This window comes from Giraffa tippelskirchi, chromosome 5 (genome assembly GCF_054371585.1).
Source record: "Giraffa tippelskirchi isolate mGirTip1 chromosome 5, T2T-mGirTip1v1.2.pri, whole genome shotgun sequence".
Classification (NCBI taxonomy): domain Eukaryota; kingdom Metazoa; phylum Chordata; class Mammalia; order Artiodactyla; family Giraffidae; genus Giraffa; species Giraffa tippelskirchi.
The window spans coordinates 62,396,105-62,540,283 of NC_137279.1; the positions used below are offsets into that span (position 1 = coordinate 62,396,105).

The following is a 144,179-nucleotide window of genomic DNA, read 5'->3' on the forward strand; positions in this document are numbered from 1 at the left end:
AAGTCTGAATTTGGCAATAAAGAGTTCAGGATTTGAGCCATAGTCAGCTCCCAGTCTTGCTTTTGCTGACTGTATAGAGCTTCTTCATCTTTGGCTGCAAAGAATATCATCAATCTGATTTTGGTGTTGACCATCTGGTGATGTCCATGTGTAGTGTCTTGTCTTGTTGGAAGAGGGTGTTTGCTACGACCAGTGCATTCTTTTGGCAAAACTCTGTTAGCATTTGACCTGGCATGTTTTGTACTCCAAGGCCAAATTTGCCTCTTACTCCAGGTAGCTCTTGACTTCCTACTTTTGCATTCCAGTCCCTTATAATGAAAAAGACATCTTTTTGTGCATTAGTTCTAGAAGGTCTTGTAGGTCTTCATAGAACTATTCAATTTCAGCTTCTTCAGCATTACTCATTGGGACATAGACTTGGATTACTGTAATACTGAATGATTTGCCTTTGAAAGGAACAGAAATCATTCTGTCATTTTTGAGATTGCATCCAAGTACTACATTTCAGACTCTTTTGTTGACTATGATGGCTACTACATTTCTTTTAAGGAATTCTTGCCCACAGTAGTAGATATAATGGTCATCTGAATTAAATTCACCCATCCCAGATCATTTTATTTTGCTGATCCTTAAAATGTCGATGTTCAGTCTTGCCATCTCCTGTTTGACCACTTCTAATTTGCCTTGATTCATGGACCTAACATTCCAGGTTCCTATGCAATACTGCTCTTTACAGCATTGGACTTTACTTCCATCACCAGTCACATCCACAACTGGGTGTTGTTTTTGCTTTGAATCCATCTCTTCTTTCTTTCTGGAGTTATTTTTTCACTGATCTCCAGTAGCATATTGGGCACCTACCGACCTGGGGAGTTCATCTTTCAGTGTCCTATCTTTTTGTCTTTTCATTCTGTTCATGGAGTTCTCAAAGCAAGAATACTGAAGTGGTTTGACATTCCCTTCTCCAGTAGACCATGTTTTGTCAGAACTCTCCACCATGACCCATCTTTCTTGGGTGGCTCTACATGGCATAGCTCATAGTTTCATTGAATTAAACAAAGCTGTAGTCCATGTGATCAGATTGGTTAGTTTTCTGTGACTGCGATTTTCAGTCTGTCTGCCCTCTGATGGTGAAGGATAAGAGGCTTATGGAAGCTTCCTGATGGGAGAGACTGACTGAGGAAAGATAATGATTATATCCACATTAACCAATTGATAATGCCAATCACAATTGTCATTCTCAATGTAATATCTTTACTGGAGCAAATACTTAGTCTCTGTAACTGACATCAGAAATTTATCAAGCATATAATTTTAATAAAATTTTATCACAAAGTAAATTAGTAGCAATTTGCCTTCATGTGAAGGGATGGTCACTTTCATTGCCTTTCATCTTGGTCTATCACATGCCTTGTATTTGCTATAGTCAACAGTGACATTGATTATCTTGATATCAGAATATCAACATGAGCCTACTGAGCAAGACATGAAAAGCAACCTAAATATCTTCTTAATTTATATGCATTGTGTAGAAGGAGAAATAAAACCCATGCATGTATAAAAACCCCATACACCAGGGAGCTTTCTAAGTTTCCATGGTCTGAAGGCATGAAGTGATATTCCCTTTAAGAAAAAGTAAAATCGCTATAGCTACCACAAAGCAGAGAAAATAATGATGAAATGCTTTGTATATATATAAAATGACATATAGCTTTTATATAAATAAATGCATAGTTATTTATTTTATTTTTGTCTGGGTTGCATCTTCATTGCTTTGCACTCGCTTTCTCTAATTGTGGAAAGCAAGGCTACTCTTCATTGCAGTGTATGGGCCTCTCCTTGTAGTGGCCTCCCTTGTTGCAGAACATAGACTCTAGGGATCTAGGCTTCAGTAGTTGCAGCTTCCAGACCATAGAGCATGGGCTCAGTAGTTATGGCATACAGACTTAGTTGCCCCATGGCATGTGGAATCTTCCTGGATCAAGGATCAAATCCATGCCCACTGCATTGATAGGTGGATTTTTATCCACTGCACCACCAGGGAAGTCCAAAGTGCTTTTAATTTAGGAGGCAAAACAGAATATATATGAGTATGCTTCTCTAACTTATCTTCTAGGTAAACACAAGAGACTTTTTAGTGACAAGGCCAGACCACCATACTTTTTATTTAACCAATCAATGACATTGAAAATGTCTATGGTTCTATGTTAAGCCTTGGACAATATGAAACTCATAGCTTAGACCCTTAAAGATTTTATGTAATACAACTGTTTTCCATTTGAAAAACAGTTTCTGGTTTTCAGCCGTGCTTCAATAGAAACTATATACGTGTCCAAGGGAAACCAATCATAAAACAAACTAAATTTCCCCTGATGAAATAAATTTTATCCAATCTACAGGATCATGAAATTGGTCATGCACAGCAGTAATTTCTTGCAAAATTGAAATCGTGTATGCACCACCAGATCTAGAAGGGAAAAACTTCACAACTGCTGGCCCAGATTTCCATGTTATCTATCTCTGCTGTTTTGTCAACCTTCCCTCCAACCCACATACCTAGGGAAATTCACTATGACTAGGTAATTGAGAAGAAAAGAAAGAAAAGATAAGCCTGGTTTATAGACGAATCTTCACTGTGTGCTGGTGCTAGTGGGAATTGTCTGACTGGTGCAATATATACACATTGAGAAGTAAGGAGTGCCCCTAAAAAATAATGGAGAAAGAAGCGCCTTTCAGGGGACAGAATTTCCAGCGAAACTTTTAGTTGCTAACAACATTTGGGGTTGATAAATGGCTTTAAGTAGGTGCTAGAACTTTAAGTAGGAATCTACATTAATTCGTTAGCAATGGCTAAGAGTTTTTCAGATGAATAGGAACTTGGAAGATGGGGGGCAGGATGTCTTCATGAGAAGTACATGATTGAACCCTTCAGGATGAGTATTCAATGGGAAGATATGCTAATCTGTGCTGCTGGTTGCCAAGTGTTCATCACTACCAGTCACATCTATGGGCTTCGCTGATTGCAAAGGAGAAGCCAGAAACTACATCTCAAAAGACCCTTTTTCCTTTCAAGAGTCTATATTAGGAATACATATCAGGCTTGTGGGGTGAAAGTGAAGAGAGAGCATTATTAGGATTTCACAGTGATCAGGCATATGAATAACCACAAGCTATATAACAGATTCTCCAGCCAACAGTTTCCAGAGACTTGAGAATTGCAGTTTTCCAATGAAATTTTGCAAGCTAACTTCTTCAGCTGATGTCATTTATTTCATTATGCTGAAATTTATTTCATTATGCTGATGTTATCAGTTACTCTTCTAAACTACCAAGTTCCAAGCTGCTCTCATATTCATGCTCAGTTGCTCAGTCGTGTCCAGCTCTTTGTCATCTCATGGACTGTAGCCCACCAGGCTCCTATGTCCATAGAATTTCTCTTCAGGCAAGAATACTGGTGTGGGTTGTCATTTCCTCCTCTAGGGAATCTTCCTGACCCAGGGATCAAACCCACATCTCCTGCATTGGCAAGAAGATTCTTTTACCACCAAACCACCTGGGAAGCCTGAATATCATGTGGTCTCAAAGGAGTTACCATACATACCAAAATAATTTTTTTCACAAGATGGCAAACATGTTCCAAAGTAGAAAGTGAGAAATCCCTAATTTGTTAACATTCAACTGGTTTAACAGAATCATAGACATGCCCAGATTTATGGAAAGGAAAAATAGACTCCATTTGTGAGATCCTTCTCTCTAAGTCAAGGGAACATTCATAAGTAGATGAATGTTCCTGGCCATTTTTTCTATCAATTAGTCACAAGGCTCAAACTTTAATTTATCTCAGGGCCCCACCTGCCAACATAATCTTCCAAAGTAGAAATACTTGAGGAAAAATTGAGCCACCAGGTGGCAGGTTGACTACATTGGATCTGTTCTACTAAGGAATGAGGCAGCAAATTTTCCTTCCTGGGAAGATACCTTGCTCTGTATTTATGTATGGACTTATCTTCTTACCCACATGCTTTTGTTCAAACCACATTGTTAAGCTTACAGAATGACTTATTTTTGTGACCAAGAAACTGTATTTTACAGAAAAGAAGGGGAAGCCGTGGGTTCATGTCTATGGAATTCTTTGACCTTACTGTGTGTCCCATTACCTTTAAAGAATCTGAAACCCCGATTGTGTTGCAACTTCAATGGCTTCTTGTCAACAGCTGCCTGCTATTGTATTCCAAGGCAGTTGGTGGATCTTTCCTAAGCCTCTTGCAAATTGCAGGGTTTTTGTTAGTCTTTGAGAATTATCCACTATTGTGCTATAGGTTTTTAGTCAGACTAGATCTAAAATGACATAGTGTCCCAGTTAAATGAAAATGGATGGCTGTAAAGTAGACAAGGCTCTCAGTAAGCAGAAGGAAAATGTGACTGCTCACTATTTCCCCAGTCATATTGGTGCTTGCTCAATGGACATAGACACAGTGGCCATGAAAACAAAGATGGAAGCCATGCATGGGCTCAACTTTATAATGTTTTTGTAACAAGACTGATCTGGCTACTGTCACTGCTGAGTGCACAATCTGCAAATGACAGAGGCCAACAGTGTAATCTACTTGGCACATTTTGCAGAGTTCCAGCCAAGTATCTCCCAACAGATTGATTGTTTGGGACTCCTCTCGTCACAGAGAGAGCAATAGTTTGGAATACGTGTCCACAGAGATGTAATATTTCCTTACTGCCCATGGTGTTTCTGCCAGCACCACCATTCATAAACGTACAGAAAGCTGTATCCATTGCCAAAATATCGCATACAGCATCTCCAAAGAACATACTTTATAGTGAAGGAATTAGAGCAGTCTGTTCATAGCCACAAATTCATTGGAGCAACATGTTTCATCAACCAGAAGCAGTTGTTTGAGAAAATTGTGAGATAGGCTGCTGTAGTCCTAGTTAGGACGTCCCTGGTTGCTCAGACAGTAAAGAATCTGCCTGCAATGCGGGAGACCTGGGTTTGATCCCTGGGTTAGGAAGATCCCCTGGAGGAGAGCATGGCAAACCACTCCAGTTTACTTGCCTGAAAAATTCCCATGGACAGAGGATACTGGTTGGCTACAGTCTATGGGGTTGCAAAGAGTCAGACATGACTGAGTGACTAAGCACAGCACAGCACAGATCAGTCTTAGTTATGGGACCATCTTGGAGAAATAAAATCTTGATTCTGATTGTGTCATATATGTCTTCAGCTAGTACTTGGTATGTGATGGTCTTTCTCCCATAATTAGAATGCATGGATCCCACAATTCAGGAGATGGGATATGACTCTTTTACTCTAAAACCAAACAACCTGCTGTCATAGTCCCCCTTCCCACCCATTCCTGTAATATTGAGCTCAGTGAGTTCTATTCCCAAGGGAGAAAGGTTGCCACCAGGAAACAAGTCATGGTTCCATTAAATCGGATGCCAAGACTGCCACTGGCCTTTTTTGTCCCCTTATGCTGCTAAATCAGCAGGAAATAAAGGGGGTTATTGTAAAAGCTAGGATGACTGATCAATCACTTTCAGAGAGTTCATCGATTCAATCTAGTAGCTAGCCAAATTGCCCTTCAGCTGTGTTTATTCTACTATTCAACTCACTTATTGAGTTTTCTTTTCCAACAGACAGACTGCCATCTTGGGCCAATGCTGGTCATAAAGTATTTTACTGCTTTGGGCAGATGTTGGTAAGCTTATTCTTGCTTGGTAGATAGCAGTTCAGACAAATTGAGAAGCACAAATCTTCCATTTGTAGTTGGAATGGCAGGCACAATAACACAGAATTCTAATTTTAAAAAAATGACACTATAGTTTATGACCTAGTACATCTAGGTAAAATAGAAGAGGCAGTTTTAGAATATGAGCAGAATCAGCTTCCCCCTAAAGAAGAAAGCATTCCTCATGATCTTTTTGTATTTAGAAGCACTTTGGAAAGATAATTTCAAGTGTTTGTTTAATTACAGAGACTTTCTTCATGGAAACACTGTCTAAACTACTTGAGAAGAGAATTCCTTGATGGTCCAATAGTTAAGACTCACCATTTCCAATGCAGGGGTTGTGGGTTTGCTCCCTGGTTCGGAAACTAAGATCCCACATGCCTTTCAGTGTGGTCAAAAGAAAGAGGCTTTTTTTATTATTTGAAGAGAGATAAATATTTTTCTTTTCCAACCACAAAAGAGTGACAAAAATGAATCTGGAACCTCAAGAGTTTCCACTGTCGATTTGAACTTGAACGTTAGTAATATTACTTCTTTCTAAAAATATGAATTTATTTATTTATCTTTTGTTATGCTGGATCTTGTTGCTATGTGTGTGTTTTCTCTGGTTGCAGTATATGGGAATTACTTCTAAGACTTTATAGCTAACAGACCTTCTGCCTCCTTTTGTAGTTATAAAGTGGAAATTTCTCAGAATGAAAAATTAAATACTGTTATCATTGAACCTATCAAAGTATATATACTGTCATTTATTATTCAATATTTTTAGTGCTTACTATGTAACAGGTGCTATTCTAGTAAATACAACTATAGCATACACGGAGCTTGTAGTCTGCTGGGGAAGGAACAGACAATAAACATAAATATAAAAGAAAATGATAAATAATTGAAATATATAGTGTATTATACAGTATTGCATACAATGGGTGAAAAGAAATAATAGAATAATTTAAGGGAGAATCAGAAATTTTCTCCTTTCTCAATAAGAGCAGGAAAACTGCACTAACAGCAGTCTCCTGAATTTTTTATTTACTTAAGAATAAAGTGCCAATCAAAAATACTTTATCCATCATGCGGTCCTTCAGGTCTTGAGGTCGTAGAGAAATGTGCCAGAAATCAGGGAAAGCTGTGCAATTGTGTCTTTCCCAAGGAATCAGAGAGAAGATGACAATTATCTCAACAAAAAGTGGGAAAATTCATGTTGAACATTTCATATGTTTAATTGTAGAGCTAAGACGAACACAGAGTGAGGCTTTCAGATGAGAATGTGTTGAGCATTGTATGTCTGACTGAGTAAGACATGCAAATAAAAGTGGCTAAAGGGGGAGGTTTACAGGGGAAGGTAAATATTATTAACTATTTTTTAGATTATGTAGGAGTCAAAGGATGGCTTTTAAAACTAACAGTAAAAGATTAAGTTAGAAAAATATGATATTAGGATAATTATGGAACTATGGATGGAGGTTCATAACATTGTACAGGAGGCAGTGATCAAGACCATCCCAAAGAAAAAGAAATGCAAAAAGGAAAAATATTTCTCTGAGGAGCATTAAAAATGGCTGAGAAAAGAAGAGAAGCAAAAGGCAAAGGAGAAAAGAAAAGATGTACCCATCTGAATGCAGAGTTCCAAAGAATAGCAAGGAGAGATAAAAAAGCCTTCCAAACTGAACAATGCAAAGAAATAGAGGAGAACAGAAAAATGGGAAAGTCTAGAGATTTCTTCAAGAAAGTTAAGATACCAAGGGAACATTTCATGCAAAGATGGGCACAGTAAAAGACAGAAATGGTACAGACCTAACAGAAGCAGAAAGATATTAAGAAGAGGTGACATGAATACACAGAAGAACTATACAAAAAATATCTTCAGGAGCCAGATAATCACAATGGTGTGATCACTCACCTAGAGTGAGGTATCTTGAAATGTGAAGTCAAGTGGGCCTTGGGACACATCACTACAAACAAAGCTAGTGGATGTGATGGAATTCCAGTTGAGCTATTTCAAATCCTAAAAGATGCTGCTGCTAAAGTACTGCAATCAATATGCCAGCAAATTTGGAAAACTCAGTAATGGCCACAGGACTGGAAAAGTCAGTTTTCATTCCAATCCCATAGAAGGGAAATGCCAAAGAATGTTCAAACTGCTGCACAATTGCACTCATTACACATGCTGGCAAAGTAATGCTCCAACATAGGCTTCAACAGTACTTGAACTGAGAACTTCCAGATGTTCAAGCTGGATTTAGAAAAGGCAGAGCAAATTGCCAACATCCATTGGATTACAGAAAAAGCAAGAGAATTCCAGAAATAACATCTACTTCTGCTTCATTGACTAGCTAAAGCCTTTGACTCTGTGGATCACAACAAACTGCAGAAAATTCTTCAAGAGATGGGAATACCAGACCACCTTACCTACCTGCTGAGAAACCTGTATGCAGGTCAGGAAGCAACAGTTAGAGCCAGACATGGAACAACAGCTGCCGCTGCTGCTAAGTCACGTAAGTCATGTCCGACTCCTTGCAACCCCATAGATGGCAGCCTACCAGGGTCCGCCGTCCCTGGGATTCTCCAGGCAAGAACACTGGAGTGGGTTGCCATTTCCTTCTCCTGGAACAACAGCCTGGTTCAAAATTGGGAAAGGAATATGTCAAGGCTGTATATTGTCACCCTATCTATTTAACTTATATACAGAATACATCTTGTGAAATGCTGGGCTGGATGAAGCACAATCTGGAATCAAGATTGCTGGGAGAAATATCAATAACTTCAGTTATGCAGATGACACCACCTTTATGGCAGAAAGTGAGGAAGAATTAAAAAGCCTCTGAATGAAGGTGAAAAAGGAGAATGAAAAAACTGGCTTAAAACTCAACATTCAAAAAGCAAAGATCATGGCCTCTGGTCCCTCATGTCATGGCAAATAGAAGAGGAAACAATGGAAACAGTGACAGACTTTATTTTCTTGGGCTCCAAAATCACTGCAGATGGTGACTGCAGCCATGAAATTAAAAGATGCTTGCTCCTTGGAAGCAAAGCTATGACAAACTTAGCATATTAAAAAGCCAGAGACATTACTTTGCCTAAAAATATCTGTATAGCCAAAGCTCTAGTTTTTCCAGTATGGTTGTGAGAGTTGGACCATAAAGAAGGCTGAATGCCAAAGAATTGATGCTTTTGACCTGTGGTGTTGGAGCAGACTTGAGAGTCCCTTGGCCAGCAGGGAGATCCAACCAGTCAATCCTAAAGGAAATCAGTCCTGAATATCCATTGGAAGGACTGATCATGAAGCTGAAGCTCCAATATTTTGGCCGCCTGATGTGAAGAGCCAGTATATTAGAAAAGACTCTGATGCTGGGAAAGATTGAAGGCAGAAGGAGAAGGGAAGGGCAGAGGGTGATATTGTTGGATGGCATCACCAACTCAATGGACATGAGTTTAAATAAGTTTGGGAGATGGTGAAGGCCAGCGAAGCCTGGCATGATGCCTTCCATGGGATCACAAAGAGTTGGACACAGCTGAGTGACTGAACAACAACAACAGAATAATAAAAAGTATTTCAAAAATTCAGAAAACTAGTAGAATAAAAATACAAAGCTTCCAAATTAACAAATAAAATTCTTTGCAGATTAGAAAACAATTTTAAAGTTCTATTACCTCGTACTTCACACATTGTTTCATACTTAATATTATCAAGAAATATTTGTTGAAATGTGGAATGAAGGCAGAAGTTAGAAGGTGTTAAAAAAGAAATGACATTTTAAAACTACACAATAGATAAATTTTTGTAGATGCTTAAGAGAGACTGTTGAACAGAACATTAAAAAAAAAAAACTCTCCATGTAGCTCAGAATGACTATTCTAACACAGATACAAAAGAGAAACAAGTAAAACACTTACAATTTTTCTTGAGATTTCTTTCCATTTCATACTAATGTTTTCCATTTGTGGTTCTATTAATACTGTTGATGAGGCGGTTCTTTATTGTTGAGTCATAAGTTGCTCAGTTAAGGTAATCATACATGTTTTTGGTAGATATTTTGGGGTGCAAGAAACAAGTATACACTCATTATTTGAAAACTTTTCTTGTTTTTAATCTAATGCCACCTATCAGCAGTTGTGGTGTTAATGCTTAGATATTTTAATCTTCACCTCTCTTTCTTTCTCTCAACTTTATTTGGCCTGCTCATCATTTTCTGCCAGGCCACATCACAGGTCACAGGAAGCTCTGATTCAGTTACGTGTCCACTAGTGGTACTATCAGGCCAGGGATTATGTGGACTTGGTATTACTGTGGCATCACTCATGTCTAAATCTTCAAGGCATTTTTTTATGCAACAAAAAATTGGGACTAAGACCTAAACATTTATTAGACAGCAGTTCTTTCAAGCTTGAAAACCATAGAGAAAAAATTCAATTAATAATACAATATTATAAAAAATTTAAACAGTTCTTAGTAACTAAAATGCAAATTTAGCAAGAATCCTAAGGATATTTTTCATGTTTGAACCTACATAATAGAAAGGCCAACAAACTATTAGCATAATTCTTAGAGAAAACAAGTTGCTTTAGATAGCTTAGTATAGCTGAGAAAGGTTGGAGGGATCGTTCCAAATGCACTGATTAGTAAAATTAAAATTGAAATGTTCTGTACCAAATAGATAATAAGCTTAAGGGTAAGCTGTTCCTAATTGAAAAACTTACCCTTAAGAGAAATGTAATACCAAGTTAAGGAGGACAAAAACAGCACAAAATTCTTTAGATTATCAGATACCGATGAAGAAACTTTAATACACTTAAAAATGAAACTAAAGCAAAATATCTTAACCATTGGAATATGAGCCACTGAGTTCATATTCCTCTATTTTAAAAATGTGATCAAAACACCATATAGATTTAGAATGAGTGACTTAAAAAAGCTTATGTATTTCAAAACATTTTTTTTGGTGGGCTTGCTTGTGTTTTTTGTTGTTCCTAAATGATCTTTAAGCATATAGTTCATCTGATTTCATTGTGTCATTTATTTTGAATCATTATGTTGTGTAATTGATACCCAGTAAGATAAATTTATAACTCTCTCTATATATTGTATTTTATTTTACAAGTTCTTTCATATATATCTCCCAAAGTATTCAAATGAAGTAATGTTGGTAGAAGGGTGATCATGGATCTTTATTAGATCAAACAAACAAACAAAAAAAAAGAAACATGGAAGAAATGACAAAACAAAGAGATCATAAATAAATGCAGCCAACATAGTCCATTTGTAAAAGATTATATATATGTTTGTATTCTTTATAAATAAAAGCCTTTAAATTTGAAGCCTATGAATGTCAGTAGCTAGAAATCACTTTTCAATATTGCATAAGCTTGTAACAAAGAAAAAATCAAGGAAAGGAAAAAAAAATTAGCATGCATAAGACACCATAGCACATAGTAAGCACAAATAACACTATTAGTCAACATTCTTAATTCTTTTTAATTTGGAAGTTTCTTAGTGTTTAAATAAATAAACGTGCGACCATGTTGCTACAAATTAATGCTAATACTACCTTTGAAGAAAATTCTTCATAATTTATAAAAGCTGTTTTTTCAAAACATTGCATTTTATAGCCTTTGATAATTTTTCTCAGCCACTAGCATGCAAAAAAAGATACCATCAATGTTATGAACAGAGACATTTAGCACATTAAAAGTCTGAGAGAATACACTTTAATGTTCTACTTTTAATTTCTTTGTACTTGTCTGGTGTTTAATTGTGTTCATATCCCTTTTAAAGTTTATAATATGCATCTGGTTCTTCTGGATTCTTTAAAGCTTCCAGGAGGTGCCACAGTCTTAGAATAAAAGACAAAAAATTACTTTTAAAAAGTCTCCATCATGAAAATTTAAACAGTATATTCTTCAGATCCAGGGAACACAAGTGATAAAACCAAACAACTTATATTTTAGTGACAAAATTCCTTATTTGCTTAAAATTTAATATATGTTATTTTACCCACATCTTTCAAAAATAAGTCAGAGACTGTGTTCTCAAAGGAGAACTTGACACTTTTGAACTGCTAACAAAACTGTGATCATAAAATTCAAGTTTCTTTGTGTTTCTTTGCTTAAAGAATCTATAAATATTTATGAGTTGTTGGACATGTATCTATTCAACAAGAATGTTCACCATTGAATAGACTAAGTAAATGCTTGTTTCTTTGTACTCAAAACATGAAAATCTTTACAAAGAATTAATTTTACATAAATAATGTAAGATAAAAATGCTAGTATCTTCAGGATAAATTCTATTCTTTATTACAATTAAATTTTCTATTGAAGTATAATTTACAATGCTGTTTTACTTTCAAGTGTACAGCAAAGTGATTCATATATATATTCATATATATATGTGTATATATGTATATATATATATATATGGCTTCCCTGGTGACTCAATGGTAAGCAATCCACCTACCAAGGCAGGAGACATGGGGTTGATCTCTGGGTGGGGAAGAGCCCCTGGAGAAGGCAAGGCAACCTACTCCAGTATTCTTGTCTGAAAAATCCCAGGAACAGAAGAGCCTGGCAGGCTAGTACATGGGGTCACGAAGAGTTGGATATGACTTAGTGATTAAACAACAAAATTATATATATATACATATATATATATATATATATGTATGTGTTCTTTTTCAGATTCTTTTTCATTATGTTATTAAAGGACGTTGAGTAGAACTCCCTGTGCTATACAATAGGTCCTTATAGCTACCTATTTTATGTATAGTAGTATATTTATGTTAAACATGAACTCCTAATTTATCTCCCCCACTCTGCCATATACTTGGAAACAATGTTTGTTTTCTATATAGACTCACACACAATTGAATTTTAAATTTGAACAAAATAAATCAGAAAAGGAAAGCCTGTTAAATTCTGAGAAAATATTTCATACATTCGTGTATTTAACAAATTATTTTTATTTGGACCATACTACAGAGTTTGTTTTCTCTTTTGTGAAAAAAATGAATAAGCATTAAGAAGAAATAACTGTCATAAATAACTGTCATATAAATATCAATTTTCACCAGTCCTATCTGTTAAAATATCATTTTCGGTGTAACATGCAGTATTTAAAATATGAACTGAAAACAAATTGTAAAATTGTAGGATTTATTTTCATTCACAGAGTAAAATATCTTTTGAAATATTCTAATGTTAAATAAATCCATGTTGCCATAGCCAGAATACATTAGAGTGAAAGTTTCAGCACATAAAAGACTACACATATAGCAATAAAGTGTGGTATAATATAATCCAGTATAATATATTTAAATATAAAAATGAATATTTTAAGTTGTATTTATCAAATGAGAGTAATATTTCTTCTCCTGTTTTGCAATTTACTTGGCTGTCCTTGGTCTTAGTTGCAGCACATGGGATCCAGTTCCCTGATCAAGGATTGAACCTGGGCCCTCTGCATTGAAGCTTGGAGTCTTAACCACTGGACCCTAGGGAAGTCCCATATAATTCAATAGAATATACATATAACCTGCTCACAAAGAGTTAGGGTTCAATGAAATTTTGGTACACATTCTGGAATTCAGACAATTGCAGAGAAGCTGTTTCCCATTTTTAAAAACAGTCTATGACTTAATTGCATATTTATAATTTCATGAAGGGTATGATATCATCTTTCCTTTCCATCAGTACAATTATATATGTACCACTCTTCTCAAGATACAAGTCAGTACAAATCCCAGTAAGCAGACTGTCAGCTGGCTGGATAGACCTAGTCTGATTTAGTAGAATTGATTTGGGTATAGCAAGCTAAAGTATCATCTGTATAGTCAAGGCTATGGTCTTTCCAGTAGTCACCTATAGTTTTGAGAGCTGGACCATAAAGAAGGCAGAGCACTGAAGAATTTATATTTTCAAACTGTCATGCTGTAAAAGACTCTTGAGAGTCCCTTAGACAGCACGGAGATCAAACCAACCAATCTTAAAGGAAATCAATCCTGAATACACATTGGAAGACTGAAGCTGAAGCTGAAGTTCCAATACTTTGGCCATCTGATGCGTAAGCCAATTCATTGGAAAAGACCTGGAAATATTGAGGACATAAGGAGAAGAGGGTGACAGAGAATGAGACAGTTGGATGGCATCATTGATACAATGGACATGCACTTGGGCAGTCTCCAGGACATGATTAGTGACAGGGAAACCTGGCATGGTGCAGTCCACAGGGTCATGAAGAGTCGGGCATGACTTGGAGACTGAACAATAACAAGCTAAAACTAACAATGTTTAAGTTAAACAAAGAGTGTTATTAGAGAACAAATGGTTATAGTCCCCTTTTATCATTAAAACATTGTATTTTTTTAACTTACTATTCTGTAGAGCAGAGTAGCTCAGCATAAGCATGCTGGGCCCATAATCCAGGTCAGTGGATCGAAACCATCCTCTGCTATCCGTGTATTTTGGGCTTCCCTTGTGGCTCAGCTGGTAGAGAATCCGCCTGCAATGTGGGTAGACCTGGATTCGATCCCTGGATTGGGAAGATTCCCTGGAAGAGGGCATGGCAACCTCACTTCAGTATTCTTGCCTGGAGAATCCCCACAGACAGGGGATCCTGGTGGGTTACAGTCCATGGGATCACAAATAATTGGACATGACTGAGTGACTAAACACAAGATTTTGATAGAGGATCCTGGAAAGGCTCATGAGAATAAAACATACATATAAATTAAAAAGTTAAAATATAAGTATTTCTAGAGAATTAGTGTGAGTGAAAGTTGCTCAGTTGTGTCCAACTCTTTGCAATCCCATGGACTGCAACCTGCCAGGCTCCTTTGTCCATGGGGATTCTCCAGGCAAGAATACTGAAGTGAGGTTGCCATGCCCTCCTGCAGAGGATCCCCCCTCCCCCAATCCAGGGATCCAACCCAAGTCTACCAACATTGCAGGTGGATTCTTTACCGTCTGAGCCACCAGAGAAACCCTCAAAATCCTAGCTTTAAGAATTGCCTTGTTGGGCAAAAACGTGAAATTACAGACTTGTTAAAACAAAGTTTTTCATAATAGGTTTATCAGACATTGAATATACGGAATATAATTACTACCTTTCACAATATAGGTGCTGGAATTTGGGGAGTTGCTGAAGATAATTTTGAAAATATTCCAACTTCATGGACATAATTGCATAGACATCAGATGGTCAGTCTTTATCTGGAACTTTCACCTCTGGCAGAGTCACTGATGCCTCTATCATGGACAGAAGAAACCTTCGAAATTCTAGCAAAATATTAAGTCAGAGAACACTTCTTCAAAGCTAAGTCTATGACGTGTTCAAGTAACTAACAGAAATAGATGTGGGAGCTTTTATAAAAGTCTTTCTTCAACTGGGCAACTAGACTTTCTGCACTTGAATGGTAGCTTCAGTATTTTATAGTTGATATTTAGATATAATTTAATTCAAAGATGAGTCATTACATAGGTCATGTGGCCATTCTGTTATAGGTGCTATGTTATTCTTGAGTTTGTTTATTTTCTATTTCTCTAACTAAAATATACATATTCTAGATGCAATGATTTTTACATCCTGTTCAATGTTGTATCTTCAATTAATAAAATACTGCCTGACACATATTAGGTTTTTGTAGGTCAGTCAAATAAATGAATACATGCATGAATGATGTAATTCATAACACAAGAATTGTTTGCTTAGTTGTGTTTTGCATTCTCCATCAGGTTGCAAGAGTTATTAATATATTGACAAGACAAGTGTCACAATGTGGTGATCTGGTGTAGGCTTATGTCCCTTAGAGAAAGTGGTGACCTCCTCCAAGCTGAGCACTCTGGCAAGTCTGTGACCACACAAATGAGATTTCCTTTTTTTAACTCACAAAATAGTGCTGTGTAGGCTGAGACTTCTTTGGGTACAGTAGTCTAAGTAAAATGAAGATAACTTTAGATTATGGGGGGGGTTAAGGCACAGAATAGATATGAGACATATCATGGAGTTTACTAAACATTACTAAGCAAAATATGTGAAGTAAGAGGCTAAGCAAAATATGTGAAGTAAGAAGATGCTGGTGAGAGAGTTAATTATAGACAGATTCTAAAAGAAAATTGACATATCTCTAATGTAGGTACAAAGGTGGGGGTATTAGAAACTGGCCACCTGATGCAAAGAGCCAACTCATTGGAAAAAACCCTGATGCTGGGAAAGATTGGGGGCAAGAGGAGAAGAGAGAGGCAGAGAATAAGATGGTTGGATAGCATCATCAACCCAATGAACATGAATCTGAGCAAACTGCAGAAAATAGTGAAGGATAGGGAATCCTATTGTGCTGCAGTCCATGGGGTGGCAAAGAGTCACATACGTCTTAGTGACTGAACAACAACAAATAAAAAACTAGCAGGGAATGAGGCAGTAAGTTGTCTAAAGATCTTGTGTTCCATCTGACTATCAAATGTTTATTTTGAAGAGAGAGTGAAAAAAATAAAGATTTATGAAGGAAATTAATGTTCATTAGAAACAGTAAGATAATTTTATATAATTATTATAACATAATGGATCATCCAACATGTTTTAATCTAATAAGATAAAATCTTAAGAAGTAATGTGTATCATGTAATGTATCGTGCAGAAATAAAGAAAATGTTGTCTTTTCTACAGAAAAAATATAAATTGCTAAATCTTATTTACATTTCTTTACACTAAAAAGTACCCATATTTTTTTCCCTATCAATCTTTAGAATTCTTGGCATTATGATATCATTAATGTTCTACAGTTTGTCAAGATAAAGCTGATATTCCCATCACAAAATAGAGTATTTTACTAAAAAAAATTTTCATCATTCCTCTTAAGTTCTGTACTTCAACAACATTCTCTGTAAAGATATTTAAATTCTTTGAACCTATTGCATATTTACTCTCTTCAAATATAAGTGGTTCATTAGATTGTCATTATGTAATTATATAATTTTTTATATTTAAATCCCTTAGTAAACTAGGAGTTTGAGATTACCAAATACAAATTGCTAAATATAAAATAGATAACAAAGTTCTACTATTTTCAATATCCCATAATAAACCACAATGAAAAAGAATAGGAAAGAGAACATATACATGTATATACATATATATATATATTACACACACACATGTATAACTGAATCACTTTGTAGAAAATAACACATTATTACAAATCAACTAAACTTCAGTAAACTATTCTAAAAATTAAATTCCTTAGAACTTCTAAACCTTTGTTCTTCACTCTTGCTCCTCTAAAACATGAGCAAGAAAAATATGTGAGTTTCAACTTGATTTTCAAGATTACTTAGACACTGTTGTCTCAACTTTTATTCAGAATTACACAGAAATGAGTCTGGCTCCAATTATAGAATGTGTAATGACTGATTTTGCTAAAAATCTCAGTTATAATTGTTCACTAATTCAGCAGTATCCCTTTTGTTGTTGTTCAGTCGCTATGTTGTGTCTTACTCTTTGCAACTCAATGAACTGCAGCACGCCAGGCTTCCCTATCCTTCTCTATCTAATGGAGTTTGCTCAAACTCATGTCCATTGAGACAGTGATGCCATCTGACTGTCTCATTTTCTGCTGCCCCCTTCTCTTCCTGCCCTCAATCTTTCCCAGCATCAGAGTGCTTTCCAATGAGTCATCTCTTTGCATCAGGTGGCCAAAGTATTTGAGCTTCAGCTTTAGCATCAATCCTTCCAGTAAATTGTTGTTGTTGTTGATCTCCTTTAGGATGGACTGATTTGATATCCTTGCTGTCCAAGGGACTCTCAAGAGTCTTCTCTAGCACCACAGTTCAAAAACATCAATTCTTAGGCCCTCAGTCTTCTTTATGGTCCAAGTCTCTCATCTGTAGATGACTACTGGAAAAACTATAACTTTGACTATACAAACCTTTGTCATCAAAGTGATGTCTTTGATTTTTAATATACTGTCTAGGTTTGTCATAGCTTTTTTTCCAAGGAGCAAGTTAATTCAACAATATCCATGCATATGAAAAAAGACAAACTTTGTCAGAAGACAAACACATAGTTATTTTTAAAAGAACAAATCATCAATTAATAGGCCAAATTGTGTCTAGTATACATTATTTTATTAAAAATATAATTCATCATATTTATTATAATCAGGAACTTTTAAAATTTATAAGCGGTGTAGCTCAGAAATGACAAGGTGAACTCAGTTAAGCACTCAAATCTGGTAAATGGATTTTGCAGAAAAACTTCTGCACCCTCCAATTTATGTATGCATTTTTATTTTCCTGTGGAAAGTTATAAAAAATAATCATATCCAAAGGCAAAAAATATCCTCAGTAAAAGAGAAAATCAGAAGACCTTAATAAACATATTGAAATGAAGCAGGATATGGAGAACAAAATGATAATAATAACCACACAGACAACAAAAATTTATTCATGTGAAAATTTTAATAAATATTTTTCTAAAGAATTCAGGCCAAAGACTAATCACATCTAAAATGACAAATTCATATTTGTAGAATATTTGTAATGGTATTATTCATATTATCCCTAGGAATAATTTGTATTATTGCTAACTCTGAATCTAAAGATGTTGAGTGACTTCTGAATTTGGGTTATGAAAGGGGAGTCAACCTTTTCATAATTCAGAAATACCTGAACTGAAAACCACCATGTATGAAGTTCAGTCACCCTGAGTCTGCCATGCTGTGAGGAAGTCAAGTAGCATAGAAAACAGTCATTCTTGCTATATCCTGTCTAAATTCCTGATCCACAAAAACTGCAAGCATAGTAAAAGGTTGTTTCAAGCCTGAGTTTTCATGTGGTTTGTATTCAGCACAGTAACTGGGTTCTAATATAATCGCCATTTAAATGCCAATATTTTTAATGGATTTTATTTTCAAGATATACAGTCTTAAAAAAATAGTTAAGATTTAGATTTCAATATAGGCAGAAACCTTTGAATTCCCACATGTTTGCAACTCTCTAAGCATGTGGATAAGCCTAAATTAGAAATCCTAGGAATTATTTTTGTGAAATCTGGCAGCAGTTCTGCTACGTGAGAGCAGCTGCTGGCTTTAAAAGTAAGGGGTGTACATATTTAATAGCAAAACTAATATCAGCTTATTAAAAATGCCTTATCACATTGTTTATTCTGTCCAACGACAGATGCAAAACACGTATATCTTTATTTAAAATTCAGAGTCTTGGGCTGATCCTTCATTCACAACAGATAACAAAATAGAGATTTCAAGAGTGCATGTATAGCGAAATTCAATTTCCAAGAAATATTTTTATTTTTACCTTCCCATAGTCAAGAATGTCCTTGGTGACATTTATTTCCAGAAAAAAACTGAAACAAAGAACATCCATGACAAGATATGCTGCTGATTCTACATCATTCCATCAGTTAACAGTGACATGCTGGTGGCTTAGTTATAGACTGATTATATTACAAAATTGAATACATTTAATATAATTTGATCCACTAAGTAGCATCTGCCATGCACTTTTATTAATAATCTTACCGGACATGGGTAAATCAGACAATTCTTGAAACTAACAAAAACATAGCTTGTAACTAATTTCTTTAATTCTGCTAAAGACCAAAATATGGAATTGTATTCGGCTTCTGTTCACACAGCCACCAGAGAGCATCTTCCCCTTTCTCTATCATGTTGCATTTCTACTGAGGCTTGATTATTTTATTCAAGAGAATTGGCCCCAAATATTTTTGCCCCTTTATCAGAATTCAAATTTAATTGCAACAGATAAGGTTATGGAAACATGGGAACAACTGAAAACAATTTGAAAACCATTGTTTAAATTTCAAATTTATCTTAAACATTAATACTAACAATAGATGGATCTTCTCAAAGAAACAACTTTGAAGAGGAAGAATTAGTGTACTTTTAAACAAAAGTATCTTACTGTATATGAAAATCTTACTGTACTCAGAAACTTAACTCATGGTAGCTCTGTCCCAGTTTACATTTCTATGTAAACTATGTGGTGAATCTTGAAAACATTAATATAATGATCAAATGACTGGGATCTTTGTAATTTTCTTTACTTTGATCTCAACAAAGATAGCTAACAAGGATCAACAGGCTAAATCACATCAAATATGGCACGTGGTTCAGCCTTTTAGGAAAAGAATTAAGATTAGTACAGTAGTAATTAATGTAAACAGTGGAGATGGCCTCACATCAGTGCTGAATCTGTAATAATCTCATCAATATAATTGCATCAACATGGCAGTTATCTTACCCAGAGCTTTTTGCTATGCTAGGTGATATATAACCTACCAGATGGTTAAATTTCTAGGGAAGCCCACAAAATCATTTTTACCATTTATAAGATAATGACATAAGGCTTTTTAACTGGGGGGGAAGGGTAATCTTTTGAATCATATAAAAAAGAACATGGAAAAATAAGAGTTTGACATTATTATGACTATATTGATGATATAGCTTTTTATTTTTTCTTTTCAGTCAAAGTCACAGAAAGAATTTCTAAAATGATTTTTTTTCTTGCTGCTACTTTGCAGAAAGCAATACAGACAGAGAAGTCAAATAATACCCTTCAAACTGAGGTTTATTTGATGTTTGAAACCGTGGAACACCTTTAGAATTATACCTATAACAGTGGCATGGCATTTAATGTTATGTTTCCTTTCTTTCTCATCTGTTTTTAAGTAGGTTTACAGACTAGCATTCAAAGCCAGTTAAACAGGGAGATGAAAGTTTACAGAGATATAGAAAGAAGGAAAGGAAGGCTTTGTTGATAGCAGTAATAGAGGGAAGAGATTGAAACTAGTCAAACAGGACTGAAGGGAGAGAAAGAAAACGAATAGGTGAAGTAAAAGACAGAAATCTTGGGAAAATAATAGTACTACTATAACAGTTCAGTTTTTTTACTGAGAGTGTTTAAAATGAACTTAACGTTGGCATGTTAAGAAGTTTTAAGTCAGGAGAAAGAGGTTTTTAAAAAATTGTTTTTGATATTATATTCTCAAATATTCAGTGGGACAGGGCTCTCCTTTTCTCTCCTGCTGTTTGCCTTCAGGCTATTTCACTGTTCATTAGCACCTTCACCAGAGAGTGGGCTGGAGGAAAAAATGAGCTGAAGCAGGAGTCAGTCAATTACAGTTCTCATTAGGGGCGCTGGCAACAAAAAATATATGGGTGGGCGGAGTCTGAAACTAACAGCTAAAGAGAGGTGTGGGGATTATCCAGGGTATTTTCTTGTCCAAATCATTCTGCTCCTGAATATCAGAGATAATTGCATGTTGACTGTATTATAATACATTTCCATAGCAATTACTGACATGTTTGCAGAAGGGAAACAAAGCAAAAGCCTGAAGTAATTATCTAGGTCAGTGGTTCTCAAATTTGAGCTCATATTGGAATCATCTGCAGAGCTTTATGTAAAAAGGCAGATTGCCAGGGTCCATCTATAGAGCTTCTGATGGAAGAGGCGTGGGTCGGTGCCCGAGAACATGACTTTCAAGCAAGTTCTCAAGTACTACTGCTACTGCTGCTAGTCCACAGAGATCATATTCCAAAGATGGCTGATCTAGATAATTCAGAAAGCATTACACAGTTGCTAACATGGAATACAGATGATTGATTTTAATTTTTCCTTCTTGTAAGGCTTATGAATCCTTCTAGTATTCATTACCAGAATTCTGGAACCCTTTGAACTTATCCTAGCTTGATATGCAAAAAGAGAACATTGAGTTGCTATTCAATGTCTACGATAACATCCTAAAATATAAGGGTAAAAATGGGGTAACATTTAAATATTTGCTTTCAAGTTCATTTTTATTGCATTAAGATGTATTGTTTGTCAATTCAAACTGTTAATTTACTAATGAAGTCTCCTGAGTCTATAGTTTTTATTTTCTTTTCATTTGTTTTAGGTTATCAAAATAGCATCTAGTCTTTGAAAAAGATACATAAAGAAATCTGAAGGAAAAAAATGCAAAAATCTTTACTTTCTGCTTCTGCTTAACCCATAATCTAACACTGGAGACATATTGATATCTATAGCTACCTGAAAAGAAACATAGACTTGCAAATATAACAACATATATTGATAGTATTAATATATTTTATGTGACTATTATATATTTTGGATATGACCATTATATATTCTTCTGTAGGCAGTTTTGTTTTTTGATTGACAGTCTGACATGGATATAGCAGAAACTGTTTGTTGCTTCCTTTATTCATTCATTTTTAATACAACTGTAAGATTTTAGATTTTCTTATGACCACCTAGATTAGATTTTATTTTTCCCATTGTGATTTCCAGTTTTGTGTGGCCATGTGACAAACTTAATAACTGTAATGTGTCATAATAAAACTGGACAGGACTCTGTGGGACTCTGCGGGACTCTGCTGCATATAAATTCTTTACATGTTCCTAGGAAAGAGACTTCATTTGGCCTCCTAGGCCTTCCCTGAGTTCCAGCAAGCAGATTCAAATAGTTGTGGGCTTTCCAAGTGGCACAGTGCTAAAGAATCTGCCTGCCAATGCAGAAGATGCAAGAGACATGGGTTTGATCTCTGGGTCAGGAAGATCTCCTGGAGAAGGAAACAGCAACTCACTCCAGTATTCTTGCCTGGATAATTCCATGGACAGAGGAGACTGCCAGGCTATAGTCCATGGGATTGGAAAGAGTCAGACATGACTGAGTGACTGAGCACAGAGGGAAGGGGGAGAATGCAGAAACAAAGAAGGGGTACTCAAGAAATAATAGCGCAATGATAAACTAGGGTCCCGGTTTCTTCTCAAGGGATATACATAACAATATCTTTGAGTTCTTGGGCAGGAACTAAGTCCCCTACACAGGTAGAGGATGATAACTTCAGCCTGAGCACAAGAATCCTGGAACACTAACCAGTCAGAATAAAACCACATTCTCTGAAGCTTCACTCCATATTTTGCCTGTAGAATCTTCTCCCACAAACTATCACGGAGTCTGAGGATTTTGAGCACAAACCACTCATTCTTCTTGCTTGGCTCTGCAATAAACCTTTTTTTTTTTTTTTTTCTGTTTCATTTTGTTTGACCTCACTGTGTTCAGGTGCACAAACTTGCGTTGTTAACAATTTTGATGAGCCATCTGGAAGTCCATGTCCATGGCAGGTCAACTCTGGCAGAGAGCAGCCCCTTCTCTGGGTTGCCAGCAGCTGCTTGAGCTCATTTCTCTCCAGAGAATTTGGAGGGGTTCTCCTTGACAGTTGCCAGCCACCCTGGCATGAAGCTCTTTGGAACTGAGAAATGTCCTGATCTCTGGTCCATAATCAGCATTGCTTGGAGGTGAAGGACAGGGAAGGCCTGGCATGCTGCAGTCCATGGGGTCACAAAGAGTAGGATATGACTGAGCGACTGAACTGAACTGGAGTCATTCCAGTGTGCGCAGGATGGGAAAATTCTACCCATTCCATCAGGGCTCACTTCCCTTTCAGAAAGTGAGCCACTTCAGGGCACATTAGATTAAGAATTGGTCTAATCTGTTAGGAGAACATTGTTGGGGAGTGGAAGTGTAATTTTTGGCCTACACCTCACCCAGTTTTTGTTTGTGGGCCCATGTTTGTTGTTTGTATGTGTGTGTGTTTGAGTACTTGCATTGACTGGTTGAGATATCTCTGGTATCTGAGTTATGATGACACTAAGTTATTCTTCCAAGTGCATTGGCTTCACCTATGATGGACAATTGGAGAAGACAATGGCAACCCACTCCAGTACTCTTGCCTGGAAAATCCCATGGATGGAGGAGCCTGGTAGGCTGCAGTCCATGGGGTTGCTAAGAGTTGGACCCGACTGAGCGACTTCACTTTCACTTTTCACTTTCAAGCATTGGAGAAGGAAATGGCAACCCACTCCAGTGTTCTTGCCTGGAGAAACCCAGGGACAGGGGAGCCTGGTGGGCTGCCATCTATGGGGTCGCCCGGAGTCGGACACGACTGAAGTGACTTAGGAGCAGCAGCAGCAGCAGCAGCGTGGACAATTGGTGAGAATATCCCTTTCTGGGTCTAGGGAGCTGAAACCCTGAGATACCATCCTGCATTGCATTAGTTTGCTTTTGGATGTGCATAATTAAAAACAGGTGATCAGAGATCAATTCCAACTTATAGCCCGCAAGGGGGTATATTATGCAAAACTGGTAAATATTCAACTCAGTTCAGTTCCATTCAGTTCAGTCGCTCAGTCGTGTCAGACTCTTTTGAGACCCCATCGACTGCAGCACGCCAGGCTTCCCTGTCCATCACCAACTCCCAGAGCTTACTCAAACTCATGCCCATTGAGTCGGTGATGCCATCCTACCATCTCATCCTCTGTAGTCCTCCTCTCCTCCTGCTTTCAATCTTTCCCAGCTTCACGATCTTTTCGAATGAGTCAGTTCTTCCCATCAGGTAGCTAAAGTATAGGAGTTTCAGCTTCAGCATCAGTGCTTCCAATGAATATTCAGGATGGATTTCCATTAGGATGAACTGGTTTGATTTCCTTGCAGTCCAAGGGATTCTCAAGAGTCTTCTTCAACACCACAGTTCAAAAGCATGAATTCTTCAGTGCTCAGCTTTCTTTATAGTTCAACTCTCACATCCATACATGACTATCAGAAAAGCCATAGCTTTGACTAGACAGACCTTAATTGACAAAATAATGTCTCTGCTTTTTAATATGCTGTCTAGGTTGGTCATAGCTTTTCTTCCAAGGAGCAAGCATCTTTTAATCTCATGGTTGCAGTCACCATCTGCAGTGATTTTGGAGCCCCCCAAAAGAAAGTCTGTCGCTATTTCCATTATTTCCAAATCTATTTGCCATGAAGTGATGGGATCAGATGCGACAATTGGACTTTTTTGAATGTTGAGTTTTAAGCCAGCTTTTTTGCTCTTCTCTTTCACTTTCATCAAGGGGCTCTTTAGTTCTTCTTTGATTTCTGCCATAAGGGTGGTGTCATCTGCATATCTGAGGTTATTGATATTTCTCCCAGCGATCTTGATTCCAACTTGCGCTTCATCCAGCCCAGCATTTCACATGATGTACTCTGTATATGTGTTAAATAAGCAGGGTGACAAAATACAGCCTCATGTACTCCTTTCCTGATTTGGAGCCAGTCTGTTGTTTCTTGTCGGCTTCTAACTGCTGCTTCTTGACCTGCATACAGATTTCTCAGGAGGCAGGTAAGGTTGTCTGGAATTACCATCTCTTGAAGAATTTTCCACAGTTTGTTGTGATCTACACAGTCAAAGGCTTTCGTGTAATCAATGAAGCAGAAGTAGATGTTTTTCTGGAATTCTCTTGTTTTTTTGATGATCCAGCAGATGTTGGAAATTTGATCTCAGGTTCCTCTGGCTTTTCTAAATCTAGCTTGAACTTCTGGAAGTTCTCAATTCAAGTACTATTGAAACCTGGCTTGGAGAATTTTGAGCATTACTTTGCTAGCGTGTGAGATGAGTGCAATTGTGCTGTAGTTTGAGCATTCTTTGGTACTTCCTTTCTTTGGTATTGGAATGAAAATTGACATTTCCCAGTCCTGTGGACACTGCTGAGTTTTCCAAATTTGCTTGCATATTGAGTGCAGCAGTTTCACAGCATCGTCTTTTAGGATTTGAAACAGCTCACGTGGAATTCCATCACTTCTACTATCTTTGTTCGTAGTGATGCTTCCTCAGGCCCACTTGACTTCGAATTCCAGGATGTCTGGCTCTAGGTGAATGATCACACCATCATGATTATTTGGGTCATGAAAATCTTTTTTGTATAGTTCTTCTGTGTATTCTTGCCATCTCTTCTTAATATCTTCTGCTTTTGTTAGGTACATAGGATTTCTGTCCTTTATTGTGCTCATCTTTGCGTGAAATATTCCCTTGGTTTCGCCAATTTTATTGAAGAGATCTCTAGTCTTTCCCATTCTATTGTTTTTCCCTATTTCTTTGCATTGATCACTGAGGAAGGCTTTCTTATCTCTCCTTGCTATGCTTTGGAGCTGTGCATTCAAATGGGTATATCTTTCCTTTTCTCCTTTACCTTTAGCTTCTCTTCTTTTCTCAGCTATTTGTAAGGCCTCCTGAGACAAACATTTTGACTTTTTGCATTTCTTTTTCTTGGGGATGCTCTGGATCACTGCCTCCTGTACAATGTCATGGACCTCCGTCCATAGTTTTCAGGCACTCTGTCTATCAGATCTAATCCCTTGAATCTATTTCTCCCTTCAATTGTATAATCGTAAGGGATTTGATCGGAGAAGGCAATGGCACCCCTCTCCAGTACTCTTGCCTGGGAAATCCCACGGATGGAGGAGCCTGGTAGGCTGCAGTCCATGGGGTCGCTAAGAGTTGGTCACGACTGAGTGACTTCACTTACACTTGTCCCTTTCATGTACTGGAGAAGGAAATGGCAACCCACTCCAGTATTCTTGCCTGGAGAATCCCGGGGACGGCGGAGCCTGGTGGGCTGCCATCTATGGGGTCGCACAGAGTCGGACACGACTGAAGCGACTTAGCAGCAGCAGCAGCAGCAGCAGCAGCAGCAGCAGCAAGGGATTTGATTTAGGTCATACATGAAATAGAAAAAGGAGTACATCAAGGCTGTATATTGTCATCCTGCTTATTTAACTTATATGCAGAGTACATCATGAGAAATGCTGGGCTGGAAGAAGCAGAAGCTGGAATCAAGATTGCTGGGAGAAATATCAATAACCTCATATATGCAGATGACACCACCCTTATGGCAGAAAGTGAAGAGAAACTAAAGAGCCTCTTGTTGAAAGTGAAAGAGGAGAGTGAAAAATTTGGCTTAAAGCTCAACATTCAGAAAACTAAGATCATGGCATCTGGTCCCATCACTTCATGGGAAATATATGGGGAAACATTGGAAACAGTGTCAGATTTTATTTTGGGGGGCTCCAAAATCACTGCTGATGGTGATTGCCGCCATGAAATTAAAAGACGCTTATTCCTTGGAAGGAAAGTTATGACCAACCTAGACAGCATATTAAAAAGCAGAGGCATTACTTTGCCAACAAAGGTCCATCTAGTCAAGGCTATGGTTTTTCCAGTGGTCATGTATGGATGTGAGAGTTGAACTGTGAATAAAGCTGAGCACCGAAAAATTGATGCTTTTGAACTGTGGTGTTGGAGAAGACTCTTGAGAGTCCATTGGACTGCCAGAAGGTCCAACCAGTCCATCCTAAAGGAGATCAGTCCTGGGTGTTCATTGGAAGGACTGATGTTGAAGCTGAAACTTCAATAGTTTGGCCACCTCATGCGTAGAGTTCACTCATTTGAAAAGACACTAATGCTGGGAAGGATTGAGAGCTGGAGGAGAAGGGGATGACAGAGGATGAGATGGAACACATCACCGATTCGATGGACATGAGTTTGAGTAAACTCATGGAGTTGGTGATGGACAGGGAGGCCTGGCATACTGTGATTCATGGGATCGCAAAGAGTCGGACATGACTGAGCAACTGAACTGAACTGAATGGTCTAGTGGTTTTCCATAATTTCTTCAATTCAAGTCTGAATTTGGCAATAAGGAGTTCATGATCTGAGCCACAGTCGGCTCCCAGTCTTGTTTTTGCTGACTGGATACAGCTTCTCTATCTTTGGCTATAAAGAATATAATCATTCTGATTTCAGTACTGACCATCTGGTGATGTCCATTTGTAGAGTCTTTTCTTGTGCTGTTGCAAGAGGGTATTTGCTGTAATCTTCAACTATGCTCCCACAAATGAAACAAAATTATGTTTGTTTTTTTTTTGTAACACTCTTTAACCTCAAGGCTCCTTGAGATCTGGGGAACAAAACCCCCTGATATTTCTGCTACTGTATCAGAGTAAGCCTCTTGGAATTGTTTTGGCTTTTATCAATATCTTGGGTGTATATATGTTATCTCAGTACATGAGCTCTAGCTTTGTTTTCTTTTTCTGGTTTTGATCTTTCTTTATGGGGTCAAGGTAGCTTCAATGCAGATTTCAGTTTATCTGGAAGTGACGCATGTAAACACAAATGAGCATTGTGTATTTTTTCTATTACTGTTATTGATTATAACTGAACTGGCAATGTAGCAACTGAAGAAGCAATCCCTGAAAATGACCAAGATGGGACTCTTTCAATATTCTAAATCTGGGTTTTGCTTTTCAGTTAGAGGAAGCTAGTTCTCTTCAAAGATTTGTTATTTCTCTGTCTGTGGCATTGAGAGGTAAGTGATATATCTTAATATTAAGTCTAGTTATCTGTGATCCCTGAGACTGAAGGAAAAAAGGGGGCTTTGTTATTATTTGGAGGGCTTCCCAGGTGTCCTTAGTGGTAAAGAACTGCCTGTCAATGCAGGTAGATGTAAGAGATATGGGTTTGGTCCCTGGGTTGGGAAGCCCCCTCCCCCCCAGAGGTGGGCACAATAACCCACTCCAGTATTCTTGCCTGGAGAATCCCATGGACAGAGGAACCGGGCAGGCTACGGTCCATGGAGTCTCAAGATTCAGACAAGACTGAAGCAACTTAGCACACACACACACCTTATTTGGTATGTGAAGTTGTTGCATGGGAAGCATTGTTAAATGACTGATAAGCTTTTTCAGGTTATATTGTAGGAGTAAATGTTTTAAATATAAGTATTCTAAAAATTACATGAAATTCTTAAAAATATGGTATGTCCTGATAAGGGGTTATCAGTCCCAATTTCTAACATATGATAAATGATTAATGGATATATTTGAAGTGATTATATATGTATTTTTTATAAAATAACTCACTTAGAAAATATTTATTTTCTGTAAATACTATACTTCCTAGATTATCTTAGAATTTCCATAAAAATTCTATATATGAGTAATACTATTTAATATATTTGATATTTATTAATAGGAATTATAATTTTGTTTTTATATTTTATGGCTTTATTACTCTATTGAATAATTTTTATGCCTACATACAGTCCATGGGGTCGCGAAGAGTTGGACATGACTTGGTGAGTGAACAACACACCTACACTGTGCACTTTTAGATCCTATTATTATTATTATTATTTTTTTGTCTGTGCTCTGTCTTCATTGCTGCACTGGCTTTTCTCTAGCTGTGGTGAGCAGGCTTCTCATTGCAGTGGCTTCTCTCATTGTGGGTCACAGGCTCTAGGGCCGGTGGGCTTCTGTAGTTACAGCACCTGGGCTCAGAACTTGTGTTTCCTGGGTTCTAGAACAGTCCCAGAAGTTGTGACACATGGGCTTAGTTGCTTCCTCAGCCATGTGGGATCTTCACGGGGATTGAATCTGTGTCTCCTTCATTGGCAGTTGGATTCTTTATCACTGAGCCATAGAAGAAGACCCAGATTCCATCATTTTGTAAACTTTCTTTAAGTTGCCTTTTTAAATTTTTGACAATTTGTTGGGTAAAAATAATGTTTGCTTGCTTTAATTTGACTTCCTTAGTAATTAATAGAATCAACTATCTTTTTTATGTTTAATACTCATTTATATTTATGCTTCTGTGAAATACCTGATTTAAATATTTCCTTATTTTTCTTTTGAGAATAATTACATTATATTCTGGATGGACACCATTTGGCTATTATATTATTGCAAATATTTTCTCCTTGAGGGCCAGTAGTCTTTAAAATTTTGTTTGTGGTCGTTTTTTTCCCATGAATAGGTATCTAATCTTTATATATTCAGATTTTACTATATTATTATGTTTCCCTTTGTGGCTTTAGCTTTTCATGCATTCTTGAAAAAATTCTCCCTTGGCCAAAGGCATATATTTGGTCTTCTATATTTTCCTTTATTTTTTTAAATAGAATATGTATGGTCTTTAACATATCAGGAGTTATGTTTGAAATAGTGTGAAGTGGAGACTTACTGGATATGATTTTCAAAACTTTTCTCAGTATCATTTACTGAACATCCTTTCTGACCTGAAATGTGACTTTTATATCATAATAAGTTATCATATCTACATGGACCTTAAGGAAGTTTTTCTTTTTATCCTCAGATCCTAGAGGGCAGGTATAAATTTTAAGGTTCATGAAATTCTTTGTAATTTTATGTAAAGCTTTGTGAGTTCAAATGTGCCTTTCTCTGTAGTGAATAACCTTAACTTTAATTAGATCCTTAAATAATTATACACATACACATGCACACACACACACACATATACACAATGCAATATGTTAAAAGAGATTGCATTAAATGAAGGAGCAAGTAGGTGAACCATTTCACTAGAATCGTTGCTATGGAATCGTGTTGGTCCTACCAAGAAGGCAGAAATCAAAAAGCATTAGAGATGATGCTGAAAGTTATTGTCTGCTGGGTGGGCAGTACAATGTTGTTTCATTGTATGTAGAGAAAGGCCTTTTAATGCGCTCACTTAAAAATTTCCTTGAAAGTTTTATAGTTTACCCTATAGCCATCTGGATTTGAGTTTTATTTCTTTTGAATCACTGATCACTGTTTCTAGTTCTAGTACCTTAGGAGCAAGCCAGTTTTCTGCTTGAGCTCTCGAGAGCTGAGAAATATCTGAATTAATCAAAAATTGGCATGTTCTCGCTGCTAAATTTTCAAGGGAGTTTCTTCTGTATAGAGTGTTTGATCATACTGAAAACAGCATCTGTTGCAGTTTTTGCTTTGTTCACTGCTTTGTTGAAATTGGATTGTTGGTTCGTTGTCACTATGTGGAGGCTTATTGTTTTCTTAATTGAAAGGCCAACAGCTGGCTCTTTTTGTTGTGCTCTTCCCCACGTGGTTTTAAAACACTCCTTGGTTTAAAATATGAAGGTGCAATTGTAAATATCTAAAAATTATCACATATAGATAAGAGAAGGTTCTGATGCAAGATAGCAAAAACACATGTTAAATTTTGAAGAATGCCTTTACTTTAAGCCCAGATGTTATTTATCTAAAATTTATCAATAAATGAGCGTCCTTCGAAATTAAAATATTATTTGTTATACAAAATAGTTTAACTTGCATTACTCATTAACTTTGTTCCTTCTGTGTTTACCCCAAAGAAACTGTCCTGTTATGGAAGGTAGTCAGAAATTGTCTGTAAGGAGGAGGAACTGAAATAAAACTACACTTTGGACTTAATGGTTGCTTTTGCACAATACTTAAATTTATTGAATTAAACACCATAGGCTCATGAAAAAGTTTCACTGGGTAAAGACGGAGAAACAATGGCGCTGTTGGCAGTCATGTGGGATATAAAGTTCAATATGGAAAACTTGAGAGGTCTCAAACACACAGCTGTTTCTTTCTATAAACTATTTGCTGAGTTTCAAGGCTTGCAAGAGTACATAGAACGAGGTCAATAGTTTCTAAAATGCAGAGTCAAGAGGGGTGGGATGGGGGTAGGAGGGAGGTTCAGGAGAGAAGAGATACAGGTGTACAAATACCATTCACTTCATCACAGAAACCAACATAACAGTGTAAAGCAATTATACTTTAAAAATAAATAAGTAAATAAAAAGTTAAATTCAGAGTAAAAACTCTGCATTGTGGTGTTAGAAAAGAAAATATCTGCTAGAAGGACTGGACCTGTCCCATGCACTCTGCTTCTCTCCTTTTCAAGTTATGTGCCAAATTCTGAGGCTGAGGGGTAGGTGGTTGGAGAACTGAGTTAGGAACCTCTAAAGGACAGAGCAAGACACCTCTCTGTCTTTCAGTGCTATTGACAAAGAGATATGCCAGGCACTCAATCAGAAATCAGAGGCACATTCACATGCAACTCAGATGAAGACAGTGTAGAGGAAATTTATACTCACCAAAATATAAATGAGCCCCATGCCAGCCCAGTGCCTGTCTGGACCCCATCCTATGCCTAATAGAGGGAAAAGAGGACACTGTGCAAACATAACCTTCTCAGAGCCTTTGTGGTTCTTTTGCCATGAAGTCCAGGATATCATAAAAACATACAATACATATACAAGAGTCAACAGTGTATGACCAGCAATGAAGAGAATAAGAAAACAGAGATAGACACATTACACAAAATCAGTTTATTATTATTATATTGTAGGAGATGCTTGTAATTTTCCTGTTTTGATTTTTCTGTCTTTGGTTATAGCATACATGAATAGGGCACATAGGAATTAAAATCTTAACTATAAAACATTTACTATGTACTTACTACCTAAATCCTGAATAGCTTCATGTTTATTGGTTTCAATTCATAATGACAATCTCAAGTGTTATTAAAGTTAGTAATTTGGAATTATCAATAACATGACAAATGTAATATCAGACATACAATTTGGAATATAAGATGGAAAAATCAAATGGATGTGTTTGCAGCCATAATTTTTTAATTGGCTAAATGTGTAGTTGCTTTTCTTTTTCAAATAAAAATTTGTTCAGGACTTTCAGTGGATACAAAAACATTCCTTTTTTAACACTGAGAGTTTCTTTTAAGGAGAAGAAATTTAACCTATGATTATCATTAATTAAGGATGGTTCAGTGCAGTTGATGGGCTGCTACTATTGACCTCCCAAAATGAAATATAATTGAGTGGATATCACAAAGATAATAATTAACTGAACTGAGAGAGGTCCTTTTAAATATTATATGAGTTATGATTAATTGGAACATTCCCCAAGCCCCTTAAGTAGCTCATTTTTCATTGATAGGGTAGTAGAGAAATTGCATTCAGGGCAGCTATCATCAAAAATGTGATTTCTGTAATTCCGTGTTGTTAGCAAGCTACTAAATTTGGGATATAACATGAATTGAGTTTTTTAAATAAATCAAAGAGAATTTTAACTTATTATTTGCTTAAGTTATTTTAATTTAAATGTCAGTTAACATATATCAAGCATCTAAAATGAAAGACATTCAGTTGTGTCCAACTCTTTGCAACCCCATGGACTATATAGTCCATGGCTAATTCTCCAGGCCAGAATACTGGAGTGGGTAGCCATTCCCTTCTCCAGGGAATCTTCCCAACCCAGGGATCAAACCCAGGTCTCCTGCATTGCAGGCAGATTCTTTATTGTCTTAGCCACCATGGAAGCTCATTTAGCATCTAAATTATTCATGATATGGATTTCAGCACTGGGAAAAGAGCTAACAAAATATAACCCCAATATAGTTTGGGTACTAAAATCTTTATTTTCAGAGAAATTGTATGAGTGTACATTTCTTTTTACAATAAGAAAAATATTAAGTTCTTCCATCAAAAGTCATCAGCTTTTTGTATCTCAGATTATTCTCTCTAATAGCTTAAATCCAACAGATTTTAACCCAAATATAATAATTGAGCACATATTTAATCACAATGGTTACTAGATCCGAAGTCTGCTTATAATAGGATTGAACATTATTATTGAATGTCATAGAAGTAAAACTTAAAACCATATTGACTGTTTCACATCAATTTATTTCTGTTAAACTCAAGTATATTTTAATGATTCCTGGAAATCAGATCATACTTTCCTTTTCTGTTTAACCTGTCACTATTATAGACAACTATTTTACATTTTCTCTTCTTTCCTCAAATAGCCAACACTTCTCTGCCATCCTCAGTTTTAACTTAATATTTCTCCTCATTGATATGTTGTTTCACTTTGCTCCTCCACTGAATCTGCTCTTTACAAAACTGCCAATAACTTTAATATGAGTAAAACAAATGGCCAATTCACAGCTTTCATCTTATTTGATGAAATATATCAGAGCTATTCACGTTATGCAGTGGCAAAAATGTAGTAAACAACTTGCCTATAATAGCTTAAAGCTCTCAATCTGAGGTTGGCAAATATTGTTTTTTGTAAAGGACTAGAGTGTGTTGGGGTTTGCGGGTCATATGCTCTCTGTTACAATTACTCACTTCTGCCACCATGGCAAGAAAATGACCATAAATGAAATGCAAGTAAATAAGTGTGTCTGTATCCTAATAAAGCACTGTTTACTGAAACAAGTGACCTGCTGGATGCAGAGGCTGGCAAAGAGAATCTAAGAGCACAGGCTTATAATCATTCGCTACTTTACACAAGGCACGACAAAGAAATGTTACCTCAGAAAAGAATTGGCCATTATGAAAGCTGAAATTCAGAGACTTACAGGTTAGAAGAAAAAATCTCTTAAACCTAAATAGTCAAAGATGCAAATAAAAATTATTTTTAAGGACTTCCCTGATGGTCCAGTGGTTAAGAATTCACCTTGCAGTGCAGGAAGCCAGAGTTTGATCCCTGCTCCAGGAACTGGGATCCCATATGCTGAGACCATGGGGTTGCAAAGAGTTGGACACAACTGAGTGACCGAACTGACTGACTGAACTGACTGAGGATATGAGTGTCTGTGTGACCCTATGGATTGTAGCCAGCCAGGCTCCCCTGTCCATGGGATTCTCCATGCAAGACTAATGGAGTTGCTGTGCCCTCCTCCAGGGGATCTTCCCTGGTAGTATATTACTTGTCTTCTTAATTCATGAGCTTCCAGACTTAGACCAGATATGAGGTTTTCCCAATAGCCTGAACATGGAGTATGATAAATTACTGTGAGTGATTTTTGAGTTGTCTTCCTTGTGTAAGGGTCAGTATATTATTTATGAGTGAAAGACTGAATATTCTATCCACTAGCACAAACATGGAGTGCTGTCACTTTAGAAACAAGACACATCTCTTTCATTTACTTTGTTTGTCTGGAACCTGATCTGCTTCCTAAGTAAAAGGAAATAAAGCAAAAATTAACAAATGAGACCTAATTAAACTCAAAAGCTTTTGCATAACAAAGGAAACCATCAACAAAACAAAATGAAACAAACAAAAAACAACCAAGTGCACAACAATCCCAGCAACTATGAGTGAAGTTCTAAAAGAAACAATAAACAAATAGTTTTAATTCCAGGGCTTATCTGTGTTTAGAGGGTCATTCACAGAATATACTATATCTACATATAAAATATTTAAAGAAACAGATAGTTTCTTAAATAAACAGTCAACAGAGAAAATGTGAGAAATAGATTTGGAAATAGGTTGAAAATAAAAGTTGTAGGAAAAAAACCTTATACTCAAAATCAATAGGTGGTTGAGACAATTACTAAATTATAGGAAAAAGGGCTATGATCATCACACTAAATATATTTTCAAAAAGTAAAATAAAATTTGACATTTAATCTTCTTTTTTAATTTCTGAGATAGAAGTTTTTAGAATATTTGAGATAAAGACAAAATTATTAAACCTAATAAAGATAAGATGGAAAACGTTTTCCATAAATATAGCTCTAGATGAGTATAGTGAGAGGCATGTCCTTTGTAAGTAGGGTCAAGTCCATTCACTACTTACATTTGATAATGTAGGAGGTGATAGAGCAAAGGGTAAAAGAAACACACAAGCTTGAGGATTAGAAAGATGGCAATTATTTATCATTTGCAGTTAATGTTATTGTTTAGATGAGGAGAAGAAAATACAGACATATTATCAGTATTAAAGAAAATAGGATAAAATGATAAGGTGGGAAACAGGAAAAATATACAAAAAGAATCAGTGTTAGGGAACACTGCTCAGTACTCTGTAATAACATACATGGAAAAAGAATTTGAAAAAGAATAGATACACATATATGTATAACTGAATCACTTTTCTGTACACCTGAAACTAACACAACATTGTTAACCAGTTATATCTCCAATATAAAATCAAAACATAAAGATAATTTTTTTAATTAAAATTAAAAAATCAGTGTTTACCAACAACACTTAGAAATTTAAATATTACAGTAAAATAAATGTCTAGAAATTAATGTAACAAAAGATATGCAAGACATGTAGCAAGAATGCCAAAAATGTAAATCTAGTGAAAAATCACTGAAACTCTGAAACAGTGAGATATAACCAATGTCAATAGATAGAATTAATGAATATTATAAAAATATCATGTCTTCTCTATAGATACAAACAGAACTACACACTCAATGATTTGAAAAAAATTATATAGAACAGCAAAGAACTGAAAATAGTTTAAATCTTTCTGAAGAAGAAAAATGTGGAAGAAGAAAAGCCTTTACAAAATCCAGAGACTTATTTAAAGCTATAGCAATTTAGAAAGTGTAAAATGTGTACAAGGAGAGGCAAATTGACATATAGAAGGAAATAGTGAACCTAGAAATAGATCCACACAAATATGCCACTTTGATTTAGAGCTGAGGTGGCAAAATGAGCAGGAAATATTTGTTATCCATCTGAAAAGAAAAGTGATATTGAATTTTTCAATTCATTTCATTGAAATGAAATTCTTCCTCAAAACATATAATTCATTCTAGATGGCTTAAAACTTGAAATACCATAGACAAAACTTTATAGTGTTTGGGGGAATATATAGACAAATATATATATATATTTTTTATATTTGGAGATAGATGTCTACTTAAACAGGTCATGAATTTTATTTTTTCATTATTAAAGAAAATAAACATTCACAATGTGGCAATATTAAGTTCAAAAATTTCTGTTCTTCTAAAAATATCTTATAAAGTGTAAAATCAAGCTATAAACATAAGAAAATATTGGCAACACATATGATATAAAACAATATTTTTTGAATAACATATAATAGCATGTATTATTATAATTTGAAAATTGGATTAAAGATTTACTGAGCAAGACCCTGCCTACCAGAGCAAGACTGTGTTTTACCCACAGCCAGTCCCTCCCACTAAGAAGCTTCCACAAGCCTCTTATCATCATCTGTCAAAGGGAAGACAGAATGAAAGCCACAATCACAGAAACCTAATCAAACTGATCACATGGATCACAGCCTTGTCTAACTCAATGAAACTATGAGCCATGTCATTGTAGGGCCACCCAGGACAGACGGGTTATGGTGGAGAGTTCTAACAAAACGTGGTGCACTGGCGAAGGGAATGGCAAACCACTTCAGTATCCTTGCCATGAGAATCACAAGAACAGTATGAAAAGGTAAAAAGATAGGACACTGAAAGATGAACCCCCCGCCCCCAGTCGTTATGTGCCCAATGTACTACTAGAGAAGAGCAGAGAAATAGCTCCAGAAGGAATGAAGAGGCTGAGCCAAAGTGGAAACAACACCAGTTGTGGAAGTATCTGGTGGTGAAAGTAAAGTCCAATGCTGTAAAGAACAATAGTGCATAGGAACCTGGAATGTTAGGTCTAGGAATCAAGGTAATTGGGAAGTGGTCAAACAGGAGATGGCAACAGTGAGCATCAATATTTCAGGAATCAGCAAACTAAAATGGACTGGAATGAGTGAAATTGATTCAGGTTACGATTGTATCTACTACTGTGGGCAAGAACCCTTTAGAAGAAATGGAGTAGCCCTCATAGTTACCACAAGAGTCCAAAATGCAGTTCAGTTCAGTCCAATTCAGTCACTCAGTCGTGTCCGACTCTTGTGACCACATGAACCGCAGCACGCCAAGCCTCACTGTCCATTGCTAACTCCCGGAGTCCACCCAAACCCATGTCCATTGAGTCGCTGATGTCATCCAACCATCTCATCCTCTGTCATTCCTTTCTCCTCCTGCTCTCAATCTTTTCCAGCATCAGGGTCTTGTCAAATGAGACAGCTCTTCGTATCAGGTGGTCAAAGTGTTGGAGTTTCAGCTTCTGCATCAGTCCTTCCAATGAATATTCAGGACTGATTTCCTTTAGGTTGGACTGGTTGGATCTCCTTGAAGTCCAAGTGACTCTCAAGAGTTTTCTCCAACACCACAGTTCAAAAGCATCAATTCTTCGGCGCTCAGCTTTCTTCACCGTCCAACTCTCACATCCATACATGACCACTGGAAAAACCATAGCCTTGACTAGACGGACCTTTATTGACAAAGTAATAGTAATGTCTCTGCTTTTAAATATGCTGTCTAGGTTGGTCATAACTTTCCTTCCAAGGAGTAAGCGTCTTTTAATTTCATGGCCGCAATCATCATCTGAGGAGATTTTGGAGCCCCCCAAAATAAAGTCAGCCACTGTTTTCACTGTTTTCCCATCTATTTGCCGTGAAGTGATGGGACTGGATGCCATTATCTTAGTTTTCTGAATGTTGAGCTTTAAGCCAACTTTTTCACTCTCTTCTTTCACTTTCATCAAGAGACTCTTTAGTTCTTCTTCGCTTTCTGCCATAAGGGTGGTGTCATCTGCATATCTGAGGCTATTGATATTTCTCCCAGTAATCTTGATTCCAGCTTGTGCTTCTTCCATCCCAGTGTTTCTCATGATGTACTCTGCATATAAGTTAAATAAGCAGGGTGACAATATACAGCCTTGACATACGCCTTTTCCTATTTGGAACCAGTCTGTTGTTTCATGTCCAGTTCTAACTGTTGCTTCCTGACCTGTATACAGGTTTCTCAAGAGGCAGGTCAGGTGGTCTGGTATTCCCATCTCTTTCAGAATTTTCCACAGTTTATTGTGATCCACACAGTCAAAGGCTTTGGCATAGTCAATAAAGCAGAAATAGATGTTTTTCTGGTACTCTCTTGCTTTTTTGATGATCCATTGGATGTTGTCAATTTGATCTTTGGTTCCTCTGCCTTTTCTAAAACAGCTTGATCATCTGCAAGTTCACGATTGACGTATTGCTGAAATGCAGTACTTGGTTGCAATCTCAAAAATGACAGAAAGATCTTTGTTTGTCTCCAAGGCAAGTCATTCAATATTACAGTAATCCAAGTCTATACCTCAACCACTAATCCCAAAGAAGCTTCAGTTGAAAGGTTCTATGAATAACTGCAAGACCTTCTAGAACTAACTCCAAAAAAGATGTCCTTTTCATCATAGAGGACTGGAATGCAAAGTGGAAGTCAAAAGATACCTGGAGTGACAGGCAAGTTTGCCTTGGAGTACAAAATAAAGCAGGGAAAAGGTTAACAGTTTTGCAAGATAATGTATTGGTCATAGCAAACACCTTCTTCCAACAACACAAGAGATGACTCTACACATGGACAGCACCAGATTGTCAATACAGAAATCAGATTGATTATATTCTTTGCAGCCTAAGAGAAAGTCAAAGTGAATGAAGACAGTGAAAAAGTTGGCTTAAAACTCAACATTCAGAAAACTAAGATCATGGCATCTGTTCCCATCACCTCATGGCAAATAGGTGGGGAAACAATGGAAACAGTGACAGACTTTATTTTCTTGGATTCCAAAATCACTGCAGATGGTGACTGCAGCGATGAAATTAAAAGAGGCTTGCTCCTTGGAAGAAAAGTTATGAACAACATAGACAGCATATTAAAAATCAGAGACATTACTTTGCCAGCAAAGGTCCCTGTAGTCAAGGCTATGGTTTTTCCAGGAGTCATGTATGGATGTGAGACTTGGAGTATAAAGAAAGCTAAGCACTGTAGAATTGATGATTTTGAACTGTGGTGTTGGAGAAGACTCTTGAGAATCCCTTGGACTTCATGGAGATCCAACCAGTCCATCCTAAAGGAAATCAGTCCTGAATATTCATTGGGAGGACTGATACTGAAGCTTAAACTCCCAATATTCTGGCCACCAAATGCGAAGAACTGACTCATTTGAAAAGACCCTGATGCTGGGAAAGATTGAAGGCAGGAGGAGAAGGGGACAGCAGAGGATGAGATGGTTGGATGGCATCACTGACTCAATGGACATGAGTTTGAGTAAACTCCGGGAGTGGCGATGGACAGTGAGTCCTGGCATGCAGCAGTTCATGGTGTCACAAAGAGTTGGACATGCCTGAGCAACTGAACTGAACTGCACTGATCTGAAGATGAAGAAGCTTATACAGTCAGCAAGAAGAAGACTGGAGCTGACTGTGACTCATATCATAAACTCCTTATTGCAAAATTGAGACTTAAATTGAAGAAACTAGGGAAAAAACCACTAGGCCATTAAGATATGACCTAAATAAAATATTTTACTATTATACAGTGAAGGTGACAAATAGATTGAAGGGGTTACATCTGATAGACAGAGTGCCTAAGGAACTGTGGTCGAAGGTTCGTGATATTGTACAGGAAGCAGTGATCAAATTCATTCCCAAGAAGAAGAAATGCAAAGAGGCAAAATAGCTGTTTGAGGAGCCCTTAAAAATAGTTGAGAAAAGAAGAAAGGCAAAAGACAAAGGCAAAAAGAAAAGATAAACCCATCTGAATGCAGAGTTCCAAAGAAGAGATAAGAAAGCCTTCCTAAGTGAACAGTGAAAAGAAAAAGAGGTTAACAATAGAATGGTAAAAGACTAGAGATCTCTTCAAGAAAATTAGGGATGCCAAGAGAATATTTCGTGCAAAGATGGGCACAATAAAAGATAGAAATCTTATGGACCTAACAGACGCAGAAGATATTAAGAAGAGGTGGTAAGAATACAGAGAATAACTATACAAAAAATATATTAATGACTCAAATAACCACAATTGATTGATCCCTCACCTAGAGCCAGACATCTAGGAATGTAAAGCTATGTGGGGCTTAGGAAGCATCACTACAATCAAAGCTACTGGAGGTGATTGAATTCTAGCTGAGCTATTTCAGATCCTAAAAGATGATGCTTTCAAAGTGATACACACAATATGCCAGCAAATTTGGAAGACTCAGCAGTGGCCACAGGATTGGAAAAGGTCAGTTTTCATTCCAATCCCAAAGAAAGGCAATTCCAAAGAATGCTTAAACTAGTGCACAGTTGCACTCATTTCACGCACTAGCAAAGCAATACTGAAAATTCTCCAAACTAGACTTCAACAGTATGTGATCTGAGAACTTCCAGATATTTAAGCTGGATTTAGTAAAGTCAGAGGAACCAGAGATCAGATTGTCAACATCCATTGAATCACATAAAAATAAAGAGAATTCCAGAAGAACATCTACTTCTGCTTCATTGACTATGCCAAAGCCTTTGACTGTGTGGATCACAGTGAACTGCAAAAAATACTTAAAAAGATGGGAACACCAGACCACTTTATCTGCCTCCTGAGAAACCTGTATGCAGGTCAAGAAGCAATAGTTAAAAACAGTCATGGATCAAAGGGCTGGTTCAAAGTTGAGAAAGGAATACATCAAGGCTGTTTATTGTCACCCTGCTTATTTAACTTGTATGCAGAATGCAACATGAGAAATGCTAGCCTGGATGAAGCACAAGCTGGAATCAAGATTGCCAGGAGAAATATCAGTAACCTCAGATATGCAGATGACACCATCCACCACCCAATGGCAGAAAGCAAATAGGATCTGAGTCTCTTGAAGGTGAAAAAGGTGAGTGAAAAAGATGGCTTAAAAGGCAACATTCAAAAAACGAAGATCATGACCTCTGGTCCCATCACTTCATGGTAAATAGATGGGGAAACAATGGAAACAGTGGAAGACTTTATCTTCTTGGGCTCCAAAATCACTGCAGATGGTGACTGCTGTCACGAAATTAAACGACTCTTAGAAAGAAAATCTATGACAAATATAGGCTGCATATTAAAAAGCAGAGAGATTACTTTGCTGGCAAAGTCTGTATAGTCAACGCTATGGTTTTTGCAATAGTAGTGTATGGATGTGAGAGTTGGACCATAAGGAAGGCTGGATGCCAAAGAATTGATGCTTTTGAGCTGTGGTATTGGAGAAGACTCTTCAGAGTCCCTTGGACTGCCAGGAGATACAACCAGTCAACCCTAAAGGAAATCAGTCCTGAATATTCATTGGAAGGACTGATGCTGAAGCTGAAGTTCCAATACTTTGGCCACTTAATGTGAAGAACTGACTCCTTGGAAAAAACCCTGATGCTGGGAAAGATTGAAGGTGGGAGGAGAAGAGGACAACAGAGGATGAGATGGTTGAATGGCATCCCCAACTCAATGGGCATGAGTTTGAACAAGCTCTGGGAGATGGTGAAGGACAAGGAAGCCTGGGCATGCTGCAGTCCATGGCATCACAAACAGTCAGACACGACTGAGTGACTGAACAACAAAAGAGTATATAATGATCTATATAAAAAATATATGATAGAAAGACAATGTTTTAAAAACCTTCTCCTGTATAACAAACCATTATAAAATGCTGGATGAAAACAAGTACCATACATTTTTTTTTCATAGTTCTGTGACATAGTGCATTTTGGATGGCTTGCTTATGGGCTACATTGTTGACTTGGGTTGAGAGACACAAGCAGAAAAATCTTGGGCTTTATGACATTATATCAGCCGCCAACTTTGGGTGGCTCAGTGGTTGACTGGCTGAGACTGTCTCATTTTATTCTCACATCTTCCAAATTCTCTCACCATATGACTTATCCGTACTCCTTGTTAGTCAGGCTTCTTTACGTGATGGCTTATGGGTTCGAGAGTAGAGAAGGACATACTAAGGGCTTGTTAAGCCTAGGCACAGAAATAACACAATGTCCCTCTGTCTCATTCTATATGTCAAAAGAAGTCACAGATTGTAGGGGAGGAAACACAGATACTACCTTTTTTTAAGAGAAATGGCTTTAGAAAACCTTTAGGATAGGAGAATCTTTAAGATTCTCTTTTTTTTTTTTCTTTTTTTGGGGTAAATTAATTAATTTATTTTAATTGGAGGCTAATTACTTTACAATATTGTGGTGGTTTTTGCCATACATTCACATGAATCAGCCATGGGTGTACATGTGGCCCCCATCCTGAACCCCCCTCCACTTGCCTCCTCATCCCTTCCCTCAGGGTCATCCCAGTGCACCGGTCCTGGGCACCCTGTCTCATGCATTGAACCTGGACTGGCGATCTGTTTCACATATGGTAATATGCATGTTTCAACACTGTTCTTTCAAATCATCCCACCCTCGCCTTCTCCCACAGAGTCCAAAAGTCTGTTCTTTACATCTGTGTCTCTTTTGCTGTCTTGCATATAGGGTCATCATTACCCTCTTTCTAAATTCCACATATATGCATTATTATACTGTATTGGTGTTTTTCTTTCTGACTTACTTCACTCTGTATAATAGGCTCCAGTTTCATCCACCTCATTAGAATGGATTCAAATGCATTCTTTTTAATAGCTGAGTAATATTCCATTGTGTATATGGAATATACAGCTTTCTTATCCATTCATCTGCTGATGGACATTTAGTTTTTAAACACTGTTTTTAAACAATCTACCATGGAAACTCGTACAAAAAGAGCAAATGTCATAAGCAGACATTCTCCACCAGAAAAAAAAAAATAACCAGAAAAGGAATCACTCAGTAGCCTCAGCCTCATGATTAATTAAAGTAAAAGAAGACCACAATGAGTTTCTGTTTCTCAAGCGTTTAACTGACTAGCAAAGAAATAAAATAAAATCTGGCAATATCAAATACTGGGGAGCTTCATATTTCTGAGATTGCTTATTTTTTAAGAAATAAGGGTATTAAGTGATACCACTTTCAGGTAAATGATTCAGCATTGTCTTGTAATGTTGAGCATCCCCATATTTTGGGTGCTAACTCGCCTCAGTCATGTCTGACTCTTTGCAACCCCCTGGATTGTGGCCCGCCAGGCTCCTCTGTCCATGGGATTCTCTAGGCAAGAATAGTGGAGTGGGTTCCCACACCCTTCTCCATGGGATCTTCCTGACAAAGGGATTGAACCCACATCTCCTACGTCTCCTGCACTGGCAGATGGGTTCTTTACCACTATCACCACATGGGAATCCATATATGCTATGATCCCAAAATTACACTTACATGCATGACACTATCTTGCTGCAATAGACCAGAAGACGTGTGTAAGAATGCTCCTGATGGCATCATTTGTAAGAACAAAACCTGGAAACAATATCAATGTCCATGAAAGGAAAAGCAGATAAATAAAATTTGATAATCTGTTTGGATATCAGGAGTTCAAGGTGCCTAGTGCATTGTCATTAAATGCTTTTGCAGCACTGAGAGGTGTTCCTTGGGTACAGAGTCTATGCTCCTTGCCACCTGTCTTCCTAAACATGTTCCTCCTTTAGACTTAATCAAGAGCTTATTCATATGTCTAGAATTTTATGCATAATGAATGGCCATTTTTACATTTATAGAATAAAATAATACTGCAAAATTTCAGATTGAAGAATAATAATTATAGTGTGTGAATCAGGATAAATGATAGGTGAAGCTACTTTTAATATGTTTTAATTCCTAAGTTTGCAAAATATTTCATGTATTATAGGAACAATTTTTCAATTCAATTGTGTCATATTGTGTCTATATAAGTATATTATAGATCTTTCTCCATTTAAAAATATTTTATCAAATAATTGATATTGATGTTGATTCATTTCATATTAGTTCAGTTAAGTTCAGTAACTCACTCATGTCTGACTCTTTGCGACCCCATAAACTGCAGCATGCCAGGGTTCCCTTTCCATCACCAACTCCCAGAGCTTGTTCATCGAGTCAGTGATGCCATACAACCATCTCTTCCTCTGTCATCCCCTTCTCCCCCTGCCTTCAATCTTTCCTCGCATCATGGTCTTTTCCAGTGAGTCAGTTCTTCACATCAGGTGACCAAAGTGTTGGAGTTTCAGCTTCAGCAATAGTACTTTCAATGAATATTCAGGACTGATTTCTTTTAGGATTGTCTGGTTTGATATCCTTGCAGCCCAAGGGACTCTCAAGAGTCTCCTCCAACACCACAGTTCAAAAGTATCAATTCTTCAGTGCTCAGCTTTCTTTATAGTCCAAGTCTCACATACATACATGACTCCTGGAAAAACCATAGCTTTGACTAGACAGACCTTTGTTGGCAATGTCTCTGCTTTTTAATACGCTGTCTAGGTTGGTCATAGCTTTTCTTCCAAGCAGCAAGCATCTTTTAATTTCATGGCTCCAGTCACCATCTGAGGTGATTTTGGAGCCCCCAAAAATAAAGTCTGCCACTCTTTGCATTGTTTCTCCATCTATTTCCCATGAAGTGATGGGACTGGATGCCATGATCTTAGTTTTCTGAATGTTGAGCTTTAAGCCAACTTTTTCACTCTCCTCTTTCACTTTCATCAAGAGGCTTTTTAGTTCTTCCTCACTTTCTGCCACAAGGGTGGAGTCATCTGCATTTCTGAGGTTATCAATATTTCTTCCAGCAATCTTGATTCCAGCTTGTGCTTCATCCAGCCCAACATTTCACATGATGTACTCTGCATATAAGTTAAGCAAGCAGGATGACAATATATAGCCTTAATGTACTACTTTCCTGATCTGGAATCAGTTTGTTGTTCCATGTCTGGTTCTATCTATTGCTTCTTGACCTGATTACAGGTTTCTCAGGAGGCAGGTCAGGTGGTCTTTATACCCATCTCTTTCAGAATTTTCCACAGGTTGTTGTGATCCACACAGTCAAAGGCTTTGGTGTAGTCAATAAAGCAGAAGTAGATATTTTTCTGGAACTCTCTTCCTTTTCTGTGATACAACAGATGTTGGCGATTTGATCTCTCATTCCTCTGCCTTTTCTAAATCCAGCTTGAACATCTTGAAGTTCATGGTTCACATACTGTTGAAGCCTGACTTGGAGAATCATTTCATATAACTGTGCTATATTCTATGCATTTGTATTTTACAAATACTCTGAATTAACAATAGGAATTCTATTTAGTGATAATAGATATTTACTAGGGAAAATAGTGTTTCTTTAGTAGCTTCTGCCCTCTAAAGACATTCTATGTCTACATAAGCTATGAAAGCTAGTTTTGATAGTTTCTATTCTGAATACAAATATCTATAATACAGTCATCATTTTTGAAACCACAGTAATCATATATTACCTAGGGAATATCAATATACACATGACACAGAAATAGTCCTGGCTGATCTTTCTGATTTTGGCTGTGCTGCATCTTTTTTTCTCTGCATAGGTTTTCTCTAGTTTTGATGAGCGTGGGCTACTCTCTAGTTGTGGTGCACAGGCTGCTCATTGTGATGGCTTCTCTTGTTACAGAGCATGGGCTCTAGGGTGCACAGGCTTCAGTAATTGTGACTCATGGGTTCTAGACCACAGGCTCAGGAGTTGTGGTGCACTAGCTTAGTTGCTCCAATGCATGTGGAATCCTTCAGGATGAGGGATTGAACCTATGTCTTCTGAACTGCCAGATGGATTCTTCACCACTGAGTCACCAGGGAAGCTCCTAGCTGATTAAGCTGCTGTGATATTTATTTCTGAGAATATTTTGACCAATTTTAGGAGTTTTTTTTAAGTGTCAAAAATGCCTAGCAGGCTTTTCTAACCATTAATATATGAGAGATACCAGTTAATTTTATGTGGCTTCATTGGTTTCTTAAATCTAAGACTTTGGATTTTTTTTTTTTTTTCAGTTCTTTGTTGTTGTTCAGTCGCTCAGTTGTGTTTGACTTTTGCAACCCAATGAATGAAAGAACACCAGACTTCCCTATCCTTCACTACCTCCAGGAGTTTGCTCAAACTTGTGTCCATTGAGTTGGTGATGCCATCCAAAGATCTCATCCTCTGTCGCCCCCCCTTCTCCTGCCCTCAAATTTTTCCAGCATCAGGGTCTCTTCTCATGAGTCAGCTCTTTGCATCTGTCCAAAGTACTAGAGCTTGAGTTTGAGCATCATTTCTTCCAATGAATGTTCAGGGTTGAGTTCCTTTAGGATTGACTGACTTTATCTTCTTGCTGTCCAAGGGACTCTCAAGAGTTTTCTCCAGCACCACAGTTCAAAAGCATCAACTCTTTCTTGCTCAGTCTTCTTTATGGTGCAACTCTCACAACCATACATGACTACTGGAAAAACCATAGCTTTGACCATATGGACCTTTGTCAGCAAAGTGATGTCTCTGCTTTTGAATGCATTGTTTCGGTTTATTATAACTTTTCTTCCAAGGGGCACATATCTTTTAATTTCATGACTCCAGTCACAGTGCACAGTGATTTTGAAGCCCAAGAAAATAAATTCTGTCATTGTTTATATTTTCCCCCCATCTATTTGCCATGAAGTAATGGGACCAGATGCCATGATCTTCATTTTTTGAATGTTGAGTTTTAAGACAGATTTTTCAGTGTTTTCAGTTCTATATATTTAATTTTATTATTCCGTCTTTTTCAGCAAATTTACAACGAAATGTAATGCATTGAGTAAAATACTGAAAGCATTTGGTTGGTTAGACATTTTAATTATGAAGCTTCTCATTTCATGTCTTTGTTTGTCATAAAAGCAGATAGTTATTGAGGCAGTTATAGCTACCTGAACATAAAGAATCAGTACTATTTCAAATGTTCATGCCAACATCATGCATATATCTAACATTGAGATGGAGTATTCCATCTGCAATTATGTTTGATTGGTTTTATTTGTCATTTCCAGGCAGTCTTAAATGAATCACCAAAAAATAGTCCATCAATTCCTCAATATAAAATGATTCATTATCATAGAATGTGATAGTCTGAAAACATTGTTTCCAAAAAATGATTACCTTGCCAAAAGTAAAAGTGTCCCATCTCCTCTGAGAGCACAATAATTCAAGTCTGGAAATGTAGTTTTGTTCCATGCCTCAGTGGAGTGAGCACATTTTAGCATACTGTCTAAACTCATGAATAAAAGGACAGGAAAAAATGCAAATGAAATTTATGAAGTACAGTATGTTCTTCTATTGTTAACTTAACTTTCCAGCTGTAAAGAATATGGCTATCTTTAAAGAGTTATTTCTCCCTATAATCTCTATCATTTAATCAATTGTATAATTAATACTACTTAAAGAGGATATAGAATTCAGTAATCTTTCTAATAATGGAATGAAACAAAGATGTAATCTAAGGACATAAAGGTAATGGACAAATTGACACAGATTTTAATGTGAATTCCTTGTAAAAATCTTTAATGATTATCCTTTTGGAAGTGAAGGGACTTTTTTTTTTTCTTAGCAAGGCTCATTGTTAAAGCAGAAAGATAATGCAAGAAAAGATAGAGAATTAGAATATTGGAATGCATAGAAAATCTTAAGAGTTGAGATAATGGATTCAGTAACATTTTGTTGACTCAGACTTATGCTTTATTATTTCTGAAAGCCCTTTGTAAGAACAGTTTTTATAGAAAGACAGGTTTGAAGTACATTTAAACTCTATTTCAATTAAGATTATATATAAAAAACTCTTTCAATCCAGGATTTCACCTTACTACCTGTAAAAAGCAGAGACATTATCAACAAAGGTCCGTCTAGTCAAGGCTATGGTTTTTCCAGTGTTCATGTATGAATGCGAGAGTTGAACTATAAACAAAGCTGAGCACTGAAGAATTGATGCTTTTGAACTGTGGTGTTGGAGAAGACTCTTAGAGTCCCTTGGACTGCAAGGAGATCCAACCAGTCCATCCTAAAGGAGATTAGTCCTGGGTGTTCATTGGTAGGACTGATGTTGAAGCTGAAACTCCAGTACTTTAGCCACCTCATGCGATGAGCTGACTCATTGGAAAAGACCCTGATGCTGCAAAAGATTGAGGGCAGGAGAAAGGGACGACAGAGGATGAGATGTTTGGACGGCATCACGGAATCAATGGACATGGGTTTGGGTTGGCTCCAGGAGTTGGTAATAGACAGGGAGGCCTGGCGTGCTGCGGTTCATGGGGTCGCAGAGAGTTGGACAGGACTGAGCGACGGAACTGAATTTTAGACTAATGATTTAACTTTTCTATGCCTCTGCTTCCTCATCGGTAAACTAGAATAATGAAAACGGCAAACTATAGTCCTATTACAAGAATTACATCAAGTAATAAATGTAAGGATCTGGCTTTACCCAAGTTATGCCCCACTCTTTGTGACCCCATGGACTGCAGCCCACCATGCTCCTCTGTCCGTGGGATGCTCCGGGCAAGAATACTGGAGCGGGTAGCCATTCCTTTCTCCAGGGGATCTGCCCAACCCAGGAATCAAACACAGGTCTCCTGCATTGCAAGCAGGCTCTTTACCATCTGATGCACTAAGGGAAAAGGCAGGCCTTAATGCTTGTTTGTGAAGGTGATCCCTCTCCCTTCCCAGGGATGAGAGAAGAATCATTATCACTAGAGATATAGAAGGCCCTGGGTTCAGTCTGGATAAACAGTTCAGTTCAGTTCAGTCGCTCAGTCGTGTCCGTCTCTTTGCGACCCCATGAACTGCAGCACGCCAGGCCTCCCTGTCCATCACCAACTCTCGGAGTTTACCCAACCCATGTCCATCGAGTCGGTGATGCCATCCAACCATCTCATCTTCTGTCATCCCCTTCTCCTCCTGCCCTCAATCCTTCCCAGCATTACGGTCTTTTCCAATGAGTCGACTCTTCGCATGAGGTAGCTAAAGTACTGGAGTTTCAGCTTCAACAACAGTCCTTCCAATGAACACCCAGGATTGATCTCCTTTAGGATGGACTGGTTGGGCCTTCTTTCAGTCCAAGGGACTCTCAAGAGTCTTCTCCAACACCACAGTTCAAAAGCATCAATTCTTCGGCACTCAGCTTTCTTCACTATCCAACTCTCACATCCATAATGACCACTGGAAAAATCATAGCCTTGACCAGACGGACTTTTGTTGGCAAAGTAGTGTCTCTGCTTTTGAATATGTTGTCTAGGTTGGTCATAACTTTCCTTCCAAGGAGTAAGTGTCTTTTAATTTCATGGCTGCAAGCACCATCAGCAGTGATTTTGGAGCCCAGAAAAATAAAGTCTGACACTGTTTCCAGTGTTTCCCCATCTATTTCCCATGAAGTGATGGGACCAGATGCCATGATCTTAGTTTTCTGAATGTTGAGTTTTAAGGCAACTTTTTCACTCTCTTCTTTCACTTTCATCAAGAGGCTCTTTAGTTTTTCTTCACTTTCTGCCATAAGGGTGGTTCCTTCTGCATATCTGAAGTTATTGATATTTCTCCTGGCAATCTTGATTCCAGCTTGTGTTTCTTCCAGCCCAGCATTTCTCATGATGTACTCTGCATAGAAGTTAAATAAGCAGGGTGACAATATACAGCCTCGACATACGCCTTTTCCTATTTGTAACCAGTCTGTTGTTCCATGTCCAGTTCTAATTGTTGCTTCCTGACCTGCATACAGGTTTCTCAAGAGACAGGTCAGATGGTCTGATATTCTCATCTCTTTCAGAATTTTCCACAGTTTATTGTGATCCACAGTCAAAGGCTTTGGCATAGTCAATAAAGCAGAAATAGATGTGTTTCTGGAACTCTCTTGTTTTTTTGATGATCCAGCGGATGTTGGCATTTTGACCTCTGGTTCCTCTGCCTTTTCAAAACCAACTTGAACATCTGGTAGTTAACGGTTCACGTATTGCTGAAGTCTGGCTTGGAGAATTTTGAACATTACTTTACTAGCATGTGAGATAAATACAATTGTGCGGTAGTTTGAGCATTCTTTGACATTGCCTTTCTTTGGAATGAAAACTGACCTTTTCCAGTCCTGTGGCCACTACTGAGTTTTCCAAATTTGCTGGCATATTGAGTGCAGCACTTTCACAGCATCATCTTTCAGGATTTGAAATAGCTCAGCTGGAATTCCATCACCTCCACAGTGATGCTTTCTATGGCCCACTTGACTTCACATTCCAGGATATCTGGCTCTAGGAGAGTGATCACACCATCATGACTTTCTGGGTCATGAAGATCTTTTTTGTACAGTTCTTCTGTGTATTCTTGCCACCTCTTCTTAATATCTTCTGCTTCTGTTAGGTCCATACCATTTCTGTCCTTTATCGAGCCCATCTTTGCATGAAATGTTCCTTTGATATCTTTAATTTTCTTGAAGAGATCTCTAGTCTTTCCCATTCTGTTGTTTTCCTCTATTTCTTTGCATTGATTGCTAAGGAAGGCTTTCTTATCTCTCCTTGCTATTCTTTGGAACTCTGCATACAGATGGGAATATCTTTCCTTTTCTCCTTTGCTTTTTACTTCTCTTCTTTTCACAGCTGTTAGTAAGGCCTCCTCAGACAGCCATTTTGCTTTTTTTGCATTTCTTTTCCATGGGGATGGTCATGATCCCTGTCTCCTGTACAACGTCACGAACCTCTGTCCATAGTTCATCAGGCAGTCTGTCTATCAGTTCTAGTCCCTTAAATCTATTTGTCACTTCCACTGTATAATCATAAGGTATTTGATTTAGGTCATACCTGAATGATGTAGTGGTTTTCCCTGCTTTCTTCAATTTAAGTGTGAATTTGGCAATAAGCAGTTCATGATCTGGGCCACAGTCTGCTCCTGGTCTTGTTTTTGCTGACTGTATAGAGCTTCCCCATCTTTTCCTGAAAAGAATATAATCAATCTGATTTCGGTGTTTGCCATCTGGTGATGTTCATGTGTAGAGTCTTCTCTTGTGTTGTTGGAAGTGGGTGTTTGCTATGACCAGTGCGTTCTCTTGGCAAAACTCTATTAACTTTGCCCTGCCTCCTTCTGCACTCCAAGGCCAAATTTGCCTGTTACTCCAGGTGTTTCCTGACTTCCTACGTTTGCATTCCAGTCCCCTATAATGAAAAAGAGAGCTTACCAAATTAATCTTTCTTTACAACTAGTTTAACCCATTTATTTCCCTGTCCCCAGTGTACAACCTCCAGAAACCTAAATCCTTTTCCTTTCTCTAATCACTTATATAATTGCATTTTTGAAAAAAGGTATATAACCGCCTGAATCTAGTTGTTTCTTCAGGTTCTCCCTTTTTTTCTGGAAACCCTTTGCATATAAAAATATTAGCATCAGTAACATTTTAATGCCCTTTCTCTTGTTCATCTGCCTTTTATCAGTTTAATATTCAAGCCCCACTTATATATATATATTAAGAGGGTAGAGGAAAAGTCTTACTTCCCCAATGGGATGCTTTGGGGAGTTGTTAAGTATGAGGATTGGTTTTGGGAAAGATTTCATATTTCATAGAGGAAATTGTATTTGAACTACTTCCTAAAAGATGAAAGAGATTGCCAAGGTAGGAAATGGACAGATTATGGAAGAATCATGGACTTTATTCTGTGCATACTGGGGAATTGATGCTGATCTGGGACATTGGGAAGTGATGTAACATTGTGTGTGTGTGTGTGTGTGTGTGTGCACGCTTAGTCATGTCTGATTCTTTATGACCCCGTGGACTGTAGCCCTCCAGACTCCTCCATCTATGGGGTTTTCCAGGTAAGAATACTGGAGTGGGTTGCAATTTCCTTCTCCAGGGGATCTTCCTGATCAAGGGATCTAACCCGAGTCTCTTACATCTTCTGCATTGGGAGGCAGATTCTTTATCACTGCGCCACCTGAGAAGCTGCTGTGTAATATTAGAGCCTGTTTAATATTAGTTAAAAGGGAAAACCTGAGCTTCTCATATGGGGTAGAAGGCCACACAGAGGGAGATATTTTAATAGCTTTAGCCTCTGAATGTCTGTGGTTTTGACTAATGACAGATGTTTTTCCCAAAAAACTAGGTAGAATATAACTCTCCCTATTACCACAACATTGCAGGTGAAAGGCAGAGAGTGTACAAATTAGAGAAAGAACAAAAGGTAAATCCAGATCAGTCATTTTCAGTTTAAAAAGCAAAAACAATATTCAAAGAGCTTGTTGGAAGAAGGAATTCTCATTCACAGCAAAACGGTGACTCTGAATTAAAATTAACTTTGAACAACTGCGCACAGATTCTGAATACCTTGCAAATAATACCAAAACTGACACAAACCTACATTGTAACACACATTTCCTCTTACATTTTTCTCCCACTAGATTATAACTTCCAGAACAAAAATTGTATTATTATCTATTTCATTATTTCCATGGAGCACTTATAGATCTAGTTATTTGCTGAATAATTTACTGACTGAAAGACAACGAAAGAAATAGTGATATAAACAGTGATAAAGTGATATAAAAATAATGATATAAAATACTTCAATGAAACAGGGCAGTAAAGGATCTCAGACGATACCAGAAAGGAAACTATTCTCACAATTAAAATTAACTAATGAATTTTTCTAGTTCTTGCTAAAGAGGAACTGGAGATTTATATTTAAGCCAAACTGTAAATCCTTCAGAAATATAAATATATACAGTTAAGTGATTGTAAGATGTAACTAGTTTTACCTCTTCAGTTTGTTCATACTGTTATGTCCACTATTTTTAAGTCCTAGGCAAAAACTTCCAGCAATTTTTTCTGGGCAGATGTCTCAACTCTATATTATATGTGACTATTATAATTAAATACTGATGCCAAATAGTAGACGAAATAAGGAAAGAAATATCATCTTCTGAATGAGGCTTTTATAAGATTTATTTCTCCTGTACATATCACCAGTGCAGCAGAGTTTTAAAAAGTAATAAAAATAATCACAAGTGGTGCTAGTGGTAAAGACCCTGACTGTCAATGTAGGGGATGTAAGAGACACGGGTTCAATTCCTGGGTCAGGAAGATCTCCTGAAGGTGGGCATGGCAACCCACTCCAATGTTCTTGTCTGAAGAATGCCATGGACAGAGGATCCTGGAAGTCTACAGTCCCTGGGGTCGCAAAGAGTCGGACATGACTGAAGCGACTTAGCATGCAATCAAAATAATCACAGAGATTTCCCAGCGGTAGAAAAAAATCCCCTGCCAATGCAGAAGACGAGGAGGCTTGGGTTGCATCCCTGGGTCTAGAAGATCCCCTGGAGGAGGAAATTGTAACACACTCCAGTATTCTTGCCTGAAAAATTTCATGGACACAGGAGCCTGGCAGGCTAAAGTTAAAAGGGTCGTGAAAGAGTGGAACATGACTAAGCCACTAAACAACTAAACAACAATAGAACTCTATGTCTCAAAAAAAAAAAAAAGAAAGAAAAAGAAAAAGAGAAAAAAAAGATCATTGGAAGTAGAAGGAAGTACCGATTTACTAGTTTTAAATTTACAACTACATATAGAATAAGATCATGAACAATTACAATTGAATGTAAGTTTTCTTTCTGTTGTCTGATGCTAGTTGGCTTCAGTCATGTATGACTCTTTGCGACTCTATGCAGCCCTCCAGGCTCCTCTTTCCAGGAGATTTTCCAGGCAAGAATACTGGAGTAGGTTGCCATTTCCTCCTCCAGAAGATCTTCCTGACTCAGGGATCGTTTCTTGGGTCACCTGCATTGGTGGGCAGATTTTTTTACCACTAGCATCACCTGGGAAGCCCTTTTCTTTCTGCTAGATATATGTAAAATATTGTTTTAATTATTACAAAATTCCATTGAAAGTGGTGTTTTGAAAACATGTTTGTTCAATATGAAGAACTCAGATATAATAAGTGCTTACTTTCTTTGTATTAAGCACATACTATTTTAGACAAGACGATTAGACTTTCCAGGCATAACTCAAGAGACTTTATTGTTTGGGGCTCCAAAATCACTGCAGATGGTGACTGCAGCCATGAAATTAAAAGACGCTTGCTCCTTGGAAGAAAAGCTATGACCAACTTAGACAGCATATTAGAAAGCAGAGACGTTACTTTGCCACCAAATGTCAGTCTAGTCAAAGCTTTGGTTTTTCCAGTAGTCATGTATGGATGTGAGAGTTGGACTATAAAGAAACCTGAATGCCAAAGAATTGATGCTTAAGCTGTGGTGTTGGAGAAGATTCTTGAGTGTCCCTTGGACTGCAAGGAAATTAAACCAGTCAATCCTAAACAAAATCAGTCCTGAATATTTATTGGAAGGGCTGATGCTGAAGCTGAAGCTCCAATACTTTGGCCACCTGATGTGAAGAACTGACTCACTGGAAAAGACCCTGATGCTGGGAAAGATTGAAGGCAGGGGGAGAAGGGGACGACAGAGGATGAGATGGTTGGATGGCATCACTGGCTCAACGGACATGAGTTTGAGTAAGCTCTGGGATTTGGTGATGGACAGGGAAGCCCAGTGTGCTGCAGTCCATGGGGTCACAAAGAATCGGGTACGACTGAGTGACTGAACTGAACTGAACTGAAGCATAACTCAGATTTCATTCTGCAGGTAAGCAAACCTAGAGAAAGGATCTTCAGCTTCCTTTACATGTTTTTCAATTAATACTTATCCTTTGGATCAGCTTGCGTCTCCCCAAGGTAATGCCATGGGCAGCTAAATGATGAACTTGCTCTCCCCAGCTCCCTCAAAAGCACTGAACTATTTTAATTGTTGATCCATGAGGAGAGATGATTGATGTGAGAAAGAATCTGAGGTTGCTCTCTATCACACTTTATAAAATTCCCTTCCATTTATCATTCACTATACAAAAGCCCTCAAGATTAGTTTTGTTTAAAGATTATTTGCATTTAAATTGTGAAGATATTGTAGAGTACTTGTATTTATGGCTGAGGTTAAAAACTGAAATCATCAGTGGTTTCATGATTTTTGAAGCAATATTCCCTAAAGCAACCCAAAACACTGAGTGTGCTACAATATCTTGTGAAAATTTCTTTGGCTAGAACAATACAATTTGGTCAACAAAGTAAAAGAGCAAAAAGTGTCTCTATTTTTTACTAGGTTGTAGCCAAACATATATCCCAGTAGAATAATAGTCCTTGATGTGAGCTACTCTTTACAAACAAAAATGGAGCTTTTTATTTTCTGAAATAGCAATTGTATAAGCCAATTTTTTTCTCAAGTATCATGCAGAGTTAATTGACTTCCAGTAACCTAAATTATGCTGTTACCTTACAGTTCAATTTAAAATTGTTGAGCAGAGAAATTTAGAAGTGTTAGAATGAAAACATTAGGCATAAAACAGACTGTAATGTAACATCATAGTGGTTCTAAATAGATTGTGCACAATGTGGGTTATGGCTGTAAATGTAAAACACAATTATATATCTTCTTCCATTGATCTCAAAGAGTTCACAGGGTTATTCCCATGAAGCAAGCAAGCACACTATTGAGTTTTACCAGTAAAGATATCTTATTGGAATAACTCCCAAAACATCTTTCATTTTAAAAGGTTTGAGATACTTATTAAATAGCCTATACATAATACTTCCAAAAGGACCATTTTTTATGTTAAAAGTTTTTTTTTAACTGATAAATGAAGGAATCTTGTTTAATATGTTTAAAAGGTTTAGCAAACAAGACTAGTTGCTTGAGGCCTAAATAGAACTGAAAACTGTGTATATCTAAAATGAGTTTGTTGAAGGAGTAAAATGTTATTTACTCTGCTTGGTGCAAGCTGACCTATTCATCTTTATGTAAAACATATATCTGAAATCTAATAATTTAATTTATAGTCATGTATTTGTTTTATCATGATTGGTAGAATCTACTTTAGAATTATGTGTTATACTATCAGTGGTATACTAATTATTAAAGGTTTATTTTTCCTTTCTGTCTTGAAGCAGAAGACATGGAAAGGACACATATAATTAAAACATAACAAAACCACTTTCTCATTTATTAATATTTGTTAAATATAGTAACCAAAATATGAAAATTAACAATTTCAGTTTATGTTCAGTGTGTTCATGGTTACATGTTCATGAAAACTTTGTCAAATTCCCTAGTGGCTCAGATGGTAAAGAATCCACCTGCAATTCAAGATTCCCAGGATCCCTGGGTCAGAAGATCTCCTGGAGGAGGAAATGGCTACCCACTCCAATATTCTTGCCTGGAGTATCCTGTGGACAAAAGAGCCTGGTGGGCTACAGTCCATGGGTTTGCAAAGAGTCGGACAGGACTGAATGACTAACACTTTCACTTTCCATATCAGTTTATGTTCAGGGTGTTCATGGTGACACATTCATGAAAACTTCATCAAATATTCACTCATAGTTTTACAATTATATATATGTATATAATCTTTTATGTATCTTTGTACATGAAAGATTTTAAACAAAATTCTAAAACAGATATTTTTAGTCTGTATACCATGTGGACTCTTAACTGACTTGAGGCTGAGGTACAGAGCAAATAAAATAAAATACAAATAAAAAGCATTTTTATAAAAGGAAGTCAAAATGACACATAGTTGTAATATTATTCTTTGTTGGCCACAGTGCTTACCAGAAATCATAACCTTCTTGATGTTCCTAGATGTCAGGTAAAACCATTTTTAGGAACACAGTACATTTAAACTTCACAGCAGCCCTCTTCCTTCATTCAAAGATATACAACATGTAGTTAATCCCCAGATATTGTCTGTATTCAACTCTTTGCGACCCCATGGACTGTAGTCTGCCAGGCTCCTCTGTCCATGGAACTTTCCAGGCAAGAATATTGGAGATGTTTATTAATTTTAAGTAGCCTTCAGTAGACCTAAGATGGTGAATAAAGCAGTGCTGGGTTGCAGGTCCTGGATCTAGTAACAGCAGAACATTATTTTGGAACAAGTAGACTTCTAAATACTCTTCTATTTTATGTGATTACAGCCTCTCCATTTCATAGAGTATTGACACAGAATGTATCCTTGGAACAAAATTATAATTATTAGCAGAGCTTTTTAAATTCGTATCAGCCTGGTCACCAATTTTAAAGATCATTTGGAATTTTTCCCAATGGTTATGGCATAAATATATTTCTCTATTCTTAAGGATGCATGTGTGCATGCTATGATGCTTCAGTCATGTCTGACCCTTTGGACTATAGCCTGCCAGACTACTCTGTCCATGGGATTCTCCAGGCAAGAGATACTGGAGTGGGTTGCCATGCCCTCTTCCAGGGGATCTTCCTGACCCAAGGATCTAACCTGTGTCTCTTATATCTCTTGCATTGGCAGGTGGGTTCTTTACCACTAGCACTACCTGGAAAGCCCTTCCCTAAGGATACTTCATAGTTATTTACTTATTGTAACAGAAAACTATTACACATAGGAGTAAAAATTGCATGTAAGTCCCTAAAAATGTTTCCATTATTTAAATAAGATCAGAAATTATTTTTTGCATTTTTCTTGAAAATACTTAAGAACAGTAAAAGTGATGCTTTGTTAATGTTTCACTATCAGAATAGAGTGAGAGAAAAAAGGAGTACCTCTTTTTTCTTATTTTTAAAATGTTTCAGATGCATTAGAGTTTATCCAAATAGTATATTCCTCTTAAACCACTCCAAATATAAGTAAATGTTACACTATTAAGAACTTTTCAGTAAAATTTCAGCTCTCTGATTTCCTCAAGAGACGAAAACAAAATCATTTCAACAATCATAGTAAACATTTGATTGTTGCAAAATCTTTGGGAACATATTTCAACTTTTAGCGCAAACTTAAGTCACCATAAGAAGGGGCCAGCAGAGGAAGAGATGGTCAGATACCATCCCTGACTCAATGGAGGTGAATTTGAGCAATCTGTGGGAGATAGCAAAGAACAGGGGAGCCTCGTGCGCTGCAGTCCATGGAATTGCAAAAAGTTAGACATGACTTAGCAACTGAACAATAGCAACAACAAAGTCACCCTATGTATATTCAAATTTCCTTCTCTTATAATAATAATTCTTAGATCCTAACTGCAAAGAGGATAAATTTGGAATGTTAGAGATTTAGTTATTTAGTCTTTTATTCAATTTTCATTTATATTAATTCTTTTCAGGTATTTCTGCATATTACAAATATTCTTTGAGTAATTATATTGCCAAATCACACAAAAAAAATCTTCCTCTAAAAGTCACTTTCACCAACTATGTTGTTTTCCACCAGCGTTTACCCCTTCAATCTTTCCCCTCCATATATGAGACAAAGTGAAAATGCAGCTAAGAGTTAGTAAAGGAACAACCAGTGTCCCTGAGCACATGCTCCAGTTATCTTAGATAATGGGATGCCATGCGGATTGCTAAAACTTAATATATAATGTGCATGTATGTGAAAGAGAAATCGAGACAGAGAAAAGAAGATGAAGGGGAAAGAGAAGAAGGAGGAGGGAAAAGAAGGAGAAAGAGAAGGAAGAAGAAAACAAGCCAATCAGACACTCAGATAAAAAGAGTCAGTCACATCTGAGGCTTCCTCAACCAGCCCCAGATGATTGTAAGCTCTTCATCTTGTTTGTATGTTCCCTCATCTACAACCCAGCATCTCAGATTCCATCCTTAACCTTACACCACAAGCAGTTACAACAGAGTTGTGCCAGATCAATTGCAGGAATGGCCCATTCATTCACACCATTCTGTATCTAGGCCCTTGGATAGTGCCCTCCCTCACTGACTTTACACTTGACTTCATGTCAATGCAACAGGAGCAAACAACTCAAATTGAGCCTTGAAAAGATGCTTTCACACTTTTACTTTCCTTCTTGAAACACTGTCACTGCCGCCAACACTAACCTCTGGAAGGATGTGAGAGGTGTGTGGGGAGAGCAGAGTTATCTACTGAGACTTTCTGAAACAGGGCAGCACTTGCCACCCACCGATGGAGATGCATGAGCAAGCTCAGCCAGAGAAGCAGAACTTCTCAGCCAATATATACACTAGTGAGAAATCATAAATGGTTGTTTAAGTCATTACTTCTTGCAGTGCTTCATTACCAACAATAACTAACTCATGTAAGAATGGTCATTGAAAGTGTCTAATAAAAGGCCAATTTTCATAGACTCAGCCACTGGATCTCTGGACTCAGAGAATCCAGGCACTTCAGTCATTCTGGGTGATGGATAATAACAGCACTGCTCAGCCAGCGCAGTAGCTGTTGAGCTCCCCAAAGCTCTCTGTAGCAGCAGCATTTGACTCTGGTCTATATATATATATACAAAACAAAGGAGGAGACAACAAGGTAGAGTTTACCAGAAAAAAAAAATAGACTTCTCTAAATATAAATTTTTTTCCAGATTTAATTTTGAAATGTAAAATATTTACATTTATAAATTATACATATAATTATACATTATAATTACATATACATATAATTATACATTATAGTATAATTTACAATTATAAATCAAGGCTCAATTCATAAAAATCAGAGGTAACCTGAAAGAAGTGAAACTGTGTTAGGTCTCTATTACAATGAGTTTTAAAAACAGAATTTGACTGCACATATCAATACTATGGGTAAAAAATAAATATAAAATATCATAGTAATGTGATACCCCCAGTTATCCATTTGTAAAACAAACAAAATAAAAGATTAAATAATAATAAAGCATGAAAGTGAATGTTTTAGTTCCTCGGGGCTGTCTGACTCTCTGTTACTCCATGGATTGTAGCCTGCCAGGCTCCTTTGTCCATGGAATTCTCCAGGCAAGAATAGTGGAGAGGGTTGCCATTCTCTTCTCCAGGGGATCTTTCCAACCCAGGAATCGAACTTGGGTCTCCTGTGTTGCAGGCAGATTCTTTATCGTCTGAACCACCATGGAAGACCAGTAATAAAGCATACCTCAATACTGTTACTATATAATTACTGAACAACAGCTGAAGCCCATGGCCTTCTCCAACATGGCTGCCTATTTTATCTGCTCTCTTGTTTTCTTTATTTATAAAAAGTTTTCTAAATATGTTTTCTTACATACATAAAATTACTCTTAAATTATATTTCATAACTTAATTTCACCTTATTTAAAAATGATAATTTAAAAAGAGGAAACTCTTACCATTTGCAATAACCTGGATGGATCTTGAGGGTATTATGCTACATGAATCATGCAGAAAAAGTCAAATGCCATAAGCTCTCACTGGCATTTTAAAAATACAAAAACAAAATAAAGCAAAAAACAAGCTAATAAATGCAGTGAACATATTCATGCTGGCAGATCTGAGAGATATACATGAAATTCCTCATCTTTCCCCCTGCATTTTAAAATATAAAATTTTGCATTATATTTTTAGTATAGTATTTAAATATGTAGATATTTACTTCCATTGACGATTTTATGTGACATATTTAACTTTTTTGAAGTTTGAAGTAAAATGATTTTTAAAATAATACAGGACTAATAATTTCTGAATGATTAAGAAGATAATATGTGACAAAGACTTGATAAATTTTAACCTATAGGCTTCCCAGTTGGTACTAGTAGTAAAGAATCCACCTGCCAATCCAGGAGATGTAAGCAATGCAGATTCTATCCCTGGGTCAGAAAGATCCTTTGGAGGAGTGCATAGCAACCCACTTCAGTATTTCTTGCCTGGACAATCCTATAGACAGAGGAGCCTGGCAGGCTATGATCCACAGGGTCAAAAAAGTCAGACGTGACTGAAGTGACAGCGTATCTCATTGAATCCTTAAAATAGATGTATAAAATATTAAACATAATCATCACACATCTAATACTGAGAAAAATAAAATTTTGAAATATTTAGTACTTTGCCAAACCATTATCTTAAGTTCAAGCTAAAAAAAAAGAATTTTTTTTTAGTAAAAATATGTATAGAAGTCTTTAAATAATATTTCCAAATTGAAACACTATGTAATGTAATGTTTCAATATAATGCAACATTAAAAATCTAGAGGAGCATCATAAGGAAATCTCCTCTTCTGCTTTTCTTGATACTCTTCCTGACTATTTATAAGGAGCATATTTATTATGGGCTTCCCAGATGTCTCAGTGGTGAAAAACCCTCCTACCAATACAGGAGAAATGAGTTTGATCCCTGGGTCAGGAAGACCTCTTCGAGAAGGAAATAGCAATCCACTCCAGTATTCTTGCCTGGAGAATCCCATGGAGAGAGGAGCCTGGCGGGCTACAGACCATGGGGTTGCAAGAGTTGGGCACAATTTAGCAACTAAACTGCAACAATATGTTTATTATAATGATGAGAAGTTCCCAAACTCATGGGAACTTAGAAGATATATACACCACATGGAAAGATCCATAACTATGTGTCTCTCTGAAAAGGAATGTGCTTTGAAATTTCCTCAAGATGTTATCTCTCCCGCCCTTTTGATGTCTATGTATATTCAAGAGTCAAGAAATAAAATATACCAAGCTTCCTTAAGTCAGACTTGTCTAACTTGTTTTATATCATTCCTGAAGTTCAGAGATTAAACCAAGTAGTCAATAATTAGAAGCCCTAATACAAACAGTAGCATATTGTTTTTAAAATGTAAACGTTAAGAATGCAGAAAAGTATGTATCAGTTCAGTCACTCAGTTGTGTCTGACTCTTTGCGACCCCATGAACCACAGTATGCCAGGCCTCCCCGTCCATCACCAACTCCCGGAGTCCACCCAAACCCATGTCCGCTGAGTCAGTGATGCCATCCAACCATCTCATCCTCTGTCATTACCTTCTTCTCCTGCCCTCAGTCTTTCCCAGCATTAGGGTCTTTTCCAATGACTCAGCTCTTTGCATGAGGTGGCCAAAGTATTGGAGTTTCAGCTTCAACATCAGTCCTTGCAATGAACACTCAGGACTGATCTCCTATAGGATGGACTGGTTGGATCTCTGTGCAGTCCAAGGGACTCTCAAGAGTCTTCTCCAACACCACAGTTCAAAAGCAGTATAAACATATGGAAAAATAGAACTTTAATAAATATTTCCTTAAAATTATATTCCCAATGTCCCTGAAACTAAGTGAGCCCTACATCAAGAATTTCATTAGAAATGAAAAGTTGTCTAAAATGCAATATCTAGAGCATATTATGCTTGTGAAATAAGCCAGATGGATAAAAAAAGAAACAAATATTATATATCATCACTTAAACAGGTAACCTAAAAATAACACATACCACGTTTCTGCAAAACAGAAACAGACTCACAGATATAGAGAACAAACTGGTGGTTGCCAGTAGGGAGAGGGAAAGAAAATGGAGCAAAATAGGGGGAGAGGATTAAGTGGTACAAACTACCATGTATAAAATTAATAAGTTACAAGGATATATTATACAGCACAGGGAATATAGCCAGAATTCTATAATAACTTAAAATGGAGAATCATCTATAAAACCACTAGCCCATTCAGGTATGACCTAAATCAAATCCCTTATGATTATACAGTGGAAGTGAGGAATAGATTCAAGGGATTAGATCTGATAAACAGAGTGCCTGAGGAACTATGGGTAGAGGTTCGTAGCAATGTACAAGAGACAATGATCAAAATCACCTCCAAGGAAAAGAAATGCAAAAAGTCAATACGATTGTCTGAGGAGGTCTTACAAATAGCTGAGAAAACAAGAGAAGCAAAAGGCAAAGGAGAAAAGGAAAGACATACCCTTGTGAATGCAGAGTTCCAAAGAATAGCACAGAGAGATAAGAAAGCCTTCCTCAGTGATCAGTGCAAAGAAATAGAGGAAAACAGTATAATGAGAAAGACTAGAGATCTCTTCAAGAAAATTAGTGATACCAAGGGATCGTTTCACCAAAGATGGGCACAATAAAGGACAGAAATGGTATGGACCTAACAGAAGCAAGAGATATTAAGAAGAGGTGACAAGAATACACAGATGAACTCTACAAAAAAGATTAATGGCCCCGATAACCATGAGGGTGTGATCACTCACCTAGAGCGAGACATCCTGGAATGCGAAATCAAGAGGGCCAGAGGAAGCATCACTATGAACAAAGCTAAAGGAGGTGATCGAATTCCAACTGATCTATTCAGATCCTAAAAGATGATGCTGTGAAAGTGCTGTATTTAATATGCCAGCAAGTTTGGAAAACTCAGCAGTGGCCACGGGACTGGAAAATGTCAGTTATCATTCCAATCCCAAAGAAAGGCCATGCCAAAGAATATTCAAACTACTGAACAATTGCACTCATCTCACGTGCTAGCAAAGTAATACTGAAAATTCTCCAAGTTAGGCTCAACAGTGGAGAAGGCAATGGCAACCCACTCCAGTACTTTTTCCTGGAGAATCCCATGGACGAAGGAGCCTGGTGGGCTGCAGTCCATGGGGTTGCGAAGAGTCAGACATGACTGAGCGACTTCACTTTCACTTTTCACTTTCATGCATTGGAGAAGGAAATGGCAACCCTCTCCAGTGTTCTTGCCTGGAGAATCCCAGGGATGGCGGAGCCTGGTAGGCTGCCGTCTATGGGGTCGCACAGAGTCGGACACGACTGACGCGACTTAGCAGCAGTAGCAGCAGGCTCAACAGTACATGAACTGAGAACTTCCAGATGTTCAAGCTGGATTTAGAAAAGGCAGAGGAACCAGAGATCAAATTGTCAAAATCCACTGGATCATAGAAAAAGCAAGAATATTCCAGAAAAGGCATCTACTTCTGCTTCATTGACTACACTAAAAGCTTTTACTGTGTGGATCACAATAAACTGTGGAGAATTCTTCAAGAGATGAGAATACCAGAACACCTTATCTACCTTCTGAGAAACCTGTATGCATGTCAAGAAGCAACAGTTAGAGCATGGGACAACAGACTGGTTCCAAATCGGGGAAGAAGTACATCAAGGCTGTATATTGTCACCTCACTCATTTAACTTATATGCAGAGTACATCATGTGAAATGCCTGACTGGATGAAGAAAAAACTAGATCAAGATTGCTGGGAGAAATATCAATAACATCATACCTCCAGATGATACCACCCTTATGGGAGAAAGCAAAGAGGAACTAAAGAACCTCTTGATGAAGGTGAAAGAGGAGAGTGAAAAAGCTGGCTTAAAACTCAACATTCAAAAAACTAAAATAATGGCATTCAGTCCCATCACTTTGTGGCAAGTACATGGAGATACAATGAAAAGAGTGACAGATTTTATTTTCTTAGGCTCCAAATAACTGCAGATGGTGATTGCAGACATGAACTTAAAACACTCTTGCTCCTTGGAAAAAAAAAAAAACTATGACAAACCTAGAAGGACTTGTATCAAAAATTCTTAAATGATAAAGTGATAAAAACAAAAGTGGGGGAAAGTTCTTGTTGGTAATGGTACACAGCATATTATTCACAAGTGAAATACTATGATGCTTACAATTTGCTTTTAAAGCACTCTGGTAGTGAAGTGGGCAAGTGGGGAGGGGCTAGATAAAGCAAGGAGGACAAAGTAAAAAAAAAAAAAAACACACTCTTGCTCCTTGGGAAAAAAAAAAAAAAACTATGACAAACCTAGACAGCATATTAAAAAGCAGAGACATTATTTTGACTACAAAGGTCTGTCTAGTCAAAGCTATGGTTTTTCCAGTGGTCACCTAAGGATGTGAGAGTTGGACTATAAAGAAAGCTGAGCACCAAAGAATTGATGCTATTGAACTGTGGTGTTGGAGAAGACTCTTGAGAAGTGAGACTCCTGAGAAGACTCTTGTGGTATTGGAGAAGACCCTTGGACTGCAAGGAGATCCAACCAGCCCATCCTAAAGGAAGTTAATCCTGAATATTCACTGAAAGGACTGATGCTGAAACTGAAGCTCCAGTACTTGGCCACCTGATGCAAAGTGCAAACTCATTAGAAAAGACCCTGATGCCAGGAAAGATTGAAGGTGGGAGGAGAGGCGGACAACAGAGGATGAGATGGTTGAATGGCATCACCAACTCGGTGGACATGAGTTTGACCAAGCTCTGGGAGATGGTGAAGGCCATGGAAGTCTAACATGCTTCAGTACAAATGTTTGCAAAGAGTTGGACACAACTGAATGACTGAACAATAGCAATCTATAAAAATATTGAATCACTATGTTGTATACCTGAAACTAATGTAGTATTGCAAATCAACCATAGTTTGATAAAAGTCTTTTAAAATGAAAAATGTCAAAATTGTTGTCTTTATACTAGGCACAATAGAATATTATTAAAGTGTTTTCAAGATTGACATAGCCAGATTTTTGATCATATTGAATATTTCCTTTTAGGTCCAGACAGCTAGAAAAATTCTCCCTTTTCAAAATGCACCATGTTAAAGAATTAATCTAACAAAATGATAAAAAATAGTAGTTATTATATACATTGTGAATTTATTATAAATAACATTTATAATGTGATTTTATCATGAGGGGAGCAACACTAGGCAAAATAAGACCAGTTAGAATAAACTTGCAATAATCCAAGAGAGAAATTATGATAAATTTTGCACATCTCTACAGTGTAAATAGAGACAGATAATTGAGTGGTAGAATATATAAGATGTGAATGTACAAGATATTAATTTATGTATTGAAATAAAAAATATCACAAAAAGAGTCTTGAGAGTTTTGAGGATGAGGTGAATGGCAGCGGTAGCAGAGCCTTGCAGTGCTGACCTAGGCTTTTTTTCGGTGCCTTTGCGGATTACTCTATGCCACTGTCTGCTTCGCTATGCTCAATGGCTTCTCCCTGCCTGCCCCCGAAACTGTGGAAAGTAAAACAACTGTGTGCCCCAAACAAAAAGCGCCAGAGGACGAATGTCTTCACCCCACAAGAGCAGCTCTCAGCCAAAGACTCTTGAAAGCTGATGTGAAAATATCTCAGCTCCCTCAGCTCCTCAAACTTAGGGCCAGATGAAGGATCTGTTTTGTACTAGTCCCACAATTTCCACATAGAGTAAGCTCCAGGAGTCACTCTCATCCTATGGTTCCCCCAAAAAACACTGCTTGCTATCAAATTCTGGTCTCGGGAAATCCTTGGAGACTCTAAGACAATAGTGACCTTTACTTGACTAGAGACAACAGGAAGGCCTATCTGTTAAAATAGTTATGGGGTGTTGCTACTTCAACGGTGGTCTAGTGGTTAACAATCCATTACTTTCACCACAGGGGGAATGGGTTCAATTCCTGGTCAGGGAGCTAAGATCCCACATGCCTGTGCTGTGCAGTCAAAAAAAAAAAAAATTGTTTTTAATTGAAAAAATGAAATAGTTATACTAATTTGAGAGGTAAATTAAGTTATATGTCTAATATGGGTAAAAACTATCCACCAGAAATAGTATTTACAGTTAGTTGATTCAGAAAAAAAAAATCAAACTATTGTTGAAAATATAGAAAATCTGTGGTTATGTTGAACAAGTAACTGTAAAATACCTATTTCCATTAAATATTCTTTCAATTATATTTAATTACTAGATTAATAAATTCACCTGTAAGTAAATATGCCTGGTTCTAGATAACACCCATGGTATATTGCTATTTCTTATCATAGAGCAATAATATTATTGATAATTTATCCAACAATGCAATCTTTTATAGTTCAAAATAATAAAAATTCATTTCACTAGTTCAGATATTTATATAGTTAGATCAATGGTTCCATTTCAAAATACATGGGATCTATTTTATAGTTGATTAAATATGAAACAATTCACTTAAAGAGAAATCCTTTCTAAGAGATAATTGCTAATTAATAGATAATAAGCATATGGAGAAAAATCCCTGATAAAAGTTTCTAAACCAACCCATAGTTTTGGAATTTTTTTTTTTTGAGAAACAAAGCAAATATGTTGTTAAAATTGCTCCTTTGAAAAGGATGATAAAGTAAACTGAATGGGAGATGCAACATTTTTCTAACTCAAAATTTCAGGTCACATATATACTATTCTGTATTTTCTTTTTAATTCAACTCTACCCTGAATTTTCTGAAATCATCATGTATAAAAGGGAATATACAAATTGCCCCAAGTTTGTATATTTTCTCCTCCTAAAGAGCTCACAGCAAGGTTATCTTGAAGTCATCTCTGAACTGTTTCACTTTTGGGATTTCCAGCTATGCCAGATTCCTGTCTTTCTTTTTTCTTCCAAAATGAAGTTATTAGTTTGAATCCAATATGATTGATTCCTAACACACTGGGTCAGATACTGAAATAGCTACAGGGCTTTTTTTTTTCTTTAATGTGCTTTCCATACACTTCCAGAAGAAAACTGAAAAGAGGTACCTTTCACTATTGTGTTTGCTTAGATTCTATCCAAATACAAAACTGAAATAGCCAATAAAGGTGGGCAGGACAATGCAAACACAGTGCTGTCCTGGCCTTTCTATGGTGCCAGCACCTCTGTCAGGAGAACCCATACTCGAGTCATGCACAATATTTTCTGAAACAGTCTTACCCTATCTAGACTAGCAACTTCAAATCATGTATCTTTCTTTTCAATTTGCTAAAAAGCTATATTTTATTTCTACATTTGAAAGCTTGAGGATCATTCATTTTAGTATCATAAGTAGAGGAAATAGAATTGAGATTTTTTTTCTCCTCTCAATTTTTTTCCTAATAGTATAAAAATACTTCTGTGTACTGAATCTGTTGCCTTCAAGATCTTAATCATGAAATTTTGACATAACAAAATGGTGTTGTAAATTATAAAACAACATATATATATATATATATATTTTAAGTGAACCATTGTCTTTAAGATTACTCACACTATGAAGTATTTTTGATCTCTATGCTCCACTCAAAAGTATGCCCCCTGCCCCAACCCATCCCCACCCATCCAGTGGTATTTATCTGGAAATACTGCATTTTCCATTGTTTAAATATATTTATAATTTTATCACTAATAGTATGAAAGTAAAAGTCGCTCAGTCGTGTCCAACTCTTTGCGACCCCATGGTCTATACAGTCCATGAAATTCTCTAGGCTAGAATACTGGAGTGGGTAGACTTTCCCTGCTCCAGAGATCTTTCTAACCCAAGGATCGAACCCAGGTCTCCTGCATTGCGGGGAGATTCTTTACCAGCTGAACCACAAGGAAAGCCCAAGTACTGGAGTTGGTAGCCTATGCCTTCTCCAGCAGATCTCCCTGACCCAGGAATCGAACTGGGGTCTCCTGCTTTGCAGGAGGATTCTTTACCAACTGAGCTATCAGGGAAGCACATAGCAGAATATGCAGAGGGCCAACTATACCTCCGTTTTTCATCCATTCTTCTGCTCCTGAATATTAGGGAATTTTAACTTTTTTCTGTTATAAATTTTATTGCCATAAACATTCTTGAAAATATCTGCTGGGGTACCTGTCTATATAGTACCATTTTTACAAAGTTTAAACCAACCAAACATTAAATATCTTTATAATGCCAAACTAATTTTCAAAATATTTCTGCCCACATAGACTCTGACTGAACTAATTTATTATTTGTATTTAAACTGTGCAAAGTATATCACCTATAGGTTTTAAAACATTTCCCCAATTATCTGCTTCTGGGAGTAATTAATATTATTTTAAAACCGAGCTTAATATCCTTCTCTAATTACTTAGTTAAACCTTGGTTATCACATTCATCATTACTGAACTTTTTTACGTGGTGAAAACAAACTGCAACTAAGTTCCCTGATTGATTCATAGTCTGGTTGTTTGTCCTCTGCCTTACACTTGCTCCTGGTTTCAGTTAATAATAGCTTTTCTGTCTGTTTGTGGGTCAGAGAGGCTTAAAGCATCATTTCCTCTTATCTTCCCCACTGAAGAGTTTCCTGCCATGCTTTACCCCTGTGTCTGTAATGCAAAAAACATCCGTCCTACCTAAATTACCATTCAAGTGTAATACCTTTTTTATTTAACCCTGCGTGCATGACTGCTCCCTTTAATCCTACTCAATCTACCCTGGACAGGGAAATATCTAAAGGAGAATTTATGGTCCCAAGCTTCAAATGCTATTCCTCCGTGTACTTAGAAATGGTTTCAAAATTGATGTTCACTGAAGTTTTAGATCAAAAATTGAGCATAGATAAAGCCAAGGTCGTGACTAGTCAGCTCACAATTATTTCTGTAAAAGCTTACCTAGGGAGAGTAATCCTGCTGTGCTTTGTATCTCAAATGATGAATTACCATGAGATGCTGAAATCAAGTATTATGAAATATGGGCCCATGCTCTGGCCAAAAAAGAACTCAGGCATGACCTCACTAATTAAGCCAGTGAAGTGATATGACAGACAGGTCAGACTGGTTTAAAGTGTGTCCAGAACTCTAATAGTAGCCGGGCTCAGGTGAGTGTACACAGAGGAACACAACGGATTAGAGCAAGCATTAATGCATTTTTAAATAAAAAGTCAAAACCACTTGCATAGGCTCTCTAGAAAGTTCTCAGCAAGTATGCTGCCTGATACTAGAATATTTTCATCTTTTTTAGACATTTGATAAGCATTGACCTTAATGCTGGGTAGGATTGGGGGCAGGAGGAGAAGGGGACGACAGAGGATGAGATGGTTGGATGGCATCACCGACTCGATGGACATGGGTTTGGGTAGACTCCGGGGGTTGGTGATGGACAGAGAGGCCTGGCGTGCTGCAATTCATGGGGTCGCAAAGAGTCGGACATGACTGAGCGACTGAACTGAACTGAATTGAATAGTATTCACTTGCCCCCCAGGCTACAATTTCCAATGCTTGCAAAGCAAATGTAATAATGTACAAATTTATATTACCTGTGGTTACAGGGGAAATATTTTGTCTGATGCCTTCTCTAATATCCAAAAGACCAACAATCACCAGAAACTGCTAGTGATTTTCTGTGTGTATTGTCCTTTACCTTTTACCTTTTCTGTATTATACTGTATTTCTTGAGTTTTAATTAATTTACATTAATATCAATATAAGCATGTTTGTAAACTTATCTCAAATTTATGCCCAAATTTTAATGAGATGATGAAGGATCACATGTCCCAAAATTTCAAATACATATAATTTATGGAAATAAAGAAATTGAGAATACTAGTAATACAATTGCTTTTTAGTTATTGCATTAATTCCTATTTCAGCAGCCCAATGTAGAGAAAAAAATTATTTTTTAAAAAGACACGTATCAGTTTTCAATATTCTTCACCACATTTTTTCTCAGAACATATCTGACTGCTGCCTTAGCTGTGTGTTTCTTGACTCATTGTTAAAACTTATCCAGCACATATTTGTCTCACCCATGAACTGTGAAATATTATTTCTTACCTTTTTAACCCAGGCTTGAGTAATGGATCAAGCAGGGACAAGATATAGGGAAGCCTATAAGGAAAGCAGTGCAAAGCTTGAGGGGCAGAACCAAGATGGGAAAATGATCAAATCAAAGATGTCTAACTCTTAATTTTGTTCTCTTGCTACAAGTGCTCTCACATTAAAGTGAGAGAAAACGTGAAATGAATGTAAAATATGAACAAGACGAGGGTAAGGGTGATGTTACTGAAGCAAGTTAATTTACCTAACAGAACGTTCCAACCATGTTGTGGATGTTGAGAAAATAATAGTTTTCCAACTTTCTTTATAAACTCATCCTTTTCCCACTCAGTAGGCATAAATGAGACATAAGAAAGGCTGGATTCTAGCCCTGACATCATATAAGTTCATAAATGAGGTGATAAAGATAGAGCCACTTTGAAAAGTATAATGTCACTACAAAATATTTACCAGTTTTAGGCTATCTCTTCAATTGCAGAATAAATAAATGAGCCAACATAGCAACACATTGATGAGTTAACCACGACTTTTCCAAAACTGTAAATGTAATCAAGGCCTCTACCATGTCAGCATCACAGCCTCAGAGAACACACGGCTCCTAGGATGCCTTCCAGACGCACCAACACGTTGACCCCTGTGCACTTCTCCAGCCTCACGGCTCAACATTCTGCAACTGATTTAGAATTTACCTCCAGGTCTTTTGAGGTCTTTAATAATGCTAATAGATGCTGGAATATCGCAGTGCCTTTGCCAAATGGTTCTAGTTCTATCATGAGTATGTATGTTATTTTCATGCTCACCTACACACTTTCAGGCACTTTGTCTATCAGATCTAATGTCTATGAATCAATTTGTCACCTTTAGATCATACCTGAATGGTCTAGTGGTTTTCCCTACTTTCTTCAATTTAAGTCTTAATTTGGCAATAAGGAGTTCATGATCCGAGCCACAGTCAGCTCCCAGTCTTGTTTTTGCTGACTGCACAGGGCTGCCCCATCTTTGGCTGCCAAGAATAAATCAATCTGATTTCGGTGTTGACCATCTGGTGATGTCCATGTGTAGAGTCTTCTCTTGTGTTGTTGGAAGAGAGTGTTTGGTATGATCAGTGTGTTCTCTTGGCAAAACTCTGTTAGCCTTTGACCTGCCTTGGCCAAATTTGCCTGTTACTCTAGGTAGCTCTTGACTTCCTACTTTTGCATTCCAGTCCCCTATAATGAAGAGGACATCTTTCTTGGGTGTTAATTCTAGAAAGTCGTATAAGTCTTCATAGAATGGTTCAACTTCAACCTCTTCAGGATTAGTAGTCGGAACATAGACTTGGATTACTGTAATACTGAGTGGTTTGCCTTGGAAACGAACAGAGATCATTCTGTTGTTTTTGAGATTGCATCCAAGTACTGCATTTCTGACTCTTTTGTTGACTATGATGACTATTCCATTTCTTCTAAGGGATTCTTGCCCACAGTAGTAGATATAATGATCATCTGAGTTAAATTCACCCATTCCAGTCCATCTTAGTTTGCTGATTCCCAAAATGTCAACATCCACTCTTGCCATCTCCTGTTTGACCACTTCCAATTGCCTTGATTCATGGACCTAATATTCCAGGTTCCTATGCAATATTGCTCTTTACAGCATCGGACTTTACTTCCATCATCAGTCACATCCACAACTGGGTGTTGTTTTTGCTTTCGCTCTGTTTCTTCATTCTTTCAGGAGTTATTTCTCTACTCTTCTCCAGTAGAATATTGGGGACCTAATTAGTCTGCACTTATTTCTTATTTATTTTTTATTTAAGAATAGAAATGATGGAATACTGGCTAGTTTAGAGATTTTTTTTTTTTAGAGAATCACTGTGTCTAAGTGAGAGAGTTCATAAAAGTAATTTCCTATGAAGAAAAACATTTTTCTTGGTGATTCATTTAATAACCTAAATAATGATTCTTCTATTAAGACTTTGCTCTTGGAGATCTAAATTGTTATTTTATCTGTGTGTTTAGGTTACTTGGTAAAATGATTCACTGTGTGATAGAGATTTAATTGAATAATAATAGTTAATTTTTTATTATAATAATTTGATTATTTTCTCTTAATATTAAACCAAAAAATACTGAAGACATTCATTCTATACTTTCCACTTGACTAAGAATAATTTTTAAATATATATTTGGTAGCTTAGATTACTTGAAAAGTTTTGCACTGGCAAGTTGTAGATACAAAAGTGGTAATTATATGCTGTTCAGTTGTGTCTCACTCTTTGCAGCTCCATGGACTGTAGCCTGCCAGGCTCTTCTGCCCATGGAATTTTCCCGGCAAGAATACTAGAGTGGAGCCATTTCCTTCTCCAAGGGATCTTCCCGACCCAGGGATCAAACTTGTATCTCTTGAATCTCCTTCATTGGCAGGCAGATTCTTCACTACTATCACCACCTGGGAAGCCCCAACTATATGTTATATCAAACATTTCTTTGTGGCTTTGGGTGTATGTTTTCATACACTATTATGCACAATGAGGTATTTTGACTGACAGCATTTATTATGAACAATTTTACAACTTCATTGTGTGTCCAGACCTACTGAACTCTGCAGCTTATGAATGTCTCATCCCATTACTTTATTTAGCCATTCAACATTAAGCACATAATTATTGAATTCTTATTCAAGTCAAACACTATCTTAAGAGGAGAAAGATACAGTGAATAAAAATTATAAAAAGTTCCTGTCTTTATCATTTTGTATATCATTTATCATCTAACTTCTATTTTGTCTACACTTAGGCCCCAGAATTATATCTGGCATCAGCTAGAGAAACTTAAGGAATTCTACCTTGAGTCAATTCTCTGACATTTAGTATTAACTCACTCTTACTACTTATCTGAGTCTAAACATGTGCAATAATTTCACTAGCTGAGTTTTTGCCTTATACCTGATCAAATCCCTAACAACTAGCCTATTTCTCACAATACTCACATTAGACTTTCTGCTTCTGAAGCCTGGTTGGAGCAAAAGGCCTAGTACCCTGGCTGCTCAGGTACTAAAGTTGTTCTTTTCCATCATCTTATAAATAATTGTACAGTGGAAACCAGGATTTAGCTCCCAGCAGATAGACATAGCCAACATCTACTGACCAACTTGATAGAGCTGCAGATTTTACCTGCCACTGGATTGTCTTTAGTAATTCCCTGTAGGAACACACATTACTTTGTAATGGAACTGCTTTTTACTTTTGCCCAGTCTAATGAATGCCTACTAACTTTCCTCCTTAACATCCCTGGCCTTGCTCCAACTTAACAGTCAATACTAGTTCCAGACTATTCTTCTTCTCACTCAGCCCTTAATGCAGGGAACTAAGTCATCCATATCTGTGTCTCAATCTATAACAGCTCCACAGGGGTTGTGGAAGACATCGACCAAGATGTTGTGTTAGGCAACGGAAAAGCTGCAGTAAAAGACATGGACATTCCAGCACAACTTTCCAATGTGTAGGCAGGGTTGCAAAACTTCAAGTTCAGAAATTATATCTAAAATTAGAGATAAGTTAATCAGAAGTCCAGAAGTCGAGTAGAGGAGATATAATTACATTAATCAAGTGATATGAAGAGTTTTAAATTTTAAGGCATTTCCTCTAAGAAGATTTGAAGGATTATTACAGGGTCAATCAGGCAAGTATGCCATCAAAGAGATCCAGCTATAGCTGTTTCTCATATAGTGTCTTTAAAAGAAGCCCAGCTGGATCTGAAGTACATCCAAGCTGGGTATGGAAACCCAGGTTTGACTTACTCCAATCAATGTGAAAAGGAACCTAAAAGCAACATTTAGTCAATGTTGAATTGATAACTTCCTGGGCTTCCCAGGTCTTGCTAGTAGTAAAGAATCCACCCACCAATAAGGGAGACATAAGATAGGCAGGTTCGACTTCTGGGTTGGGAAGATCCCTTGGAGGAGGGCGTGGCAACCCACTCCAGTATTCTTGCCCAGAGAATCCCATGGACAGAGGAGCCTGGTGGGCTACAGTCCATGGGGTTGCAAAGAGTCTGACATGACTGAAGTGACTTAGCACAAACACATGATAACTTAATAGTATGTGTCCAGCAGGCCTCTTATATGTGATGTGGGACTCAGTAGATACAGGGTCAGTGGTACTAGACACCACGCTTGGCGGGTTATGGGGGCACTCAGATGTATGATTGCAATAGCATTTTTGAGAGTTGGAATATTTAGAAAACTCAGAGATTACAGAGTTCTGCAATTAAATATTTAAAATAAATAGTAGAAATGAAACTTGAAAATATACATGCATAACTACGACATGAAAGAAATTATAGCTTGGTAAAGTGTCACTGACATGTTTTGCTAAAAATCAAGTTTCTATATTTTTTAATGAATTTCATATTTCTTTTGGCATCCAGTTGCTTCTATTAATGTTCACACCTGTAGAAATGAGAAAAGCTTGACTCTCTAATAAACAGCCATTTTTCTAAACTACATCTGTACAGATAAAAATATACAGTTAACAGTGATTTTGAAGTGTCACTCAGAATAAATTAATTACATCAAAATATACATGATTTTGGTAATAACCAAAAAAAAAAAGTTCAAATTCTTAAAGTGATGCATTTCAAAATAAACTTTCTCCTGCAGTTTCTCATACAAGCAGGATTTTCTTAATTGGCAGACAAAGAAACTTGTTCCAAATTCCTAAGATTCATTTTGTCTCATATGGCAAAGGCAGAAAATTTTAGGCATGGCTACTTAGCTGGAGACAAAGAATCAATTTATTACACTGGAAAGTCAAGGTGCACAAAAATATACCTGAGGAAACTTATGCAGGCAATTATGTTCCTTAGCTTTCTGACAAGAAATGGCCTAAGGGTGTAGCTATAGATTAAAAAAAAAAAAAGCTAAAAGCACAAGGGCAAGAAAAGACTAGCTTTAACAACTAAATTAAAGACTGATATGAATTACTACAGGTTTATTTAGATTATTGATTCATTACATAGCTACAGTCAAAATAACTCGGTCGTATTGTGATCAAGTTGATAGTTCTCAAAGTTCAGTTCAGTTGCTCAATTGTGTCCAACTCTTTGCGATCCCATGGACTGCAGCACACTTGGCCTCTCTGTTCATCACCAACTCTTGGAGTTTACTCAAACTCATGTCCATTGAGTCGGTGATGCCATCCAACCATCTCATCTTCTGTCGTCCCCTTCTCCTCCCACCATCAATCTTTCCCAGCATCAGGGTCTTTTCAAATGAGTCAGTTCTTCTCATCAGGTCACCAAAGTATTGGAGTTTCAGCTTCAACAGTTCAAAAGCATCAATTCTTCGGCACTCAGCTTTCTTTATAGTCCAACTCTCACCTCCATACATGACTACTGGAAAAAACATAGCCTTGACCAGATGGACCTTTTTTGGCAAAGCAATATCTCTGCTTTTTAATATGCTGTCTAGGTTGGTCATAGCTTTTCTTCCAAGGAGTAAACGTCTTTTAATTTCATGGCTGCGATCACCATCTGCAGTGATTTTGGAGCCCCCCAAAATAAGGTCTGTCACTGTTTCCACTCTCTCCCCATCTATTTGCCATGAAGTGATGGGACCCGATGCTATGATCTTAGTTTTCTGAATGTTGAGCTTTCAAAGTTAGTTTTTGAAGGAGCCTAATAATAAATTTGAACAGTATAACCAAAAAAATGTTATTTAAGTTTTCTTTGAGTTTTCATTATTCCTTTCCTAGTGCCTTATCCACAATATTTATTCTTAATGAAGAGACTAGTTGTGTAAGTATTGTATATAGCCAGTCTCTACCAAAACTCTTAGTTAAATTTTTGATGTTTGAGAGTCTTGTGAACATAAGAAATGCTTGCTATTAGTTATCCATTCTATGTTTCTTTGTAAATCTTCTAACCAATGGTTTTTCATATATTTCAGTACTATTTATGTAATACTGGATTAAAAATTGATAAAATTAAAAATAATTCTTGGGGACTTCCCTGATGGTCCAGTGGTTAGGAAACTGAGCTTCCAAGGCAGGGGAAATGGGTTCAAATCCTGGTTGTGGAACTAATATCCCACAGGATATTTTTTAAAATAAAATAATATTTTTTTGAAGAAAACAATTGCTCCTGAAAATAAAAGCCATCTTATGTTTTAGTCTATAAATTTAACAAGGTTGTTTTTTAGAGTATTTAGAAATCTCTTAAATGGCAGGTAGAGTATAAAAAGTGAAATATCAAGGTACTCATTATTACTCATTTATATGAAAACAATATCAAGTATTTAATATAGTCAGTATCTTCATATATTCTGTTATTCTATCAGAATTCATTATCTTTGACATTTTTCTGTATTTTGGGGGTTATGCTAACATTATCAGGTCCAAGTAAAAAAGACCAATTCAACCAACAAAAGATTCCAAGTTATGGGTAACTAAACAATTGATCTGGGGGAAAGATGTGGAACTGGCTAACAAAGCTAAACTTATACCCTGCTGTAGTCAAATTCTGTGTTTATAGCAAAGAGGATTTTTTGGTTTTTTTTTTAAGCTCATAAATTTTACAGAAGTGTAATTCTCCTGAAAGCTTTTTTTTTTTTCCCTTGTCTCCTTTTAACTTTGCTTTTCAGACATTACCTGGTCAATTGGCCTGTCATTTTCTTCATATTGACCTGGTACTTAGTACTATTGAAAAACTGTGCCTGTTGTCTTTAGTAGCTCATTCTAATTAGGAGCATAATTGTTAAGTTTTAGTTCCCAGATCACAATGTGTTATGTCTACAGAGTCAGCTTATCCATTTAGAATATTTTGCTAATCCATAATCTTTGGAAAACCTGGTTTAAGCTATTTTTTTTCTTGTCATCTGATCAATAGCTCTCAGGTTTTAAAAATGTGTCCACAAGTTATTTGCTGCCTTCATCTTTAAAAGATGAATGCTAATTCTTCTCTCTTAAATATGGCAGGACTAAATGCTTTACTTCTATTAAGTAACAATCAAAGTTAAGCAGAAGCAGCCTTGTTTGGTTTTCTTTTTTGGGGGGGAGGGAAGGGGGTTGTCTTTGTATGTGTTTTTTGTTTTCTTTTGTTTTTTTGCCCTGCTCCATGGCATGCAAGATCCCACATCCCTAACTAGGGATTGAACCTGTGCCCCCTGCAGTGGAAGAGTGGATTCTTAACCATTGGACTGCCAAGGAAGTCTGGTGTACATCTTTGGAGACCAGGTTATAAATAAACACAAAAGCTAAGAACTGGGAGCTACTGAGACAGCCTTCAATCTAACAACCCTTATAACCTAGAACAAAAACCATGGGAGCTTGCTTAGAAGCAGATCTTCTTCTGTGGTCAAGCCTTGAGACAACTGAAGGCTAACTAGGAGCCAGAACTACTCTGAAAAGCCACTACTTCCTTCTAGCTCCTTTGAAACTGAAATCATGAATGTCCTTTGTTTTAAGCTCTAAACTTGGAGGCAATTTTTAAACAGCAATACAAAGTGTTGAGGAACAAAACTTATCACCACAGAACGTCTCTTTGGTATGTGGACTATTAAGAGCTGAAAACAATTAAAACCTAAAAGAGTCATAAAGAAACTTTGACATTCCCCCTGACTATTCTGATAGACAGAGTGCCTGAAGAACTATGGACAGAGGTTTGTGACCTTGTACAGGAGGCAGTAATGAAGACCATCCCAAGAAAAAAAATGCAAAAAGGCAAAATAGTTGCCCGAGGAGGCCTTACAAATAGTAATGAAAAGAAGAGAAGCAAAAGGCAAAGGAGAAAAGGAAAGATTTACCAATTTGAATGCAGATTTCCAAAGAATAGCAAGGAGAGATAAGAAAGTGATCAGTGCAAAGAAGTAGAGGAAAACAAAAGAATGGGGAAAACTAGAGATCTCTTCAAGAAAATTAGAGGAACCAAGGAAATATTTCTTGCAAAGATGGGCTCAATAAAAGACAGAAATGTTATGAACCTAACAGAAGCAGAAGATATTAAGAAGAGGTGGCAAGAATACACAGAAGAACTGTACAAAAAAGATCTTCACGACCCAGATAATCACGATGGTGTGATCACTCACCTAGAGCCAGACATCCTGGAATGCAAAGTCAAGTGGGTTTTAGGAAACATCACTATGAACAAAGCCAGTGGAGGTGATGGATTCCAGTTGAGTTATTTCAAATCTTAAAAGCTGATGTCGTGAAAGTGCTGCACTTAATATGCCACCAAATTTGGAAAACTCAGCAGTGGCCACAGGACTGGGAAAGGTCAGTTTTCATTCCAATCCCAAAGAAAGGCAATGCCAAAGAATGCTCAAACTACCACACAATTGCACTCATCTCACATGCTAGCAAAGTAATGCTCAAAATTCTCCAAGCCAGGCTTCAATAGCATGGGAACCATGAACTTCCAGATGTTCAAGCTGGATTTAGAGAAGGCAGAGGAACCAGTAATCAAGTTGCCTTCATCCATTGGATCAACGAAAGAGCAAAAGAGTTCCAGAAAAGCATCTACTTTTGCTTTATTGACTACACCAAAACTTTTGATTGTGTGGATCACAACAAACTGTGGAAAATTCTTCAAGAGATGGGAATACTAGACCACCTGACCTGCCTCCTGACAAATCTATATGCAGATCAGGAAGCAACAGTTAGAACAGGACATGGAACAACAGACTGGTTCTAAATCGGGAAAGGAGTACATCAAAGCTGTATATGTTACCCTGCTTATTTAACTTATATGCAGAGTACATCATGAGAAATGCTGGACTGGATGAAGCACAAGTTGGAATCAAGATTGCTGGAAGGTATATCAATAACCTCAGATATGCAGATGACATCATCTTTATGGCAGAAAGTGATGAAGAACTAAAGAGCCTCTTGATGATAGTGATAGAGGAGAGTGAAAAATTTGGCTAAAAACTCAACATTCAGAAAACTAAGATCATGGCACCTGGTCCCATCACTTTATGGCAAATAAATGGGGAAACAGTGGAAACAGTGACAGACTTTATTTTTCTGGGCTCCAAAATCACTGTAGATGGTGACTGCAGCCATGAAATTAAAAGACACTTGCTCCTTGGAAGAAAACTTATGACCAACCTAGACAGCGTATTGAAAAGCAAAGACATTACTTTGCCAACAAAGGTCTATCTAGTCAAAGCTATGGTTTTTGCAGTAGTCATGTATGGTTGTGAGAGTTGGACTATAAAGAAAGCTGAGCACTGAAGGATTGATGCTTTTGAACTGTGGTGTTGGAGAAGACTCTTGAGAGTCCCTTGGACAGCAAGGAGATCCAACCATTCCATCCTAAAGGAAATCAATCCTGAATATTCATGAAGGACTGATGTTGAAGCTGAGACTCCAATACTTTCATGACCTGATGTGAAGAACTGACTCATTTGAAAAGACCCTGATACTGGGGAACATTGATAGCAGGAGGAGAAGGGGATGACAGAGGACGAGATGGTTGGATGGCATCACTGACTCAATGGACATGTGTTTCAATAATCTCTGGGAGTTGGCGATGAACAAGGAGGCCTGGCATGCTGCAGTCCATGGGGTCACAAAGAGTCGGACACGACTGAGTGACTGAACTGAACTGAACTGACTGCATAAAGTCATGTAGACCGAAGACTTGTTTCAGGAAGGGAACTACTACCATAGGTAATTACAGTATGAACTAAACAGAGGGAGGAATCTAGCAAAGTCTGCTAAAATTCTTCATGTCTCCATGCCTCTTCCTGTTTGTTTACCAAACATTTGCTTTTCCGTCTCCATGTGAATTGCCTTCTTCCCCTTTGAAGTCCAAAACTATGACCCCTAACATCTTTGTTTGTCTTTAACTGGAGATGCTTCATTTCATCATGTAAAGAATCTGCCTGCAAAGCCTGAGACACAGGAGATGGGGGTTCGATCCCTGGGTCAGGAAGATCCCCTGGAGAAGGAAATGGCAATGCACTCCAGTATTCTTCTCTGGGAAATCCCATAGGCAGAGAAGCCTGGTGGTCTACAGTCCATGGGGTCGCAAAAAATTATAAACAACTGAGTAACTAAGCAACAACAAATAAATGTTATGTATTATATTTTATTCCTTATACAAATGTATTCATATTTTCATGGATTGGTGTTGTGAGGTGCTCATGTCCTTTGATGGACTCAACATATTCTATAAGCTAAAGTTATTATTCTTTCTTGATGCCCAAATTATCACAAGATGGCCAAGAACAAGTAGGCTCTTGTGGCCTTTCAGCAAGAATTCAGGTATCTTTGACAGTTTCATTCTTCTGACTTGAAATCACTAAAGAGAATGGTTTAAACACATTCTGTTTGAGGGGGAGAGGGAGTGCCTTTGCAGGAGAATAGTGTGCCTCAGAGCTGTACTGCACGTTCCTCTCAGCTCCTAGTCCAGATTTGACCTGCCTCCCTCCCTCTCTTCAGTCGTCCACATAATTCAGCCTCCACAGAAAAGCTTCCATCACTCTCTAAGTTGAGGGGATCCATCACCAGTGCTTTCTAGTCTTTTTGTATGGTGTTTATCCATAAGTGAAATCATCGTTATATAAATTATTTGTATCCTTTTGTATTTTGAATAATGAGAACATGCTTTTTTTTAAAAAATTTGATCTACAAAAATGAATTACCTTTTCTTTTTTCTAAACTAAATACATTTAAACTATGAGGCTATTTCCTACTCTCTCTTTAAAATTGCCCAACAACAAAGTGGATGGTTATTCTGCACCTGAGATTAGATGCAATTTTCACTTTTATCATTTAAAAAGAAAAGAAAATCCCTACATTAATTCCTAGCTCCATGACTTATGCTGAAAATAACAAAAGCTAAGATTTATTGAAGACCAGTGATGTGCCCTGCCCAGAGCTATGTTTTTTATGTGTCAACTCATTTAATCCTTGGGATTACCCTATGAGGTTGTGAGCAGATTTACCCTTATTTTAGACTAAAGATATTAAGTCAGAAGGAGATCTAGTAACTGGTTCAAGGTCACAGAGTCAGGGCAGTGTAAGATGTTAAGTTAAATAGTTTTAATTCTCAAATCTATGCCCTCCAATTCACAATGCTATAATTAGTACACTACCAGCAGATTTCTGGAAAAATCTGTTTCATGAACTATACCATGCACCATTTCATGTACCATAAAATTTGCAAAGTATTTTAACAGACATACATTTTTAATTTATTATTTTTTAGAAATCTAATTTATCCAGAAATAAAGCACTTAAAGCAGTTTCAAGTAAGGAGAAAATTTTTGCAATTCAACTATGCAGAGAAAATCTTCAAATGTGCACATATTTAGTAATACTTAAATGTGTACAAGTGGAAATTTAATATGTGTCCCTGTAGTGAAAAATACTGGAAGAGAAGTTAAAATCAACTGAATACTTCTTGTTACATCTTTCTTGTATTACAGGAAAATAAAAAGGTTGAAAGATTTTTGTTTCTATTCTTATCTATAGCTTTCTAAAAGTAAACTTTCATGTCTGCCTTGTTTATTTTTCCTATTTTGTAAACATCAGCAGCTTCAGGATATCAAGATGTATAATATATGTAATGTGTGTCAAATTATAAACCTCAACATTGCAGCCCAGAAAATACAAATTAGTTTACCAGACATATCATAGGTGATTTGAGTATAGGCTTTTAAACAGCAGTTTTTATTCAAAGTTTGGAACTAGATCTTTCTTGCTGATCCTTCTGTATCCCACATAAAAGACTGCTGCTGCTGCTGCTAAGTCACTTCAGTCATGTTTGATTCTGTGCAACCCCATAGACAGCGGCCCACCAGGCTCCTCCGTCCCTGGGATTCTCCAGGCAAGAATACTGGAGCTGGTTGCCATTTCCTTCTCCAATGCATGAAAGTGAAAAGTGAAAGTGAAGTTGCTCAGTCGTGTCCAAATCTTCGCGACCCCATGGACTATAGTCTACCAGGCTCCTCCGTCCATGGGATTTTCCAGGCAAGAGTACTGGGGTGGGTTGCCATTTCCTTCTCCAGATGAAAGACTGCATTAACCCTCAAAGCATATTTCACTTCTCTTCCCATAATATCATTCTAAATTTTAGGGAGTTTATAAACTATGCTCTCCTCTATTTATTTTTAATTTTAAGATACATTGGACTTCCAATTCTACAAAGTTGGATTATAAAAGTTAAAGTAGATGTTTTTCTTTTTAATTTTGTAACTCATCTTTTCACTTTTTCCTCAACTAAAGAGAGCACTTATTGGGAATTTGATAGGAAAAATATATGTCTCCAATGTTTGAATTTTATGTTAGAAATGCAAAACATAGAGATAAAATAAATAATTCAGTGAATTGTCTACATTTTTTTAGATTCCACATATAAGCAATACCACATATTTGTCTGTTTCTGGCTTAATTTACTCAGTATGAGAAGCTCTAGGTCCATCCATATTGCTGCAAATGACATTATTTTGTTCTTCTTTAAGGCTGAATAGTATTCCATTGTACACATGTATCATATCTTCTTTATCCATTCACCTGTTGATGGACCTTTAGGTTTTTTCCATGTCTTGGTTATTGTAAATAGTACTGCAATATGCATTAAGCTGCATATATATTTTGTAATTATGATTTTCTCCATACGTATGCCCAGGAATGGGGTTACAGATCATAAAGTAGCTTTACTTTTAGTCTTTTAAGGAACCTCCATACTGGTCTCCATAGTGGCTATACCAACTTACATTCCCACCAACAGTCTAAGAGGGATCTCTTTTTTCTGCACCCCTTCCAGCATTTATTATTTGTAACTTTTTGATGATGGCACTTCTGACCAATGTGATGTGATACCTCATTGGTGTTTTGATATTAATTTCTCTAATAATTAGCATTATTGAGCATTTTTTCATGTGCCTTTTTGCCTTGGGTAATATATTCATTTCGACAATATTGATTATTCCAAACTAAGAACACAGTATATCTTGCCATCTGTTTGTGTTATCTTCAGTTTCTTCCATCAACAGTTTAAAGTTTTTGAAATACAAGTCTTTTGCCTGCTTGGGTAGGTTTATTCCTACATGTTTTATTCTTTTTGATGCAAAGGTAAATTTTAACAGAGAAAAATAAAGGAGCTGTTGGACAAAATTCCACTTCATTTGTACATTTTTACAGTTTTACTATAAACTGTTTTAAATATGATATTATACTTTCAAAACCTACAATTCTTTCATATCCAAAGGCAAGACAAATAATCCAAAGATAGAAGCAACTTGAATATTGACTATTTTCTAAGTTCTGTTTATGACCATCCTATTATGCTTTAATATATTGAAACAAATTTTGCACTGATCACAAATGCATATTAGAAATGGTTAATCAGGACTTTTTTAGTTTGAATTTATAAAAAACTACGTAAAGCAAACATAACTCATTATCTACAGACTTAAGCACAGTTTTTAAATGCTTAAAAGGATTTCCTTGTAAATCTGCTGCACCCTACCCCATACACAGATCTCAATTCACCCATGCTAGGGCTTCTCTGCTGGCTCAGATGGTAAAGAATCTGCCCGCAATGTGGAAGACCCAGGGTCGAACCCTGGGTCAGGGAGATTCCCCTGGAGAAGGAAAGGCTACCCATTCCAGTATTCTTGCTTAGAGAATTCCATAGACAGAGGAGCATGGTGGCTACAGCAGTGGGCTACAGTCCCTGGGATCTCAAAGAGTAGAACACAACTGAGCAACTAACACTTTCACTTTTCTTTTCTTTTCCTGATGACTTAATTCTCAATCAGATACCATCTGAATGAAACATTCTTATGTTTTCAAACCCATGATTCAAGAAAGCTCTGTCCTCCTGGTGAGTATGACTAGGCTCTCCCTTCATGCCTACTTACCCACACATTGAGAATTCCTTATAAAATATCTATTTTACCTTTTTATATTTTGTGCATGTGTCTGTAAGTCTCTCAGTCCTGCCTGACTCTTTCTTTGCAACCCCACAGACTGGGGCATATCCATGGAATACTCCAGGCAACAATACTGGAGTGGGTTGCTATTTCCTCCTCCAGGGGATCTTTCTGACCCAGTGTTCAAACCCAGCGTTCAAACTCCTGCATTGCAGGCAGATTCTTTACCAGCTGAGTCACCAGGAAGCATGAATCCTATTAAACTGTACTTTGGGAGTTTCCTTCATTAATATAAGCCAAGACTTAAAAGTGTATCAGCTGAATTTTTTGAATAAAAAAATGACTTATTTTGTATATTGTATTTGTATCTGCAACAATTCAGTCATTAAAAATATAAAAATTTGAACAAAATCAGTTTTCTCTGGAATTTGGCCCTGTTCTGTTCATTTCTATTGCAAACTGCTAGTCAAAATGTGTTTCTTTTTGCTTGAATTATCATAAAAATATTAACTATTTTCTGTACTACCTAATTTCTTACTATAATGCCTAGCAAACCACTTGAAACTCAGCTCTAATAATGGCTATGTTCTACTATACTTTAGGAGGAGATAAAACTGATTAGCTTAATAGTTGGTACTTAATATTTGTCCAGTGCTGATTTAACTAGCTTCGCTACATATACAAAGCTGAGCACCAAAGAATTGATGCTTTTGAATTGTGATGTTGAAGAACACTCTTGAGAGTCCCTTGGACTGCAAGGAGATCCAACCAGTCCATCTTAAAGGAGATCAGCCTTGAATACTCATTGGATGGACTGATGCTAAAGCTGAAACTCCAATACTTTGGCCACCTGTTGTGAAGAACTGACTCCTTGGAAAAGACCCTGATGCTGGGAAAGATTAAAGTTCGGAGGAGAAGGGGATGACAGAGGATGAGATGGTTGGCTGGCATCACGGACTCAATGTACATGAGTTTGAGCAGGCTCTGGGAGTTGGTGATGGACAGGGAGGCCTGGCATGCTGCAATTGATGAGGTCACAAAGAGTTGGACAGGACTGAGCAACTGAACTGAACCGAACTACATTTATCAAGCCAAAGTTTCCTGATAGCCTCTGGTTATGCTCTTCTTTCTGCCCACATGCCTTTGAGTACGTGGTTCTCCAAAGCATTTGTTGATCCCATAGTTCTCCATCTCCCCAAATTCACATTTTCAGTTCCTAAAAATGAAAGGATGCACTCCCGTCTATGACTTCTCAGTTGATAAGTATCTAGAATTACTCTCTTCATCTGGGCTCTGATAACACTTAATTTATGGCTCCCTAAAGACTCTAATCAGTTTCGACTGTCTTTAAGTTATTTGTGTTCATGTTTTACCTCTCCCAATGGACCCATATTTGAGAACCAGAGTCATTTCTTATTTCTTATTTATGACTGAATCACCGTCAGAGCACAGTGCAGCATCTTAACCAGAGTAGGAGTTCCAGAATCTTTATTTTGAAGGCAAAACTGCAATTAATAAATTATGTGAAGTATATACAGCCCAAACTAAGAGAATTAAAGACTCAACATATTTTTGGAAGCTATAATAGAAATAGTTGCAAAAACAAATGCATGTGTTTTTACATCTAACCACATACAAACAAAAACATCTAATCAACAGATCCTTCAATTTCAGAATATTGAAGTAATTGAGTTTTTGAGCTTTTGTAAACAACCATAAAAACTTCATAGAAAAATTTAATGTGTGTATAAGTGTTTAGAGAAAATGTTTTTTTTTTATTTTAATTTCCATTTACCACTATCCCTCCCAAAAATGTCAGAACAGAAAATCAATAGAATATGTGTAATTTTGTCTTTTTTGTATGAATGTAATGAAATAATTTTATCATTCCCAAAATAAACTTTTACTGAACAACATTATGCACTAGGCAATATAAATTAATTTTGTCTTTCTAAATCTAGTTGAATATAGAGAAGAAATTCTCAATTTCAGTCAAGAGATGTAGCACACTAAATTTAGTGCTGTTTTTCCAAAGTGTATTTTTAAGAGATTGATTAGAAATTGAAAATAAGAATATTGATTAAAGTCCATCCTTACAAAATTCCTAAATATGCTTCTTGACTTAACACCAGTATCTTGCTAGAAGAATCATTTTATGTTCTTCAATTACTTCACATTAGCAAATAGAATACTTAATAATGATTGACTAATGCAAATTTATTTTCATTTTTAAGTTTTCAAGATAAAGTGAAGAAGCTCTGTCTGGGACTGTGCATTTCAACCTTTTTTTTTTAAGTTATTTGACCTGAATTTTCTAGTTTATATACCCATTTTAAAGGATAAGGACCAATGCAAAACACAGCAAAACAAACCTTCAGGACTTTTTTTCCTCCTACTAATTAGTGAATCTATTTAAGAACAGTTTTTCTGACATTGTTTTTCTGACTTTAGTTGTCTGAAGTGTAACAAATCACTCCCAGCATAAGCATCTTAAAAAATGATAATAATCGTTTATATTTTTCACAAATTTTGTGCATCAGGAATTTTAGGGCAACTGACTGTGCAAAACAGATCTCAGCTTTTTTCTGCTATCAATCTCATTCTAAATAAAGAAAACTAAGTGAAAATACAAGATATCTTAAGAAAATTATTGAAACTGTATAAAATATTTCTGAAAAAAATATATCTTCATATAGGTATTTATCCCAAATGCTCATTCCCAATGGGTTATTGTTACCATGAATTTTCTATGTAGGAAGATGTGAAGGTGTGTATGCAGCTCTATGATGAATAAATTTCCTGTAGAATGCAACAGAAGCTGTCTGCACTGGATGTGGGTAATAAGAGGAGTGAAGCTTTCTCTGCAGAAAAATTTAAAATATTCTAAGCTTTGCTAAAACTCAGTTTACTTCTTTCATCATCCCAATGCACTGAAAATTCTAAATATTGCCAGTGACACAATATTTCTCTGTGAAAGTTTTCTTATCTGGTTTAAAAGCAAGGCACTTCCTGTAGTTATCGTAGAGTTTTAACAATGTGATAAAAATTCAAATTGCAAATCAGCACATTTTTATTACTCCCTTTAATAATCTTTCCATTCTACATTAAAGTTAATTCTGAGAACTCTCAGTTATACAGTAAAATTCTACCCAAACAGATCACTTACCCAAATTTATTCCAAGAGTTAAGAGTATAGTCTGATTCAGAATCAACCAAACTAATTTTGGGGGCCAGTCTTGTCTGAAACCACTATATAATTACAATTTCCTACATATAACAGTAGAATTAAAATAAACCATGAGAGCACAGTGATCGTAAACAGCAGAAACAAAATTTGAGTTGCATTTATTGTCACTCTCTGTGCAAATTATTCCCTAATTTTGACAGAAGAATTTCTACTGGGAACATTTCCTCTGGTGTATATTTCCCTTTCTTCAGAAAATACAACAATACAAAAGATAAAGGACTGTTATCCAAAGTGTACAGAAAACTCATAAAACTCAACATTAGGAAAACAAACAACCCAATTAAAAATGAGCCAAAGACCTTAGCAGACACATCACCAAAGGTATACAACTGACAAATAAGAATATTAAAAGATGCTTCACATCATATGTCATCAGGGAAATGTGAATTAAAACAACAATGAGATACCAAGGCCGTATATTTTCACCATGCTTATTTAACTTATATGCAGAGTACATCATGTGAAATGCTGGGCTGGATGAAGCACAAGCTGGAATCAGGATTGCTGGGAGAAATATCAATAACCTCACATATGAAGATGACACCACCCTTCAGGCAGAAAGTGAAGAACTAAAGATACTCTTGATAAAAGTGAAAGAGGAGAGTGAAAAAGTAGGCTGAAAACTCAACATTCAGAAAACGAAGATCATGGCATCCGGTCCCATCACTTAATAGCAAATATATGCTGAAACAATGGAAACAGTGGCAGAGTTTATTTTTTTAGGCTCCAAAATCACTGCAGATGGTGACTGCAGCCATGAAATTAAGACACTTGCTCCGTGGAAGAAAAACTATGACCAACGTAGACACCATGTTAAAAAGCAGAGACATTACTTTGCCAACAAAGGTCCATCTATTCAAAGCTATGGTTTTTCCAGTAATCATGTGTGGACCATAAAACAGCTGAGTGCCAAAGAATTGATGCTTTTGAACTGTGGTGTTGGAGAAGACTCTTGAGAGTCTTTTGGACTGCAAGGCGATCCAACCAGTCCATCCTAAAGGAGATCAGTCCTGAAGATTCATTTGAATGACTGATGCTGAAGCTGAAACTACAATACTTTAGCCACCTGATGCGAAGAACTGATTCATTTGAGAAGACCCTGATGCTGGGAAAGATTGAAGGCAGAAGGAGAAGGGGATGAAAGAGGATGAGATGGTTGGATGGCATCACTGACTCAATGGACATGAGTTTGAGTAAGCTCTGGGAGTTGGTGATGGACAGGGAGACCTGGCATGCTGCAATCCACAGGGTCACAAAGAGTCAGACATTACTGAGAGACTGAACTGAACTGAGAAGGCCCCAGACAACACTAACAAAAATCAAGTCCTGGTAGGAATGCGTAACAGGAACTCTTACATATGATAGTGGAAATGCAAAATAGTCCAGCCACTTTGAAAGACTAGACTTACCTTAAGATCCAGCAGTCATGCTCCTTGATATTTGCCCAAATGAATTTGGACTTTGGGTGATGATGCTGAGTCAGTGTAGACTCATCAGCTGTAACAAATGTCTCACCCTCATGTGGGATATTGATCACGAAGGAGGCTGTGTGTGTTTGAAGGCTGTCAGGAGTCATAAAGGAACTCTCTGAACTTTCTGCTCAGTTTTGATATGAACTCTGCCCTCAAAAAGTCTATTTAAAACTTTAAATGTAGTATATTAACCTATCACTTTTGTCTTGTTGTACTGTAGTATATTTTAATGATTTGTTTACACATATCCATTTTAACAAAACAATATTTTAGTGTGTGAATAACTTTTGCAGCCATTATCAATACTTTTTACTTTTTAGATAGTAAATTTTCAAAATAATCTTCCAATATAGAGAATATATTAAAAAACGATCTGTTCCAGGTGTACAATTTACTTCAGAGTATATAACCATTGTTCTTAGTTGCTCTGTTGTGTCCAACTCTTTGCGATTTCACACACTGTAGCCTGACAGGTTCATCTGTCAATGGGGATTCTCCAGGCAAGAAGATCAGAATGGGTTGCCATGCCCTCCTCCAGAGGATCTTTCCAACCCAGGGACTGAAGCCAAGATTGCTGCATTGCACATGGATTCTTTGCTATCTGAGCGACCAGGAAAGCCCATATAACCATTGGTATCACTGGTACTCTGCCTCACGCCTTCATTTTTAAAGTTATCATTCCCTTCAAAAGCTAACTTATTGTTTTAGACAATAAATGTACCTGAAATATATGTCCATTTAAGATCTTTTTTTTTTTTTTCTGATCCCACCAGTCCACCAGTAATTGTTACTCTGAAGAAATTTTAGAAGCTGCATCTTGAATGTCTTTTAAGAAATATTTTAGGACTACTGATTTAGTGAATTCACATCCATGTATATTTTTCTCTTAAATTTTCAGTTTCTCAGGACTCATTGATGGTGTTGATAAGATTATAATTACACAGGTGTTCCTTAAAGCTAGGGGCTTTCCAGGTGACTCAGTGGTAAAGCATCCACCTGCCAATTGAGGAGACCCAGGAGACTTGGGTTGGGAAGATCTCCTCGAGTAAGAAATGCCAATCCACTCCAGAATTCTTGCCTGGAAAAATCCCATGGACAGAGGAGCCTGGTGAGCTACAGTCCATGGGTTAGCAAAGAGTTGGACATGATTGAGCACACATACACGCATCTTCACTAGGCATGCTATGACAAATTTATAGGTTAAAATTTTTGCTGTTGTCTCATTTCCTATTCAGAAATTAATAATCAGATTGAGGTCTTCTTTCAAATGTTTTTTAGTCAACCAGACAGTTCTCTAAAACTATTCCTTGCGTTTTCTGAACTTTAAACTTTTAATCTCAATGTCCTCAAACTTTTGTTAAATGGTTTTCCTGCTATGACTTTGTATCACTATGACTGAAAAGAGAAAAGTTTAAGAATACTTTTGCTCATTGAAGAGTGTAATAGCATAATAACAGCATTTATTTTTCATGAAGAACTTCTGATCCCAATTATTTGTGTAACCTGATTTTATGGTATTAAGGAAACTCTATTTTCTTCTAAAAGTATTAAATATAAGACTTCAAACATCTGTCACTCAGCTGTGTAGAGGCAGTAAACCCAAAAGTGTATAGGCCATTTATTAATAAATTTGACAAGGGAATAAGAGGAGGAAGAAATTTAAATAATTTTACCTGATTTCATATTCTCTGTATTTTACACTTTTACTTTTTAAGTTCTAAATTTGCTAGATAATTTTCTGGTGACTTTGTGTTTACATATTTCTGCTGGTGAATGTCTATGAGAATAAAGCGTTTCACTTATTTACAGAAAGGATTCAGTATTGACATCAAGTTTATGTTGCAGTGCCTACTGCAAGGACTTGGTAAGGGTAAAAAAAGTCTTGATCCAAAAAACATTCAATCTCTTTTCTTTTGTTGTTCAGTTATTAATTCTTGTCTAACCCTTTGCAATCCCATGGACTGCAGCAGCCAAAGTATTAGAGCTTCAGCTTCTCCATCAGTCCTGTCAATGAATATTCAGGGTTGATGTTCTTTAGGATTGACTTCTTTGATCTCCTTACATTTCGACTCTCAAGAGTTTTCTCCAGCACCACAATTCAAAGGCATCAGTTCTTTGGAACTCAGCCTTCTTTATGGTACAACTCACATCCATATATGACTAGTAGAAAAAACAGCTTTCACTAGACAGGTCTTTGTTGGCAAAGTGATGTCTTTGCTTCTTAATACATTCTCTAGGTTTGTCATAGCTTTCCTTCCAAGGAGCAAGTGTCTTTTAATTTCATGGCTGCAGTCGCCATCTTCAGTGATTTATTGGCCAAGAAAATAAAATCTGTCACTGCTTCTACTTTCTCCCCATCTATTGCCATGAAGTAATGGGACCGGATGCCATGATTTTCATTTTTAAATGTTGAGTTTTAAACCAGCTTTTTCACTCTCCTCTTTCACCTTCATCAAGAGGCTTTTGAGTTGCCGCTGCGTCCCGGTGCTGCGTCGTTGCGGAACCCGTACTAGTCCTTCAGCCAAGATGCCCGAGGAGACCCAGGCCCAGGACCAGCCGATGGAGGAGGAGGAGGTGGAGACGTTCGCCTTCCAGGCGGAAATTGCTCAGTTGATGTCACTGATCATCAACACTTTCTACTCGAATAAGGAGATTTTCCTGAGGGAGCTGATTTCAAACTCACCCGATGACCTGGACAAGATCAGGTATGAGAGCTTGACGGATCCCAGTAAGTTAGACTCTGGAAAAGAGCTGCACATCAATCTCATACCGAATAAGCAAGATCGAACCCTCACCATCGTGGACACCGGCATTGGGATGACCAAGGCCGATTTGATTAATAACCTGGGCACCATCGCCAAGTCCGGGACCAAGGTGTTCATGGAGGCTTTGCAGGCTGGCGCTGATATCTCTATGATTGGCCAGTTTGGTGTCGGGTTTTATTCAGCCTATTTGGTGGCTGAGAAAGTGACCGTTATCACCAAGCATAACGATGACGAGCAGTACGCCTGGGAGTCTTCTGCAGGAGGGTCCTTCACAGTGAGGACTGACACAGGAGAACCTATGGGGCGTGGAACAAAGGTTATTCTGCATCTGAAAGAAGACCAGACTGAGTACCTGGAGGAACGGAGAATAAAGGAGATTGTGAAGAAGCATTCTCAGTTCATTGGCTATCCCATCACTCTTTTTGTGGAGAAGGAACATGATAAAGAAGTTAGTGACGATGAGGCAGAAGAGAAGGAAGACAAAGAGGAAGAGAAGGAGAAAGAAGAAAAGGAATCTGATGACAAGCCCGAGATAGAAGACGTTGGCTCAGATGAAGAGGAGGAAGAGAAGAAGGACGGGGACAAGAAGAAGAAGAAGAAGATCAAGGAGAAGTACATTGATCAAGAAGAGCTGAACAAGACAAAGCCTATCTGGACCAGAAACCCTGATGACATCACTAACGAGGAGTATAGAGAGTTCTACAAGAGCCTGACCAACGATTGGGAGGATCACTTGGCGGTCAAGCATTTTTCAGTTGAAGGACAGTTGGAATTCAGAGCCCTTCTTTTTGTCCCAAGACGAGCTCCTTTTGACCTGTTTGAAAACAGAAAGAAGAAGAACAACATTAAGTTGTATGTTCGCAGAGTTTTCATCATGGATAACTGTGAGGAGCTAATCCCCGAATACCTGAATTTCATTAGAGGTGTGGTGGACTCTGAGGATCTCCCTCTGAACATTTCCCGTGAGATGTTGCAACAAAGCAAAATTTTGAAAGTTATCAGGAAGAATTTGGTCAAAAAGTGCTTGGAACTCTTCACTGAACTGGCAGAAGATAAAGAGAACTACAAGAAGTTTTATGAGCAGTTCTCTAAAAATATTAAGCTTGGAATACATGAAGATTCTCAAAATCGGAAGAAGCTTTCAGAGCTGTTGAGGTACTATACTTCTGCTTCTGGTGATGAGATGGTTTCTCTCAAGGACTACTGCACAAGAATGAAGGAAAACCAGAAACACATCTATTACATCACAGGTGAGACAGAAGACCAGGTAGCCAACTCTGCCTTTGTGGAGCGTCGCCGGAAGCACGGCTTGGAAGTGATCTACGTGATCGAGCCTATTGATAAGTACTGTGTGCAACAGCTGAAGGAGTTTGAGGGGAAGACCTTGGTGTCAGTCACCAAAGAAGGCCTGGAACTTCCAGAAGATGAGGAAGAGAAAAAGAAACAAGAAGAGAAAAAGACAAAGTTTGAAAACCTCTGCAAAATCATGAAGGACATTTTGGAGAAGAAAGTTGAAAAGGTGGTTGTGTCAAACCGTTTGGTGACATCCCCCTGCTGCATCGTCACAAGCACATATGGCTGGACAGCAAACATGGAACGGATCCTGAAGGCTCAAGCCCTGAGAGACAACTCAACAATGGGTTACATGGCAGCCAAGAAGCACCTGGAGATCAACCCTGACCATTCCATCATTGAGACCTTGAGGCAAAAGGCAGAGGCTGACAAGAATGACAAGTCTGTGAAGGATCTGGTCATCTTGCTGTACGAAACAGCTCTCCTGTCTTCTGGCTTCAGTCTGGAGGATCCCCAGACACATGCCAACAGGATCTACAGGATGATCAAACTGGGTCTCGGAATTGACGAGGATGACCCCACTGCTGAAGACAGCAGTGCTGCTGACACTGAGGAAATGCCGCCCCTGGAAGGGGATGATGACACGTCCCGCATGGAGGAAGTAGACTAAGCGCTGCCTGAGGATTGCTTGGCTATGTGTTCAGCACTCGGCCTCCGTTCCCTCTAATATGTTTTCAAGTGTTTCTTTATTTTTGTTAACATTTAAGAATCTGTATGGCATGACAACTGCATAAGGGGAAGATAAGATTTCTTTCTACTAAGTGTGATACTGTGATACTTATAGCACTAAAGCAAAGCTAGTTGTTTTTTCCTAGTTTCATGTTGGCTTATTTTAACAGGTGGAAGTAGTTACGTTTGTTGTAAGGTGTATATGTAACCTGTGTTAACTTTGTGGTCTGAAGTGTTTAGCTATCAAGCGGATTCTTCAGTAGACCAAAATTTTCTGTCACTGAAGTGTTCTGAAGTATATACCTTGATGTTTAAAAGAAATAGTTGTTAAAGCAAGTTTTCATCTTCTGGGATATACTTTTTAAAACTTCCATCCCCTGTAGTTACGACTGCATGTGCCAGGCCTCTAGAAGTTAGTGTGTTAAGCTGAACCAGCTTGATTGGAGTCATTGTCCATACACAGGGCTTGTTTTCCAAAGAAAAATATTGTTTAGAGTAGCAAAATTATAAGCCTGCCCAGGCATGTTGTAAAGCCGCTGGAAAAGTAAATTGGAGCAAGTTTTGTGAATGGAAATGTAGCGCTCAAGTCACATTCTGCTTTAAAAAGTTGTAACAAATACAGATGAATTAAAAAGAAAAAAAAAAAAAAAAGAGGCTTTTAGTTCCTCTTTGCTTTCTGCCATAAGTGTGGTGTCATCTGCACATCTGAAATGATTGAATTTTCTCCCAGCAATCTTGATTCCAGTTTGTGCTTCATCCAGCCTGACATTTTGCATGATGTACTCTGCATATAATTTAAATAAAAAGGAATAAATAAATAAATAAATAAATATACAGACTTGTGCTCCTTTCCTGTTTTGAACCAGTCCATTGTTCCATGTAAAGTTCTAACTGTTGCTGCTTGATTCACATACAGACTTCTCAGGAGACAAGTAAGGTGGTCCAGTATTCCCATCTCTATAAGAATTTTTCACCGTTTGTTGTGAGCCACACAGTCAAATGCTTTAGCCTAGTCAGTGAAGCAGAAGTAGATTTTTTTTTTTTCTGAAATTCCCTTGCTTTTGCTATGATCAAGGGAATGTTGCTCTCTTGTTCCTCTGCCTTTTCTAAACCAAGCTTGTACATCTAGAAGTTCTCAGTTCACATAATGCTGAACACTAGCTTGAAGGAATTTGAGTATAATTTTACTAGCATGCCAGGTGCCAGGAGAAGCAAATGACAACCCACTCCACTACTCTTGCCTGGAAAATTCCGTGGACTGAGAAGCCTGGTAGGCTACAGTCCATGGGGTCACAAAGAGTCGGACATGACTGAGTGTCTTCACTTCACTTTACTAGCATGGGAAATAAGTGCAATATACATTCTTTGGCATGGCCTTTCTTTGGGATTGGAATGAAAATTGACCTCTTACAGTCCTGTGACCACTGTTGAGTTTTCCAAATTTGCTGACATTGAGTGTAGTGCTGTTACTCATTTTACAACTCAGCACAGATGTTAACACCTGTTTTGTGAGTGCCGAATTTTCTCTGTCGTTAAAAATACCTAATTATCATCCACTTGAAATAAAAGTGTAGTTTTCTTAGATTTCATTTGTTATTGCATTTATTTTTATGGTCTGCATTACTTATAAATTCATCATTATAAAATAGTTGAGATGACAGAAGTTCAAAAAAATTAAAATGGAAATGAATAGTTTAATAAGTTATAAAAGAAAGGACTGGGATATTCCGGATGTTTGTATATTAATTTATCTTTGAAAAACTGAATTGATATTTAATTGCCTTTTGAAAGTGGAAGCAGTTATTACACATTAACACCTAACAGTTAGAATTAGTATAAATTATGAATGTCATTTAGAGCTGTGGTGTGTGTGGTGTTTACTCATTTAGTCATGCCCGACTCTTTGCGACCCCATGGACTGTAGCGCATCAGGCTCCTTTGTCCATGGGATTTCCCAGACAAGAATACTGGAGTAGGTTGCCGTTTCCTTCTCTAGTTATTTAGAGTTGTACTAGTTGCTTATTAGTATTGAATGAGGAAAATTGTACAACAGTATACATAGAGACACACATTTCAAATTGTATCCACCAAGACAAATTGGACACATTTTGAATGTGTTTTAACTAGCATTTACAGTACCTACATTCTATAAACAAAACAATTTGAAGCTAGTGAATATTCTGTAAATGAATCATACTACTCAGTGAACTGATTTGCTATGATATGAGTTTAAAATATGGTATGAGTTTCTTTATTAGATATTATTTTACAACTGAAATTTAACTGAAAAAAGCAGAAGACCTTTGAAAAATGTTAGTTTAATATTATTTTCAAAAATATGTGATGAATTTTATTGAATATGCCTTTAATTTTTATTACCTGCAATGTAATCCTAAGACATAAAGTATAAGACATAGAATACACCAACACAGTTAAATTTATTCAAAATGAGAGATATTTGTAAATTATTTCTTTCAATTGTCATATTTACTCCTGAGACTTTTAAACTCTAAAAGTTTAGACACTAATTCTAATTCAATATTCAACAGGTCAATTAGTAAGTTTTCTGTCATGCTACCTTGAGACTGTATGAAATTGAAAATAGACTCTAAATATTCTGTGCTTATGGTGATGCAAGTAAATTGTTGTGAAAACCATGTTAGATAAATACCCAACATTAATTATTAATAAATTCACCTCACTTTAGATAAAGTTGTATTTTGCATAAATGAAGAAATAGAAAAGAAATTGTGATCATATTTTCAAGAAACAATAAAAAATTTATATGCATTCCTCAGTTAACTAGTTTTGTGCATTTAAAAAGGAAATCTATTTTTTTTTTAATCTTGGTATTATTCTTTGGATAATTGGCACTTTGTCATAGTTATTTTGTTGACAATACTTGGGAACACATGCCTATGTATAATGTTCTCACAAAATAGGAGGGAATAGATTTTTCCCAAATTGCCAATTTTAATTTTCTATTTCTTAAGAGATTTTGTAATAGTACATATGCAGATCTATTTATGGTTTATGAAATACATACATACTGTAGTTTATAAATAAATACTATTTTATTTAAATATATTTTATATTGAAGATATGCTGAAAGTTAAATCCTTTAGAAATAATAATTCTAACATCTTGTACACCAATACAGCAGTGTAAAGCAATTATCCTCCAATTATAAACAAAAAATCTAGTATTTAATTACTAGATTAATAAGTAATTTATTACTTATTGTAATAAAAATTACTCTAAAATCACATTCATGTTTCATTCCACTTTTAGCATATACTTGACTCACTAACAAGTACAAAAAATTTTCTTTCAAATCAATACGTCATAATTTAATAAGCATCGTCGTTGCGATTTATTCACTGTGTCAGTGTTTATCACCTGTTTGACTAACTTTCTGAAAGTTGATTATTCATTCCTGTTTTCAGATGTACCTGGAACTTTTCACACATTTGGCTAATGTTTTCTGAAGCTTTGAGAGCACTGAGACGGCTTTGGAATTCTTCCATCTCCTCACTAAATAGCATTAGGAAAAAAATCCAAGTATGCGCCTGACAGCACTGCAGAAGTTGTGTCCCTGCTCCTCAGAGGTGCTGAAACCCCGTCAAATTTTCCAGTTAGCCACATATCATATAGTCAAGTGAACTCTGATTCTCCACATTGGGCAAGTTAGTCACATTCATTCCAACATCTTTGAAACCCAAAGAATATCTTCTTAAAAGAAATGGCTGCTAATGCTTTGTGCAAGTTCTTGAAAAATGGGATCAACAAAAGTTTAGTCTATCATGCCAGTGGATTTTACATGAATTTATGCATTTCATGTAAATGAATCTTAAAATGAAAAACAAACTATGGTCTTCCCTATTTAAATTCTAAATCTTTAACATACTGCCATTATTTTTTAATATATATAATTGAAGACTGATTAAAGTATTCATTGATTCAACAAAATTTTAAAACACTGACTCTGTCCATGTAGGCAGCTACCTGGGATATGTTGGTTGGTTGATTTAATCGCTAAGTCATGTCCAGCTCTTGAGACCCTGTGGACAGTAGCCCAACAGGCTCATCTGGAAAGGGATATCCCAGGCATGAACACTGGAGTGGGTTACCATTTCCTTCTCCAGGGGATCTTCCCAGGGGATCATTCCTGGATTGCAGCTGAGTTATTTTACTGTTGAAGCCCCACTAGGAGTATAGCAAAGGGGAAAATAAAACCAAAACAAACAAGATTCCTCCCTTCCTATAGGTTTTAAGTTATCAGATTAATAAAATAAATTTATAAGCTTCACATTTGAGCATATATGCTTGTATGTTGATCTAAATATTTCATCACATGTGAATAAATAATTGTAAAGGATATACTTTCATTTATTATAAGTATTATAAATGTATTTGTCAAGAACTGCAAAGAGTCCAAGATTTTACTTTACCTGCAAGCTGACAATTTAACATGGCACAGTTTTATAGAGGTTTGCAAAAACATGTGAACCTCCTGAGTCATTGACAAAGATCTTCATTATTTGTGGCTGAGCAAAAAGCATAAGCTTCAAGTTTGTAAATCTTATTTGGGCAGTGCAGTGGTGGGCCCTGGTAGATGCTGTGCACACAAGTGAAAAATGGTGACAAGGGGAAATCCCCAGTGTGGGTTAAAAATCTGTCCAACCTGTATGTGGATGGAGGGATTATCTTTATTATACCGCTTGGACAGCAATGTGAACTCTATACCCCCTGGTAAATACTATCTCTATCTTCCAAGGCTATTTGCTACTCAGCTGGTCTTGGAAAAAGCGTCTGAGAAAAACTGTCACAAAAAAGATAGAGTTGTTTTATTATACTCTATGAAATCATTTTACTATAATGGTACAATGAAATCATTGCAATACTATTAAACAAAGTCAGTGGAATCTAAAAATTATCATGCTTGTATAGGTGTCATCACTCCTTTTTTCATTTGACTCAAATTTCTAATTATGCACTATCAGGATATTATTCATCTTCTATTATATTTCATGCAAAAGAGTATATAAGTTGAAATTAAATTACTTTTTTCCACGATGTAAGACTACAATTTTTTTCTTCATTCAGCTATCTTGTGACTATTATTAGCAGTAATCGATCAAAAAATACATTCATTATAACACATAAATATATAATAATTCAACAAATTTTATTTAACTGAAAGTATACTTTTATTAAAATATATCTCTCAATGAGATTGATATCCTTGCCCCTAATATATACCCATTAATGAATATTACACATTGATGGAATGAATCAACTTTCATAAGAAATTAACTATCCTTTTAAAGAAAAATTAATTTTAAGTGTTAAAATTTTTGTTCATATAAATAAATAGATGACAATATATTAGTTTTCTTATAGATTGTCACTGAGTTACTTCAACTTTTTAATTACATGGAAAAGTTGCATAGTGATTAATTAATACATTTATTTTATAAGATATTAGCTGACAAATAAGATTCCCCTTTAATTTGTTGAAAGCAAAGATTTGAAAATCGACTGACTTACAAAAAACAAAATTCTTAGTGTGCCAGCAGATCATTCATGCCCCGAATTCTGGGAAGTAAACCAAAAATGATTTACTAAATATTATCAACTGACTATTAATTACATCTGTTATGTTTTCACCTAGAGACATGTATTTAATCTTATGTATTCAAAAAGGGTAATGAAAGCTGAAATACTTTTCATGCTAATTTACATTTGCCAATGCAATATTTGTTAATAATGATTTCATCCCTTCACATAACTCAATTAAGAAAGCCAGTCTTCATGGTTAAACTAATTAGGCATATCATAGTTGGTTTCTGTCAGAATAAAAGCCTGCCTTCATTGCACAGTTCAAATACATATGCTAATACAAAGTTCAAGATATCTTATAAAACCACTGAGAAAACTAATGTCGTATCAGCAAGAATATCACTGTGCTATTTACAACTAAGAGATATAAAATATTAATCATTTAATAAAGATTATTTGAAAGAAAAAAAGCTTTATAAAATGCTTTGCACATTAATCTGAGCAATTCTGGGAGATAGTGAAGGGCAAGGGAGCCTGGCATTCTGCAATCCACAAGGTTGCAAAGAGTCAGACACAACTTAGTGACTGAACAACAACAAAAGCATTATTTCCCCTTTAGGATCAAGTAATGCTTCATGTAATGTTTAGTATTAATATATTACATGTACTTGAAAAAAAGATTTTCTGTGTCGGGGTAAAGGGTTTCTTTTAAACAATGCAAACTGCCGTGATATAACACTATGGACTGGGTGGCTTAAACAAGGATGGGATGGGGAGGGAGGTGGGAGGGGGGTTCTGGAAGGGGAACGCATGTACACCCATGGTGGATTCATGTCAATGTATGGCAAAACAAATACTATATTGTAAAGAAAAAAATATAGATAAATAAACTAATTAAAAAACAAACAAACAAACAAGGATTCCCAGATTGTGCTAATGGTAAAGAATCTACCTGCCAACGCAGGAGATACAGGTTCAATCCCTGTGTCTGGAAGATCCCCTGGAGGAGGAAATCGCAACCCACTCCAGTATTCTTGCCTGCAAAACCCCATGGACAGAGGAGCCTGGCAGGCTACAGTCCATGGGGTTGCAAAGAGTTAGATACAACTCAGCAACTGACTATGCCATCACAGGTGGCTTAAACAACAAAAATTTACTTGTCATGGTCCTATCAGCTAGGAAATATAAGATTAGGGCAGGCACAGATTTGGAGGTGGTCTGATGAGAGCCCTCTTCTTGGTTTCCAGAAGATCTTCCCTCTGTACCCTCAAATGACAGAAAGACAGCAAGAAAGTTCTCTGTGTGTGTGTGTGTGTTTTAAGAATGATAATCCTATTCACGTGGTCTGAATGATTGAATTATCTCCCAAAGCCCCACCTCCTAGAATCATCACATTAGGGTTAAGAATTTCAGCATACAAATTTGGGGGAACACAGACATTCAGTGTATGACAGTGCTGCTTCCACATTTAGTAATTGAGTACATTGATTACATTGCTCAGATCTTCAATGGCTCTCTTTATTCTTAAAATTAAAACCAATTTTTTGGTCTACTTCATTTATAAATTTATGCCATAGTTACCACCTTTTATTAAAATTTCCAGCTAGAATTTATGATTTATAATCCTTTATTTTCCATCATGTATGTACTAATGCTCCATCTTTTATTTTTGATATTAATAATTGAGGTCTTTTTTTTTTTGTAGTTGGCCTCTCTAGAGGCTAATCAATTTTATCAATCTTTTCAAAGAACCAACTTTTACTGATATATTTTTTGCCTACTGATTTCCTGTTCTCAAATCCTGTTTCATGGATTCCTTCTCTAAATCTTGATATATTTTCCTTCTGGTTCCCTCTACACAATTTCTGCTACAGATTCTGTTATTAACTCATGACTCCCTATCTCTCCAATCTTGGTGTCGGTGACTTTCCCTCTCATAGAACCAACAAATGTTAGTGATTTTCCAGCCTGTCCAAATTTTTGCTTGCTGTTAAGAACGCAGGAGGAACTTCTAAGCTTCTTCCATGTGGAACTAGAAATTGGAAACCTAGGGTCTTTTTTATTGTAATTTTTGTTTTATGTTGCTAGTATTTTACCTACATACTTAAGAAATGGGCTTCCCTTGTAGCTCAGCTGGTAAAGAATCAGCCTGCAATACAGGAAATCCCCATTTGATTCCTCAGTCAGGAAGATCCGCTAGAGAAGGGCTAGACTACCTGCTCCAATATTTTGGCCTGGAGAATTCCATCAACTGTATATTCATTGGGTCACAAAGAATTGAAAACAACTGAGTGACTTGCACTTAAGAAATAATCTTACTTTTAATTATTTGTGACTCTCTTTTAGTGGAATATGTTCTTTAGTGTATTATATATCTTTAATGAATGTATGCTTTTTAGATATTTAGCTTTGGTCTATGAGTTTGTGCTCTCTTGGTTAAATAAGTTACTTTGATGATGAGATCGGTCCATGAGTTTGAAGAGTGGAAAGCCCCAAGCACCCCTCCGATCCATCTCATTGCACCTACATGTTTCCTCACCTTAATACTCCTCCTCCTTTACCTCCACATATCAGGTTAACCCCTTTGGTCTTGATTTCATCATCAAATTATTAGCAGTAGCCGCTTTTGCAGAAACTATTTATTGGGTATAATTTACCCTGAATGGCAAGGGAGAAGTGAAAACTAAGAAACCAAAGCTCAGGCAAGAGAATACATTTTGAAATCAACACTTTCCTCCACCCAAACCTTTGCAATGCCTTGATATCTTGTGGGCACCAGCATCAGCTGTTTTTGCCAGTTTCTGCAACAAAAGGACAGTCATTGTTGCAAAGCACTGTTGAGAGTATACGCAAGAGCCAATTTTTAAAATCTTAGGGCTTCATCTAGCTGCTCTCAGATCCAGGCCTATGGCCACACTTCCACACTCACCGGTCAACCTGCATTGTCAGTATATATATATATTTTATTGTCTTTATTAGTTTCTTGAATCTGTGTTCTAGTCTTGTTTCTACAATTTCTTCAGGTTTGATTTTGGGTAAAGGAGTCCTTATTCTATGCTATATATCCTCCTGATTATATATATATATGTGTGTATATATATACATATATATATGTATATATGTATCAGTCATATATGTATATACGACTGAAGCAATATATATGTGTGTGTGTGTATATATATATATATATATATCTGCTCAGTTGCTTCAGTTGTGTCCAACTTTGTGATCCCATGGACTGTAGCCCTCCAGGCTCCTCTGTCCATGGGATTTTCCAGGCAAGAATACTGGAGTGGGTTGCCATTTCCTCATCCAGGGGATCTTCCTGACCCAGGTATTGAACCCATGTCTCCTGCAGCAACTGCACTGGCAGATGGATATTTACCGCTGTGCCACCTGGGAAGCAATATATATATATATATACAGGGCTAACTAAGTTTTGAAATGAGCAAAGATGTTTGTAAGACAAAATACCGGAGACAGGCAAACAAAACGCTGGTAAAGTAGCAAAATCCCAGTGAAGAGTTAAGGCCAAATACACATCAACAAAAGAGCTAACAAGTGTTTATCACATTACATATATTATGTAATAAATTCATATTTAATATGGTTACAGTGTACAACAATTATATCTAGCAAATAGAAAGAGGAGTTAAGATTCATGGGTTACAAATGTGATGTTTTTTACTATTACCAATATTTATAAAATAATTTTTAATTTCCTTATGCAGAACATTCTTTTCAAAATGCAATTTATCTTTTACCTTGTCTGTGAAATTTCAGCTTTAAAAACACTGTGGCTATTTCCATTTTAACATTTTATATACAGGTTGATTCATATATTTTTCAAAGCAGGTGCACTTTAATGATAAATATGACATACACACAATGCACATAGGTTTTTTTGTTTATTTTGTTTTTACTGAACAACACATTCAAATAATGCTAAGTGTCTTGAATTTCTATTTCTATGATAAGTTGTTGCATTCATATAGCAGGTTGCAGAGGCAAAAATTATTTCTACTTTATACTGTGATGAAACTTTGCCTATCCATGATCTGATTGGTAAATTACTTCAGAGAATGAAAAAATATTGCATGGTTTTCCTAATGAAAATCCCAAGAATTAAATTTCAATGATAATGCTAAATAGACTTAAAAGTTACAACTCTGAAATAATTGCAGACATTGAGTTCTCTTAGCCATTTGCTCTCTTGCTAATACTGCAGTTGGACATATTCCCCTGTACTTTGTACTCCACACAGCACTCAGAGCAGGCATTTCATTAAATCGTCACCTAATTAGAAAATTCTCCTGAGGTTGCTTAACATGGATCAATCACTCCTTCTTTTGAAGATACCACTGCCCCTGGGGCTAAAAATATAGATCAGATGGTGTATCCTATGTTTTTGGCACTAATTCCAGAGAAGACTATGTTGTCTTTGAGTTAGTTATTATAGCTGTAGTTCTTTCAGCTTCAAAAGAAGCATCAGGTTAAATTTATGGTAAAGACAGTCTGGAGTATAAAAATTGACAGGCAATGTAAAGAATCACATTCTGCTTTGAAGAAATCTATCACACAACAGTAGTCTCTGAATGACAAACATGGACTTCTATAATCTTTGTGTATCCAGGGACAGCTGCGTCTGAAGTGGCTTTGTATCTATGTTTTAAATTTTATGTTACCATTTCTACAGTCAGTTTTGGAAACTGGCTTTCAAAATGTTTATTAAAAAAAATTCTCAGAGAACACTTGGATTTTCCTACTTAAAACTTGTTGGAATTCACAACTGCCTGTAAGAAAACAATCACATACCTCATAAATGCCAAAAGCATATACCAAGTACTGACTTTTTAAAGCTTACCAACTTGAGTTGAATTTGTCTCATGACATATAGTACTGACCAAGAGGAAAATTTCTTTATTGAGGAAGTCTGCCTCCTCAAGACATGGTAGTCAGTTGATTAGTAATTCAGCTTAACAGTATCTTTTTTACTTTTTGTATGGGGCTACAGGAGAAGAATATTTATGATTTCTGTTTTTACAAAAGAAGAATTCAATAAGAGTACCAGGTAGAGTGTTGAGCTGAACCCTGCTTTATTTCATATAGTGGTAAAACTGTGAGGGATGTGCTAAGGTTGACACTTGTTGAAGAAATTGACCTTGAAACAGTGGGAATTTGTGAGAGACCTAGTGAGTCTCAGGAATACTGAAAATCTTTGACACATTTTATCAGCTTAATTTCTTAAAATATTTCCATCATTTTCCGGAAATTTTAAAAGTCAATCTGGTATACATAAGAATCCTTCAGCAATTCATGACTCTCATAGAACTTTGGTTTTATTAAGCAAGTATTAGAAAATTTGTCTAACCTGCTCCTCTACAGGAATTCTTCCTGATATTTGATAAGCATTTAAAAATAATCACTAATCGTGGAGACCTAAATGGGAAGGAAATAAAAAAAAAGGGGGGGATACATATATAAATAATTGGAAAAATTGATGTTTTCAAACTGTGGTACTGGAGAAGACTCTTGAGAGTCACTCGGACAGCAAGGAGATCCAACCAGTCCATCCTAAAGGAAATCAATCCTGAATATTCTTTGGAAGGACTGATGCTGAAGCTGAAGTTCCAATAGTTTGGCCACCTGATATGAAGAGCAAACTCACTGGAAAAGACCCTGGTTCTAGGACCGATTGAGGGCAAGAGGAGAAGGGGGAGACAGAGGATGAGATGATTTGATGGTATCACTGATTCAGTGGGCATGAGTTTGAGCAAATTCTGAGGGATAGTGAAGGACAGAGAAGCATGGCATGCTTCAGTCCATGGGGTTGCAAAGAGTCAGACATGATTTAGTGACTGAAAAACAACAAATACATTTAGCTGTACCATAGAACCTAACACAACATTATAAAGCAACTATATTCCAATAAAAATTTAAACTAATGATGAAACATAAGAGAAAAAATTTTATCCATGCTCAGCCTTCTTTATGGTCCAACTCTCATATCCAAACATGACTACTGGAAAAAACATAGGTTTGATTATAGGGACCTTTGTCACCAAAGCAATGTCTCTGCTTTTTAATACACTGTTTGTCATGGCTTTTTTTCCAATGAGCAAACATCTTTTAATTTCATGGCTTCAGCCACCATCCACAGTGAATCTGGAGCCCAAGAAAATAAAATCTTTCACTGTTTCCACTTTTTCCCCATCTATTTCCCATGAAGGGATGGGATTAGGTGCCATGATCTTTGTTTTTTGAATATTGAGTTTTAATCCAGCTTTCTCACATTCCTCTTTTACCCTCATCAAGAGACTCTTTTATTTCCTCTTTCCTTTCTGCCACTGAAGTGGTATCCTCTGCACATCTGAGGTTGTTGGTATTTCTCCAGGCAATCTTGATTCCAGCTATGATATAGTCTGCCTATACGTTAAATAAACATGTGGCAATATGCAGCTATGTATATGTATACACACACACACACACACACACACACACACACATACAATTATCTCTCTCTCTCTCTAACAGTTGCTTCTGGACCTGCCTACAGATTTCTCAGGAGGCAAATCAGGTGGTCTGATATTTCCATCTCTTGAAGAATTTTCCAGTTTGTTGTGATCTACACAAAGGCTTTAGCATAATCAGTAAAGCAGAAGTAGTTGTTTTTCTGGAATTCTCTTGATTTTTCTAATCCAATGGACATTGACAATTTGATCTCTGGTTCCTCTACCTTTTCTAAATCCAGCTTGAACATCTGGAAGTTCTCAGTTCATGTACTGTTGAAGCCTGGCTTGGAGAATTTTGAACATTACTTTACTAGAGTGTGAAATGAATGCAACTGCGCAGTAGTTTGAACATTCTTTGACATTGTCCTTCTTTGGGATTAGAATGAAAACTGACCTTTTCCAGTCATGTGGCCACTGCTGAGCTTTCCACATTTGCTGGAATACTGAGTGCAGCACTTTCACAGCATCATCTTTGAGGATTTGAAATAGCTCAACTGGAATTCCATCACCTCCACTAGCTTTTTTCCTAGTGATGCTTCCTAAGGCCCACCTTACTTTGCATTCCAGGCTGTCTGGCTCTAGGTGAGTGATCACACTGTCATGGTTATCTGGGTTGTGAAGATCTTTTTTGTATAGTTCTTTTGTGTTTTCCTGCCACCTCTTCTTAATATCTTCTGCTTCTGTTAGGTCCATACCGTTTCTATCCTTTATTGTGCCCATCTTTTCATGAAATGTTCCCTTGTTACCTCTAATTTTCTTGAAGAGATCTCTAGTCTTTCCCACTCTTTTATTTTCCTCTATTTCTTTGCATTGATCGCTGAGGAAGGCTTTTTTATCTTTCCTTGTTATTCTTTGGAACTCTATATTCAAATGGATATATTTTTCCTTGTCTCCTTTGCCTTTAGCTTCTCTTCTTTTCACAGCTATTTTTAAGGCCTTGTCAGAAAACCATTTTGCCTTTTTGCATTTCTTTTGCTTGGAGATGATCTTGATCACTGCTTCCTGTACAATGTCACAGACCTCCGTCCATAGTTCTTCAGGTAATCTGTCAATCAGATCTAATCCCTTGAATCTATTTGTCATTTCCATTGTATAACTGTAAGGGGTTTGATTCAGGTCATACCTGAATGGTCTAGTGGTTTTCCCTACTTTCTTCAATTTAAGTCTGAATTTGGCAATAAGGAGTTCATGATCTGAGCCACAGTCAGCTCCCAGTCTTCTTTTTGCTGATTGCAAAAGACTTCTCCATCTTAGGCTGCAAAGAATATAATCAACCTGATTTTGGTTTTGACCATCTGGTAATATCCATGTGTAGAGTCATCTCTTGTGTTGTTGGAAAAGGGTGTTCGCTATGATCAGTGTGCTCTCTTGGCAAAACTCTGTTAGCCTTTGCCCTGCTTCATTCTGTGCTGCAAGGCCAAATTTGCCTGTTACTCCAGGTATCTCTTGACCTCCTACTTTACATTCCAGATCCCTATCTTGAAAAGGACATCTTTTTTGGATGTTATTTCTAGACAGTCAGGGATTTATCAACCATTATTTTCTTACTCTGGGTTGTTATAACAAAATACCAAAAAATTACTACCATATTAACAAAATCATGATGTTAGCACAGCTATGTTTGGTGAAAGCCCTTTTCTGGTGTACATGGTTGACTCATTGCATCGTCAAATGGTAGAGATCAGAGCAGAAGAAACAAAGTCCCTCATGAATCTTATACAGGGAGTGATACCATCCATGAGGACTTCACTCTAATGACTTCATTGAATCTAATTACTTACCAAAGACCCAACCTTGTGATACCATCACACTGGTGGATAGAGTGAGGGCAACAAGTATTCAACAATAAATGAGAAGCAACAAGCATTTATTCCCCAAAGATTAGATATAAAAATAATGATCTGTTTAGGAAGACTGTGTGTTAACTTTTTAATGTCTATATTTATTAATGTTTTCCTGAATGCAAACACATGGTTTCTGCAGCAGAGAAGATCTTTACTTACAGTCAATAATGTTGCTCATTTTTCAAGACCAGATTTTCCCTTGCAGGGCTATACAATAAGAACAAGATAAGAGATTATCCTCATGGGCCAGAGTTTGTCCTGCAGGTAAGACCTTAAAATATGAATCTAGGTGATTATTATATAGGAGGGAGGATCATTTGTACCGTCATTTCTTCCTAAAGATGGGGAGCATACTTTTTCTCCTAGTATAAACAATTCTTTTGGAAGTTCAAAAGGAGAGGATCTTGGAACATACATTTATGCTTCTAGGGGGAAGATCAAACTAGTATTTTAAGCTTTAGAGTGTGTGGTCATGCTCAGTCATGTCTGATTCTTTGTGACCCTATGGACTGTGGCCTGCCAGACTCCTCTGTCTCTTCTGGGATTTTCCAGGTAAGAATTCTGGGGAGGGTTGCCACTCCCTCTTCAGGGTATCTTCCCAACCCAGGGATCAAACCCATGTCTCCTGCATTGGTAGGTGGATTCTTTATCACTGAGCCACGTGGGAAGCCCATAAGTTTTAGAACTCCTGGGATATCTCATTGGTCTTGTGCCTTACCCTCCTTGGAATGAAAGCACATATATCTTGGAGGTAAATTTCTATCTAGAATTCTCTATTTAATCCATCATAAGTTAATTTTCATGATATATTTTAATTCAGTTCCAAAGTTTCAGCAAAATTTAGAAGAAAGCCCTGAAATAAAAATATGTTCTCCATAGTTGAAGAGATAATGTGTGCTTTGTCATTTTGTTCACGGAAGAGACAAAATTTGATATAACAAATGAAAAGTCCTTAATAAATAGAAACATATCAAATAAAGCACATCCTTAAATGACTTATAAAATCACTGTAAAACCCGTTCCAGAGAACTGAACAAAGAAAGATAATGTGATCATTTATTTCTTTTTGTTTCTTTCAAGAATAAGGACCTCTTCTAATAAAAGACAATTCATAAAATTGTTTTCATAATTATTTTAAATATTTTATTGTTTGATGGATAATCTTAAAAGAAAATAGTCTCCTAATGCTGAAGTGTAGAGTTTGTTATTTTAATTCTTGTTGTTATCTTAATTCTTGGAGATAGTAAAGGACAGGGTATGCTGCCCTGCAGCAGTCCACAGGATCCTAAAGAGTCGGACACAAGTTAGTGACTGAACAATATTCATTAACGGTTAATATATCTTGTAGTTTAAGAGGAGAATATCCCTCTTTGAGGAGTCTTAATTCAGTAAAGGTCACAACATTTATATGTCTGCATTACAAAGCGGTATTCATATGTATACTATATGTTACTGACATTGCTCACCAAAAAAGAAGGTGTCTAAATTTGAAAAACTTTAAAGACTATCCTTTGAAAAACACATTTCAAAAATGTAAAAAATACAATGAAGCTGAAAGAAAAAAAAAACTAGATTTGTATAACATTGATGCATTTTTTTGTGTTTGTATTCAACCTTATCCTAATAACTCGAACATATTGTTATCCTCAAGCATTTCATTAGATTTTTTTTTTTTTTTGGTCTGTGTAATATCCCGCTTCCAAGGAATGGAACCATCACAATGAGAGTAAGGAAAATACTAAATTGTACTTTTATTCTTCCAAGAAGAGTATTAGAACAAATTTCATAAGGAAAGACAATTATTTTTAAAACATTTATTGTGTAAGTGTAGCAAAAAAAAAAAAAAAAAACTTGTATACAAATGTACGAGAAGGGAAAAATGTATCTTATGTAGTATTGCTTAGGAAAAGTAGCCAAACTTCAAATAGCACTATATAATTGCATTTTTATTATAGTGGTATTGATCGATTGTCATATTTTATGAAAATAAAGAATTATACCAATGGGACGATCCAGATATACACTATTCTCTATGAATAATGTAGATGAAATGTACTAGAAATGGTGATACACATAGCTAAGTAGAAATAACTATCTTTCATTAGACTATAACTTAAAAATTTTAAAGTGATCCTAAGTATGCACTATGAGGACCCCAGTCTACACACTCTGCTCTTCCTGTACATATGGATTTCAGTATTCACATATTCCTTATCTGAACTGCACTTTAGCATACTGAGAAGTCAGCTTCTCAATCTTCTGGAAAGACCATTGCTGTAAGTGTTAGTAAGCTAACTTCACTGCCTTTTTATGCTTTTAATTGGTTAGCTTGAATAGCTTCATAATGTCAATAGTCATTGAGAAAATGGGGTTATTTGGAGAGAAAGTAATCTCCCTTTTCCTATTGGCATCTTCAGGCCAGACTTCCACAGCCAAAGGGAAGAGGAGCCATAAGGCGATTAAACAATAAATGTGAAGTCAGCCTCTTCACTTTTACTCAGAACTGCACTAATTCCATCAAACTGATTAGGACAAACACCCACAAAAGCCAAAACCAGAGGCAACAATTCCAAAGAAAAGAAAGTGTTGTAAATTTCCAGGCATATGCTCTAGGACACAGAACAAAGGGAGAATTTTCTAATCATTGATGTGAAGGTACAATCTTATTTTATTCTTAAAGTGATTGCCTCATTCATTCCCTCATGTTATCTATTCACAGAGCAAATAGGATATACAGGTTCCTCTGTCCATGGGATTTCCCACTCAAGAATGCTGGAGTAGATTGCCATTTCCTTCTCCAGGGGATCTTCTTGACTCTGGGATCAAACCCCTGTTACCAGCCTTGAAAAGCAGATTCTTTACTGCTGAGCCACCAGAGAAGCCTAGATATGCTCTTCCAGTTTTCTCTAATTGACAATCCAAATCTAAGTTAAATATGAATGATCAGAATTGTAAACCAGAACTATATAGACAGGTAACATATACATGGGGTTTCCCAGGTGGCTCAGTGGTAAAGAACCCACCTGCTAACGCAAAAGACGTAAGAGATACACATTCAATCCCTGGGTTAGCAAGCTTCCAAGGAGGCGGGAATGGCAGCCCACACCAGAATTCTTGCCTGGAAAATCTCATAGACAGAAGAGCCTAGCAGGGTACAGTCCCTAGAGTTACAAAGAGTCAGACAAGACTTAGTGACTGAGCATGCACACACACACAATGTAGACAAAGTCATCATTACATTTCCTAACTTCTTTTCATGATCTATCCTTTCTCTAATCCTTGGATGTAGAAATATTAATATCGTGTGTTCAAAAGTTGTAACCACTGAGCAACCTCTGAGAAATCTGTTTTGCTCTGTCAGAGTTAATGACATCTTCTTATATATTATTCCTCTTACATTTGTAATGGGAAAAAAAATGGGCTTCAATGGAAATCTATGCATTGCCTGAGGCACACCCTTCCAGGTTACCTCATTCTGATATTATGAGACTCATTTTATAATTTTGTTAATTGTAGGTAACTGATAGCAATGCAAAAATAATACTTTTCTATGGATATATAAGGACTTTTGTTTGTGGAGAGACAGTCTGTGGAGATAACATTAAATAAAAAAACTTTAACTTGTGTTCCACTTTAAATTTGAGTGTCATAATTTCATCTTTAAAAAAAATATGCCTGGGGACTTCCCTGGTTGTCCAGTAGGGTTAAGACTCCACCATTCCAATTCAGGGGCACAGGTTTGGTCCTTGATTGGGGTACTAAGATCTCACATGCCTTGGAGCATGGCCAAATAAATCAATAATTTTAAAGTATTGTTTTTAAAAGTCTGTCTGTTATGTTGTTGGATATATTTTGGCCAGTAGTCCCCATTTTATGCAGCTAAATTCACCAGCTAGCCTTGCTGCAAGTAGAATGAAAGGACACTTGGTATTTCATTACTTTACATAGTCTTCCACCATTTTATGTAAGAATAGACATCATTATAAAGTTTCAGTAATTGCCTGTTATAGCAGGATATTGCGTTAGTCAGGTAAAAAAAATAGCCTATAAGCCTCAATGTAATGAAAATGACATGAAAAAACTTAAAGGAGTTCACAGTGCAACGAAGTAACAATTACCTCTGATTAACTGGAATTCTGACTAAATAACTAGGAGAACCTGAAAAGCAAAATGTCAGAAAAATGTAAAGAAAATGTTTTGAGGAGGAAGAGTGACCAGTTATGTGCAGTACTTTGTCTTAAAAATCCTTTTTAGTTTTGCATTTGAATAATATAAATAGGTGACATTAGTTTATACTTTTCTTATATATGTAAAAATACTGTAATTAAATTAATTATCCAAATGTGTGCTTTTGACTCCTCAGATTTTCTATTAGCTATAGCATTGCAATATATTTAATTAATGTGTGAAATATATTATCCAATGATTTTGACAAGAGTTAGGAGAATCACGCACAAATGGCTATTTCAATGTACACTGAAAAACATACATATCTACATTTTTCCTTATTACATTTCTTGAGTAATAATTACTATTCACACTACTGTTCTTTAGTAGCATATATTTCTCATTTTTCCTAACTCTGTAATGTCTGTAACATATAGTGACTCTACAGTGTGGCATAAGGTTGTTTGTGAAATGCTGCTTTCAAAAATGACAAATGAAAACACACACTGCCAACGATACAAATTTTAGTATACCATGGTGAGTGCTCTGTCTGTCTGTCTCTCTCTCTTTTTCTCTCTTTATTTAATGGACTCTGCCCCTGGATACTGCTCAGAGAAGGAGCAGTCAAAATTGCTTCTTCTTCCTTTGGTTCAAACATCTTAGAAAAATTGAGAACCCCACAGAGTTCAAAGGAAGAGCACCCATAGGGTTGTGGAACTTTCTCATTTTTAGTTTTCTTTTCCTTTGTTATGAACCTTTAATGACTAAGATTTGTTGTAGTTTAAAGAGGAAGGATTTCAAAGAAAAGCAAAACATTTATGAAATGATAAATGTTGTGTTTATACCTTGTTAGTGAGCTTCTGGAAAGTGCTTACAACTTTGAGGGAAGGTAAAGAATATTGGGTAAATAATATTCCCTGCAGAGCAAAAGTCGTGCATAGAGAGGCATCAAGCAGAGAAACTCAGAAAGTCTACATCACAAGAAATGCTTTTCAGCAGGGAAGTCTCCCTCTGAACTTACACATAGGTTGGTATGACATAAAATGCTTTTTTTTTAAATTGATAATGAGAGAAGTTTAATGACTTTCAGGTGATGTCTATACAAAAATTACAAATTTAATCATAATTCAAAATTTCGGTTCAATCCAGTAATCTTACTTCTGGAACATAGGATACTTTTGGTGTGATAAATCAAAATGAAAAACAGAGTTCACACAATTTTTTCATGCATTTTTCTCAGAGAACTACTATTTATAAATAGGTTAAAAATCAAACTATATTTGACAAAACTATTCGACTTACACACCTATTATGTGTAGGCATGATTCTAAGTGTTGGAAATACAACAACAACAGATATAGTACTTGCTTTTATTGAGTACATTCTACTAGAGAGGGCAGGCTATAAATATATAAACATGTATACATAATGCAATTTTAAAAGAGTGGCAAGTGGGTTCCCTATTTCTTCACACTCTCCAGGAAATGGTACAGACAGACCTAGTTGCAGGGCAGGAATAGAGACACAGACATAGAGAATGGACTTGTGGACCCAATGTGGGGGAAGAAGGGGAGAGCACGATGAATTGGGAGATTGAGACTGATATATAACACTGCCTTATGTAAGATAGCTGGCTAGTAGGAAGCTGATTTATAGCAGTGGGAGCTCAGCTTGGTGCTCTGTGATGATTTACAGGGGTGGTGGTGGGAGGGAGGTCCAAGAAGGAGGGGATATATGTATACATATAGCTGATTCCCTTTTTTGTACAGTAGAAACTAACACAACATTGTAAAGCAACTATCAGTTCAGTTCAGTTTGGTCGCTCAGTCATGTCCAGCTCTTTGTGACCCTGTGAACTGCAGCACGCCAGGCTTCCCTGTCCATCAGCAACTCCGGGAGCTTGCTTAAACTCACGTCCTTCAAGTCGGTGATGCCTTTCAACAATCTCATCCTTTGTCATCACCTTCTCCTCCCGTCTCCAATCTTTCCCAGAATCAGGGCCATTTCCAATGAGTCAATTCTTCTCATCAAGTGGCCAAAGTATTAGAGTTTCAGCTTCCACATCAGTCCTTCCAATGAACAGCCAAGACTGATTTCCTTTAGGATGGACTGGTTGGATCTCCTTCCAGTCCAAGGGACTCTCAAGAGTCTTTTCCAATATCACAGTTCAAAAGCATCAATTCTATGGTGATCAGCTTTCTTTACAGTCCAACTCTCACATCCATACATGACTACTGGAAAAACCATAGCTTTGACTAGATGGACCTTTGTTGGCAAAGTAATGTCTCTGCTTTTTACTATGCTGTCTAGGTTGGTCATAACTTTTCTTCCAAGGAGTAAGCGTCTTTTAATTTCATGGCTGCATTCACCATCTGCAGTGATTTTGGAGCCCCCCAAAATAAAATATTTCTCTGTTTCCCCTGTTTGCCCATCTATTTGCCATGAAGTGATGGGATCAGATGCCATGATCTTAGTTTTCTGAGTGTTGAGTTTTAAGCCAACTTTTTGACTCTCCTCTTTCACTTTCATCAAGAGGCTCTTCAGTTCTTCGCTTTCTACCATAAGGGTGGTGTCATCTGCATATCTGAGGTTATTGATATTTCTCCTGTCAATCTTGATTCCAGCTTGTGCTTCATCCAGCCCAGCGTTTCTCATGATGTACTCTGTATATAAGTTAAATAAGCAGGGTGATAATATACAGCCTTGACATACTCCTTTTCCTATTTGGAACCAGTCTGCTGTTCCATGTCCAGTTCTAACTGTTGCTTCTTGACCTGCATTTCCCAGGAGGCAGGTCAGGTGGTCCGGTATTCCCATCTCTTTAAGAATTTTCCACAGTTTGTTGTGTTTCACACTGTCAAAGGCTTAGGCATAGTCAGTAAAGCAGAAGTAGATGTAATAAAGCAGAAACAACTATACCCCAGTACAATAAGAGAAAGGAGGAGAGAGAAAAGTGACAAGTATTCTGAAGAAAAGCAAATAGAGTAGTTGTAGGGAAGGGATAGCTAGAAAAAATGAGGATGGGGGATTCTTTGGCTAGAGTGCCCATAAAATATGACAGAATGGGAAAAATTTGAACAGAGATCTGGATGATAAGAAGGATTTAAGTATATGAATATCCAGTGCAGGCACATTCAAATAGAAGGAAAGTGATGCACAAAGATTTTGAGGCTACAATGAGTTTATATATTTTGGAGGTGGAAAAAATTCCAGGGTGGACTGAGCATCATAAATATCGAGAAAGGGAGAAGTAGAAATGAGGACAGAGTTGGTTTTCTCTGGTAAAGACATAAGCTGCCAGAAATGCACACAGAGTGAAAGAAATAGGTCAAAAAGATGGAACTTGGCTAAACCCCCTTCAAAAATCATACCTACTCAAAACTAAGATACAGGCTAAAATCTGTGTTGACCTGTATGTGATGGTTAATTTTCTGTGTCCGCTTGACTCGGCTAAAGGATACTTAGATAGCTTGTAAAATATTATATCTGAATGTGTCTGTAAGTATGTTCCAGAAGTGATTAACATTTGAATCGGTAGACTGAGTAAAGAAGATCTGCCCTTACCAATGTGAGATGAGACATCATTCAAATTGATAATGGCCTGAGTAGAACACAAAGGCAGACCAAGGGCTAGCTCTCACTCCTTCTTTTTGAGCTGGGACAGCTATCTTATCTTGGGCTCCAACATTGGTATTTCTGGTTCTCCAGCCTTTGGAGTCTGGGACTTTATTGAGAAGTGGTCTAAGAACCATTGGATCAGAGCTGAATACTGAAGAATGTAAAAGCTTAGTGTGGTAAGTGTATTCACAGAAACAATAGTGTTTATAAGACACTAGTTTGAGGGAGATAAAAGAAACTTGGAAGAGAAAGACGACTCAGATTTTTGATGGTGAAGGGGGAAGAAAGAAGAACAAATAAGAAGGATGAAATTAAGGATCCCATCACAAAACCAGCCCGTTCACCAAAACTTGTTGATCAAGAAAAGTGCTCTGTATTTAAGAAACTGCATCTAACTACCAACAGAAAAGGGTATCTAGAATGTTGACCTTTCTTTAAAAATACTTGTAACTGTTAGTCCAAAAAAAAAAAAAAGCATGAATTAAAATAAATTGGAAATTGCAGGCATCAACCATAAAAAGATACAATAAGAGTGAAGCAGAAGGAAATAATCAATACTAATTAGCTAATAAAAACATGACCCAAAACCCAACCACAAAAGTGAGAACAATAATAACACAATATTTCAACATTAATTAATTTTAATTAAATAGGCAATTAAAGATATGACAGGATACTGAAAGTCAGAAATTCAGAACTTAGAAATATACCAAGTTGTGAAATCAGAGTAGATAGCACTCAGGGAAAAGATTAAATATGAAAAATTTAACTCTAGGAAGAGAGCAGCATCAAAATATACCGAGATGATCATCTTTAGTGAGGTGCAGAGAAATATTCTCGAGTGTTGGAATTCTCAACTGTGGTGACAATTACAGGAGTGCACATGATTGTCAAAACTTTTCAAAGTATATACTTAATTGAGTGAATTTTATTACTGCCAAAGCTGACTAAATCATTAAAAAAATATTTTTAACAACCTGGTCAAAATTTAGAGTCCATCAATGATGTCAAGGTCAAATATTATGCAATTAATTAATTCAGTCAGTGTTTTCTTCAAGGTAATTTGACAATCTGTGTGTGTGTGTGTGTGTGTGTGTGTGTGTGTGTGTGTGTTAGTCACTCATTTGTGTCTGACTCTTTGCAACCCCACTGACTGTAGCCCTCTAGGCTCCTCTGTCCATGGGATTTTCCAGGCAAAAATATTGGAGTGGGTATTCCCATTCCTTTCTTCAGGATCTTCCCAATGCAGGGATCAAACCTGGGTCTCCTGCACTGCAAGCAGATTCTTTTTTTAATTTATTTATTTTAGTTGGAGGCTAATTACTTTACAATATTGTAGTGGTTTTTTACATACATTGACATGAATCAGCCATGGGTTTACATGTGTTCCCCACCCTGAACCCCCCTCCCACCTCCTTCCCCATCCTATCCCTCTGAGTCATCCCATTGTACTGTTTGAGCCATCAGGGGCACCTGTAACCTGAGTTTAAAAAGACTGTAAGTGGTCTAAAAGGGAGAGAGACTGGTAACTTATTATAGAAGATTAGATAAGAGATCCCATATTAATCTGGGACTATTAAAGAGTAATAGTGTCAATTGTAAGAGAAAGGATAATGGAACAAGGGCACCTTGGCTGGTATGGCACCCTAGCTTGACAGTTATTTCTCTCAAAATATTTGAGATATTATACACTCATTCTTACTTTTCTATTGCTGCTCTTGAGACATTCATTATCAGTCTGTTTGTCCTTTTTAATCTATTCAGTCTCTTCTGCAGCTATTTGTAAAATAGTTTTTATTGTTTTAATTTGCTGTAACTTCTCTATAGAAACTGTGTGTGTCTAGATGTGAATTTCTATTCCATTAACATTATTCCTGCTTAGGATTTTTTGAACTCTTAAACTTTTGAGTTAATACCTTTTATCTGTTTTAGAAAATCTCAGCTCTGATTTTTGCAGACATTACCTCTGCTGTATTCTCTATCTCCTTTCCTTAGGCTTCAACTAAATTGATGTTAGGGCTTTCCTGCATCTTCCAACTTTATTAATTATCTTCTGTATTTACAATTATTTTATCTCTTGTATTTCATTCTAGATATTTTCTTCTAATTATCCTTTGATAGAATATTTTATTAAGTTCTATATAATATATTGTTGAACTACTCAATTCTAATTTCAGTCACTTTTAGAATTTCTACTAATTCTTTTTTTTAAATTAGTTTATTTATCTATTTTTTAACTTTACAATATTGTATTTGTTTTGCCATACATTGACATGAATCCACCATGGGTGTACATGTGTTCCCCTTCTGAAACCCTCCTCCCACCTCCCTCCCCATCCCATCCCTCCAGGTCATCCCGGTGTACCAGCCCCAAGAACCCTGTATCATGCATCGAACCTGGACTGGCAATTCGTTTCACATATGATAATTTACATGCTTCAATGCCATTCTCCCATATCATCCCACCCTTGCCCTCTCCCATAGAGTCCATAATACTGTTCTATATATCTGTGTCTCTTTTGTTTTCACGCATATAGGGTTATCTTTACCGATTTACTAAATTCCATATATATGTGTTAGTATACTGTATTGGTGTTTTTCTTTCTGGCTTACTTCACTCTGTATAATAGGCTCCAGTTTCATCTACCTCATTAAAACTGATTCAAATGTATTTTTTTAATGGCTGAGTAATATTCCATTGTGTATATGTACCACAGCTTCCTTATCCATTTGTCTGCTGATGGGCATCTAGGCTGCTTCCATGTCCTGGCTATTATAAACAGTGCTGCCACGAACATTGGGGTACACGTGTCTCTTTCAGTTCTGGTTTCTTCAGTGTGTATGCCCAGCAGTGGATTGCTGGGTCATATGGCAGTTCTATTTTCAGTTTTTTGAGGAATCTCCACACTGTTCTCCATAGTGGCTCTACTAGTTTGCATTCCCACCAACAGTGTAAGGGGGTTCTCTTTTCTCCACACCCTCTCCAGCATTTATTGCTTGTAGACTTTTGGATAGCAGTCATTCTGATGGGCGTGAAATGGTACCTCATTGCGGTTTTGATTTGCATTTCTCTGATAATGAGTGATGTTGAGCATCTTTTCATGTGTTTGTTAGCCATCTGGATATCTTCCTTGGAGAAGTGTCTATTTAGTTCTTTGGCCCACTTTTTGATTGGGTTATTTATTTTTCTGGAATTGAGCTACAGGTATTGCTTGTATATTTTTGAGATTAATTCTTTGTCCGTTGCTTCGTTTGCTATTATTTTCGCCCATTCTGAAGGCTGCCTTTTCACCTTGCTTATAGTTTCCTTTGTTGTGCAAAAGCTTTTAATTTTAATTAGGTCCCATTTGTTTATTTTTGCTTTTATTTCCAATATTCTGGGAGATGGGTCATAGAGGATCCTGCTGTGGTTTATGTCGGAGAGTGTTTTGCCTATGTTTTCCTCTAAAAGTTTTATAGTTTCTGGTCTCACATTTAGATCTTTGATCCATTTTGAGTTTATTTTTGTGTACGGTGTTAGGAAGTGTTCTAGTTTCATTCTTTTACAAGTGGTTGACCAGTTTTCCCAGCACCACTTGTTAAAGAGATTGTCTTTTCTCCATTGTATATTCTTGCCTCCTTTGTTGAAGATAAGGTGTCCATAGGTGCGTGGATTTATCTCTGAGCTTTCTATTTTGTTCCATTGATCTATATTTCTGTCTTTGTGCCAGTACCATATTGTCTTGATGACTGTGGCTTTGTAGTATCTACTAATTCTTACTTTCTCTTAAGATTAGAATTTCTAGGGATCTTTAAAAATCTATTGCAACTTTTCTGCAGTTTCCAGGTTCTTGCTAGTTTTATAAATTAGCTTTTATCTCTATGAAATATTAACCATACTTGTTTTAGTCTTTGTGTGTTAATAAAACACACAGATTCATTTTACGTGCTGTTTATTATTCACTTTTTTTTAATCACACTGTACTTACATGTTTTTGATTGTGTAACAGACATTATGTTTGGAATAGAAAATAATGGCAAAATTAATTTTAGTGTAAAACATGTAAGGTTTTTGAATTTATTTTTGAATGGCATTTGGCAGAACTTTATCACTTTGATCCAGTTTTACATTTTGAGATTTTTTTTAGGCAAGGACAATGACTTTCAGTTTAGGTCAGTTCAGTCATTCAGTCATGTCCGACCCTGTGGCCCCATGGACTGCAGCATGCCAGGCTTGCCTGTCTGTCACCAACTCCTGGAGCTTGCTCAGACTCCTATCCATCGAGTCAGGGATACCATTCAACCATCTCATCCTCTGTCATCCCCTTCTTCTCCTGCCTTCAATCTTTCCCAGCATCAGGGTCTTTTCCAGTGAGGCAGTTCTTCACATCAGGTGGCCAAAGTATTGGAGTTTGAGCTTCAGCATCAGTCCTTCCAATGAATATTCAGGTCTGATTTCCCATAGCATGGACTGGTTGGATCCTTGCAGTCCAAGGGACTCTCAAGAGTCTTCTCCAACACCACAGTTCAAAGGCATCAATTCTTTGGTGCTCAGCTTTCTTTATAGTCCAACTCTCACATCCATACATGACTACTGGAAAAACCATAACCTGACTAGATGGACCTTTGTTGGCAAAGTAATGTCTCTGCTTTTTAATATGTTGTCTAGGTTGGTCATAACCTTCCTTCCAAGGAGTAAGCGTCTTTTAATTTCATGGCTGCAGTCACCACCTGCAGTGATTTTGGAGCCCCCTAAAATAAAGTCTGCCATTGTTTTCCCTGTTTCCCCATCTATTTTCCATGAAGTGATGGGACTGGATGCCATGATCTTAGTTTTCTGAATGTTTAGTTTTAAGCCAACTTTTTAACTCTCCTCTCTCACTTTCATCAAGAGGCTCTTTAGTTGTTCGCTTTCTGCCATAAGGGTGGTGCCATCTGCATATCTGAGTTTATTGATATTTCTCCCAGCAATCTTGATTCCAGCTTGTGCTTCATCCAGTCCAGCATTTCCCATGATCTATTCTGCATATACGTTAAATAAGTAAGGTGACATTATATAGCCTGGACACACTCCTTTCCTAATTTGGAATCAGTCTTTTGTTCCATGACTTTCAGGAGGATGGAAATTCTTATCAAGGAAAATTTATTCTGATTTGCAGTTACTACTTTTAAAGTCCCTCACATTCATTTCTTCCAAAGCTCTCTTCTATCTCAGGCACCTTGGATATTCCCAAGTGTTTACCGTTAATTATTGGGTTTATCTCTTGAAAATTTTTGTCTTTCCTCTCTATTGTGGCCAGTGATTTTTCACTATTTTGTTAGTTATTTCGTACTTAAGAAGATATTTAGTTAAGAATAAGCAGTTCAATTTTAGGTCAAGCACTATACAGATATGATTTTTATAAGACAGTGTAAGTTTTATCATCTTTGAAAAACACTTGAAATACCATTCAATTTCAGGATTTTGTTCAATGGAGTTTTAATTGGTTTAACTCTGCTCTGTTATAAGTGAACTCATTTAAAGGAGACTATTAAATGCTACATTTGTGCCATTTCATTTGCAAGGAATTACCAAAGCCAGTATAACACTAAAGAAAATACTTTTTTTCTTTCTCCTCAATGCAGCTGGTCATAGAGAAGGATTGTTCCCTTAAGAACCATAAAATTCTTCCATTTGACAGCCAAGCAGAAAGGTGAGAACAAAATAAACAGCACTGCTAACCGGAGCTGTCACCATGATGAATGCTGATGAGGAATAATTAAAGTGGATTCTTTTAAGCAAAGCCCAGAGGTCCAAGCTGATGTCCACTCAGTGATGGGGAAGCAGGAAAGAGGACCAAACAGTGTAAAAACCAGAGGAAATAATGCTCTTTTTTAAAACAGGAAGCAAGAATATTAGAGCTGTGTAAATGGCTGATCTTCCTGCATTGTTTTAGCTGTTGAATATTATTCAGTTCTAGAACCAGTGTTCAACAAATATTACCTATAATATGTGTGATTACTCTGCCTATATTTACTTACTTGTTTACTGTTTGTCTTACTGATACATTGTCTGACATACACCTACTAACCATAAAGTAAAATACAGCTTTGAGAAAAAAAATCTTCTTGTTCTTTTATCTAAATACTATTTAGATTTTTTATCACGTGAAAGTGTTTTCAAATTTACATTAAATTATTTCAGTAGTAAAATAATTCTGAAGAAATGTAATCACATTTTAAAAGAATAGCCAGCATTATTATGTCAGTTTTGTAGTATAAATGATATTAAATCATTTATATATTTAGTATAAATTATAGTATTTAATTAATTTAGTATAGTATAATTTAGTATCAATGATTATAAATGTTTTTATAATCATATTGTTTAATGCCAGAGATTTGAAATAAACACCAGCATGCTTCTTGAGACATTATCAAGTCATTTAATTTCTTCAGTAAATCATTCATTGGTAAAGAAACATTTTCTATAAATTATCCATCTCAGACTCAGATTTAAGTCTTGGATTATTAGCATGATCCCCATTAATCATTGTTGTACAGGTATATGTGACAAGTTTAACATGTCAGGGTTCATACACAGAGCAGGGTAGCATATTTCAGTATTATTTTTCTAAACGATTTTTGTTAACTCCTTAAGAAAAGCAGTCTCTGTGCCTTTATGGTAATCTCTGAGACACCTGCAAGGAATTTTCAGCAATCATCTCTCAGGTGCTGGAAATGTTACATCAGAAAAACACATTTATGATGATGAGTTCTTTTAAGCTTTTGGGCAAACTCCAGAAACCACCAGGCAATCCTTCTCTGGAAGCACAGGTCACAATTTTCCAAGGGCTGATTTTCAACAGTGGAATTCATATAATGTAGTTTCAAGCTTTTTCCTCTTTATAATTTTTTCTTCTTAAGTTAGTTCTTCTCTAAAGACAGACAGCATGGTTATTTTAGAAAGACTGTTTGATTCTTGCCTTCTAGTTTGTGAGCTAGTTTATAATACTTTAGTAAGATGCTCATTTTCAAAATGGCAGGAGAATAAGGGTACCTCTGCAGGTAAGAGGAAGGGAAAGGGCCAAGACACCTGAGTTAGCATTTACAAAGATGCCAGAGTCACAGGTCAAGTCACAGTCTCTTCCAGGAATAGCTGAGAAGCTTCTGTTTGAACACTTCCCCGATACCATAAATTCCCCTCCACTGATTCAGCCTTGGCAAAATCCCTTCTGGGTCACTGCAAGTATAAAAAGGAAAGCTGAGCCATAAAACCTTTAAAATAATTGCCTTATTTTCTCTGAGAGCCATTTTTTTTCCTTTTTTTTTTTTTTTTATGTACATGAACGCATACATACCTCTGTGTTTGGGTGTGTGTTTGCAAAGTGATGGAGAGATATTTTATATGTGTATTTGCCAATTTGGTCTTCTTCTCATGAATTATCTGTTAATATCCTTTGATTATTAGAATCATTAAAAAAAGACCCTGATGTTGGGACAGATTGTAGGTAGGAAGAGAAGGGGATGACAGAGGATGAGATAATTGGATGGCATCACTGACTCAATGGACATGAGTTTGAGCAAGCTCTGAGAGCTGGTGATGGACAGGGAAGCAGTCCATGGGGTCACAAAGAGTCGGACATGACTGAACAACTGAACTGAACTGATCCTTTGGTTTGTTTTTCTTCTTTTGATATTGTTTATTTTTTCTGAATCTTATTTATTAAAAAAAAAAAATTGGAACAAAGTGTTGAGACACATGGGTATGTTATTGCTGGGAATGTAAATGTGTATACAACCATCATGAAAAACAATATGAAATTTTTTCAAAAAGTAAAAATTGAACTGCCACATGATCTAGCAGTTCCTTTTGTGGCTATACATCCAAAGGACACAAAATCATGAGTCCAAAGAGATATCTGTACCACCATGTTCACTGTACCTTATTCACAATAGTCAAAATGTGAAAACAACCCAAGTTTCCATCAATGGATGAATGGATAAAGAAAATATGAAATAAGCACACACACAATGGAACAGGATTCAGTTATGCAAAGGAAAAACACTGCCATTTGTGACAACATGGATGGACTTTGAGGGCATTATGCTAAGCAAAATAAATCAGACAAATATTGTATGATATCACTTAAATGTGGAATCCGTAAACAAACAAACAAAAACAAATCCAGAGAAACAGAAATCTGATTTTCAATTATCAGAAGTGGGAGGTGTGGGGTGAGACAATTGGGCAAAGTTGGTCAAAATGTACTTCTAGCTAGTTATAAGATGATTTCCAAGATAATATAGACAATGATGACTATAGTTCATGACACTAAATTATGTATTTGAAAGTTGTTAAGAGAGTAGATCTTAAAAGTTCTCATCACAAGGAAACAAAAATTGTAGCTATCTGAGGTGACAGGTATTAACTAAACTTATTGGGGTGATCATTTCATAATATATGAATATATCAAATCATCAAACTGTACACTTGAACTTACACAATTTTATATCTCAGTGAAATTGTAAAACATAAGTAATAAAAGAAATATAGGGACTTCCCTGGTAGTCCAGTGGTTAAGACTGTGCTTCCAGGACTGGTGGCCTGGTTTTGATTCCTGGTCAGGGAACTAAGACCCCACAAGGGGCACAGCATGACCAAATTAAAAAAAAAAAAAAAAGAAATATAATTGAAAATATAGTCTATTGAAAAATAATTTTAGAGCAAAAGTAAATTTTTGTGATACAGTTTCAATTTAAGTGATGACAAGCTTTCAAAATAACCATAATTATTATAAAAAATAAAATTGTGAAATTACAAATATTTGGGGCTGAAACATCACAAAAGTGACAGTGCAGTGGCTTCCAAAAATGAGAGACATGAGTGCTTTTTAAAGAGATTATTGTGATCTTTTGTTTGTTTAATTTGACATCCTAATAAATCGGTTTGGAAGAATGCACAGTATGCTAATAGTGCCAGTTACCTCTGGGAAGGAAAAAGTGGGGTGTGGAAATGGGGATTTTTAAGGAGCATTTTCCATTTTCACAGAGAAGGCAATGGCACCCCACTCCAGTCCTCTTGCCTGGAAAATCCCATGGACAGAGGAGCCTGGAGGGTTGCAGTCCATGGGATCGCTAAGAGTCGGACACGACTGAGCGACTTCACTTTCACTTTTCACTTTCCTGCATTGGAGAAGGAAATGGCAACCCACTCCAGTGTTCTTGCCTGGAGAATCCCAGGGACGGGGGAGCCTGGTGGACTGCCGTCTATGGGGTTGCACAGAGTCAGACACGACTGAGGTGACTTAGCAGCTTTCCATTTTCAAAAGTGTTAGAATATTTGACAGCAAAAATGTGCATATGTCTACTTATGCAATAAGTCAGGTGAAAAACCACCTAACCGTTCATCGACGGAAGGATGAATTCAGACAGTGGAATACTATATACTGTGTAAATGAATACATTATAGCTACATGTATCATGATTCCCTGGTGACTCAGCTGGTGGGGGATCTGCCTGCAAATAGGGAGACCTGCGTTTGATCCCTGGGTTGAGAGGATCCCCTGGAGGAGGGAAAGGCTACCCACTCCAGTATTATGGCCTGGAGAATTCCATGGACTGTATAGTCCATGGGGTCACAAAGAGTTGGATATGACTGTATCATCATAGCTAAATCTCAAAAACAGTGATGAGAAAAAAAGAAAGCTACAGAGACATCTGCCTATTATGATGCCATTTATATTAATTTTGAAAGCATAAACAATACTATATGTCATTTAGGAATATACATGGTATTAATATAATTATATACATGAAATAATAAATTCAAGATGTGGATTTATCTGGGGAGGCATGAGATTAAAATTGGGAAAAGGTACACAGTGGGCTTCAGCTGAATCTGTACTTTAAAATATTAGAATAAAATGTGGCAAAATGCTAGGTAAAAAAAAGAAATTAGAATAAAATTGTGTTCATTATGCTTATTATGCTTTAAAAATATTAAACATCATTGTGATGTAGTTAGTCATTGATTGTATATAGAAAAAAAAAAAACCAACAACCAGCGTTGGAATTAAGGCACTAACCACATGTGCAAACCAAGCGCAATATCCTGACCCAGTCCTTAGTAAGAGTCCATTTTGGTTAGATGATGGTTGATATTGTTCAATGCAGGTCAGTCATTGTTTTGAGGACAAGCTTTGAGTAGCTTCATTTATTCACTTATGAATTAATGTAACAAATCATATCAGATCCAAAAAGTCAACTTGTAAGTGATAAATGACTCCAAGCTTTCATAAAAATTTTCTGAATACAGATAATTGTCATACAGCAGGCATGTAAGCTTGAACATTATTCATGTTTACCCTAGGCTTCAGTAATGTTCAGTTACTACAAGCCTACCATTGTTCCATATAGAACAGAGCAACCTCAGCGGACATATGACAGAAAGATTTAAGGTGCACAATTAACTTTTAGGAGTCTGGGAGATTAAAAGTACAGAATAGTCCAAAAGGTGCTTGTTAACCTGTACAGCTGTGCTTTAGTCGTAGGTGGAAAAAAAACAACAAAAATAAGTAATCACACACCCAGACAAACACATACACACAAGAAAGAGTAAAACTATGAAATATTAAATACATGCCATCACCTGCAGTTTTTAATGGGGTTTCCCTGATAGCTCAGTTGGTAAAGAATCCGCCTGCAATTCAGGAGACCTGGTTCAATTCCTCATTTGGGAACATCCGCTGGAGAAGATGGGAGAAGGCAATGGCACCCCACTCCAGTACTCTTGCCTGGAAAATCCATGGACAGAAGAGCCTGGTAGGCTGCAGTCCGTAGAGTCGCGAAGATCGGACACGACTGAGCGACTTCACTTTCACTTTTCACTTTTCACTTTCATGCATTGAAGAAGGAAATGGCAACCCAGTCCAGTGTTCTTGCCTGGAGAATCCCAGGGACAGCGAGCCTGGTGAGCTGCCATCTATGGGGTCGCACAAAGTCGGACACGACTGAAGCGACTTAGCAGCAGCAGCAGCAGCAGCAGCAGCGGCTGGAGAAGATATAGGCTACCCACTCCAGTATTCTTGGGCTTCCTTTGTGGCTCTTCAGGCATAGAAACCCTGAAGTAGATATTGGCAGATGCAGGCTCACATACAGTGGTTTAGTGGGCAAGGATAATGGAAATTGGTGGTTTCAATGCAACCCATCATGACATTACTGTAATAGTCATCTCAATTCACAAGTCAGAGAGCATTACAAGTAGTGATATCTTTGTGGGATAACAGTAAAGCAGTTGTATTTTGAATTGGGAGGAATAGAAACACACACATATACATACACAAGAAACAAAGCAAGAAAGGTAGCAAATGATGGGAAGGATAACAGAACCAAAAGGACCAATTTGAGCAACACACAGGAACACTTCTAGACAGTAAAATATGAACTTGAAGACATTCAAGGAGGATCAGTATGTAGAGCTGAAGTAACAGTGTTTTACAGCTATGGGAGACTGTGGCTTTGTTTTGGTTTTAGTAATCATGCGATACTTTTCTTTCTTTTAATTGAAATATAGGTGATATATCTGGTGGCTCAGACTATAAAGAATCTTCCTGCAATGCAGGAGACACGGGTTTGATCCCTGGGTTGGGAAGATTCCCTGGAGAATGCAATGGCTACCTACTGCAGTATTCTTCCCTGGGACATTCCATGGACAGAGGAACCTGGCAGACTACAGTCTATGGGGTTGCAAAAGAGTCAAACATGATCGAGTAACTAACACTATAATTGATGAACATTATATAAATTACAGGTGTACAAAATGGTGATTCAGTTTTTAAAGCTTATATGTCATTTATAGTTAATATAAAATATTAGATATATTTCCTATGCTATACAACATATCCTTGTAGCTTATTTTATGCGTTAACTGTTTGTTCCTCTTATTCCCCTACACCTGAATGGTCCCTCTCTAATCTATCTTTACAGGAAAAAATAAGATAGAAAATTAGTGTAAGACTAGAATTTATCAAAGAAGTTGGTTGTGTACACAAAATGGGTGAAAATTCTACCCTGATTTTGGTTCCCATAAAAGAGATTCAGTGAGTAATTTAGTTAAGCGCACATTTAGCAACAGGTTAATGACTAGTATATTCTATCAGAACAGTTAAACTGATTTGCATACATAGAAGCCATCAATAATTGAATGTCTTTAAATTTTTAAAATAAATTGAATAGGACTCATCTGAATAAGCAGAGTTGACGTTATATGCATTCAACAGGATTTACACAACTATTAAGAGAAAACTCTCATTACCATCTTCATTAAGAAGCATAGAAATCAAAACAATCTTGAAAAGTTAGCTCCCAAGACCTTAAGATAGAAAGGGAAAACCTGACAGGGCAAAATAATCATCTCATATCTGTTCAGGAATTAATATTTCAAAGATTTTTTCCTAGACCAATTAAGTAACAGCATTATACACACATGAGTTTTTTTATGGCTCAGCTATAAAGTATCCGCTTGCAATGCAGGAGAGATGGGTTCGATCCCTGGGTTGGGAAGATCCCCCGGAGGATGAAATGGCAACCCACTTCAATATTTTTGCTTGGAGAATTCCATGGACAGAGGAGACTGGTGGACTACAGTCCATGGGGTTGCAAAGAGTTGGATGTGACTGAAATGACTTATCATGCATGCAAAAATAATTGGATATGGGAGGAATTTGGTACCAATGATGACTATATGGCAAGCTTAATTCTTGAAAAAGAGACTGCCAAATAATCCTTCACTCTCCCAAGTAATTTGTGATTGATGTTGCGAACTCCGTGGAGAACCTCTTTGTTTTGAATATTTACCTCCATATCTCTGTGCAACATTTTTAGATCCCATACACTCTATTTACAGTTCTCCCCATGTAGCCCCATCCTATATGTGCTTCATCTGAAATAATTTTCTGCTTGCAAAATAGGTTGCAGAAAATAGAAAGAAAAAAATCACTACCTTGGATGTTACAACGGCTATTTTATGAGGCATAACTCAAAAAGGAATTAAAAAAGAGTTTAAAGGGTTGATGTTTCAGGAACTTTTCTTGGAAAATAATCAGGTAAATATTTGAAAGATAGATCAGATACAAATATTATAGAAAGATCTGATAAAATTATTATATGATAGGAGCCAAAACCAAGGAGCCAAAATACACATATGTTAATATATTTGTATGTTAAATAAATGTATCAATAAGTACCTGTTAGATATTTGATTTTAAATATCATTGAGGAAAATCTGATCTAACCTTTTAATTTACCACTGACAAAGTTGAGTAAATATCTATGATAGATATATATTTATATGTATTAAACAAATGCTAAATAATTTAAAATGTATGATGTGCCAGTACATAACATTTTATAAATATTAACTCATTTAGCTTTCATAGATAACTTTATAGTCTTCATGAAGTAGATTCAATTACCAAGCTTACTTAGCGGATAAGAATATTGTGGTAGGAAATGCTATAAGCAAACAAACAAACAAAAATTATTCTAGGTCATACTGCTAGAAAGTGGTAAGGCTTTTTATGCAAACCAAGGTTATCTGCCTCAAAGCCTATCCTGTACCAATTTGCCAGAAACCCTAAGGAAAATAGTAGAACCAAGAAGGATGAATTGGAATATAACAGATTATTTCATTTTAATTCACCCAATTCTTTTGCATTTCTGTATCTTACAGACATTTGACTTCATTCATCCTCAAGCATCCATCTCCTTCTTCCTGCACCAGTGTGTGATAAGAGGCTTTTTTTTTTAATCTATGATATGATCCAGCTATCCAACTTCTGTGTATTTATTCAAAGAATAGAAAAACACTAGTTCTAAGTGATATATGTATTTTTGTATTAACTGCGTCATTCTTTATAATCAATTTTAGCTTTTTCTTTTTTTTTAAGACTAGCCAGGACCATTGCATCCTTTCATTACCCAGTAAATAACTTGCTGGGAAATTGATTTACACCAATAAAGTTAGTATTTACATAAGGAGACAAGTTGTTTTCTACATAGATTGTCACAGTGAAAACAGACTGGAACTGAATAAATTTTAGTAACAATATACTCTGAGATTTTTACTTTTCGGTTACTTTTTAAAATCAAGAGACACAACTAAAACTACAGACTACTTTATATTATTCAGAAATGAAAGCCAGTCCTGAACAGTTTGGGAGAGAAAATAAATAGATCCTATTTATGGGCACTGATCTAGATATCAAATCCACATCTGCAAAAACACAGGAGAGTTTGCTGTGCACATTTGCCAACTTACAATACATTATCCATATGGAGAATACTTAAAGCAGACTCATGTTAAGGAAGTGAAGATAAGGTAATCCATAGGCCTGTTTTTGAAAATAGATCTGTATAGTTCTTTCATCATTCACAGATGTATAAACAGGAAAAATGGGGAAAAAATCAGAATGAGTACCTACAAAATAAAGTGTAACTTTCACACCATCAATATACAATTACTGTATTTTGAAATAGATTTAACATTGAACATAGAATAAATACCAGAAAGCATCTGCTTTTCACATTATGAAATTTGAGAAAATGGATTATATGGAACAAGAAAGGAAGAAAGGTAATAAAAAAACAGCTGAATTTAAAGGGAAACTAAGACTCAAGGAAAAAATAGCCACTTAGAAATAGACCCACATGAGTGTACTCTTTGACAAAGTAGCAAAATGATACAATGGGACAAAAAAAAATTCCATGAACACAGGATATGTTTATACTTATTTTTTTTCAATTCCGTTCATCAATGTCTTATAATTTTCACCTCCTTGCATAAATTTATTCTTATTTTTGATTCTGCTATAAATGAGATTGCTTTCTTTAATTTTCAGTAAATTAATTGCTAGTGTATAGAAATGTTACTAATTGTTGTATGTTGATTTTGTATCTTAAAAATTTACTGAACTTATTGATTAGACCTAACAGTTTTTAGTGGTGTCTTTAGGATCTTTTATGTATAAAATCCTGTCAACTGCAAATAGAGACAATTTTATTTTTCTGGTCTAATTCTAATGACTTTTCTTTTCCTTATCTGATTGCTTGGTTACAACTTCTGTACTATGTTGAATAGGATTGGTGAAAGTGGGCACCCTTGCCTTATTCCTGGTCTTAGAAATAAAGAGCTTTTAATCTTTCGCCACTAAGTATGATGTGAGCTGTGTGCTTGTCATATATGGTCTTTATTATGTTAATGTGTGTTATTTCTATATCTAATTTGTTGAGAGTTTTTATCATAAATGGATGTTGAATTTTCTTACTTTTCCAACAATAATTAAAATGATCATATTATGTTTATATGTCATTCTATCAATATGATGTATCACATTTTTCTATTTGTGTATGTTGAACGAATTGATTTTCTTATTTGGATGTGGGCACAGAACAGATGCCTAGGCTGAAAGGATTTTCATTCTTTGAGGGCCAAATCAAGCAGAATGGTCCTCTAAGTTCCCTGCCCAAACAGAGCCACTGGTTTACTGGCTAGGCTCTCTGCTGGAGTGCTATAGGTCACACAGCTTCCCTTGTGCTCTGGTCAGGTTTTCTAGTTACACAGGGCTGAGGACTGAATTCAGCAGTGGGCAGGGATATTAAGTAACTTCCCTTTCTGGGTGAAGAGGCAGATCAGGCTCCAAGGCCAGCAGGAACTATGCACCACATTCCCTGGTCAGATGAGGCCATCATCTTGGCTCTGTAGATGTGCAAACCTGCTGGCTGGGATTTCCTCTGGGTGCTGCTGTGTGTAGAAATTCAGTCTACCAAGGTCTGAGTTCTAGATGTTGTATGGCCAACCTTCTTTCTCCACTGCAATCTGATCTTCAATATTCAAGCTCCATAAATTCCTGCCCCTCTTATCCTTGTGAGGTAAGACCTGCCTTGGCCCCCTGGGAAGTGAGCCACAGTGTGGAGCTAGCTAGATGCCTGCCTGGGGCTCTCTTCTTCCCACTGGAGTGTGATTCAGTGCCAGCCTGGGGGCAAGAGAGTGTGGTCGGAGAGTGCCCATTCCTCTTACCTTGCTAACACAGTCCTTTGTGGTCTCTGTTGTCAAGGCGGTGCTTCAACTTAACCTCCATACTCTAGAGTTTTCACAATGGTGTGTCCTCTATGAATAGTTGCTAACTGATCTTATGAGAGAGACTGAAGTCAGGATCAACATTTGTTGCTGTCTTGATGATGTCACCCTTTAAAAGATAATATACTCTAATATTTTATTGTTACTCTAAAGATATTTTAGTACAAACAATAAATAACTGCCCACAGCTGAATACCTGGAAATAATATTAGTCTTCAAATGATAAGATAAGGCTTCAGTTCTTAGCCTACCATGTAATTCCTGTGGGGACCTTGAGAAAACCATTTAATTCTCTGAGCCCAGTTGTTTTTGCATGTAAATGAGGGAACAGCCCACTATTGCTCTGTTGATGATGACACTAACGCATGCCAAGGTAGTCTGAGAAAATAGAAAGACTATTCAGTTCTGTAACTACTTTGTGCTCACTTGTTTTAATCATGTACTGACTCTTCGCTATGCTATGGACTGTAGCCCACCAGGCTCTTCTGTCCATGGGATTCTCCAAGCAAGAATGCTGGAGTAGATTGCCATTTCCTCCTCCAGGGGATTTTCCTGACCCAAGGATGCAACCCATGTGTCTTGCACTGCAGGAATTCTTTACCTCTGAGCCACCAGGAGAGAATATGAGTAAATAGGTCACTGAGGTCTATCTTTTCATGTATATATTTTACCTGTCTTTTCCCTAGAGTCTCTTTGTTCTGGCCTTTGGTGACTTCTGAATAAATATGCAAATGAAGAAAGATAATGAATTGTTACAAGCATTTGTGAATAAACATTTATTCATTTCTATGTTGATGGATGAATGAGCATGTGTGTTTATGTATAAACACATAAGGCAGTGCTTTGTTTACTATAAAGCACTATTCTAAAGCTAGCAAAATTCTAATCTATAAATTTTCTATTATTCTTTGATATATTTATCTATTATTTTAAAAAGAAATATCGAGTGTCTATACATTTTCAGGCTGTGAGATATGAAAGATATTGCTATCATTGTCTTAACATTCCTACTAGGCAAATTTTCATATGACTATCAGGATCAGTCCCCACAAAAAATACTAACTACACAGTACTTAATCAAAACTGCTTTTCAGTATATATCTACATGGAATTTTAAAGTAAAGTATTCATACAACCTAGCAAATACATAATTTATATGAAGGAATTCATAAATACATAATAAGTGAATGAATGCATAAAGGAAGAAAAAGTGAAAAGGCTCATGTAATACTCTTTATTATTGAGATAAGAATTTTTTAAAAAAATTTAAGGCAGTAAAGTATATACTTAATCTTAAGTACTAGAATATTTTATAAACTCATTTCTCTTAACAAAATATGTGCCTAAATTCTGGTTAGTAACTGATGAATTGGGAAACTGACTCAGGGATTTAGACCTAGTGATGATGAAATAGTCAAACCAATACATCTATCTTGGGTTAGCCATCCATAATCAATGAGATTATTTAGTTATTTTAATAAGCAGTATATCAAAAGCACCATGATATGTTTTGTCTCTAAAATGTGGGTCTTTGAGCATACACACAACATCCATGTGTTTTATCTGATGGCATTAGCTATAGTAGTCACTTATCAGGCAGAGAAGTAGCACTGGTGTATGTAACACAAAATATGGAGCAACTGCTTCAACAGATTTCCTACTTGTCAAATATGGCAGTCCATGTGTAGAAGAGCTATATTCCAACAGAAAGCACAGGCCAAAAATATAAGCTTAAAACAGAATTAAATTAGATACAAGAGGGAATCTTTAGCTGGGAATGCCAACTCTACAACATACATACTTCTGTTGGTAAATACACACAGACACAAAATTTTACTTGTTTCCTTTCAACTAGCACACACGCATGCTCAGCGTAACATATTAAAAGAGAATGCAGTAATATTTAATTCTCCCTCTGTTCATAAAGAGATAGCATGTTCACAACCTGTGTGCTAAATTGCTTTAGTCGTGTCCGACTTTTTGTGACTTTATGGACTGTAGCCCGCGAAGCTCTTCTGTCCATGGGATTCTCCAGGCAAAAGTACTGGAGTGGGTTGCCATTGCCTCCTCCAGTGGACCTTCCAGACCCAAGGATAGAACCTGCGTCTCTTATGTCTACTGCATTGGCAGGCAGGATTTTTACCACCAGCACTACCTGGGAAGCCCTATTTTCATAATGAAAGTGAAGGTGAAAGTCACTCAGTAGTGTCCAACTCTTTGCAACCCCACGGACTATACAGTTCATGAAATTCTCCAGGGCAGAATACTGAAATCGGTAGCCTTTCCCTTCTCCAGGGTATCTTCCCAACCCAGGTCTCCCACAGTGCATGTGGATTCTTTACCGGCTGCGCTACCAGGGAAGCCCCCAATACCAGTATATAAAACATGTTTATAATTGATAAGCTTTATCTTGAAAGGCATATAAACAGTAGCTTGAAAGGCATACATATTTTGTTACTATTCAGGGCTGGAGAAAAATAATAATAACAAAATGTCAACTAAATTATTCATGACTTTCCAGTTGTAAAATATTTTACGTCTATTTTTTCACTAAATCAGTTCAGTTCAGTTGCTCAGTCATGTCCGACTCTTTGCAACCCCATGAATCACAGCATGCCAGGCCTCCCTGTCCATCACCAACTCCCGGAGTTTACCCAAATCCATGTACATCGGGTCAGTGATGCCATCCAGCCATCTCATCCTCTGTCGTCCCCTTCACCTCCTGCCCCCAATCCTTCCCAACATCAGGATCTTTTCCAGTGAGTCAACTCTTTGCGTAAGGTGGCCAAAGTATTGGAGTTTGAGCTTCAACATCAGTCCCTCCAATGAACACCCAGGACTGATCTCCTTTAGGATGGACTAGTTGGATCTCCTTGCAGTCCAAAGGACTCTCAAGAGTCTCCTCCAATACCACCGTTCAAAAGCATGAATTCTTCAGCGCTCAGCTTTCTTTATAGTCCAACTCTCACATCCATACATGACTACTGAAAAGACCATAGCCTTGACTAGATGGACCTTTTTTGACAAAGTAATGTCTCTGCTTTTTAATATGCTATCTAGGTTGGTCATAACCTTCCTTCCAAGTAGTAAGCGTCTTTTAATTTTATGGCCGCAATCACCATCTGCAGTGATTTTGGAGCCCAAAACAATAAAGTCTGACACTGTTTCCACTGTTTCCCCATCTATTTCCCATGAAGTGATGGGACCAAATGCCATGATCTTAGTTTTCTGAATGTTGTAATTGAGAACAAAAGGAAAAGTGGGCAGCAGATGTTGAGATGGTTAGATAGCATCTACAGCTCAATGGACACAAATCTGAACAAACTCCAGAAGAGAGCGGAGTAGAGGATAGAGGAACCTGGCGTGCTCCAGTTTGTGGGGTTGCAAAGAGTGGGACACAATTTCACGTCTAAACAACATTTTTTTTTTCATAGGATGCCCCAACCCACAATGTGGATGGGGAAATTTACAATAGCTCTCATTTTCCAGTGAGGATACTGAAGTTTCAGAGGTTGTATATCAAGACCACACATTGCAAACTCTCTGGTTAAACCACTTATCTTCAGAACCATGCTGAGTAATTAACATTAAAATTTAGCACCATATCACTAATTTAAACTTTTGTCTTATATTAAAATAATATATTTAGCATTAAGACCCTTTATTGATCTGGTTCCTTGGGTTTAGAATTTGTATTCCTTTTAAAAAAATCTGTAATTCAAAATACATCATCATTTTTTACTGACCTTATGCTGATTTATTAGTGTTTTATAAAAGTCAAATGTCTTTCATGTACATTTTATCTTAATTTAGTTTTCATTGTCACCCTTCACTACATTTATTTATTTATTATAATGTGGCATTAAATCTCTTTGTAAATTAAATCTAACAGAGATGCTTTCACAAAAAGAGATTGTGTGACAATCTGAACTTCAGAAAAGTCCATGCAATTGGATTTTAAACTCTGTGATAATGTCAATTGCCTTTAGCTTAGCCTTGCCTTCTACAGTCTTTGGGAATCCATAACATTCGGTCACCCATGAGCATCTTAAACGTCAACGCACTTTTTGGTCCTAACACAACACAAAACAATAATTTATTCAGTGAAGCCTGTGCAGCTGAGCTTTTAAATGCACACAGGGTTTGTGAAATACATCATAAATGCATATATATATATATATTTATCTGTGTACATATAATTCAAATTATATTACAGAAGAGCTTATTCTCAGTGAAGGGTGGAAAACACTAAATATTTCATCAACTGAACTTCAATTTTCTTCTAAATATTCTCTGTGATAAATTTATGCTGTAATCTGATTTTTTTTTTTTTTAAGTGTATGTGGCAGGGGAGTCTATAGCTGTAGTCCAACCTTTAGTTGTCTATGTTTTACATTTTAGAGTGCTTCATTAGGTTTGAAGATTTTCCACTAAGTTTTATTAAACTAATTCAGCTGAGAGAGTAAATGTAACTTTACATGCAAAGAGCAAAAGACTCAGAGAAACTTCACTGTGAGACAAAAAAAAAACCTATTATCATTACTGCTTTGTAGTTGCTTTACATTTTTTTTTTTACAGTGAAACAAAAATTAGAATCCCAAATGCAGAATCTACTAAATAATTTGTCAGAATGTTTCATCTGCTCAATTTGGTAAGTATATTATATTTGCAATGTTTCCACAGGTAAACAAGTTGGAGCCTTTTGCGCCTGCTTTTATATATAATTTTTAAGGCATTTCATTAAGATATTTAAAAATAATTTTAGTCTTATGTTGTGTCTTCAAATATAACAGCTTTCCCAATCATCAAAAATTTTAGATATTGTAAGTACAGTTAATTTTGTAATCTTTGAGATAGTAGAGGTGCAAAAATATGTTCTTACATCTTCATTTACACAAATGTATTTTTGACATGTGTCTTTGTTCAATGTATCTCTTTGAAGGACAGAATAGATCTTCATGAGCTAAAACAATATATTATGCAATCTAAATTTACAATGGAGAACACATCCTGGAATTATTGTTGTTCATTTATTTTTATGAATCAGTCTGAAAACCGCTAAACTAAGGAGATAGTCTAACTCAAGTTTTATAGGAACATCTGGGTAGATAAGATAAAATCCTATAAGAAGAATGTTTAATTCTCTGGAAGAAATCACAAAAGAGCATAATCTTGCAGAATCCCATGTACTATAGGTTTCTTAAAAATTTAGGATACTTAGTTGAGTAAATGGGCTTCCCTTTGGTTCAGCTGGTAAAGAATCCTCTTGCAATGCTGTAGATGAGTAGAAGGATGTGCACTCATCTTCTCCTGTGAAAACTCCAAAATTACAACTCACTGCTGAACAACCATTGACAGGAGAATGTTGGATCCCACCAAGAAAAGATACCCATGCCCAAGGGCAAAGGAGAAGCCCCAGCAAGATTGTAGGAGTGGCGAAATCACATTTAGAATCAAAACCCATAACCACCAGAGACATTTGGAGGGCTCAAACAAAACCTAGTGTACACCAAGAGACCCTACAGAGACTGAGCCAAACATGCCTTTGAGTGTTTGAGTGCTTCCTGTGGAGGTACAGGTCAGCAGTGGCCTGCCTCAGGGGCAGGGGCTCTGGGTGCAGCAAACCTGGTTGTGGCATAAGTCCCCTTGGAAGAGTTTGCCATTAATCCTACAATACAGCTGCCAAGCAGACGAACCACAAACTGCAGAACAATTATACCAAATAAATTCTTGCATTGCTAAGAAAGTTCTAGAACCCACAACAGATTTCCCAACCTGGGAATCTAGCAAAGGGACTGAGAACCTCCAGGGAATTTTACTTTGGAGGCCAGTGGGATTTGATTACAGAACTCACACAGGACTGGGGAAACAGTAACTTGGAGGGCACAAACAAAATCTTGTGCACACCAGGACCCAGGAGAAAGGAGCAGTGACCCCACAAGTTCAGTTCAGTTCAGTTGCTCAGTCGTGTACGACTCTTTGTGACCCCATGAATTGCAGCATGCCAGGCCTCCCTGCCCATCACCAACTCCCAGAGTCTACACAAACCCATGCCCATCGAGTCGGTGATGCCATCCAGCCATCTCATCCTGTATCCAGGTAAGGAAGCAACCGTTTAAACTGGGCATGGAACAAAGACTTGTTACAAATAGGAAAAGAAGTATGTCAAGGGTGTATATTGTCACCCTGCTTATTTAACTTATATTCACTTTCATCAAGAGGGCTTTAGTTCTTCTTCACTTTCTGTCATAAGGGTGGTGTCATCTGCATATCTGAAGTTACTGATAGTTCTCCCGGCAATCTGGATTCCAGCTTGTGCTTCCTCCAGCCCAGTGTTTCTCATGATGTACTCTGCATCTAGGTTAAATAAGCAGGATGACAATATACGGCCTCGATGTACTCCTTTTCCGATTTGGAACCAGTCTGCTATTCCATGTCCTGTTCTAACTGTGGCTTCTTGACCTGCATACAGATTTCTTAAGAGACAGGTCAGGTGCTCTGGTTTTCCCATCTCTTGAAGAATGTCCCACAGTATGTTGTGATCCACACAGTCAAAGACTGTAGCATAGTCAATAATGCAGAAGTAGATGTTTTTCTGGAACTCTCTTGCTTTTTTGATGATCCAATGAATGTTGGGAATTTGATCTCTGGTTCCTCTGCCTTTTCTAAAATCAGCTTGGACATCTGGAAGTTCATGGTTCACGTATTGTTGAAGCATGGCTTGGAGAATTTTGAGCATTACTTTACTAACGTGTGAGATGAGTGCAATTGTGCAGTAGTTTGAGTATTCTTTGGCATTGCCTTTCTTTGGGGTTGGAATGAAAACTGACCTTTGAAGCAACGTCCGATGCTGTAAAGAGCAATATTGCATAGGAACCTGGAATGTTAGGTCCATGAATCAAGGCAAATTGGAAGTGGTCAAACAGGAGATGGCAAGAGTGAACGTCGACATTCTAGGAATCAGCTAACTAAGATGGACTGGAATGGGTGAATTTAACTCAGATGACCATTATATCTACTACTGTGGGCAAGAATCCCTTAGAAGAAATGGAGTAGCCATCATGGTCAACAAAAGAGTCCGAAATGCAGTACTTGGATGCAATCTCAAAAACGATAGAATGATCTCTGTTCGCTTCCAAGGCAAACCATTCAATATCACAGTAATCCAAGTCTATGTCCCGACCAGTAACACAGAAAAAGCTGCAGTTGAACAGTTCTATGAAGACCTACAAGACCTTTTAGAACTACCAGCCCAAAAAGATATCCATTTCATTATAGGGGACTGGAATGCAAAAGTAGGAAGTCAATAAACACCTGGAGTAACAGGGAAGTTTGGCCTTGGAGTACAGAATGAAGCAAGGCAAAGGCTAATAGAGTTTTGCCAAGAGAACGCACTGGTCATACCAAACACCCTCTTCTGATAACACAAGAAAAGACTACATATGGACATCACCAGACAGTCAACACCGAAATCAGATTGATTATATTCTTTGCAGCCAAACATGGAGAAGCTCTATACAGTCAGCAAAAACAAGACTGGGAGCGGGCTGTGGCTCAGATCATGACATCCTTGTTGTGAAATTCAGACTTAAATTGAAAAAAGTGGAGAAAACCACTAGACCTTTCAGGTATGACCTAAATCAAATTGCTAACGATTATACAGTGGAAGTGACAAATAGATTTAAGGGACTAGATCTGATAGACAGAGTGCCTGATAAACTATGGACAGAGGTTCATGACGTTGTACAGGAGACAGGGATTAAGATCATCTCCATGGAAAAGAAATGCAAAAAAGCAAATTGGCTCTCTGAGGAGGCCTTACAAATAGCTGTGAAAGGAAGAGAAGTGAAAAGCAAAGGAGAAAAGAAAAGATATTCCCATCTGAATGCAAGGTTCCAAAGAATAGCAAGGAGAGATAAGAAAGCCTTTCTTAGTGATTAATGCAAAGCTATAGAGGAAAACAACAGAATCAGAAAGACTAGAGATCTCTTCAAGAAAATTAGAGGTACCAAGGGAACATTCCACGCAAAGATGGGCACAATAAAGGGCAGAAATGGTATGGAGCTAACAGAAGAAGAAGATATTAAGAAGAGGTGGCAAGGATACACAGAAGAATTGGACAAAAAAAGATCTTCACGACCCAGATAATCACGATGGTGTGATCACTCACCAAGACCCTGACATCCTGGAATGTGAAGTCCAGCGGGCCTTTGATAGCACCACTATGAACAAAGCTAGTGGCGGTGATGGAATTCCAGTTGAGCTATTTCAAATCCTCAAAGATGATGCTGTGAAAGTGCTGCACTCAGTATGCCAGCAAATTTGGAAAACTCAGCAGTGGTCACAGGACTGGAAAAGGTCAGTTTTCATTCCAATCCCAAAGAAAGGCAATGCCAAAGAATGCTCAAACTAGTGCACAATTGCACTTATCTCACATGCTAGTAAAGTAATGCTCAAAATTCTCCAAGCCAGGCTTCAGCAATATGTGAACCGTGAAATTCCAGATGTTCAAGCTGGTTTTAGAAAAGGCAGAGGAACCAGAGATCAAATTGTCAACATCTGCTGGATCATCGAAAATGCAGGAGAGTTCCAGAAAAACATTGATTTCTGCATTATTGACTATGCCAAAGCCTTTGACTGTGTGGCTCACAATAAACTGTGGAAAATTCTTAAAGAGATGGGAATAGCATATCATCTGACCTGTCTCTTGAGAAACCTGTTTGCCGGCCAGGAAGCAACAGTTAGAACTAGACATGGAACAACAGACTGGTTCCAAATAGGAAAAGGAGTACATCAAGGCTGTATATTGTCACCCTGCTTATTTAACTTATATGCAGAGTACATCATGAGAAACGCTGGGCTGGAGGAATCACAAGCTGAAATCCAGATTGCTGGGAGAAATATCAATAACCTCAGATATGCAGATGACACCACCCTTGTGGCAGAAAGTGAAGAAGAACTAAAGAGCTTCTTGATGAAAGTGAAAGAGGAGAGTGAAAAAGTTGGCTTAAGGATCCACAACATTCAGAAAACTAAGATCATGGCATCTGGTCCCATCATTTCATGGGAAATGGGGAAACAGTGGAAACAGTGTCAGACTTTATTGTTTTGGGCTCCAAAATCACTGCAGATGGTACTGCAGCCATGAAATTAAAAGACGTTTACTCCTTGGAAGGAAAGTTTTGACCAACCTAGATAGCATATTTAAAAGCAGAGACATTACTTTGCCCACAAAGTCCATTAAGTCAAAGCTATGTGTTTTCCAGTAGTTATGTATGGATGTGAGAGTTGGACGGTGAAGAAAGCTGAGCACCAAAGAATTGATGCTTTTGAACTGTGGTGTTGGAGAAGACTCTTGAGAGTCCCTTGGACTGCAAGAAGATCCAACCAGTCCATCCTAAAGGAGATAAGTCCTGGGTTTTCATTGGAAGGATTGATGTTGAAGCTCAAACTCCAAAACTTTGGCCACCTCATGAGAAGAGTTGACTCGTTGGAAAAGACCCTGATGTTCGAAAGGATTGGGGGCAGGAAGAGAAAGGGACGACAGAGGATGACATGGCTGGATGGCATCACCAACTCGATGGACATGAGTTTGGGTAAACTCTGGGGGTTGATGATGGACACGGAGCCCTGGCCTGCTATGATTCATGGGGTCGCAAATAGTCGGACACGACTGAGTGACTGAACATAACTGATGAATGTAAAAGAGGAGAGTGAAACATTTGGTTTAAAACTCACCATTCAGAAAAGTAAGATCATGGGCATCCAGTCACATTACTTCATGGCAAATGGATGGGGAAACAATGGAGACAGTGAGAGATTTTATTTGGAAAGGGGGACTCCAAAATCACTTCTATGGTGACTGCAGTCTTGAAATTAAAAGATGCTTGCTCCTTGGAAGAAAATCTATGACCAACCTATACAACATATTAAAAAGCAGAGACATTTCTTTGCCAATAAAGTACCATCTAGTCAAAACCATGATTTTTCCAGGAGTCATGTATAGATGTGTGATTTGGACTATAAAAAAGTTGAGCGAAGAAGAACTGATGCTTTCGACTGTGGTGTTGGAGAAGACTTTGGAGAGTCCTTTGGACTGCAAGGAGACCCAACCTGTCAATCCTAAAGGAAATCTGTCCTGAATATTCATTGGAAGGACTGATGCTGAAGCTGAAACTCCAATACTTTCAATCTGATGTGAATAACTGACTCATTGGAGAAGACCCTGATACTGGGAAAGATTGAAGGTGGGAGGAGAACGGGATGACAGAGGATGAGATGCTTGTATGGCACCACTGACTCGATGGACATGAGTTTTAGTAATTTCCAGGAAGTTGGAAGGGATGGGAAGCCTGGCGTGCTGCAGTCTCTGGGGTCTCAAAGAGTTGGACATGACTAAGCAAATGAACTGAACTGAGTTGAGTAAATCTAGCATTGGAAATATTGAAGCTACAAGTAAGAACATGATAATAAGAACAAATTTTATAAACTGTGGTATGATAACAAGACGCTAGGAACTATCAGGACTGGCATACACTTTTATCTATAACTCAGGTGATCAATTATGTATTAGAATTCAGTGAGTATGAATAAATTAATGAAACAAATATGGAGAAACCTCAGATGTATTGACATTTCTTACTCTTTGTTCTATTTGATTTACTGCAGTAAAACATGTAAATCCACAGGAAATTTATTTTAAATCATTGAGACAGCAAGGCCAAATAGATAAATTGTTTTACAAAAACTATCCATATTTCATGCTATTTTTGACTAAAATCAAAAGATGACTTGCTAAAATAAAAGAAATCTCTTGCAAAAAAAAAAAACTCTAGTAAGTTTCAAGAAAATATTAATCATATATTCACTGAGAATTCATTTTCACCTGAATCCTATGGCAAGTGATATAAAGGCACAAAATATATATATGATAAGGTAGTCCCAATTCTTGGTAAATGTAAATTTCATTTAGAGAAAATAAATAAGCAATGATACTTTTTTCCTATAATATCCTCATTTTCCTGTACTCATTATAATCTCTCTATTCATCTCTCTAAATTCTTAAAATAATTGTGATTTGCATACATACTTATTTATTTAAGTTAAAGGATATATATATATATATAATATATCCCTTTATATATATATAATATATCTCTCTATATAATTTCACTTCTATTTATCCTAGGCCGTTTGAATGGAATCCTTTCCTGGAAGTAGCAAGGAGATAATTAAGGCAGAAGGATCTTCAAATTTTTTGGACAGTCAGGCTTATTACCAGAACTTATAACATTAATTGAATAAAATCTACAGTGTGTCTCTCACACTGGATTACCACAGTCATCTACAGCCGGGATTACCTCCTATTCCACCACGTAGAACAGCTAAAGTAACCCAGAAGGCATCATCTTCTATGACTATGTAAATTCTCTGTGTGATCTTAATCTTTTATCACTATTCAAATATCTCTTAAATTCCTCTATAAACATTTCCCCAGAATGATCTCCTCCACTTTTTAGCTATCTGCTTCATTTGTATGTTCTTTTTTTTTTTTTAATTATGTTTTGTTAGTGTCAGAAAGTTACCTTGAACATGGACGTCCAGAAGTGATACCTGTATAGTGTGGCTTCATTTGGAATCCTGTGCCAATTAGATGGATTTCAACTCATAGTTCACCACATTCACCCACTGGAACTATGAAAATACTGTGTATATTCTCCTTATCTTGTTCATTCCTGCCACTATCTCCTCTTATTTCAGTGATGTTATGCTTCCTATCTTTTTTTCTAACTAAATCTAAGACATTTTCCTATGGATTATAACTACTATTTAAATATTTATTTCTAAAAATAGTATTTCCCTGTAAAAGTAGCCTAACTTTGTCTCTTTCAAACCTTTTTATTTTAAACAGTGGTGGTTATCATTCCTCTGTAACTTTAATTTTGAGGGGAGAAGAGGTCACATAAGCTTAGTAAAAGATCAAATTAAATATTTTAATGATCTTGTTGTGACAAAGTGTGCCTGGCTAATGTTGATCCAGAGGACACTTTTTGCTGAACAAGAGACATTTGATGTTCTTTTTCAGTCTTGGATTGTCAGACTTTAGAGCGACCCTGGGATTATGGCCTAATTCTGAGTTCAAATTCTAAAATTCTTTTTGAAAATATGTATATTGTAACTGGAAAACCTGAAACAAAGTTTGAGTCAAACTTTAGTGTGCAAAAATGAGTTATGAAAAAGCACACAGGAGCTAGCAGATAACAAAATTAGAAGCAGAATGACATTGCTTCATTTTAGCTATTAATCCCATGAAATATTGTCACACTATAACATATGCTTACCTTACCTTAAATGTTTAGCAAATTTTGGAATGTATAAATTTAGACGATAATATATCTCTAATGTCTACTTAGATAACTATAGTTTGTTCTACTTTTAAATTCTCACAACCTTTGGAAATTACGTGAACTGTTTCCAAAAACTAGGATACGACTTATTGTCCATTCTGTCTCCATACATTTTTTGAAGAAACTGAACTCATAAAAAAATAACAAATTAATTTCATTTATATCACTGCATTTTTTAAAGAAATTCTATATAGAAAACTTTGAATTGATAAATAAATAAGTTAAAACAACCAAAAATATTTTCTAGTTATCTATAGTATATGTAAATTCTTTGGATTGAAATAAAGCATAGAAACAATTAATAGCAGTACCTTAATAACATTCTAGACAAATTAAAGTATGACTTATGCATTAGATA

The 144,179-nt window shown here is 36.8% G+C and overlaps 1 protein-coding gene and 1 long non-coding RNA gene across 5 annotated transcripts; both read left to right on the forward strand.

The window, feature by feature from the left end:
• The first annotated feature begins 27,794 nt into the window (after positions 1-27,794).
• LOC145504425 (heat shock protein HSP 90-alpha-like) lies at positions 27,795-94,266 on the forward strand. 4 transcript variants are annotated; one of them, XM_081485189.1, is made up of 3 exons: positions 27,804-27,962; positions 28,698-28,730; positions 91,286-94,266. In XM_081485189.1, the coding sequence occupies exons 2-3, from the start codon at positions 28,701-28,703 to the stop codon at positions 93,554-93,556; spliced, it is 2,301 nt and encodes a 766-aa protein (XP_081341315.1). In that variant the 5' UTR covers positions 27,804-27,962; positions 28,698-28,700; the 3' UTR covers positions 93,557-94,266. The 4 variants fall into 4 exon arrangements, with proteins under 4 accessions (XP_081341316.1, XP_081341315.1, XP_081341317.1 ...); XM_081485190.1 differs by lacking the exon at positions 28,698-28,730 and having other exon boundaries at positions 27,795-27,962; XM_081485191.1 differs by lacking the exons at positions 27,804-27,962; positions 28,698-28,730 and adding an exon at positions 28,190-28,286.
• Positions 30,074-39,825, forward strand: LOC145504428 (uncharacterized). The gene is made up of 2 exons (XR_014052200.1): positions 30,074-34,975; positions 39,307-39,825. It is a non-coding gene; the product is annotated as an uncharacterized LOC145504428 (long non-coding RNA).
• Positions 94,267-144,179: the final 49,913 nt, after the last annotated feature.

Bases quoted from the DNA above. Each gene is read 5' to 3' on its own strand.
- LOC145504425 (XM_081485189.1), top strand. From the start codon at position 28,701: ATGGGGTCGCGAAGAGTTGGACATGACTTG. The intron at 28,731-91,285 runs GTGAGTGAACAA...ACCTTCATCAAG, and splicing joins GAAGAGTTGGACATGACTTG to AGGCTTTTGAGTTGCCGCTG.